The sequence below is a fragment of the Sphaeramia orbicularis genome, chromosome 4 (genome assembly GCF_902148855.1).
Source record: "Sphaeramia orbicularis chromosome 4, fSphaOr1.1, whole genome shotgun sequence".
NCBI classification, from domain to species: domain Eukaryota; kingdom Metazoa; phylum Chordata; class Actinopteri; order Kurtiformes; family Apogonidae; genus Sphaeramia; species Sphaeramia orbicularis.
This window is the reverse complement of record NC_043960.1, coordinates 10,784,165-10,928,343: the sequence shown is the minus strand read 5'-3', so window position 1 is coordinate 10,928,343 and position 144,179 is coordinate 10,784,165. Positions and strand designations below refer to the sequence as shown.

Below are 144,179 nucleotides of genomic sequence, written 5' to 3'. Positions count from 1 at the left end.
TTTATATATTGATAGTTTTTTTTTTTTTTTATAAAACAAGACAAAAAACAAACAAAAAAACAAACAAAGAGAACAATTGAGTAGCAATTTAACAATGGGCGTCAAGTATGTTCTGTTTAAGTATTTATAAAGTCTGTCCACGGTCTCCAGCATTCCTTGAATTTGTCATGGTCGAGTCTTCGTGTAAAGGTGAGTTCTTCCATTTGAGCCATTTCTTTAAGAAGGTCCTTCCATTCATCCAATGAGGGTGTTTTGTCTGTCAACCATTTCCTGGTGATCACTTTTTTGCTGGCAATCAACATGATATTCCACAGATAAGTTTAACAAAATCCTTTTATACAACCTGGTCGTTTACCTAAGAACATATTCTCAAAATTTAAAGGCATTCTTATTTTCATGACTTTGTCAATACCTATTTTCATGACTTTTTTTCCCAAAGGGAAGATAATTTGGGACAGCTCCAAAAAATATGATGGTGATGAGCTTTTTTCATCCCACATGATCTCCAGCATGATGTATCTACATTTGAACCTTTTTGTGCAGGTGTTCTAAAAAAGCGAATCACACTTTTCCATGCAAATTCTCTCCAACTAAGTGAAGATGTACATCTCCATATATTTTCTTGTATTTTAGTCCATTCTTCCATAGTTCAAAATTACCCTCCTTTTCCCACTTTTCTTTGATATAAACCGTACTTTCAGCCCAAATGTTTTGTAACTTGGTGTACAGTCTTGATATTAGTTTGTTGTTTGGGTATGATTTATATAATTTCAGTAAAATTGTCATCATTCCACTAAGTGGTCTGTCTAGATCTACTTTGTTCATTTTGTCCAAATAATGATGGATTTGTAAAAACCTATAGAAATCTGAGTTATCAAGATGGTAAATCTGTTTTATTTCTTGAAAGCTTCTAAGACAACCTTTATGAAAAAGGTCACTGTATTTCACTAATCCTTTCTTGATCCACGTCTTAAAATTCTTGTCAGTCTTATCTGGGATAAAATCTTCATCAAATGCTATCCACCTAATCATCAGACACGATTCATTGCTTTCTTTTACCAGCTTTGCCCAGGTCCTAAGAGCAGTTTCAGACCATGGATTGAGTGTAGTCATTTTGTTTATTAAATCTACATTACCAATCACAGCTGGTATGGGGATGTTGTTGTTTAATTATACTGTTATTTTATTTGTTCACATCTTCACAGACTGTTTAACAACTACCAACTAAGACATGAGTTCTTCTAGTTTAGACTGGTCAAATCATAAAACTGCCATGCATAGTGAAATTGCTATAATAACTGTCACTGATGCTGCACACACTGGATTTTTACTCTGATGCTGAACAGCCAGTTCATAAAACATGTAGGTCGTAAAACTAATTCTAAGGAGAAAACCAAGGATGTCTTGGACTATTCGGGTCACCAACTTGATAGTCAAGTAAAGGCAGTCGTGAAATAAAGCTAAAGCTAAAGTGAAACCAATCATTTCAAAGCTTCAAGTGTGTTTTTATAGGCGCAAAACCAAAATAAAACCAAAATACATTGATTTGCAAATATCATAAACCCATGGGCCATGTTTACCACAGTGTACAAGTTCTCTGAGTTTTTGGAGAGGACTGTTGTTCCAGTTTTGGCTGACATGGGATACCAGCTGTTCAACGATCCAAAAATAAACAAGACATAAACAAGTCCTTCAAAGACATGATGTGGATGGGAACACATGTTGCTCTTAAACTTCTGTAGACCTTTCAGCATGGTCAGCTTCTCAAGATGTCAAGCTGACCATTCTATAGACACTAATGCACCCCCGTACCATCAGAGACACAGGATGTTGAACTGAGCCCTGATAACAAGATGGATCATGGTTTCCAAAAAGAACTATAATAATAAATAGGTCTGACCACAGAACACCTTTCCATTTTGCCCAGAGAAGACTGAAGTGTTTCTGGATCATGTTCATAAATGGCTTCTTCTTTGCATGTGGAGCTTTAACCTGCATTTGTGGATGTCACGGTGAACTGTTTTTACAGACAATGATTCCTGGAAGTGTTCCTGAGCTCCTGCAGTGATTGCATTACAGAATCTTGCCTGGTTTTAATGCAGTGCTGCCTGAGGGCCTGATGATCACAGGAAACCAATTTTGAAATTAGGCCTTGTTCTTTGCACACAGAGTTCTCCAGACTCTTGAGATGTTTTTATTATGTTACGAACTGGAGATGATGAGATATTAAGTCCTTGCAATTTTATGCCAAGGGACATTATTCTGAAATTGTTTCACAATTTGTAGGCACAGTTTTTGGCAGATTGGTGAACCTCTGCCCATCCTAACTGCTGATAGACTCCGTCTCTCTAAGATGCTCTTTTTATACCATGTCACAGACCTGCTGCCAGTTAACCTCATTTCTGCTGAAATGTTCCTCAAGCTGATTCTTTTTAGTACTGCTTATTTTTTACAGTCTTTTGTTTCCCTATCCCGACATTTTGCAGTTGTGTCTGTCACCAAATTCAAAATGAAAGTTTTTTTTTTTTTTTTCTTAAAATGGTACATTTCCTCACTTCACACATTTCATATACATTTTCTATTTCGTATTGTGAATAAAGTATAAGTTTATGAGATTTGCAAATCATTGCATTGTATTTTTATTCACATTTTAGAGAAAATTAAAAAAAAATAAAAAAAAAAAGTTTTTGAACCCGAAAGGACGCAGTGTGACTGTTGTGGCAGTTCCCAAATGAATTTTTCTTTCTATTTAACTTTTCCTAAGGGACTTATCACCATTTATTATAATATTACCCTCTGAATTTTGCATTTTTTCAAGTGGAAATCGTCTATTTTCTTATGTTTAATTGGCTGATAATATAGATGTTCACTAAACCTCACAGTAAATTCAAAGGGTATTATATCAAAACAGAAAAAATTAAGAAAGAGTGACTTTTCCAGTAAAATATATCACTAACTGAACATAACCACAGTGTGTCCATCCTCTGTCATTGATCCAACTCCATGGGTTTTACTGGTGAATGAGTGTTGTAGAAGATGACAGTGTTTCCACGGTAACTACAGAGTCTTTGAACGTCCAAATGAGTCATATCTGATGACCATGAAAAGATGACAAACTGTATTTTACACCAATTATTTACATGAATTGATAGGATTAGTGGCTCAACAGTTTAGATCAGTAGATGCTTTTGGATGTTTGGGTCTTTATGGGTTAATTGGGTTGTATTAAGATGAGTCAAACTGCCCTTGACTTCCATGTAGTTCACACCCTACATTTTACAATACTAGCATGGAGCATTTGACTGTCTCCTTGGCCAAAGGACACGAAGAAGTGAGTTTGACAAAATCATGACAAAAGAGACACTGGTCCTCAACCTTTGTCACATGTCATTTCCTTCACTGTCACATACTTCCTGTCCCTTTTCACTGTAGTCATTCTCACGAAGAAGAACTCCCATTGAAGTAACCTTATGGGTAAAATACCTTCAAACAGATGGATTTAAAGCTGGAATAACAGGGAATTATTTGACAGAGGAGGATATACAAAGTCATTCTCAGCAGAGTGTGAGCAGGATGTACAGCTGATAAGACACACAGAAGGAGCTGAGGACTGTTTTATTCTATACCACAGGTGTCAAACATGCGGCCCGGGGACCAAATCTGTCCCGCCAAAGGTTCCGTTCCGGCCCTCAGGATGAAAGTGCAAAAATGAACCTGAACAGTCCAGGTTGTCCAAATTATTTTGGTTCAGGTTCCACATACAGACCAATGTGATCTCAAGTAAAAATAACAACACAATAACCCATAAATAATGAAAACTACAAATTTTCTTTGTGAAAAATTATGTGGAAAAAAATTTAAGTGAAAAAAAAATAACATTACACTGTGAAAAAATTTACATTTACAAAACTATTCTTTCACAATAAAATGCAAATAAATGCATAAATAAAAACAAAGATGAACAAACCGAAATGTGCAATTTTAACAATATTCTGCCTGTTACTAAATGTTTGGTGCATTTATGGATCCACTGTAATCTGTAGTTGTGTTAATAATATGAGATGTAATTTTGTAGAAATTGTTCAAATTTTAGTTCCAAACTCCAAAATTTTAACAATATTCTGCCTGTTACCAAATATTTATGTAACATTGTGCGTAATGTACATGTATAAATAATAAGTCGAGGTATAATTTTGTTAAAATTGCACCAATTTTTCAAATGAAATTTCTGTTTTTCAGGTTATTCACCTCTTTTTTGTAAAATGTAAATATTGAGATCAAATTGGGCTAAATACGGCCCCTGAACCAAAAGGATTTTGACACCCTTGCTCTATACAGTCATGTAAAAAAATATTAAACCATCAAAAGTCATCAAAAACAATGGTTATGCAATCAAGTATTTACTCCTGTGTGTATCATGTGACTAAAACAGACAGAAAAGAAAACATGGAATGCCTAAAAGCACTATTTTTGTCAGTACAATGCCATAGCTATAGATTTAAGAACTGAAGTGATTCTGGTTATTATCAGAAAACATGGAAAATGGCTAGATATCAGTTCTTAAATTAAACTCTTATGAGCTATTTTTGTTGTTATCATTATATTTGTCCAAACAAATGCACCTTTAGTTGAACCAGCCATTAAAATGAACAAGAAATTGAAGAAAACAAGGGGTGGTATAATAATTTTTTCCACGACTGCATTATATCTGTGCAAACTCTATAAGATTATGCAGTTCTAGATATTATAAATTATGATATTAACACATGCCTCTTCACTCACAGTACCTCCTCTCTTTACTACTTCTACACACAGTACAATCCCAGCGAAGCAAAGGTGTGAAAAGGTGATGTGCAGTGACTTACTTACAGTTTTCTGGGTCTTTGTGAATCATGTTTCAAGTTCCCAATGGAAGAAACATTTCCCTTCAGACCCTCACATTTCCTCAGGCTACAACAGCATCGATATGTCAAAAATAGTGTGTTCAGACCTACCTACACATACAGTACATGTTCATGTTAAGCCTTAGTTAGAAAAGCCACAGTTAGTTTTTCGTTATAGCCTGAATGTCACATAGCATTAATATCACTGCCTTGTTTATGGTAGAGCAACAGATAAAATACTACAGGGATTATAATATTAACATATTTGATATAGGTGTAGTTGGATTGAAGGTGGGCTTGAATAAAAGAAGCTCAAGGACACAGGAATGAGAGAGCTCAATATAAAGAGATAAAAGGAAGGCTGAGCATCAGGATGAATGGAAGAAAGGCTGTTACAAGTATTACTGGTTTATGGCACCACTCATTACACCATTTATCTGACTATTAAATGTAGTAAATGGCTTTGACACAGAATGTAGAAGTTGCTCTATAGAGCAAAAAGATACACCTTGACTCTTAACCCTGTAAAGCCTGAACCATTAAATCACTGACAGAACATTCCAGTTCTTTACAACTGGAGCCTTTATTGGTCCTTCTGAACAACCCCCAAAAAATTGTGTTTCAAATATCAGTTTCCATGTATGATTTTCAGTTGTGTATCATATTCGATACATTGGGTCTCAATGCTCAAATATTATTATTTTTGAACAAACAAAAACATAATCTCACACAAACATGTCTAACAGATTGGTAATTCCTTTTCAAGATTGTCAAAATTCTGCCCCCTTCCTCATTAATGACAATTTTGTAGTGTCACTGGAAAGGCCTCTGGTGAACAAATTCCTCCCCCCTGGTGGATTATCCGTATATTGCATGTATGTAATTGGATATATCAGGTTGTTCAAGAAAAAAAATATCACACTGATCATGTAGAGGACTTCAAAACTCATGTATCAAATATGATACGTTCAGTATTATAGGGTTAAGATCAATAAATTAACCCATAAAAACCCAAACATCCACCATCTACCAAAATCTTTTACTGATATAAACTGTTTAATCCCTGTTGATCTATTAATCCATGTAAATAATTGGTGTAAAATACAGTTTTTCATCTTTTCATGGTCATCAGATATGACCCATTTAAACATTCAGAGGCTCCGTAGTTACCATGGAAACACCGTCATCTTGTACAACATTGATTCACCAGTAAAACCCATGGAGCTGGATCAATGACAGTGGATGGACACACTGGGTTTATGTTCAGTTAATGATAGATTTTGCTGAAAGTCCCTTTTTCTTCAGTTCTCTCTATTTTTGATATAATAATCCTCAACTTTAATCAGAGTTTTTATGAACATCTACATGATTAGTAAATTAAATGTAGAAAAATACCTGTTTACACTGAAACCCCCCCCCACAAAATACAGGAGATATTACAATAAATGGTGATAAATCACTAAAGGATGGTTAAATATAGAGAAAAATTTATTTGGCAGCTGCCACAAATGTCACACTGGGTCTTTATGGGTTAAAAAGTTATAATAACAATTTAATCTCTAAATAACTACAACTTTATTAGCTGGATGAATCAATCTTACATGTGATGCTTCAAACATAAACCAGTGAGTATAGAATTTAGTCACTTCACAACCATCCATATCAGAGTAATGACACTCTAGATAGATAGATAGATAGATAGATAGATAGATAGATAGATAGATAGATAGATTACCAGTTTCATTTCATTTATTGTGCTTGGGTATTATTTTATGACTTGTCTTTTACTTGGAACTTGAGTGTGTAATAAAGTATGATTGATTGGTTGAAAAATATTACTGGCACTCAAACAGCGAGTACATCATTCTGTGACATTTACAAGTTTTCTTTACTTCATGTCAGTAAACAAACATAACCTCCCAGGTATAAGACTTTGACCTTCACAACATATGAAAACATTCCTACTGTTTAATTAAACTAAAATGTTCAAATTTAGCTTTTTGGTGACGTCCACAACCACAATATGTTGTTTTTTTATGCCATTTACCAAGATTTACACACATTCTTTTACCATTACTGTCAAATGCTTCATTCATACTTAAAGGGGTTATATGTAGTATTGATATTCCAAACTCTCAACAGCAGAGGGAAGTCATGTATGTACAGAAACACACTTAATAGAACCAAAACCACCGGCAAATCAATGCTATGTATCCACAGACTCTATCAGTCATTGAGTAAAGCATGATGCTCATGGTTTACACATATCTGTATTATAGTATCATCAAGTTTTCTATTTCACACTAAAACTCATAGCGTGTTATTTTGACAGTCAATTAGCTGATAGTTTACATATAGCTCTGTAAGCTTAGTTCTGTTATTAGACAGAGAACAGACACAGAAAAACCATAAATCACCTGTTTTCTGTTTGGTTTGTGTTGTCAGTTGCTGCTCTAAAGATCTGTTTGGAATCAAACAAACAAGGTCAGAACTGTCACATGAGCATACTGTATGTCAACTTAGCAAAGGTAATAATATCACATAATTTATACCTTCATAATTAAACTCACCCATATATAAAACGCTGCCATTTCAGCATCAAACTCCATTCTTTTCATTTACAACTGTGTCCAGTGGAGAAAACAACAACAGGGCTTCTAACTTTTATCACTATGTCACTTTCTCTTGTCATTTTCTGATGCTTTGGTCAAAGTCCGAGTAGCATTAGTTTTCCTCACCATAGGAGACTGACTCAATACTCCCTCTAGTGGTCACATTAATCCCCCAGCCTGTTGGTCTTAACGTCTACCTCTACAATCCGACATATCATAACTTCAGAGCTCTTGGCTTTTTTGTTCTTTTAGACTTTTCTAAAGTCTAATGTTAATTTTAAGTGATTTTTAACCCATAAAGACCCAAACACCCACCGTCAACCAAAACCATCTACTGATCTAATATATTTAATACCTGTTGATCCACTAATCCTATCAGCCCATGTAAATAATTGGTGTAAAATGCAGTTTGTCATCTTTTCATGTTCATCAGATATGACCCATTTGGACCTACAGAGGCTCCATAGTTACCATGGAAACACCGTCATTTTCTACACTATTAATTCACCAGTAAAACCCATGGAGTTCGATCAATGACAGTGGATGGAGACACTGGGTTTATCCTTTGTTAATGATATATTTTGCAGAAGAAGTAACTTTTTATTCCATTTTCTCTGTTTCAGATATAATAACCCTCAATTTTAATTTGAGCTTCAGTGAACATCTACATCAGTGTTTTTCAACCTTGGGGTTGGGACCCCATGTGGGGTTTCTGTGAAATTTCTAGTAATTGATAAAAATATAAACTCACTAATAAAATATGAGAGCCAATCCCGATACATAAAAGACATGACAAACTCTGAAGCTGAAACTGAAGCACTGTGGTTCTGTTTATCTTTCAAATGTTCATTGTGGTCGGTTTCAGATGCTGCAGCTCTTTCATAATTCCTAGTTTGAGTTATTGTTTTTTTCAGTATTAATTGTCAGCCTTGTAAATCCAAGCTGGACTGACTGTACATATCCTGACCAAGGAAAATAAAATTCTCACTTTGTGCAGTAATCTACACCTGGCTTTTCTGCCTCTGTCCATAATAATATACATTATATAGACTAAATGTCATCTAAAGTTAATGTTTATTTGCAATGTAATATAGCAAACTATTACATGATCAAAAATAATTTAGTTTTGGCAACAAAAAAAACCCTCTCCATTTTGAATGTCTGGGGTCGCCAGAAATTTGTGATGTTCAAATAGGGTCACAAGCCAAAAAAAGGTTGGGAACCACTGATCTACATGATACCTCAATTAAATACAGGAAAATACCAGATTTTCACTTAAAAATGCAAAACACAGAGCATAATATCCAAGTAAATAGGTGATAAATCACTTAAGAAAAGTTAAATATAAAGCAAAAACTATTTTGGAATTGCCACAAACGCAGCACTGGTTCTTTATTTGTTAATATTTGACTTTGGAAAATAATATCGCCCCTTTAAATATTTCAAATGCGTCATTAGTCAGTTTGGCCACTGTTCAGATCAAGTGCTGATATTTGCAGAACATGTTTAGATAGTTGTAAGTCCTAGCTTATTTATATGGCAGCTGAAGGTCTTTGTCTTTATTATCTGAACTCATGCAGATGTAACCAGGATGAAGCAGCATGTTCCTAAACCTTCTCTTCCTGTTCACCCATCAGTTCCACATTGGAAAGTAAACACAGTCCAGATTTGAAGCACAATAACCTTCACCGACCCTAATCTCTGGAGCCACCTCCCGAGGTGGTGGGGCGGGGAGCGCTGGGACAGGGGCGAGGGCGATCCGGGTCCGTCACCAGATACAGGGCAGAGCGACCCCCAAAACCTCTGTGTTATAAGGGATGTTAATGGATGTTGATTTTATTCCCACTACTGACCTTGCACAGGTAGATGCACATTAAATACTCACAAAAACCCCTCATTAATGGTGTTTTGGAAAACCTTTGGAGCAGACTACGGAAGCCCTAATCATAACAGCAGACCTTTAATGTGAAAAAGCACTGAGGTTCACTACTGTGGAGGATAGAGGGATTTCAGACCGTCAGCAGACCCTGAAAGATAAGGAAAAAGAGAGAGGGATAAAATTTTCCAGAACGGGAAAAATAGTTTTACAAATATTGTCTAGTTCATAGACGTGAATGTCACTAAGCCTTAGAACCAGAACCTTTTTGTTTGTTTTGCATATCAAATAGAGCTCCCACAAGAGTACAGCATTTTGTAAATTCAACATTTCCATCTGCCTCTGGCACGGTCACAGTTTTGGCTGCAGCACAGATAATAGCACGAACAGTTCTTATTTTATCAGAATAAAAACATTTTTATTCATGTAATGGGAGACATTGTAGTTTGACATGTGAAAAGGATAAAAGGAGATACTGTTACAACAACGGCACAAATACAGCTTTATTTTAACTGACTTTGTTTTGTCAGCCAGAGTTGAAAGATAAAGATCGGGCGGCGTGCTTTTGCCTTGCTGTTATTATCCAAGTACGTCTGCAAATCCTAATTACAGAAATAGAATATCTATCCCATTGTGACATGGATATCAAGGAAATTGTGGAAAGGGAGTGGTACTGAATACAGACAACATGTCCTGGAATATTATAGGCGTTTTTTTAAGGAAGCTGAATAACACCCTGGGAGTGTGGTGCTGAAAGGCAGAAAAATGCGAGAGCAGAGATTTTGTGTTAAGACTATTCTCAAAGGTCCGGGGAACCATAGTTCAACAAAGTGTTACCCTGGGAGAGGCAACGGTATAGTGAGATAATGAATAAGTAAGACTTTAACTATGTAAAAGAAAAAGAAAAAGTGACAAAAGGAGAGAGATGGATGAGCTGTTGTGGCTTGTCTACAGTGTCCAGAGAACTTGAGCCAGATTCAGGAAGAGGTACTGCTGCCGGAGCCTGATATGTGTGTGAAGGAAGTGGAGGGAGCGCAGGGGCAGGAATCACCCTACAGGCAGGAAAAGGCCTGTGGAGGTGGGGGGTGGAGGTGGAGGTGGAGGGTCTCGGCTCCTGTCTGATAGCTGTTTGCTCTACATACAGAAACGCTCAAACACACACACACACACAGTCCCACAGCTCAGCAGGCTACAGGTTCTCGTTCCCATGAGCAGCAAGTGAGAGCTGGATGCACACACCGGTGCCAAAGTATGCATGAGGAAGTCGGTTTAAAACATATGCAAGCATGCATGAGCTCTGCGGCACTCTAATGGATCTGAGTGCTGCAGATCATCCTGGACTGCAGACATGTTAAGAATGTTAAAGTGGAATGTTGAACTGTGGATAAGTTTTATTTTTTATGCAAACATTTTTGTAGATTTCAATGTACATGTACCCACCTGTAGTGATCTTTCTTCTGTATGTCCAGAAAACATATATGAACTGTAGGCAGGGTAGCGGGATTCTAACCAGTGTTGGGAGTTACAAAAGTAATCTGTTACAGTAATGGATAATTTTTTGCCGTAACGCAGTAGTGTAAGACAGGGTATTCAAATCCGGTCCTCGAGGGCCAGTATCCTGCATGTTTTAGATAATTCCCTCTTCCAGCACACCTGGAAGCTATTATATACAGGGTGGGGAAGCAAAATTTACAATATTTTCAGGCAGGGATTGAAAGACAGTGTATGACCAATTAGTTTATTGAAAGCCATGAGAATTTATTTGCCACAAGAAAACTGACATAATAGAAAATGTTTTTATTCTATGTGTCCTCCTTCTTTCTCAATAACTGCCTTCACACACTTCCTGAAACTTGTGCAAGTGTTCCTCAAATATTCGGGTGACAGCTTCTCCCATTCTTCTTTAATAGTATCTTCCAGACTTTCTCATAATAGTTTTGCTCATAGTCATTCTCTTCTTTACATTATAAACAGTCTTTATGGACACTCCAACTATTTTTGAAATCTCCTTTGGTGTGATGAGTGCATTCAGCAAATCACACACTCTTTGACGTTTGCTTTCCTGATTACTCATATGGGCAAAAGTTTCTGAAAAGGTATGGATAATAGTGTTAGGTATGATTATGACATCAATATATGTTTGGTTTCACAACAATTGACATAGTGCCTGCTGAGAAAAAACAACTAAATGTTCATTGTAAATTTTGCTTCCCCACCCTGTAGTTATCAGGCTTCAGCAAAGATTGATGATGAGCTGATCATTTATTAAACCAGGTGTGCTGGAAGAGGGGAATATCTAAAAAATGCAGGATACCGGCCCTCGAGGACCGGATTTGAATACCCCTGGTGTAAGGCATTACTAATCAATTTTCAGTAATATTTTACTCGGTACATGTCCAATAGTGCTTGTGTTACAACACACTTTTTGTCCATAGTTTAACCCTTTCATGCATGAATTATGAGAACCTTAATTAAGCTTTTTTTTTTTCCTGAGTGTTTTTATTCCTCTTAAAGCATGAAAAAAATGCAATTGATTTTTTACGAACCTATTTTTCATGGAGTTACAAAAATGTCCTCTCAGCTGGACACCATGCATTTGATTTTAGAAGCAAAGAACTTTACTGACATACTGAGAAAACTATGAAATAAAAAAAACATTTTCAATGCTCCTAATCGGATGTTTTCTCACATTTTAACATACCTGCAAGAAGATAATATGCAAAAAACATTAGAAAAAACAAACAAACAAGCAAAATAAAACTTAATTACAGTCTAATAACAGTTAATTTATTACACTCAGACATGTTAGTGCAGATCAGGTTTATCAAGAACAGCAAAGTTAAAGTAATGGTATGAATTACAGTGTATGGGATGATGCATAAGTGTCCACTGTGTTGGCTGATATGGAACTAAAACAAAGAAATACATGAATATACAAGAGAACAGATGTAGAATAGTTGTCCACTGTAGTGACCACTATGCATGAAAGGGTTAATTGCTGAAATGAAAAACAAAACAAAACAAAACAAAAACAAAACAGCAAGACCATGTGACCTTAAGGAACCAAAAATGCGACAAAAAAGATCTATTTCCTGTTGGTGTTCATCCAATGGGTGAAGACGGCAGAAGACAGTACACTGACCACATGGACGTATGCTCCATGTGGTCATGCATGCACCCTGCTTAAGCTAGTTTGCATGATCCCTGTGATCGGCAACGACAAGGTAAGCTAACGTTTCTATTACTAGTCATAATTCTTTATAAATTGCGGATTTATCTACCGGCTCAGATACATATGTGTGATCCACCTTGTAGAAGCCCGTAATGTAATAACAGCCAATAATGTAATATCTGGCCAATAACATAATAAAAGTCCTGAACCAATAACGTAATAACTTTTGGCCAATAACATTATAACTTCTTGGCTGGTTATTACGTTATTGGCCTGGTAAAAAAAAAATTCTTTGCAAATGTAATAACTGAGCCAATAACGTAATAAGTTATACTCAGTGCCAATGAAAACGCAACACTTGAATGTGTTTTATTGTTCCTGAGCTGCATCAATATGTTTAAGTTTCACCCGTATAAGATAATCCCAGACAATTTCTTAACAACCTGAGACGGGTTGAGCTATTGTCACGCTTAAATGAACTTTTCTCCATTCATAAGACTTGTTTTTCTCATTGGTCAGCAATGAACTGCTCAACTTAAGGAATTGTGGTCAGTTAAGGAATGGTCATGTTCTGTATATAAAGGCAAGCTGAAAAGCACGAAAATCATTTGCAATAACTCAGCGATGCCTAGACTGACACGTGACCAAAGATGCCATGCTATGGGGCTCCTGGAGGCTGGAATCTCTGCTCGGCAGGTGGCGCGCCGTTTTGGATGCAATGTGTCCACCATAGTCAGGATGCAACAGAGGCATGAAGAAACTGGCTCAACTGCAGGGACCAGCTTGGGCGCCGTGTTGCCAATAGGACTCCTGCTCCACAGAACCGACAGCAACTGGTTACGGCTCTGGAGGAAGAGTGGGTCAGTTTACCCCAAGACAACATCAGAAGGCTTGTGAGGTCCATGAGAAGGTGTATTACAGCCTGTATGAATGCAAATGGAGGTCATATTCCATACGGAATTCTAGAACTGAATTTTGTGACTTTTGGTTTTGGGGGTCCTTGAGTTTCTTTCTTTATCCTTATTTTTTGTCAACAAACTTGGATGTGATTTTTTTATTTTTACTGTATAGAAATGGCCTATGATTAATTCCAAAGAGCTTATGGAATAAAAATCCTCATCGATTTAAAAAAATATAAGAATCTTCAAGTGTTGCATTTTCATTGGCACCGAGTATATGATGTTATTGGCCAAACGCTATTACGTTATCGGTTCAGGACTTTTATTACGTTATTGGCCTATTACATTTTAAAAATAGCAAATTTATTACATTATTGGCCGTTATTGTGTTATTACATTATTGACTTCTACACACCTCCAGCTGGAAACCCCCTGTGTGATGCATAGGAGCACATACATCTGTAAACAAATACATCTGTAAAAACAAGAACAGCACACGGAGAGCACAGACCTCCGCCAAGACAGATCTGCGCCCCCCACCCTCCACCCCCCCGATCAGCACCAAAATTTAATCATTTCTTCCTTGTGCCAGTATCAAGTTTTTATCCAGAGGCAGTTAGAATGATGCACTCCTGCTGAACTTTGAGCCCAGAATGCACTTTTAAATTGGCACTTTACTGCTGTGCACTTTATAAATAAAACTTTTTTTTTTTAGTTATTTATAAGTAATTTTTAGGGGGGGGGTGTTATTGTTATTGCTATTACTGTTTTTTTTTATATATCAGTATTTTATTATTTTTATTATTTTATCAGTAACATACTATTTTTACTAAATGCTGCTGACAGTCGGGGACCTGAGTACAATATTTCATTTCTGTGTATTTTTATATGCTGAAATGACAAATAAACTTCTGAACATTTCCTGAAAATTTCCTGAAAATCCATCCATAACTTTATGAGTTATCCTGCTAACAAACAAACAAACACGCAAAAACACAAAGCAAAGCGATCATAATACCTCCTGGCAGAGGTAATAATGCAAATAAAACTTTTATATACAGTATATTACCTCTTTTGTAAACATGATTTCTACTTAACTCTAATTGTCATTAGCTACACTGGTGAAAACATCTCCTGTGATCCCCCATACTCTATAAAATATCCTCACTGAATATTTACAGGAAATTACATATTGTGCATAAAAAGACTCACTCTGTAATCTTGTGGCATCTAGAGTAAAGTGGAAATTAAAAAGCCACAAAGTCCCTGACTAGAAATTTTAATTTATCAGCTCTGTGCACTGTGGTCTACACTCAAACATACAAGGTAATAATAATTAATCACAATAAACAGAAAGAAGAAGATGTCAGTTGCAGAAACATTACAGACTCCAGCGACCTCATCCCTCTGTAGATGGGAAATACTAATTTTGAGGCCATAAAAACACAATTATGTGTATTACATGCAAATTATATCCATCTAAATCTTACACCCACCACTAATATTATAGTTCATCATTTAGACTGACTGGGGTATTGACTCATAATATAAAAATGTGTTTACCCCAAAGATCTTGGCTTTTAAAACGTACAGGGCTTTACCACCGTAGCCTACACCTGATCTTGATAAGGACAAACAAATAACAGAACGTATCATGTTTTTAACTGCTGTGTATAGTCCTTCAAATATCTACCCTATTTTCATCTCTGATTATTTCCTGCTAGTATTTGGAGCTTCCACAGAAATAAATCTTGTTCAGAATTAATCCGTTCTGTGTTATGTTCAGTCTCCTCTATGTTTGTGTTGGCTTTATGTAATATCACTGCCTGGATGTGTAAAGTGAAAGAACACAGCGCACACAAAATGTTGTCGTAACAGTGTGATTTGCAGCCCACGATAAAATGAAATGACACTATATATATGGTTATATTGCACAGCCTTAATTCTAAATATTTTAACCCATAAAGACCCAGTGTTACTTTTGTGAATAGACAAAAAGAACTTTTCCCGTATATTTAACCTTCTTAAAGGATTTACCACCATTTACTATTACATTATCCTCCTTATTTTGTGTTTTTTCAGTGTAAATCATGTATTTTCTTATATTTATTTCACTGATCATGTAGATCATGGGTCGGCAACCTTTGAAATCTAAAGAGCCATTTTAGGATAGAAAAAGAAAAGCCAAAGATACCCATATACCTTTCCTCAGACTGGTGACTGTTTACGAAGCTCTTTAGGATAAGTTTTTACAGAATATGTGAAGAATAAATCAAAGTTTCTGTCCATTTACAGAACTACAAAGAAATGACAAAACTAAAGAAAATAGTGATATTTGTCATTATTCTTGTTTTGATGCAAAAATCAACTGGTAAGTGAAGGCTTTCTTTGCAATGGAGAATACAGATTCTTCAGTGTTATAAAATTAAACAGTAAAGTTAAACTTTTGCTACTACTGCTATTTTGTTTTAATTAATTTGGAGTAGAATCTACATTTTTACAACTGCATAATATCAGAATCACTTTATTGCTATGGCAACATGTGTCAATCAATCAATCAATCAATCAGTCAGTCAAAAGGGTTATTTATTTCAATGTGGTTTTTGAAAAAGCTACACTGAGCCACTGGAAAAGGGCCCAAGAGCCATATGTGGCCCCAGAGCCACAGGTTGCCTACCCCTAATGTAGATGTTCATAAAAATTCAGATTAAAGTTGAGGGTTATTATATCAGAAACAGAGAAAACTGAAGAAAATGTGACTTTTTTTTTTTTCCATTTTTTTTTGTCATTGATCCAACTCCATGGGTTTTACTGGTGAATCAATGCCGTAGAAGATGATGGTGTTTCTACGGTAACTATGGGGCCTCTGAACGTCCAAATGGGTCACATCTGATGACCATGAAAAGATGAATAATTGTATTTTACACCAGTTATTTACATGTATTGATAGGATTAGTAGATCAACAGGTTACAGGTTTACATCTCTGACAAATATTACAAACTCTTACATTATACATGTTTAACCCATAAAAACCCAGTGCTACTTCTGTGGTAGTTTCCAAATGATTTTTTCTCTATTTCTACCTTTCATAACTGATTTATCACCAATTTGTAAAAAAAAAAAAAAAAAAAAAAAAAAAAAAAAAAAAAAATAATGATAATAATAATGATATTATCCTCTGTATTTTGCATTTTTGGTGTAAATCATGTATTTTCCTATGTCTAATTCACAGATCATGTAGATGTTCATGAAAACTCTGTGTAAAGTCAAAGTTAATTATATCAAAACAGAGAAAAATGAAAAAAAAAAGGTTACTTATACAGCAAAGATATTGCTAACTGACTGTAAAAACATGTGTCTTCATCCACTCTCATTGATCCAACTCCATGGATTTTAATGATGAATCAATGTTGTAGAAGATGACAGTGTTTCCATGGTTACTACAGAGCCTCTGAACGTCCAAATGGGTCATATCTGACGACCATGAAAAGACGACAAACTGCATTTTACACCAATTATTTACATGTATTAATTGGATTAGTGGTTCAGCAGGAATTAAACAGTTTAGATCAGCAGAGCCAATCCAATCCAACTTTATTTGTAAAGCACTTTAAAACAACCACAGTGGACCAAAGTGCTGTACAGAAAAATAAATAAAAACCAAAATAACAGAGTAAAATACAATAATAGATTAAAAGACATAGAGCAACTGTAGAAATAAAATAACTGGGCTTTGGATAGCCCAATTATTTTATTTCCAAAGCCAAAAGTGACTCGATAGCTTTTTGTACACTATTAGCCCGTCATATGATTCTGTTTAAGTGGAAGGAACCTCTGCCGCCCACTTTTGTGTAATGGGTGCATGATTTACTTTTCTTTTTAAAGCTGGAAAAGATTAAGCTTTCTGTTCGTGGACAAATTAATTTGTTTTATCAACAATGGAATCCTTTTTTCTCTACTGTCAATAAGAGTGTCCTGCTGTCACCTACTTCCTTTTGATGGAGAAATGTGTTGTTGGTTTGCATTGTATTGACTCAGCCCTGAGTATTGTAAAGAGGAGTTGATAACGTTATTTATCTTGTTTTTTTTTTCTTTTCTTTTTTTTTGGCGGGGGGGGGGGGGGGGTTGGTACGTTTGTTGTATGGTTTGTTTGTATACAGGGTGGGGAAGCAAAATTTACAATGAATATTTAGTTGTTTTTTCTCAGCAGGCACTACGTCAATTGTTTTGAAACCAAACATATATTGATGTCATAATGTTTATGTTTATGTTTACGCATTTGGCAGACGCTTTTTTCCAAAGCGACTTACAGGGGAAAACCAATTAAATCACTCAATCAATCAAATTTTATTTATATAGCGCCAGATCACAAAAAAGTTATCTCTTGACATTTTATATATAGAGTTGGTCAAAACCAGACTCTAAGTCAATTCTACAGAAACCCAACAGAATCCTCCTGGAGCAAACACTTGTGACTGGTGACAGTGGCGAGGAAAAACTTCCCTTTAACAGGCAGAAACCTCGAGCAGACCCAGACTCCTGGAGGATGGCCGTCTGCCTTGACCAGTTGGGGTTAAAGAGAGAGAGTAGAGAAGGGGAAAAAGAGAGAGCGATAGAGATAGAGACTGGGGGAGAGGGGGAGAAGGGGGGAGTAGGGGGAGACACATGGAGGCGGTTGAGGATAAGTGAGTGGTGATGATGAGGGCAGGGAAGAGGCCGGACCACCGCAGCAGGTCCAGAGATAATCGTGAAAGAATCTGTGGTTATCCTGGGAAAAACCTTATTAGAATATTTAAAATGGAATGTTTGAAAGTGCTAGGACAGGAGGTGCTCTCGGAAGAGCTGGGTCTTCAGGAGCTTCTTGAAGATAGGCAGGGATGACTCTGTTCTTGTAGCACTTGGTAGAGCGTTCCACCAACGTGGAACGACCCATGAAAAGAGCCTGGATTGTCTTGTACAAGGTCTGGGGACCACCAGACTACGTTCCCCAGACGAGCGGAGTGGTCGTGGGGCGACATAAGCTTTTATTAGTGCACCTAAGTAGACAGGAGCAGACCCACGGAGAATTTTGTAGGCTAGGATTAAAGATTTGAATTTTATGCGGGCAGCTATGGGTAGCCAGTGTAACTCAATGAGTAAGGGGGTGACATGTGCCCTTTTAGGGCACATAATCATACCTAACACTGTTATTCATACCTTTTCAGAAACTTTTGCCCATATGAGTAATCAGGAAAGCAAACGTCAAAGAGTGTGTGATTTGCTGAATGCACTCGTCACACCAAAGGAGATTTCAAAAATAGTTGGAGTGTCCATAAAGACTGTTTATAATGGAAAGAAGAGAATGACTATGAGCAAAACTATTATGAGAAAGTCTGGAAGTGGAGGAAGCAACAAAAAATGTACCAAAGCTTTTATTAAAGCTCTCAAATCCAAAATCCTAAAGGATCCAACCAAATCCATGAGAAAAATGGCAATTGAGCTTGAGGTAGACAACAAGACCGTTAGAAATGCAGTAAAATATGATTTGAAGTTAAAATCTTACACAAGAACACCAAAACGCTTGTTGACAACAGCAACAAATCCAACTTAAAAAATTTTTGGGAGTCATGTTTATGGCCACCTTCTAGCCCAGACCTAAACCCTCTGGATTATGTTATTTGGGGCGTTTTAGAACATGCTACCAATAGAACATCACACAGCAATGTTGACTTTCTTAAAGATACTATTAAAGAAGAATGGGAGAAGTTGTCACCCGAATATTTGAGGAAAACTTGCACAAGTTTCAGGAAGTGTGTGAAGGGAGTTATTGAGAAAGAAGGAGGACACATAGAATAAAAACATTTTCTATTATGTAAATTTTCTTGTGGCAAATAAATTCTCATGACTTTCAATAAACTAATTGGTCATACACTGTCTTTCAATCCCTGCCAAAAAATATTGTAGATTTTGCTTCCCCACCCTGTATGTTGTGTCTGTGTAGTTCCCTGTGTATGGGTACATGTTTGTGTGAATGTATAATTTGAAATAAAGAAAAAAAAAAAAAAGAAATAAAATAATAAATAAATACAATACAGAAGAATAGATAAAACCTAAACAAAAGAATAAAATACAAGAATAGATTACAACATAAAAAGCTGTACAATTAAAAAGAACTATAAACCAATACCAAATTAAACAATCGTATTTGTAGTTGGTTTGTGTCAGTGGTTGTTTGGGTCTTTATGGGTTAATGCTATAAATTCAACCGAATAGTTTTCAAATCTGAGTTAATATCATCTTAAATCTGTGTGCACTCCAAGATAATACCTCTACATTTACACACACACACACACACACACACACTTACTGGACGTCTGCAGAGGAACTTACTGACATAGATCTCTTTTCCAGGTCAAACCCTAAAGATTCTGAAGTATTCGTACTGTGTCATTTCTACTACCACGTGAGACATTTCAAACGCAAATTCCTCACTGAACTTTTACTGCCGCGCTCTCACTTTTCGCATAAATATTCGCAGCGTTCACAGAGGGATTAGAAAAATGCACAGTTGGATGTTATTAAAAAGTGTTGACTTTTACATGAATCTCCCACAGTTGTCGATCTCAGCAGGCATCCAGAGGTGTGCTAGTACACTGAGCTGATGACATTTTTAATGCTGCTCTGTCTTTATGTTTTCGCAGGGGTGTGTTTCTGTGCCGGTGGAGCTGATATGGAACACAAAGTTTATCAGTGATTGCGGTGTTAGAGTTTGTCAGAGAATGTTCACACAAGCACGACATCTAAAACAAACAGTCAGGCAGTAGAAACTACTGATTAACACAGCATTTGGATACATAATTTATCGCACAATGGAACTCAAGTGCTTCTGTTTTATATTTCCATATAGTAAGTGTTCAAATAAATATTAATTTAATCAGAAGAAAGGAAAAGAACAGAAAAGAAACACTGGAAGACTGGTACTAAAACTTTCTCGTTCTTCTGTTTAGTCGACAGAACAGTGATACACCTGCAAGAGGTGGCAGGCGCTCAATCCAAACAAATACAGATTCTGCAGTCTTCCAAGCACAAGTTAGTGCCAGTGAGCTATCTAATGTTACAGCACATGCATATATAGCCAGGAAACTCTATTACCAAATTAAATTAGATGAAACTTAACCGACCTCTGTGTTGAAACTGGGTCACCGCAGCAGTAGACTCGGTAGTAGATACGAAGGAGAAAAAAGACAAAAGGGACTGATTTTTGTGAGCAGGGGGACACTTTACAGAGCCCTCTGATTAATTAAATTATCGTTCAGATGGAAAGGACCACACATAATAAAGAAGTCAAGAGACCATTCAGAGAATAATGAAAATTTTAATGAAACTGCCACAGTTTCATTAAAAGAGTGATACAGATTTGAAGCAGATGTGCAGAGTGCCTCCTGAGCTGTTCACATTATCATATTTCCAGATGGAGGCCACATATGGACACACAAAAATGTGCAGCTATCACCTTGTAAAGTGTAATAATGTCGGATGCAGAATGCAAAGGTGTCATTAGGGAATTTTATTATAGCAATACCTCCTGTAGATGGATCTCAATAAATGGCGTTGTGTATCATGCCAGTTCTTATGGCATTTGGTGGGATATGCCTACGTATTTTTGACCTTTTGTGTGTTATTCAACGTCATTTGATCGCATGTCAATTTACGCCAAGATCTCCGCTTCACATAACCTTATCTCCTAACCCTAACCCAAAGCCTAACTCAGTGTTTTTCAACCTTGGGGTCACCTGGAATTCAAATGGGGTCACCTGAAATTTCTAGTAATTGATTAACCCTTTCATGCATTGTGGTCACTACAGTGGACAGCTGTTCAAAAGTGTTCTCTTGTATATTCATGGGTTTTGTTGTTTTAGTTGCATATCAGCCAACACAGTGGACGCTTATGCATCATCCTATACGCTGAAATTCATACCATTAACTGTAACTTTGCTGTTCTAGATAAACCTGATCTGCAGTAACATGTTTGAGTGTAAAAAAAAATTGGCAATTGTTATTAGACTGTAATTAACAGTTTTGTTTTCGTTTATTTTTTTTTTAAACAAAAATTTTTTTTGCATGTCATCTCCATGCAGGTATGTTAAAATGTGAGAAAACATCAGGTTAGCAGCATTAAAAGTGTTTTTATTTCATAGTTTTCCCACTGTATATCAGTAAATGCATGTTTCTTTGCTTCTAAAATGAAATGTATGGTGTCCAGCTGAGTGGATATTTTTGTAACTCCATGAAAAATAGGTTCATAAAAAAAATCAATCAAATTGTTCTTTTTTTTCCATGTCTAAAAATGAATAAAAACACTCAGGAAAAAAAACTTGATTAAGGTTCTCATAATTCATGCATGAAAGGGTTAAAATCCAGTTCAACTAAAATGCAGGACATAATATCTGAGAGGGCATATCTTGGTTGACCCAATCATGTGACCGCATACGTTACTACACTTCAACCTGCCCGGACACAGTCATAGTCAGAAAACCAGACCGAACAGAGAATGGAAAGATTTCTTCACCCACTTGGCCTCACTAAGACATCTCCAAGAGAAACTGAGAAGCAGACACCAAAAAAACAGCATTATATACTTTAAATAGCCTAAATGTCATCTAAAATTAACATTTATTTGCATCATAGTATAGCAATCAATGAATCAATGAATCAAAGTTTATTCATGTAGCACTTTACAACAACATGAAGAAGACCAAAGTGCTTTATATCAAAAAGCATGATTAAATTATAAGATACAAACAGTTTAGTCAAACACCATAAATATGCATAAAACAACAGGACACAATACACAGTTAAAAAAAAAGACCACAGATTAAAACCTCATAGTGTCTCAGTGCTGAGGCTTAAAAACCAGTCTAAACAGGTCTGTGTTTAACCTGGACTTGAACAGGGAAAAACTATTACATGATCAGAAACAAATATATTTTAGCCAAAAAAATGTCTCTGTTTTGAAAGTCTGGGGTCGCCAGAAATTTGGGATGTTAAAATGGGGTCAGAAATCAAAAAAGGCTGGGAACCACTGGCCCTAACTCTAACCCACAGGTGTCAAACATGTGGCCCGGGGGCCAAAACCGGCCCGCCAAAGGGTCCAATGCGGCCCGTGGGATGAATTTTTGAAATGCAAAATTTACACTGATCAATGATGTTAAAATCATTTTAGGTCAATTCAATCTAAAGTGGGTCAGACCAGTAAAATACTATCATAATAACCTATAAATAAAGAAAACCACAAGTTTTAGTGTAAAAAAGGTAAAATTACACAAATATTTACATTTACAGACTAACCTTTTACAAAAAAATGTACACACACTGAGTATCGGAGCCCTACTCTTCAGTAATGTAGGATATAGGTGTAAGAAAACTGTCACAACCTGCCTGTTATTTACAGTGGTTGGTTGTCCCTCCTGAGGTTGAAATTCATTGAGCAGAAGTAGGGATGTAAAAACCAGAGGCAGGGTTGACCCCCCACCACCACCACCAACAAATCGCACCCTGCGTACAGATAACACGCCAATTAAAACTGGCATGTATATTTATGCGAATCATGATCTCACATTGCCTCCTGAGGTCTTTGAATGTCCTCTTCTTGACGCCTGATGTCCAGCCACAGACTTGTTTGTGATGTAGTTCTTCCTCAACATGTCACCCTGCCCATTGTTATGTACAGTGCCACACGTGTTGTTATTTCCCTGCACTTAAAAAGACTTAGTAAGGCCTTCCCATCTTCCCCCAGATAAGGCCATGACCTCAAACCCCCCCCACACACACACACACACTCTGCTCACAGGATAAACAGTAAACATCCCATGGAAGCAAAAGTGGGGAAAGCCCCTGGTCTCTTCCAAGAGCCATATTAGGAATCAGGGGTGTTATTAATGATCTTGACCTAAACTGTTCAGTGTTTACTGCATTTAAGTCATTATTCATAAAGTATTTACCATTAAACAGCTGCCATCTGAGTGGTTTTGAAATATGTATCTATAGAATTATGCTCTTAGTAACTAAAGCTGTAAAAATGTATTGTTTTTTGCTTAATATCACAATGTTAAACCCACAGTATGTAATCATAAAGTTATGAGGGATCATGGGAGTTGTTTTCACCGTCACTGCCGATGAAAATGATACGACTCAGACAAACATTAATTTTCAAAGACAAGGTAATAGCTTTGACAGAGTGCTCATTTAAATAATAATACATGGAGAATTACAGAGTTCGGAGAATTTAAACATTGTTGGAAACATGTAATATAAGTGTAGTACTTCTTAGATCTTTTATTCTACTGCAGAAATAATATGGTAGCTTCACCTCCTGCATATTACCATCTGTCAAATGTTTGAAAGGTTTTCAAAGTTTAATGAGGATAAGAGGATAAACCTTCACTACATTGTGAGTAGTGGCTGAGAAAAAAGGAGTACATGAGTAAAAAAAAAAAAAGTGTGGGCAAAAAATCCATTATAGTAATACATTTCAGAGGATATCTTTTTTTCTGGTTCATTTGCTGTGAAGATTAATTCACCTATTTATAATTATTTGACTATTTTGTTTGGAACATTGTGCTTTCACCTCTATTTTTCTTCATCCATTCCTCACTACACAGAACACTGCAGTGATCCAATATTTTGTGTTAACTTTCTTATAGCAAAATTAAGTAATATGATTAAATAAAATAAAGGGCTATGTGTAGTATTTCTACCTTTAACCCTGTAAAGCCTGAACCATTAAATCATTGACAGAAAATTCCAGTTCTTTGAAACTGGAGCCTTTATTGGTCCCTCGGAACAACCAAAAAGTTTTTTGTTCTTTTTTTTTTTTTTTCCAAATATCAATTTCCATGTATGAATTTGTCAGTGCTCAAATATTATTATTTTTTAACAAACAAAAACATAATTTAACACAAACATATCTAACAAATTGGTAATTCCTTTTCAAAATTGGCAAAGTTCTGCCTCCTTCCTCCTTAATGACAATCTTGTAGTGTCACTGGAAAGGCCTCTGGTGAACGAATTCCTCCCCCCGGTGGATTATCTGTGTATTGCATGTATCTAATTGTATACATCAGGTTTTTCAAGAAAAAAAATATCACGCTGATCATGTAGAGGGCTTCAAAACGCATGTATCAAATATGATACGTTTGGCATTATAAGGTTAAATATTGGAAAATGACCTAAAATTATCATTAGAGTCTTTAGAATAAAGGCCTATGCATTCACATTCGAATTCATTTGACCACTAGAGGGAGTGTTGAGTCGCTCTGCCGGTCTCCCACGGTGAAAACTAACACTACAAGGCCTTTGACCAAAGCATCAGAAAGTGACCAGATGGGATGAGAACCACTAAGAAACAACTTTTAGAGTCAAAGAAAGGGATTAAAGCTAGAGGCACTGTTGTTTTCTCCACTGGACACAGCTGTAAATGAACAGAATGGAGTTTGATGATGATATGGCAGTGTTTCTTCTACATATATGAGTTTGATTATGAGGCTTATGAAGGTATAAAGTTATTATGGGATTTTATTATCTTTGCTCAGCCATGTGTTGATCTATGGTTCAGACTAAACTGTGACAGATCTGACCTTTATTGGACGATTCCAAACAGATCTTCAGCTACTGACAAGACAAACTGTACAGAAAACAGGTGATTTGTGGTTTAACTGTGGCTGTTTTCTGTCTAAAAACAGAGCTAAGCTAACAGAGCTATAATGTAAACTATCAACTAATGCAACACATGAAGATTATAGAACACAGTAGTTGCTTTTCCATTAGACATATGTGCAAAACTTTGCTGATATTTACTAAATATAAAAAAACCCCAAAACAAAAAAACAAAACAAAAAACAGAAGTGCATAATGTCAGTTTTTCCATTAAATCCCAAATGTGATGATTTGTTTATTTATTATCCCGAGATGACACAAGAAGTCATTCCATAAACATGGCGATGAACGTAAATATCATGTTGATTTACAGATGTATTCATTATTATCATATAAACCCCCTCTATCCCATACTAAATTAAAAAATGATTTGTTTTTGTGCCATATTTCTTTTAAAACTCTTCTTCTTTGCTTGTTGTAACGTCTGTCAACATCTGTTTTTTTTAAATTCATGTGACTAGTTGCGGAAAAAGGTCTTTCCATTGCAGTTTTGCATGATATACCAATTACACTACGCCCGAACAACCACCTCTCCCCAGCTCAAAAACTTTTAATCAAAAAACAAGAGTTTTGGCGAAATTGTCTTTTTTCCATTAGATACATTTTTAATGTGCAAGTTATACTCACACAGTTTAAGGGTGAGTGGAAAAGTGACTAGTGTGAATTTGACCAACTGTGGAAAACTTGATGATATTACACTGGTTAACAACAAATTTATTGTTTAAGTTTTTTGAGCTGATTTAGGATAATTTTGGTGTGCTGAATCCAAAAATCACATTAATTTTGCTCAATCAGGTCAGCTTCCTGAACTATGCTACATATTGGCTTTTTAACATTTTTGCTTACATTTATGGGCATTTTCACATCATATGATACAAAATTCTTTCATATTTCTTGCAATGAACGAGTTCTGAAGATTTTACTTTTGCCAATTTATGATTAATGTTTTTTTTTTTAATATTACTGGTGAATGAAATAGCTTCGACTAGAAGATCTTGCAAAAATAAGCCTGACGTATTCTGCTACATCTGTGGTGAATACATAATAAATAATAAATACATCCTGTTAGAAAATGATTTTTTTTCTCTTAAAACCTATTTTGGGTGAGAACTATATAAAAAATCAACTGATAAAGTCACAAAAATGTAATCAATTTTGTGAGAAGATAAAATTTTTCAAAATCAAATTAGCAAAAAAAAACTGACCTGATTGAGAAAAACAGATGTCATTTTTGGATTTAGCGGTGCAAAATGGTCCTAATTCAGTTGAAAAAACCTAGACAACTTGCAAAAAACATTTTTTGTAACCCAGTGCTATAAAACAGATGTATGTGTATAGAGCTATAGAACAATAAGCTTTTTACTTTATTATAGCATTAATTTATTGGTTGTCTATTGGTATAAAGAGAGTTTTTGTGCATGACTTTCCCTGCTGTTGAGAGTTTGGAATACTACATACAACGCCTCTAAAGACACTGACTATACATGTCATATAACAGTTTACAAATCGCTAGTAGTGATAGGAAACTCTTGTCTATCTCTTTTTGCTGATGCTGACTTATCATTTTACCATCCCGACCCATCCCTGTCCCTAAGACACGCAGCTGAGGCATCCTGAAACACACACATCCGAGGGTTGGGAGGGAGGAAGAGTAAGGGACAGAAATGTAAAGATGCAGAGAGTGCTGCTGAGTGTTCAGGAAGTGGCCCTATTGTTTTCAGGGTCACCTCGCTTTTCCTTTCAGAGCCACCAGAGGCCTGTTCTCTCCTCTCACGCTGGACGTCTTAAGTAAACAACACTCCTTGTCGCCACAAAGTGTGTTTTTTTTTCCCCCTCTAATGTGAAAATGGACTGAAATACTACCCTGAAAGACAAGGATTTACATAGTGAATTAAGCAGCCATAGTATATAGTATGCAAGAGGAAGCAAAAGGTGAATGAGAATGTATCAACAAATGATCTAATTCTGCAGAGGAACTTTCCTGGTGCTTATAGAATATTCCCAGGAAAAAAGCAGGTCAGACTGGTTTCATGCACTGTTTACAACATAAAGTACATAATATTGCTGTCTTATTCACTTCAACCTCTTCCTGGTTTGATTTGCGTTACTTCTGAACAGGTCCGATTTGCCATTGGACAGAAAAGAGGAACAGTAGGTGGGAGGGAGCACACCTTAGTTACAGTTACTCATTAACCTGTCCTTCTGGGAAGCAGCTGCACAGCACGCCTCGTTCAACCTTTGCACAACATTTCTACATTTTACAAACAAAGCAAAAAAAAAAAAAAAAAATGTTAAGCTAGCGTGAAATGTGAGAGTGGACACACAGCAGGTGAAATAGTTGAAGCTAGAGGGATCTACACTGACAGGTGACCAGGTAAGACTGAAAAGACTGTGGTGCCTCTTTTTTTTTTTTTGGATAATTCTTTTTAAATGACAAGATAAGGGAATAACTATGTGCACTTATGCGCCTTTATGTTGTCATACTACACCAAACATACTAAACTTGCATGCAAATGGATAGATATTTACTTGCAGCTGTCAAAAAAAGACTATTTCTGAAGGAGAAACTCATCAAAAACATACATTTTTTTTTGTTGTTGTTGTATTTAACCTTTATTTAACCAGGCAGTCCTTTGAGATAAAATCTCTTTTTCGAGGGAGACATGACCAAGAGGTGCATCAGTACAATACAAATGAACTACCTGAGTCTAAAATTTACATACAATTAAGACAACATAAAATGGCTAAAAACATAAAAAGCTGAAAACCAGTTTAAGGATAGCAGTTACACACTTCTGTTCGACAGCTTGACAGAACACAGTTGAATTCACCCAGGGTAATGAAATGCTGAAGCTGAAGTGAGTTTTGCAAATTGTTCTACGACCATAGGAAAAAGCTGTTTCATCAAGTTCTGAGTGGATTCTATATAATTCCGGATAATGCAGTGTTATAAATAAGCAGCAAATCTGTCATTACATGTTTTTTTTTACTGCTACAGCTTATGATTACATTTGATTGACCTGGTTTTTAACACATGCTGATAGAAAAAAAACCGTCCTCTTAACTAAAGAATGAACATTAATTATAATAAGGTACTTACTGCGTTAAAAAACTGACAGTTGTAAACATTCATCATGTCTCTACATTACCTCTCTGTTAGCAACAAATACTGACCCACATGTTGATATTGGCCATTTGATGTTTTGACCCAAAACATCCCTGCACCTGAGCTCCTGTTCATTCCACACTCCCACTATTTCCTCCCACTCTCGCTTAAAAGACTGCACTCGTATTCTTTATTTAACGAAGAAACCTGAATATAATCTAATATTTGAATAACGTCAAACACTATATTTGTGGTCAGGCAGGTTATGAGCTGCCGGGTTGTTTCATTAGTTGCTCCTAAGCTCGGTTTTTACTCATTGTGTCCCTGCGGATTCCTTGTTGACATTGTCATTATTTCGCTGGGTGGAAGGCGAAAACCAAACATGACATTTGAGGGGACTTCACTTAAACTATTGTGACCTTGCTTCAATTAAACTGAAGAGAATAAACAGAAATACAATAGGTTGATAATTATTTATTGTATTATTCATGTCCAAATGCTTGAATTGTTGAAAGCACTACAGTCACTTCACCAGATAAATGCTCAGACTCTATTTAATGTCTTTGCCAGGTGCTTTTTTTTTTTTTTTAACTGCAGTATCAGAACTTTTGTCTTTATCTCTGACAAACAATGGCTTGACTTTTACACAAATTTCAAAGCAGGACAAAAATACATAACTTGGCACTAGGATAAGAAGGAGGGAGGGAGGCTTGTGTAGAGCTTTGTTGGGTCGAGGAGCAACTAAAGGACATCAGCGTGGTGTATAAATGTTGATTATCTTATCCAGCTGCAGATGAAAGAAAGACGTTTGCTTCTACAGTTCGGGATTATATCATATGTTTTGACTGGCAGTTTTATTAATACACTATGATAGGATTTCCGTTCGGTTTTATTCAGATCTGACTCTTACATAATGTTGATAATGCGCATCAGCACCATGCACGGCTGTAATCAAATTTCTGTTCTCGTAACATTGCTTACAGTTAATTTGTCTGTTCAAAGGAGCGTGATTACACTCCAGAGCAGAATCTAAGTTTGATGTTTTATTCAGTTTGATGACAGAAAGAACATTTTACCGCCTCTGGCCATCATTAGTAACAAAAAACTGACATTGAAATCATAATTTGGGGCACCGAAACAAAGAATTACTAAGAAAAACTGACACCTTGCTTTGAGAATGATATTAGAAAACACAGATTTATGCGGAAAAATATGCAAATGTAAGCTTCTTTTGTACACATGCACATTCGTATACAGTGTATTGTAAACAAAAAAGCATGTAAGGTAGTATTGCATAGTACTATTCTACTCTGAGACAGATTTTTTTTTTGCTCCAAGGCCCCTTTCCTATAGCTTCCAGTCCTGTGCAGCCTGATGTGTATATTTTGTTCTTTTTTGCCTGTGTGAGGACAGAACAGGAAGAGATAAAGGCAGCCCTGTTGGTGTGTTTACAACCAGTTCTGTGGAGGAGAATAGCTGGTGAAGACTGAGAGGAAACGGTCTAATGGTTGGCGCTAAGCACCCGGACCCCTATTGCTTCGAAAAATCACTCCAGAGCCAAGAAGGAGACAGAGAAATACCTATATGTAAATCCTGTATGAGAATGCAACAATGACACTTTGAGAAACTGAAACACGGATAGAATTCAAATCACACTGTAAGACCGGATAAGTTGAGTTTACGTAAAAAAATTGAGGAAACCGGTTGCCTTAAAAAGTTTAAGTAATGAGTAATGAAAACTTGAGTGTGTTAAACTTAAATGCTTGATTTGAATGGAATTGCTATTTTAAGTACAACACACTAAATGCCAAGTTAATTTAACTTAAAATTTGTTGCAATGTCAGTTGCTTTCATTTGTCTTAATATCATCATTTCATTGTACTCAATTCCAAGTTGATTCAAATTAAAATCTTTTGCAATATAAATTGCTTTGTATAATTATTCAACATAATAAATTGTAACGCGGATGGAAGTTAGGTAGGAAGTTAGCTCAGTGTAATTTGTAGAGATGTGACGTTCACGAATGAATCGAATCTTTTGAACGGCTCTTTGAAATGAACGATGGGAACCAAGTCTTTGTAAAGAACCTTTTTTTTTTTTTTTTTTGTAAGGAGGGAGTGTCCGATTGCCTGTCCATTTAGCGTCACCGGGGAGGCATTGGGCAGGAGGAGAATGTTCGAGCAGAAAAAAAATGAGTGCTTGCACACTGCGCATGTCTCATGTCAAGAAGTTAGCAAAAAAAAAAACAACAGTTTGAAGCGTGAGGTGAGCATACTGGAGGAGGAGGAGCTGGAAGACTGGTCGAAACCAGAGAAAAGTTTGAGAGTGAGTGAGTGACCACCCATGAGAAATGAGCCAAACAAAAAGGAGTAGTATTTGGATGCACTTTTCAGAAAGAAAAGATGGGCATGCAGCTTTCAGTATTTGCAAAAAAAATATATCTTTCAAGTCTGGGTCAACGAATAATTTGCACCGCCATTTGAAAATGTTTTTTGTCAAATTCCAGCATTTGTCTAATGTTACCTCTCATGTCATGTATTTAGCCCACACATTTGAACTAACTATTCTTTTTTACGGTCAGATAATATTTACTGCCGCGCCAATTAAATACCTTTAAAATGTAATGTCAATCACCACATGTAGCCTGTTTAGTCATTAAAACACTGGTGTTTCAAAAGAATGCAAAAAAACATAAAAGAGCCAGTCTTTTGAACGGCTCTTTTCAGTGAACGGCTCCTGATTGAACGGCTCCCTTCAAAGAGCCAAAAGTCCCATCACTAGTAATTTGCCAGTACAGGAAGAGCTTTTAACTTGGCAAGGCATAAAGATTTACATCAAAAAAGACAAATTACAGATAAAAAGGAAACCCATTGTTGGGCCTATGGCTCTGACTCATGAGTGCAGCTCTACAAAAATACAAAAACAAACACAAAAAGGCACACAGTCACATTGTCATATGCACATTAAGTCCAAATTAACACTAACACCACAACCCCGCTGAACCCCTGCACATAAAAATAACACATTTTCAACAACATGCCCAATACCCACAATGCAATGTGGAGATAAAAAGCTGTGGTCATGACTTAAACTTAGTAATTTTAATCCATTCAACTTAAACTTTTTCGTACTTTCGACTGTCTGCAAATTAGTAGAATATACTTAACATTTTATAGTAATGTAATCAAACTTAAATCATTTAAGAACATTATAATTAAATCATCTTAGTAAATACAAAGTCCGGGCTTACAGTGTAGTTTTACATGTTGTGGATAGTCACTATTTCAAGATGTGAGGAGGTCAAAACTGTCTTGCATTAGCATAGGTTGGGTTTTATTCAGTTGCAAATTCAAGTCAATAATAAGAAGCAAATCTGCTATTTTACAACCTTTGACACTGGTATTTCCTACCAGGATGCTCCCTCCTTTCCGAAATTACAGTGGAAGTGAAACTCATTTTGGCTCTACACGTTCACATCACCCAATTTGTGCAAAGAAGGACAGCCGGAGGTATAATTCTGCTGCTTTCTCCATTTCCTATTCTGCCTTTTCCCACAACAACGTAAAAGTGCCATCCTGCACCTTTAAAGTAGTATTTATGTTGGCAGCTACCTTCTGTCAATCACAAACCAGTCAGGCAAATGTGTAAACCAAAGAAAGTTAAAGCATCACTTTCATTAATAACAGGCAAATCCTTCTGAAAAACACATTACATAATATGTATTTTGACATATGCACCTTTAAAAACACATGAAATATTATTATAATGTACTTTGAAAACACCAGTGATTGACATATAATGGAAAAAATAAGGAAGTAATGTTCTTTAACACCATGACACAAGAAAATTAAAATACAAGTTCCAAAGTTACATCCTGATATCTATAATAAACAGCTTGTCACCCTTTGACTCAGACACGCAAATATGATGTAAATTTGCAAACAGTTGTACACAAAGGCCCTCTCTTATACAAAAAAAGCATCATGGTTTTGCATTTGCATTCAGGACGGCGCTGAGAGCTTTTAAGTCAAAGTCAAACACACTCCTAAAAGTGGGAAACATTACTGCGAAAGAGTTTTAATCCATTGTGGTGGGGGTCATATACAGTCACAGAAAAAATTATTAGACCATCAAAAGCCATCAAAAACAATGGTTATGCAATCAAGTACTAATTCTTGTGTGACTAAAACAGACAGAAAAGAAAACACGGAATGCCTGTTTTTGTCAGTACAATGCCATAGATAATGATGTAAGAACGGAAGTGATTTTGGTTATTATCAAGAAAACCATATCTATCTATCTATCTATCTATCTATCTATCTATCTATCTATCTATCTATCTATCTATCTATCTATCTATCTATCTATCTATCTATCTATCTATCTATCTATCTATCTATCTATCTATCTATCTATCTATCTATCTATCTATCTATCTATCTATCTATCATGACTAGATATCAGCTCTTAAATTAAACACTTATGAGCTACTTTTGTTGTTATTATATTTGTCCAAACAAATGTACCTTTAGTTTTACCAGGCATCAAAATAAACAAGGAATTGAAGAAAACAAGGGTGGTCTAATAATTTTTTCCGCAGTTGTATAGTGTGTATATATATATATATATATATATATATATATATATATATATATATATATATATATATACATAATAGTTTTACACCGATCACCACTGCCAGATATATCCTTCATATGGATGCGATAACTAGGACAGATTTGGTTGGATTTCTTCTCCCTTGTTAACCAACATAGGGGACCCCTAGTGGAAGAACCCTATCGATTTCAGCTTCTCTATGAGTATTATAAGTCATCCAAGTGGGGGCGCTTTAGTTGAAAATCAGTTTTTTGGACATAAATGGAGGATTCGGTTGGGTTTCTATAAATTGGCTTAGAGTCTGGTTTTGACCAACTCTACATATAAAGTGTCATGAGATAACTTTTTTGTTGTGATCTGGCGCTATATAAATAAAATTTGATTGATTGAGTGATTTGATTGGTTTTCCCCTGTAAGTTGCTTTGGAAAAAAACGTCTGCCAAATGCATAAACATAAACACAAACATAAACATAAACATAAATCAAGCAATAACTTGCCGATTAAGGTACAATTTGGTTCATATTGATCGCCTTACAAATGTCCGTTTTCTTGCTACCATCCAAAGTTCTTATGGTGTCATTTTCATTCTTGAGTTTTGTGTGGAAAAAATTGGTTCTCTGACTATTATTCTGCCATTATCAGGTTGAAGTAGCTCAAATTAATTTCATATCGATTGTCTAACAATTATCATAGATAGATTTATATATAGTAAATTTCTCTCCCTCTCTCAAACTCTCGATAGTATCACACCCACATTTCACACAAATGACAAACACACAAATGAGTGATCACCAAGTTTGCCAATGCTTTGTGTCAGACAGACCTACAGAGGAAGGATCTGCAGTACGTGCGACTTCCTGTTTGCGACACAATTTTGCTGTTATGGATGATATCCTCCTAAGCTCCTGACAGCTTCTATTCAATTATGACGTCTGGATTATTCAGACGGCTCTGTCTGTCTTTCATGATGACACATTTAGACTTTATGGAGACACTTAGTGAGATTTTTAGGTCATTTGATTGTTCTTGTCCCTGTTCCATTTGCGTGGTTCAGTTATAAAATATGCATTTCACAGAACAAAGAGTCCAAAAGGATTTCAAAGTCATAATGCACAAGGGGTATTAAGGAACTGTAGTTTACTGATATTTCTGCATGACTCAAAAATGCCCTTTGTGTGCAAGTGTAGAACTGTGACAGATTTATACTGTTTTAATTTCATCACATTTTTTGTTTCTCTACAGAGTGCAGCAACTTATCCTAGTATATCAGATACACTGGGTAATAATGCCATTGCTTCTCACTTAAGAAGTCCCCCCTCTACTCAACCTTGCCCCCTAGTGGAGCTGTGGAGGTCCATCTCCCTTGTGGTCAAGAGGAATCTTCCAGACGACTACCTCCCTCATCTGGGGAGATGCTGACCTGCAATATTTTCCTCAGATCCTGTTTAATTTTTACCCGTTGACGACATTAAAGGCCAAACAGTTCTGACTATAACATCAGCCGGTGAGGAAAGTAACATCTGCCCCGGGGTATCACCTCATAAGAATCTGTTCAGCGTCCAGTGGAGCCTGAGGAGAGATGCTCTAAGCCTGTAGGTCACAAGAAGTGTTTTTGACTGACATCTGCACAATCCCATGATCCGTAGTTTTATGCTAGACGGTGGTTAATGGTGCCCCCAAGGCAAAAGGGAGGTGTCATCTAACAAGAATCAAACTTAGCCACACAGGAGAATTTACTCTCCAAAAGAGACTCACAAAACAAAAGTAAAGCCAGATGGAACCATCATCAAAAGGACCACTCGCTATAGCAACAGTAACAGCAACACCAACGGCAACACACAATGGTAAGAGTTCAGCTACATCTACTACAGAAACAAGGCTCATAGGGATACAATAGTTGGGGCTATCCCATAATAGTCGACCGAGCATTAGCCAATGAGAAAATGTAATTGGCTGTTCAAATAAACTAATCACAGTTGCAGGTAAAACTACATTTAGAAGACAAATCTTTATCGTAGATGACAAACAGTATGAAAACTCCAAGGCACTCTCTTTAAAGGTGGGGTACAAGATGTTTTCCTGGAACATTTTTTTTACTATATTGCTTAAAATCCCCTTCACACCCCTATTACAACCAATTAATTAAATGCTCTAATACACAGATGTCAAAAATGCAACCCAGGGGCCAAAACCGGCCCACCAAAGAGTCCAATCTGGCCCGTAGGATGAATTTGTGAAATGCAGAAAGGACACTGAAGACATTAACAATCAGGGATGTTCAAATAATTTTAGGTCAATTCAGCCTAAAGTGGGTCAGAGCAGTAAAGTACTATCATAATAACCTATAAATAATGAAAACTGGAAAAAAAAAGGAAAAAAAAAAGGAAAATTATACAAAAATGTTTACATTTACAGACTGGCCTTTTACAAGCAAAATGTAAATAACCTGAACAAATATGAATAACCTCAAATGTCTTAAGAGAAGTATGTGGAATTTTACCAATATTCTGCCTGTTACTAAATGTTTTGTGTATTTGTAGATCCACTGTGATCTGTAAGTTGTATTGCATATGTATAAATGATAAACTAAGGTGTAATATTGTTAAAATTGCATTTATTTTTCTTTAGAATTTCAAAGTTCATATTTGTTCATGTTATGTTCAAGTACAGTTTGTAGATGTAAACATTGTCATTACGGAATTTTACTTTTTTCACTCAAAAACATAGAGAAACTAGAAGCACTCGGAGAGCGCAGACCTCCGCCAAGGCTGATCAGGATATTTAGGTCATTTCCACATGATGAACGATAACGCAGGAGGCCGTTCCATTGTTAACACATTCAGATGACTTTTAATTTCCCCTGTTCCAGGTACTCTGATGAACCCACCAGTGAGCAGCTCCTCTCATAACTGGCAGTTCCTGGTGGCGGTCCTGGCCACAGCCATCTCCGTGTCCATTCTCATCGCCCTTCTGGCCAAGTGTCAGGTGGTCCGGCGCTACCTGGCCAGTTACAGACACACACGACTGAGGGAGGTTGACACCATCAGCCAGTGTGACACACCAGGTTTGTTTTTCACCCATAACATTGGAAGAATAATTCCTGTTTGTGCTGATGCTTGTGTTGATATATACTGTCCGACTGTCAAAAAATGCAGTTCATTCCAAATAATGAGAACAATAATGGAACTGCTGCACACACAGATAAGAAAAGCTGTCCAATTGGTTCTACTAATGAATGAATGTCGTTTATGGAATAAAAATGCATTCAATCACTGAAAAATGAAAGAAAAGAACAATGACTGCATTAATTATTTTTTAGATTGATTTTATTACTCAAAATTAGGCTAAAGTTGAAATGCATTTTGAATTTTTTTTTTTTTAAATATGCTTTTATTAAGAAGATATTTAACCTTCTGAGACCCAGGAAAGTACAAGTTTTGGCTTTTTTTTATTAAATAATTGCCTATATTGGAAACATCATGATGCAACAGTTTTTTCAGATGCATTTATTTATTTATTTATTTTTATGAAACGTCCTTTGCAGTGGACATTTTTTTTTTGATTGTTTTTAGCTTACCAGCTGACAGGCCGTAAGCTATTGTCATCATGCGGCGTCCGGCAGCGGCGTTTGTCATCTATCGTCCGTTACAGAACTTTCAATCGTCTTCTTCTCCAAAACTACAGTTCCGATGGACTTCAAACTTGGTATACAGCTTCTTTATGATGATGTCAACAAAAGTTAGTGAAATTTTTGGATCCGGATCTGATTCTGGATTTGGTGAGACTTTGAAAAATTTCCCCATTATAAGAGATAGGAAGTGGATCGATGCAATAACTTAGTAAATATAAATGATATCAAGTGGAAATTTCTACAGTCCAGCCCTGATGGGGAGATGACCAAAACATAATGGCCACATGCTGATCAGGATCTTCTTCTGGATCCAGGAACTTATGGAAAATTTAACATGGGCTCTTATGGGGAAAAATTTCAATCGTCTTTTTCTCCGAAACTACAGTTCTGGTATACAGCTTCTTTATGATGATGTCAACACAAGGTATTGAAATGATTTCAATTCGGATCTGATTCTGGATTTGGTGCGACTTTGAAAAATTTCCCCATCATAAAAGATAGGAAGTGGATTGATCCAATAAATCAGTAAGTATCAGTGATATCAACTTGGAATTTGAATTTTTTTACAGATCTGATTGGAATATGACCAAAACATGGGCTATTTCTGTAATATAATAAATCTGGATACATTTTTCTTAAACCTTTTAATTTGGCCGGTAAGCTACAGGGCCACTGGTCCTATTTTTTGTATAGAGCTGTGAAAGTCTTGCCCACAAACGTGGACAGAAAACCCATAGGTGGGTCTTAGGAGGTTAACTTTAAGAGATAACAGAGCAGTCCAAATTCTAAAACGAAGATGATACTTTTTTTCATTGTATTGCTTATCAATCAATCAATCAATCAATCAATCAATCAATCAATCAATCAATCAAATTTTCTTTCTATAATGCCAAACAAAAGTTATCTCATGCCTTGACCAGTTGGGGTAAAAGAGAGAGAGTAAAGGAGGAGAAAAAGAGAGAAAGATAGAGAGAGACTGGGAGAAGGGGGGGAAGTAGGGGGAGACTGCTTAGGATCTATAGAAACTGCCCCCATGTGGTTTGGAGAATATTGCCTTTATAACCCTTTGGAAAGTGAGCTTAAACTATGTGTCTACAAATGTGGATGTCGTGCATGGAAGGGTTAAAAGTGTTAAAAAATCCTCTTGCCTTTGATCAAAGAAGAGAAATGCATGTCAAAAGAACAGCAGAGAGGGATATTAATCTTCACAACTGCATTTCTTGGCTTCTTTATGGTCTTTTATCCATTTGTAAAGTGAAATGAGAGTACAAAAACAGTTCATTAATCACTGGAGCAGAGTTTAACATTACAATTTGATACATTCTGTGATATAATGTCATACAGGACGTACTTGTCATACTTGTCTAATGGTCACTGGTTTTGTTTTTGTGGCTGGTAGAATTCGCCATGCACGGCGGGCAAGGAATGAATCACAACTGTATCCCTCCACCAAGGGATGAAGAGGATGACGACGGCTTCATTGAAGATAACTACATCCAGGCCAGTGAGAGAGAGAGGGCTGAGAGGGCGGCCGAGAACATGGAGGACACAGAGGAAGAGTTGGATGAAATAGAATTTACCATCGCCTAGAAATAGACCACGATTTTATGGTCTACATTTAAACCTTTGAACCACCAATTCCACTCCTTTTTTTTTTTTGTTTCAACACATATTTTCTAATCACGAAATTGACCAGTTACACACACTGGAACCGGGGAATAGGTTAAGCACAAAATGTCATTACCAGTAAGTGCTCAGAAGTGTCTTTAGTTGAAAGCAGAAACTGACTCTGAACAATGTGTGTGAAAATGGCAGCAGTGTGTGAGGTCAGTCTACAGACCCATTAAAGCATTGGTGTCAAACATGCGGCTAGAGGGCCAAAACCGGCCCGCCAAAGGATCCAATCTGGCCCGTGGGATGAATTTATGAAATGCAAAGAGTACACAGAAGATATCAATAATCAATGGTGTTAAAATAATTTTCGGTTGATTCGATCTAAAATGGGTCAGACCAGTAAAACACTATCATAATAACCTATAAATAAAGAAAACCACAAATTTCTCTCTTTGTTTTAGTGTAAAAAAGGTAAAATTACACAAAGATGTTTACATTTACAGACTAGCCTTTTACAAAAAAATTTCAATAACCTGAAACGTCTTAAGAGAAATATGTAGAATTTTACCAATATTCTGCCTGTTACTACATGTTTTGTGTATTTGTAGATCCACTGTGATCTGTAAGTTATGATGCACATGTATAAATGATAAACTAAAGTGTAATACTGCTAAAATTGTACTTATTTTTCTTAAGAATTTTCAGGTTGTTCATATTTGTTCATATTGCGTTCGAACACAGTTTGTAGATGTAAACATTTTCATTATGGAATTTGATTTTTTTTCGCTCAAAAACATAGAGAAAACTTTGGTGTCGACATTATTTATCAGTTCTTATCCTATTATTTATATTATTTTACTGGTCCGGCCCACTTTATAACATATTAGTCTGTATGTGGCCCCTGAACTCAAATGAGTTTGACACCCCTGCGTTAAAGTCACTCAGATATCTCAGAATAACATTCATATTTTTATCAGGCTTCATTTAGTTTCCAGGTGTAAAACTAACAGTGCAGTATTTTAAATAAAGAGCCATATTAAGGATCTTAAGCCAGAAATTACCTTTCAGTTTTGAATCTTTTTATCATTTTTGTTCTAAATTGATTGTTTGACAGATTAACTCATAAAGACCCAAACACACGCCACCGACCAAAGCCATTTACTGATCCAAACTGTTTAATACCTGTTAATCCACTAATCCTATCAATACATGTAAATAATTGGTGTAAAATGCAGTTTGTCACGTTTTCATGGTCATCAGATATGACCCATTTGGACATTCAGGTGTTCCGTAGTTACCATGGAAACACCATTATCTTCTACAACATTGATTCACCAGTAAAACCCATGGAGTTGGATCAATGACAGTGTATGAAAATGATTTGGAGATGGATGGAGATAACTTTTTCCTTTTTTTTTTTTTTTTTTTTTTCCTGATTTGATATAATAACCTTTGATTTTAGTCTGAGCTTTAATGAACATCTATGTGATCAGTGAATTAAATATAGCAAAAGACATGATTTACACAGAAAAATAAAATAAAATAAAGAAGTTAATATTGCAAGTAAACAGTGACTGATCAGTTATGAAAGGTTGAATATAGAGAAAAATCCATCTGGGAAGTGCCACAAAAATAGCACTGGGTCTTTATGGGTTAAACTTTTAGAATAGGTCATGCATGTTAAAACAGATCTGCAAAACATTAACACTTTGCACTGTCATATGTTGTCACTGATTGGATGTTAAACTTCCAACATATTTAACCCTGTAAAGCCTGAACCATTAAATCATTGACATAAAATTCCAGTTCTTTGAAACTGGAGTCTTTATTGGTCCTTCTGAACAACCCAAACATTTTCCATGTATGAGTCTCGATTTTGTATCATATTTGATACATCAGGTCTCAATGCTCAAATATTATTTTTGAATAAACAAAAACATAATATAACACAAACATGTCTAACAAATTGGTAATTCCTTTTCAAAATTGGTAAAGTTCTGCCTCCTTCCTCATTAATGACAATTTTGTAGTGTCACTGGAAAGGCCTCTGGTGAATGAATTCCTCCCCCCTGGTGGATTATCTACATATTGCATGTATGTAATTGTATACATCAGGTTATTCAAGAAAAAAAAATATCACACTGATCATGTAGAGGGCTTCAAAACTCATGTATCCAATGAGATATGTTTGGTATTATAGGGTTAACAAAAAGGGACAATCAGTTGAATAAACTACTGTAACAACCACCCTCACAGCAAAATGTAATTATTGTATTATAAGATATGAAATTAATGTAATCTGAAAAAAGCTTCATTATATTTAGGAAAGTTGCTATGAATATTATGTAAAATGAAAATGTATATTTTTCTTGACAAACTGATAATATAAAGCACAATGATTCTGTGTCTGATGTATCTGTGTCTCCTTCACAGTGACTGACAGTTTCCCCCTCCCCCCATTGTGTGACAGTCTAAATTAAGACCCATGGCAAACATGAGTTCAGTACATACTTCCATCTATTAAATCTACGGAGGCAGAAATGGATCCTAAAAGACCCTGATGCAGTTTTGAAAATGCACCGAAAATCACAATATGAAGTAAATAGAGATGAAATGAAATGAAATAGAATGAAATGAAATGAATGAATGTTTATTTCAGTTAAATACAAAATACAAAACACATACATATTAAAAAAAAACAACAAAACAAAACACATACATATTAAAAAACAAACAAACATAAAATAAACACATTTTGTAACTGAAAAAGGGAGAAGAAGGCTTATTTCTGCTTCTCCTACTCGCATCCCTAGTCCAAGTCTACACCTGAAGTTGCAGCAGATAAATACTTAAACACAAATTATACTACATTCAGTGTTATAAGTCATTTTGTAATCATATTACTTTCATAGCCCTTCATAATTTGACAAATTAAAGTCTTTTTGAAACTTGACAGTGAGCTACACAATTTCACTTCATCCTTCAATTCGTTCCATAGCTTGACACCAATAACTGAAACACTGTGATATTTAACGTTTATTCTTACTTTACATTTTTCAAACACAAACATCCCTCTTAAATTATAATGTCCTTCTCTTAACTTAAAAATTTTCTGAATACAAAAAGGAAGGTTTTTACTTTTAATGCGAAACATAAATTCCATTGTTTTTAAATATACAATATCAAAAAATTTTAGTCAACCAGATTCTACAAAAAGTGGATTACTTGATTGGCGATAACCAGCTTTGTTTATGACTCTAATAGCTTTTTTTTTTAGTTTAATTATCGGGTCTACATTAGTTTTATACACATTGCCCCATATTTCCACACAGTAGGACATATATGGCATTACAAGTGAACAATACAACATATGCAAACATTATTTGCTTAACAAGTCTCGAGTTTTATAAAGAATCGCAACAGCCTTGGACATTTTGCATTTGATATATTCTATTTGTGGTTTCCAACAGAGTTTATGGTCAATAATCACTCCCAAAAATTTTGTTTCATACACCCTTTCAATTTCAATTTGATTAATTTTCAGTTTTATATCATAATTTCCCCTAGCACCACCAAAAACCATAAATTTTGTTTTATCTTCATTAAGTGATAACTTATTTACGTCAAACCATTTTTTTTAACTTGATCAATTCCTTTTCCACAGTGACTGACATGAAAAAAAATGAATAAAGCACCTATGAGATATGGCAAAAATGGATCTATGGTCTGTAGATACTTCAGGTCCATTGGATTTGTTGGTTTAGTATTTTCTAATGACAATGTCACAAGGGGGAAAAGAAAGGACTCAAATGCTCAGTACTGAAGGGGAAAAAATAAGTTTATTTTACAAAAAAAAATGAAAACCAAACAATGAAAAACCTAATACAAAAACTAAATCAGAAAACAGAGTCCATAAAAAAACATACAAAACCTGGGGTCAGAGTCCGTGGATGAATATGGATAAATGTCCGGGCTATGGAAAGGAGTGAGGAAAAATGGACCAGCGCTGCATGGCTGCAAACCTAATCCTTAAATAGGCCAATGGTAATTGACTGCAGCCACGCAGCGCCAGCAGGTGAGTCTGATGATGATAATGACTATGACAAAGGAGGAGCTGAGGGTCACACAGGCACAGATCCTGACAGACAACATGTGTATTTCTGTCTCTGTATTAAGAGCCGATCTGCATTTATGTAAACAGCTTCTATAAACCACAGTGGTCGTATTTAGTGCGACCTCCCTTTGCACTTTACACATCTTTATCCTTTTGTTCAGACAATATGAGGTTTATTGCATTAATTTCCTGACGTTTTATACCAGGTGTCATCCAACACATGTCAGATGTTTCTAATCATCTGTGCTGCTTCCTGTCATGGGGTCAGAGATCACATTAAATACTCACTTTAACCTTTAGAACCCATTTAGTTCAGTTGTTTGTGTGTCTTTTAAGGCTGTGCACATGTTTTCTGTATTTTCTTGTATCTGAAGAAAAGAGAATGAGAAATTAACCCATACAGACCCAGTGTTAGTTTTGTGGTAGTTCCCAAATGCATTTTTATTCTAGATTTCAGCTTTCCTAAATGATATATCACCATTTATTTTAATATTATCCCCTGTATGTTGTATTTTGTCAGTGAAAGTCATGTATTTTCCTGTATATAATTTACTGATCCTGTAGATGTTCATGAAAGTTCAGATTATACTTAAAACGTTATTACATTAAGAAAACTGAAGAAATACTAACTTTTTAAGCACAGATATCATTTACTGAATGTAAAACAGATGTCTCCATCCACTGTCATTTATTAAACTCCATGGGTTTTACTGGTGAATCAATGTTGTAGAAGATGATGGCGTTTCCATGGTAACTACAGAGCCTCTGAACGTCCATAATAGGTCATATCTGATGACTATGAAAAGATGAAAAACTGCATTTTACAACAATTATTTACATGTATTGATAGGGTTAGTGGTTTAGAATGTATTAAACATTTTACATCAGTAGATGACTTTGGTCACCAGTTGCTGTTTGGGTCTTTATGGGTTAATATGTATGATCATTGCAACCCTGCAAAAACAACAGGTAACCTGAGACAGTATGTATATAATGGACATCTACTGATCTGAACACATTACAATAAATACAAGTAAATCTAAGTGTTTGTGCTAAAAAATAATAAACTCCAGAAGTTAAGGATTAGATTAATTGTTAGTGCCGGATAAGTGACATACAGTCGTGGAAAAAATTATTAGACCACCCTTGCTTTCTTCAATTTTTTGTTCATTTTAATGGCTGCTACAACTATAGGTACATTTGTTTGGACAAATATAATGATAACAACAAGAATAGCTCATAAGAGTTTAATTTCAGAGCTGATGTCTAACCATTTTTCATGGTTTTCTTGATAATAACCAAAATCACTTTAGTTCTTACATCAATATCTATGGCATTGTACTGCCAAAAACAGTGCTTTTAGACATTCCATGTTTTCTTTTCTGTCTGTTTTAGTCACATGATACACACAGGAGTTAGTACTTGATTGCATAACCACTGTTTTTGATGACTTTTGATGATCCAATCATTTTTTCCGCAACTGTATGTTTATAATATAAAACTGATAAACTAATTTCATCCTGTAAATAATAATGAACCCCTTTAGCCCTATCGGCCCACCTGAGGGCCGATAGGGCTAAAAAATTATATTAGGGCTAAAAATTTACATTAATATTCATCTACTATAAAAATACAATAAATCAGGACAATGGATGTTTTTTTCAACTTTTGCTCAAAGTTTAGACCCTAATGTTAACCCTTTCATGCATGAATTATGAGAACCTTAATCAACATTTATTTCCTGAGTGTTTTTATTCCTCTTTAGGCATGAAAAAAACAATGCGACTGAAAATTTTCTTATGAATCTGTTTTTCATGGAGTTCCAAAAATGTCGGCTTGACACCATGCGTTTAATTTTTGAAGCAAAAAAACATGGATTTACATTTACATTTATGCATTTGGCAGACACTTTTTTCCAAAGTGACTTACAGGGGGAAACCAATCAAATCAATCAATTAATCAATCAATCAATCAAATTTTATTTATATAGTGCCAGATCACAACAAAAGTTATCTCATGACACTTTATATATAGAGTTGGTCAAAACCAGACTCTGAGCCAATTTACAGAAACCCAACAGAATCCTATGAAATAAAAACATTTTTAATGCTGCTAATCGGCTGTTTTCTCACATTTTAACATACTCAAATACTATTAATCACTCACTTCATGGAAATAATATGCAAAAAAACCCCAACTTTTTTGTAAAAAAAAAAAAAAAAAAGTTAATTGCAGTTTAGTAACAATAACCAGCAAATGTTATGGTTTTTTTTTTGTTTGTTTTGTTTTGTTTAGTTTGTTTCAAATATGCAACAAGATAAAGTATTCTTACTTAGTCTTTAGAAATAAAACAGTAAGAGGTCATGGAAGAAAACAAAAAACAAAACTTATACATATACATGACTTTATTTGCACATTCGAAAAGGAGTGGGAGGAGGTATAATATAATTCCCACCCCTTCAACACTCACACATGTCACTGCAGATCTGGTTTATCTAGAACAGCAAAGTTACAGTCATGGTATGAATTACAGTGGATGGGATGATGTATAAGTGTCCACTGTGTTGGCTGATATGGAACTAAAACAATAAAATCCATAAATATACAAGAGAAGAGCTGCAGAATAGATGTCCACTGTGGTGACCAGTATGCATGAAAGGGTTAATAAAAGTACATCAAAAGTGTATTTTAGTGCAAACTTTAATGTTCAAACATGATTTTTAATCTTTGTGGGGTGAAATATATGCTATTAAAAATCTCCAACACGAACAATTAATTTATGCATATCATCGTCAATCCAGCTGAAAAAAAAACAGGTGAGGATAAAAAATTCTAATTTCTCTTTTAGTTTGTTACAGTTTACTCAGGCATAGTAACAGATACAATATTTTAGACAATGGGAATAGATTCTGTGAGGTCTCTAAATGTCCATAGACACCAAGAACATCCATATGAACCTTATTATTGTGAAGTAATTCTTCATTTACTCTGGGTATGTCTTTTTAGGTATGGTCAGGGAGATATGGAAAATATGGTCAGGGTTAAACAGGTTTAATGTGATCTTCAATGTTTAATGTTTAAAGTTAAATAACATTTGTGTATAGTTACTGTTTACTTGTAATAGTTTGGATAAAAGGAGGCTGTCATCACAAGAAAGTATGAGTTTGTGAACTAACAAGCTGATTAGTATGTAACGGCAAGATGTTAAAAATTGGGCCCAGATTAGTTCAAAGTTTATTTTTTGAGTACTTTCTCAGGAGGATGAGTACATAAGCTCATTGATCCAGTGTTTCTACATGGGGGACTCCTCAGATTTCAACTCATTTAAAATATATTTTTTGCTGCAATGTTTACTCACAAGATAAGATACTTTCTATGATGCATCATGTTCAATGAGCTGAGGTCACCAAGTACCTGAACTTCAGCAACAAAGTCAATAGGAGTTTTCAGCATTTCACGAGTTGTTGTCATAAGATATTTCTAAAGATTTTCCAGGACTGGACATTTCAAAAGCATGTGTAGAAAAATCCAAGTATACTTTTTACATCTTTGACAAATATTACAAACTCTAATATTCTGCATATTTAATTCATAAAGACCCAGTGCTACTTCTGTGGTCGTTTCCACATGATTATTTTTTTCTCTATTTCCACCTTTCAAAACTGATTCATCACCATTTTTTTTTTTTAATAATATTGTCCTCTGTATTTTGCATTTTTTGGTGTAAGTCATGTATTTACTCATGTTTAATTCACAGATCATGTAGATGTTCATAAAAACTAGTAAATTAAAAGTTAAGTATATAAAAACAGAGAAAAATTGAAAAAAAAAGTTACTTTTAAAGCAAAGATATTGCTAACTGACTGCAAAAAGAAGTGTCTCCATCCACTGTCATTGATCAAACTCAATGGGTTTTACTAGTGAATCAATGTTGCAGAAGATGATGGTGTTTCCACATTCATGACAGAGCCTCTTGTTGAGCCGCATTACGTAATAAAAGTTCAAAATGTAATAAGAATGTCACATCATCTTGTAATAAAGCCGCATTATGTAATAAACTGACGCATTTTGTAATAAACTACATCAATGCATTATGTAGTACATTTTTTCGCATTATTGTAGTAAGTTATTACAATTTGAGAAATTTATCACAAAATGCATTTAACACATTTTTATTTTCAGGAAAATGTAATGTGCTAAATTAATCTTTAAACTGTGTGGTTAAAGTTCTGATTATATTACCTGTAGCTCCTGTGACTAATTTCTTCTAAATTGCTCTGAAATTATATTAATTTGGATTGTTATTACATCATGAACCATGTTATTACATTTTTTTAAATAAAAATGTGTCAAGTGCATTTTGTAATAAATGTCTCAAATTGTAATAACTTACTACATAATGTGAAAAAATTCACTATATAATGCGTTGACGTAGTTTATTACAAAATGCATCAGTTTATTACATAATGCGGCTTTATTACAAGACGACGTGACATTCTTATTACATTTTGAACTTTTATTACATCATGGGAATTTATTACATAATGCAGCTCAACACCTCTGATCGTCCAAATGGGTCATATCTGATGACCATGAAAAGATAACAAACTACATTTTACACCAATTATTTACATGTATTGATAATATTAATAGGATTAGTGGATCACCAGGTTCAGATCGGTAGATGGTTTTTGTTCCTGGTGGCTGTTTGGGTCTCTATGGGTTAAGGGTTTGTCTCCTTCCTGTCCCTACTTGTCCCACTTTCATAGACTTACTCAGAAATAGTTGAAGTTTTCATTCCAAGAAGGATCCATTTTATGATGCCACATCTCCAATTATCTCCTTCTCCAATTATCTAAACCTCCAGATGCTGCTACAGTGGCAGCTGAACTCAACCCCATTTACCATCACCTTTCACTAGCAATATTTCCTAAAAATCACATCAAAGGTCTTATGCAATTTCATCAACTTGTATATCATTCATGCATATAATACTTAAATAGTGCCTTTAATACGTATCTAGCTCCACACAATGACCAAACATGACCTTTGACCCGAGCTCATTTTAATCATAATAAATAAAATAAATAAATAAAATCTGAATCATCAATCATAATTTTAATCATGTTGGAAAATATAGCAAAATCCTTAGGTTTGACTTTTAAAATCTAAAATATCATATGTGCCCACCTTGCTTGAAATATATAAAACACACTATATTTATACATAAAATATATCAAGCTTTAGAATCTACAAGGAGGGCAAGATGTTCCATTTTAAGTCAAACTGAGAAGGTTTAAAAAGTATACATTCCACCAAAAGTAAATGGAACATCCCAACTGAGCACCTAAACATGTCTTATTTACAAATGTTTGTTGATATTATTGATTGATTGATTGATTGATTGATTGATTGATTGATTGATGTGTTTATTTCGAACATGAAAGTCAAACAGAAGAAAATAAACAAAACACTTAAACATAAGACATATAATAAGTATTCAAAAAGGAGTGAGAAGAAGTACAACTTATAAACTCCCACCCCTTCTCCTTATATAATTAGTAAAAATAATAACCTTCCTCGTCTAATCATATCTATACACTATGCCATAATATGACTGATACTTACTAGTAAATAATTAGGTTTCTGGCTTTATATTATTATGAACAAACATAATATGATTTACATAAACACATAATACAATAACACTTATATTATTATGTTCAGAAGTATTTGTTGCTTTAATGGAACTCCTTTCCAGTTGAGTAAATCATGTCGCTATTAATACAAAAGAGGTACATACTTATTACAGACACTATCATGCTGAAAGGGATCAATTTTGGAGATGCTTGATATTGCTGTTTTGCTTCAACAACTGAGTCATGCATCACTGAACATGGTCCAAAATTATTTTCTAGACATAATTATGCATTTGACTGAGCCAGACACACCTATTCTTAAAATAAATCCAAAGTGGGCAAAGCAGATACAATACCAGAATAAGTCCTTTGTACAGTTTTGGAAAAAATTATTAGACCACCCCTTGTTTTCTTCAATTTCTTGTTCGTTTTAATCCCTGGTACAACTAAAGGTAAATTTATTTGGACAAATATAATGACAACAACAAAAATAGCTCATAAGAGTTTAATTTAAAAGCTCATATCTAGCCATTTTCCATGTTTTCTTGATCATAACCAAAGTCACTTAAGTTCTTACATCAGTAACTATGGCATTGCACTGCCAAAAACAGTGCTTTTAGGCATACCATGTTTTCTTTTTGGTCTGTTTTTGTCACATGATACACACAGGAGTTAGTACTTGATTGCATAACCATTGTTTTTGATGACTATTGGTGGTCTAATAATTTTTTCCGTGACTGTAAGCGTTAAAATGAATGCATCTGTGTTTGGTATGTATCAATACCATGATTGCTAATATTTAAAGAGAACTTGCAAGGGAATCAAGTGACATGAAAATCCTGTGGTAACTATCTAGTGAGTCAGATGTTTTATAACAGCCTTAAAACCTGACAAAAGTGCTATACAATGGCTCTTTTTTAATAGACGCACGATGCATGTTTCTGCTTTTTCAGTGGGTGAGTGCAAAAACTACAGTATGTGCATGGTACATTTGTGGTGGAATTTATGGGAACCGCTCAGAATTTCCCCTTTTTTGTGCATAAATGACCTAAAACATGATAAGGTTTTCACACCAGTCATGAAACTACAGTAGTTATCAAGATAAGACCCATATTTCTGTACTATTTAACCCTTTCATGCATGAATTATGAGAACCTTAGTCAATATTTTTTTCTTGAGTGTTTTTATTCCTTGTTAGGCATGAAAAAAACAATGCAACTGAAATTTTTTATGACCCTATTTTTCATGGAGTTACAAAAATGTCCACTCAGCTGGACACCAGGCATTTGACTTCTGAAGCAAAGAAACATGTATTTAAAATGCAAAATTTAAAAAGTGTGTGAAAACTATTAAATAAAAACATTTTTAAAGCCACTAATGCCGTTTTATCACGTTTTATCATACTTTAATACTAGTTGTTACTCAATTCATGGAGATAATATGCAAAAGAAAATAAACTTTTTGATTAACAAAACTGTTAATTACGGTCTCATAACAATTAGCAATTGATTTACACTAAAACATATTAGTGCAGATCAGGTTTATCAAGAAGAGCAAAGTTTTTGTTTTTTTTATTTAGACAAGGACAATGCAAAATATAGATTAACCTTAAAAAGGAGAGATGTAGTGTGCCAGGTTCTAGCACTAGTGGTAATTTCCACCTGTAGTCCCTGAACAGGCTGATGTTCTCATTAAAAAAATAGACATTAATACAAACTAAAACATTAAAAAACAGTAAAAAAAAAAAAAAAAAAAAAAAGCATTTCTATAACTCCATCTATATAAAATGTTCATTCATATCCAACCATTCACTCTTATTCATTCCACTGCAGAAAACTCAAAATCGACAACCTAGAGACAGTGTTTTGCAAACTTTCAGGCATTGCTTTATATATTTTAGATTCATTTACATAAATATGTTTTTTTTTTTTAATGTTTTTATGTTTTATATTCATTTACATAAATATAAAATTCTGCATTTATTTATCACTTTAGTTACTGAATGTTTCAACAGAAGACCAGTACTTCTACACTCTATGACTTTCAAGATTCATCCTGTGATTGTTAAAAAATAAATAAATAAATAAAGTGGTAACTCTTTAAATATCTAATTATAAGGTGAACACATGGGTCAAAGGTTGTCATCAAACCATGGGTGGACTTGAAGGACTAGTTGCTTCACAAACCATCACATTCACCTTTTAACTTTATATTAGTGATAAAAACAACAGTAATTAAGCGTGACACTGCGTCTCGAAAAGGAGCCTGGAGCGTCTCGGATCCTCAGAGACCATCCAGCTGATGAGAGCGGTCTGACAGGTCTGCTGGTGAAGCTGTCAGGCGAGGCTGCTACCCGGAAACACGACACGTCAAGAGCACAGAGAGCAGCACGAGCCCAACCGGAACCAGGAAGATGAGCCTTCAAAATAAAAGTGGAGATGGGCGTGTAAAGATTAAAATCATAAATTAATGAGATTAATAAAATAAAATAAAATATTATGAATTTCCTAAAAAAAAATAAAATACAATAATAGAAATAACTTTATACTAAATATGTTTACAATTCCAGAAAGTACAAATATTTTACATACATACTTTCATTCTCCCTCCGAGTTTATCTCGTCATGTGGTTTGGCTTATATCATAAAACCCCCGTACATTATGATTACATTTGTTTATAAGAACAAGAGCTTAAAAAAATAAATAAAAATAAAAATAAAGAGTTCTATTATAGAGCTCCATTTGGTCAGTTATTAAAATAGGATCTCACCAAGAAAATAAGTTAAAAATTCTTTAGTCAACTGTATATATTTATTAAACTTTATTTCAATTAAGGACATGAGTCTGGTTATTCAATTGTTTTCCTGTTTAACAGGTGAGAGTGGCTTTGTTAGGGATACAGTAGATTGGGTTGTGAGATGCTGTTAATGTTACAAACATCCACTTTGACTTTGACCTTTCTTTCTTTCTTTCTTTCTTTCTTTCTTTCTTTCTTTCTTTCTTTCTTTCTTTCTTTCTTTCTTTACAACAAAGTACCACGTAGACACACAAATATTAATAATAACGCATTTTTGTTACACATATAAACTGTCTGTCTGTTGCAATGAATGAAGGCTCTGCTTCAAAAAAAAAAAAGAACTGAAAAATAAATAAATAAAATGAGTGTTCAAAAAAAAAAAAAAAAAAAAAACTAACCAAATAAATGAATGAATAAGCAAACAAATGAATAAAATAAAATAAAAGATTAAATTACATAACTAAATGAATGAAAAGTAACTAAGCAACTGAATGAATGAATGAAAGAATCAAGGAAGGAATGATGGAGGAAATAAAATAAAATAAAATAAAACGACGATATAGAATGAATGAATGACAGTTAAACCAATAAAATTAATCTTTTCCTCCTCGTGCCAGCACAACCGCCCTCCTCTTCACCGGAAGTCTGCTCTGTCCTCGCGCCCGTCCACTTGTCGTTCTTCTGCTCCGGAAAAAGCAGCGAACTGCGGCGAAACACAACGACTGACGAGAGTGGAGGAGAGGAAGGAGGATGATGGGAGAGAAAATAATTCCGTTTAAGTGACCCATATCTTACAGCAGACCCAGATATTATCCACGATAGTAGTTGTACTCGAGGATTTTTCTCCACCAACATGTCGGCTTCTGCGATATTTATCCTGGACCTGAAGGGAAAGGTAAGTTAGGAGCGACTTGTTGTTTGTGGGGGAAGTTGACATATGAGTAAGGAAACACCTGCTACTGTCTGAGTTAATTTTCCACAAAATTCAACTGCATTTCCAGGCTTATCCTCCTAGCTACTGCACAACATAAACCAGACATACTTTAATTAATCTGCAGGCGAAGACAGGCTAACTTTAATCCGGTGTGCGTCCTTTTACCCACATGTAAGATGAAGAGCATTCAGTAAAGAGGCTCAACTCGCCAAACTCGTTCTACCAATGTTCACCATACACAGAGGGCTTGTTTTTGTGCAGCGATGCAGCCTTATTGTATGTGATGTGTCCTATTTCAAAGTTAAAAACTTTACTCTTGCAGCCTCAGTACATTATTTCCTTAAAATCACAGACCCAAATGCACTGAGGGAGACAGAAATAGGCTACATGTGAGATATAGGACCTAATTCTAAGATACCATTTACTGAAATGTAGTCTATTAATAGATTAATTCAACCCCATGAAAGTAAGTGGGACTATATTTTAATCAGTTTTAATTATAGAGATATATAAGGCAGCAGGGACTGTAAAAGCAGGTCAAATAATGTATACGTTCTGTTTTATATATTGAGTTTGTGTAAACTAATGCAGTTGTAGGTTCAATAAAATCATAATTGAGTCCTATAGAGTATAAATTATGTATCGTCACCTTCCTAAAAAGTAAATATTTTTGACAAAAATATATATATTTTTTTTGGTCGAATTTATCATATACTCAATTTCTGGTTAAATTTTCTGTGTTTACTGAAAAACCTGGAGAAAAAATGAGGGAGGTAATATAAATGATAGCCAGTTGTATATATTGTATTTATATCGGTTTAGATGTAGCACATATGCAGTGCATTAAGTTATAGAACTATATATATATGGTAATTATTATATTGATTGATGTAGACATGTATATGTGCTGTGTTATTATAGACTGATAGAGTTTGTGTGTTGTTTTGTAATACATTAGTGGGATTAAATAAGTGTTTACTTCTTCCCACTCCTTTTTGGATGTGTAAATAACACTAAAATTGTAGTATTTCTCTTAATTTTTTTGTTGTTGTTGTGGTTGTCTTATGTTGATCATTTGCTTTTGTTGGTGGTTGTGTTGTGCTTTTTATATGTCAAAAAAAAAGTCATTCATTCATTCAAATGTATATTAATACATGATGTAAAGGCTCTATTTTGGGTATTATTGCTACTTTTTCTAACACTTCTAGACAAAGTAAGCAGCAATTTTTCTGATCATGATGATTAGAAATGATGACAGAAGCAACAGTATCCAGGCAGATTTTGAGGAAATATACATATTGCAATAAAGATACTTGTTTCTCCCATTATTGCTGTAGTATGAGATGAATAAAACACTATGCTGGATTCAGACAATATCTCATTGTTGCTCAGATTCTACATCTAAACCTCCAAGGGTTAATTTATTTGAGGAGAAAAGGGATTGCTGAAGAAGCCGTATATGCTTGACAGTGCCCATCAGGGAAAACAATCCGTTCCTCATAGTCTTGGTGTCTGATTGTACAGATTAAAGGTTTTCTCTTTTTCTCGCTCTCTGTATCCATTCATCTCTTGGCCTGGGGCAACTTAGTAGCTCCTCACCTTTCTGTCTGACCTGACCAGACGAGGGCCCACGTCTTTCATTACAGCAAGAAAGCAGAATAATCAGCTGGTTTTTGCTTTAATTCAAGCTCAGTTTACTAGAAGGTGAATGAAAGGGGTAAATATTCAGCTGTGAAACCAACTATACAGTAGTCTATTTGAGGACAGGTAGACTGGTTACTTAAAAACACACAGCGGCTGCAGAAGGAGGTTGTGTTTCCAACCTGAGTCCTTCCCACCACCACCCACCCCCTTCTTTGGCTGTTCTACCTCCTGGGCACCAGACGCCACACTGCAGGCTGCTGTGACCTGCTATGTCGACTGAAATGTCAGGCTATCGAAATCAGCAAGGCATCATTTGTTCCCAGTGCTCCCAGTAGAATTTTAAATATGTGGTGACAGCAGAAGTTGGGCTGTTATGAGTACCAGCACATTTCATCTGCCAGAATTTTACATTTTTACCAAACAAGGCTTCTGGCTTTCCTGCATGTATTCTGTAATTCTGTAATTTCCCAAAACCCATAGTGAGGTCAGAAATCTGAATCCAGAATAGGTTTTTTATAAAGGCAAAGATATATGAGTAATATTTTTATATTCTAGAAGCTGAAACTAATACATACGTGGCATTTTTTCCTTTTTAAAAATGATAAAAAAAATATTCATGCCAGTTGTCAAATTACTGTTAATTTTAATTGTAACGGATAATTTTATTTTTCTTGAGTGAGAATTAAAGAAACCAGTTGGGTACTTGTGGCTAAAATGATGATTTATGCTCAGAACGTGACAAATATTTCAGAAATGTAGAGGTTCATTTATACTGGTAAAAAATGTCAATCTTGAGTACATTTAATTAAAACTAGACCCAATGTAAATGTAATTAGCCCTGAAGACAAAATATAAACATTTATTTCACTGACATCTTTATCTGTGTAAACTAATTTGCAGCTCTGCCACCTGTTAGTAATGAAATCCCAGAATCCAGTGTATCCTAATACTTTTGTCCAAACATTGATTAGTTGGTTATTAATCCAGCTCTGAAATATTGTTACAAAGTGCACCAACATACCTGATTTGCTGATTATCAAGCACTAAATGAAGGGGATATTTAGATTTATAGAAACTGAAGCTGAGACATTTTTACTTTAAATATACCTTAAATAATAAATGGATGTATCAGAACAGTTTGTTGTCCCGTTGCTCCCAGTGTTTAGTCAGTTTATTCTTGGTATTTGACTGGATGTTGCAGCTGTCAGCCTGCTTCACAAAGTAAAATAGCTGCAAGTGACGAGTAACTCAGTCGCCTCTTTTTCTATTCTTCAATGTGCAGTAATCACACTGACAAGTAAACTACTGTTAACTCCTCACAGTGCTATTATTGTAAGTGCATTTAACATTTGTGTTGTGATTGTTGTCACTGTTGATGGGTGTTTCAAACTGACAGTAGCCTAGCACATGAGGTTCCTATTCCTGTTTTGCCTTTTAGCCTCGTAAAGTCCACTGATGGTTTTCTGGTTCCTGTTTGCCTTTAGCGATCAGAAGTGAGTGGCTCCTATTGATTTCACACTTTGTCAACAGTCGCTGATTGCTGTGTGTACCCAGCCACCAGGGTTATATCATAAACTGCTGTTAGAGTTGTTGCAGGGAAGCTCAAGCCAAGCAAAAAAAAAACCAAACAAAACATTAAGAAGAGCACTAAAAAATGGTCCTACGTACTTTATGTCTTAGCTAAGACCTAGTGATTTATCGAAGGGGCTATATATAGTATTTATAATTTCAGATATTAAAAAACTACCTTAAAATCTCATTAGTGTGTTTTGAATAAAGAGCTTTGAAATTTGTAGTAGTACGACCCCTGACAGTCTGATATATTTCTGTGACCACTAGAGGGAGTATTGAGCCACTCTGCCAGTCTCTTATGGTGAGGAAAACTATCGCTATGGGGCATTTGACCAAAGCATCAGAAAGTGATGAGATGGGATGAGAACCACTAAGAAACAACTTTTAGAGTCAAAAAGAGTGACAAAGTAATAAAAGCCAGAAGCACTGTTGTTTTCTCCACTGGATACAGCTTTAAATGAAACAAATGGAGTTTGACGATGAAATGGCAGCATTTTTTTCTACATGACTGAATTTTACTATGATGCTTATAAAGGTATAAAGTTATTATTTGATATTATTATCTTTGCTAAGTTGTCGTTTGTTGATCCATAGTTCAGACTAAACTGTGACAGTTCTGACCTTGTTTGGGTGATTCCAAACAGATCTTTAGTTCATCTGCTGACAACACAAACCATACAGAAATCAGGTGATTTGTGGTTTTACTGTGGCTGTTTTCTGTCTAAAAACAGAGCTAAGCTAACAGAGCTATAATGTAAACTGTCAGCTAATTCAACACATGAAGATTATATGACACAATGTTATTTTGACCAACTGTCGAAAACTTGATGATACTTTAATACAGATATGTGTGTATAGAACCACAAGCTTTATACTTTATTGTAGCATTAATTTGATGATGGTTTTGGTGGTCTAAAGAGAGTTCTTGTACATAATTTTCCCTGCTATTGAGAATTTGGAATACTACATACAACACCGACAATTCCAAACAGCTGCTGACAATACAAACCGTACAGGAAACTGAGGTGATTTGTGGTTTTACTGTGGCTGTTTGCAGTCTAAAAACAGAGCTAAGCTAACAGAGCTATAATGTAAACTATCAGCTGATTCAGCATGTGAAGATTATAAGACAGTGGTATTTTTGACTAAGCATCTATGAGTTTGAGTTTGAAGAAGAAAACTTGATGATACCATAATACAGATGTGTGTAAATGATGAACTTTATGCTTTATTCAGTGAGCGATACGGTCTGTGGACACATAGTATTGAATCATTGGTAGTTTTGGTGTTCTTAAGTGTATTCTGGTATGTGATTTCTCCCTGCTTTTGAGATTTTGGAATATCAATGCAACATAGAACCCCTTTAAGTATTAATCTCTTCAAGTTATTTACACTCAACTCTATTGGTATGAATCTAATGTTTGTTCAGGTCTTTAATAATGCAATGAAGGTGTGTATGTGTATTAATATTTGTATAAAAAGTACTTATCATGGCTGCGTGAGTCACTAGTTTTTTATCAGGGTGCAGTGGCTTAACTTGGAAGTAAAATATTCTCAGTTGAATTTAATGAGACCTGGATTATTAAGTAGCTGTGCTCTGCTTTGGGGCATGAAATATGCTAAATGTTTGTGTGAGGTGTTCTGTTTGATGTCTTCTGCCTGCTGAATATACGACTGTTTTCCTTTTTAATCTGGGTTTAACAGGCACACACACATTTCAACCAACTCAGCGCTGATGTTTTGACTGTTCAGTGTCTGGGGGTGAATAATAACCTATTCCAAATCATTTCTGTGATTCCAACACGGCCATATTTGTCACAGTTTCTAGACTCACAGGATCAGCCTTAAAGCTGGTAACTCCCCCTACATCTCAGTGTGTTGGTATGCTCTCAGCTGTAACGCAGGCCGACTGAGGTCGCTCCACCAAACAAATGCCTGTTTCAAAGGAAATTCAACACTCACATTTATATCAACAATGAGGAATTAGGAACATCTGAATGGGGAATACCAGTCAGCGAGAAGCCTGTCATAATCTATTACCATAAATGTATTTGATTAAATCTCAAGGAATTACTGATGATGTAGTTTGATGATTAATTTATGTACTCTCAATCAGCTGCTAAGAGATAATTTTCACCTACTTTAAGATGTGAACACACTGTCAGACATTAATAACTGAAGTTTGTTTGCGCTGCGTCATTGGCACCAGAAAGTGAGGTTCCCTTTTCTGTTTTATTTTCCTGTCTAGAAGGATGTAAGTCACGTCATCCATTTGTAGATTTCTTTTGGCAGGTTCTTTCTGAAAAGCTTGAGATTGCTTCAGTAGGGAAGGCTTTTGTAGCTTTTATTTGCTACCAAAAGCTTGGGAAAGAATAAAGTGTTTGGTTTAGGATAAGGTGTAAAGGAAACTGTGATTCTGTAATGAAATTTGACCACTGGAGCTGTGTTTTGGGTGTTTTATAGTCCCAAGAGGGTTAGGCATCACACAAAATAAAAGAATTGATTTTAAAAACATCATACTATGATACAGGGCTGGTTGATCTGACAATCTATGATCAGGATCGGTCTTAATTTGAATTATGATCTGCCTTTTAAAGCAAAAAAACAACAATACTTTTTCTATTCTATTCTATTCTATTCTATTCTATTCTATTCTATTCTATTCTATTCTATGTTTATTCTGGATTTACTTGCAGAATTTGTGTAATGAGTGGTTGTGTTGCTGTGGAAGTAGAGTTGGTGTCATATAGAACTCTGACCCCATGGAAGTCTGACCCCTGGGTCATTTTTCTATACAGAATTGTGACCCGTGGGTCAATTTTCTAGTGTGGAAAACTGATTCACCCCATAGATTTCTGACCCCTTATATGAATTTGTGCTGTATGTTAATAAAAATCTTCGAATACATTTCTATATCATAATAAACTTAAATATATATGTATAATTTGACATTTTCACCAGAAACTACTAAATTAGTTCATTCATATAGCCATTGAGGTAGTAATCTGTGTTCATTTTAGAGTTGCTGGACATCATAGACATGAAATCTACCCTAAATTGTGAAAAAATAGGTTTTATGTATTTATTTTCTTATATATATTTTAATTTAGTAATATTTGTAGCAAAAAGTATGTAATACTGAATGGGTGAAAACAGATTGCAGTAAAGGTTATGGGATTTGAATCAATAACATTTTTTTTTCTGAGTAAATAACAGGTGTTAATTACAGATTCTCAAATATAATGTGAGAAGGAATCTTAAAAGTGTGTTAATGTATTGTTACATATAATGTTTTGCTTATTTTTTAATGTTTTATTATGGAGAGTAGTTGTAATATGTAATGCAGGTCACTTTTCCATGCTATAGAATTTTGGCTCGTTGCTTATTTTTATTATGTATTATGTAATGTAGTTTCATAACATGTTTTGTGTTTATATGTACCTTACATAAACTTTTTTTTTTTTTTGCACATTTGGTGAATTATTGAGGATGGGTCACATTTCCATAAGGGGTCAGAATTCTATAATAGAAAACTGACCCATGGGTCACTTTTACATGGGGGTCACTTTTCTATCTGACACTGGTCCAGCTTCTGAATTCCAACGTGCATGTGAGTCTGATTTACACAGATAGTTATGCAAGTATGGATACTTGTTTGATTCATTATAAAACTTGCATGACAGATTAGACCACCACAATCTAGGTTATTAATAGAAGCGCTGCAACTGTATGTACAGGAAAATGATGAGTAGTGTGTATTTCATCTAGATATTGTCAGTATTGTTTTAATGTTAGCCCAAAATGATGCAAAATGCAGAATAGAAAACTAGAGGAAAACATATAGTTTGGTTCTAACTGGTCTACATTCCCAAAGAAGAAAGAAAGTTATGATTCAGATTGTAATCCTGCCTCAAAAGATCTTCATATGATTTTTTTTTCCCCCTTCGGTACAATCATTGTTTTGTGAATGCAATCAAGAAATGGTTTGAAATAACCAAAACCTAAAATAATGACCCTGTTCTGTTGTATTCACTCTCTTCTGTGTTTCTTTATTTTGCCTTTATGCAATTTTCCCACTACATGGAAGAATGTAAAGCATCTGAAATACTACAAACAGAGCCTAATGAAACAATATGCCTTTTTCTGTTGTCCCATGGTGTGTATTGTCAGCTCCAATTGATGACAACAGTTGAGTAAATTAGCAATTTGGAGTGGAAAATTAATTAGTTTAATCACCACTGATAGGACGTTTTACAGACCATCTGTGTCAGAAGTGGAGCAGATAGTGGCCAATAATTAGTATTAGTATTCTAAAATGGGAAACAAGGATGTAATAGCTCATAAATAAATCACGCCCACCACCATTTTGGGTAATTGGAATTTCAGTGAATTTATTGGTAAATTAATAGTTTTATGTCACTTCGCCAGTTATGTGTTTTCCCATAAATGTTGTGTTATTAGTGGGGCTTTTTGATGGAGCAGGGATGATAGTGTCTGATCCTTTCCTATACTATCATTATTATTTCAACCTTTAACTATCCACTATCAATTAACAAGTAATTAGAAGAATAATGTCCACATTTTCTCTAAAAAATTAGTTTCAAGTTGGAAAAAGCCAATCTCAGTTTATTCTACGGGGACCTTCAACTTTGCACAATTTTACAAATGTTCGTCTCATTCTCTTTCTCCGATGACCTGTGACCTCTTCTCTCTGGTTTACGTCTCCTCTCACAGAAGCTGAGCAGTGGCCTGTTCATATCCTTTTTTTCTCCACCAGATTACTTTACTGTCCAGGAATTTCCTTTTTTTTATTTCTTATTTCCTGCAGCCTTTGTTGCGTGTGCCCCCATGCGACCCCCGTCCAACACAGACTCCTCTATTAAAGCTTTGTGTTTGTGTGTGATCAAGATCCCTCAAGCGTAGAAGCTTTGATCTCTTTCTTCACTTTGCCGTGTGTGTTTGTGTGTGTGTGTCCGGACTTGAGCAAGACTGCTGACTCATCTTGTCGTGTGCATGCGTGTGTGTGTGTGTGTGTGTGTGTGTGTGTGTGTGTGTGTGTGTGTGTGTTTCTATTAAAAGTAGTGGGTGTGGTGGTTTTTTAGGGCTCACTGAAGTGAATCTTGTCGTTCTTTTTTTGTCATTTTTGTGAACAACATTGTTGGATGACAGAATGCCAACAGTGAATCATTAAATGTCAAGATGGACATACCTAATACTGCTTTTGATGTGGTTCTGGTCGTTTATATTGATGAGATGGGTTACTGTATGTATGCGGTTCTGTTGCAGGTTCTGAATCTGAATGTAAGTTCAATTTTGGCAGGTTTTTCACTTTACTTCTCATAGTAGTGCTATCTCTTCAAATCGTTGACCTAAAATAACCAATCCTGCTGGTTGTCGTGGTAACCTGAGTTTTTGGGTCATTTATTGTTATGTTGTGTTTTCCTTTTCCATTGCTTTCTCAGTCCACTGAGATGGAAGACATGGTTAAAGGGATTGTATGTAGTATTGAGGAGATTTCAAACTCTCAACAGCGGGGGGGTGTACCAGAATACGCTCACAGCTACAAAAATCACAGATGATCTAATACTATTTAATCAATCAATAAAATGAGAAGCTCATTAGGGTGGTATCATTAAGCTAGCATGACCAGCCATCCTTCTTTCTCAATGAGAAATCTGTATGGAATTGTGGGGCTTGAATCCAAATATGAAGGCGCAGAGTAAACCAATCACAGATAAGATGTATGTGATGCTTTTGTCAGAGAAACTTAAGAATACAGGGTATAATCTGGAATTCAATCCTTATTTTGGAATCGAGTAAACAAACGATAACAGCTGTAAAGAGATTTGCGGACTTGGAAATGACTTGGACTCGTGACTCAAAGAAGTCGGTGCATGTGATGCATTGCTAAACACCCTCCCCCCAGACTTGTGATTGGTTAGGTATAGAATAGATCGTGCATATTTTACAGCAACTGGCCCAATTCCAGACTGTTTTCTCAGTATTGAATACACTATCATTAAGCTCTCCCCCCAATAGAAACTCATAGTTAGTAACAGTGTGCTTGAAAGTCACCCTATGCTGCATCAGCTGATAGTTTACATTGTAGCTCTGTTAGCTTAGCTTTGTTTTTAGACAGAAAACAGCCACAGCAAAACCACAAATCACCTTTGTTTTTTTATACAATAGCTGAACTAAAGATCTATAATCCAATACAATGTTGTCTTTGGGAGAACTTCAGAGACCTGTATTCTAAACATTGTAATGATAATTTTAAGTAGTGTTCACTAATTTAATGTCAAGATCAAAATGTTTAAAGAAGAGACAACTTCTGCTTTATAGTGGCATCCCCATTTTTTGTTCACTTGTTTCTCTGTGTTTTATGGTTTCATCCAAAAGGTGACAGTAGAGACACAGGCTGTAGAGAGCCATGGAAGCACATCATTGTATTTATTGTGTTGATTCATATTGGCACACCTCTGCTGTTGAATTCAAGCCATTATCTGAGTCTTGCCAAAGTCTTTATAAGCTTCGAAAATCAATACTCATCAGAAAGTAAAGATCTTGGTTTCCTAGAGAGATCAACTTGACCCAGGACATTAAGATTTTACTCAGTGAGTGGTTCTTGATGCTCAGAGTATAAATACACAAACCGTATGAATCTTGTATAATTTTTAGGGCTGTACTCTTCATCACAGCGTCTTCTGCTTTTACACTTTGCTTTCTGTGTGATGCATTCAGGTGCTCATCTGCCGCAACTACATGGGGAATATGGACATGAACGAAATTGACCACTTCATGCCCATCCTGATGAAGAGAGAGGAGGATGCGGAGATGACGCCACTGGTTACCCACGGCTCCTCGCATTTCCTGTGGATCAAACACAGCAACCTCTACTGTATCCGAAATAAAGCTTATTTTAAATGAAGTTAATCCTTGAAAATCTGCAGAACATCCAAGCGAATTTTACAGCTCAACATATTATATGCTGTTCCTACTAGGCTGCAGACTTACCATCAGTAATAGGTGTTATTATATCTGCAGAAGCTTGACTAAATATACAGTTTAGCAGAGATACTTGCTTTACATACCAGCTGCTTCCTCTCTTCATTGGAAGTCTTGTGCTTCAGGTTCTTCGTGCTTCAGGTTTCTGCTACAGGCAGCATCAGAGCTCCTCAACTTCTGTTTTATCACATCCTGTATCACAGCCAGTTGAAAAATTGAACACAGATTCACTGTGATGTGCTGCACACTGTATATCGCCCTTTTTTTTTTTTTCTATGTGAGATTGGGCAGTCAGGCTTCCTTACACATTATTAATTCAGCATGATGTTGCAGTTGTGAGTAAGTGGTATTCCCACTGCACTGCATTAGACAACTGAGCTATTTTACCTCCCTGTGGCCATGTTCTCAATTGCTAGCAAGTAAGCTGCATTCTGGTAACCTTTTAATTCTGTGCATTTATCTCAACCATTCATAGCACTTAGAAGTATTCACCACATATCTATACTTTGCTGATGTCTGATTATTAAGATATTCTGTGGCTCATTATTTCTTAACAGTACTTTTTCAGTGGTGGCGATGACCAAGAAGAATGCCAACGCTGCTTTAATATACTCCTTCCTTTATAAAATAGTCCAGGTGTGTATGTTTTTTGAAACCATTGTTCGTATCTTCAAAGCTGTATCCCTTAATATTTTTTTAAGGCAGCACTAAGATGACTCTGTCTAATGGAATAAATAAAAACTAGTTAGTGCTTCTCAACTCTGTAGAGCTTTTTTGTGTTTTTCAGCTTGTTTTGTAGCCAGACATGTACTGTTTATGTCCATTCTTGTTGAATTAATCAAACCCCTGTATAGGCAGGCAGATCGTTTCAAAGAAAAAGCTGTAAATATTCAAGAGGTGCACACACACCCCTTCTTTCTGGAGAGGTTTTTGTCTGAAAACATGTTCAGTGCTTGTGTGTCTAAAATCTTCCTATGGACTTTTGAACACAGCCAGCAGATGGCTGTGCTTACACTTAGGTATAGATTTCTCATACCTAATAATATACAGAATGCCAGAAAACACTACAATCTAACCAAGCCACTTTGTTATCATATTGTAACTATATTGTTATCTGTACCTGCTGTTTCTCTCGTTAGGTGTTTAAGGAGTATTTTAAGGAGCTTGAAGAGGAGAGTATTCGTGACAACTTTGTGACGGTGTATGAGCTAATGGATGAAGTTATGGACTTTGGGTTCCCTCAGACAACAGACAGCAAGATCCTACAAGAGTAAGAAAACTATTCAGATACATTTGAAAAGGATTATGATGTCTGTATGCTTATTTCAAAGGGATGGGGCAAATACTTGCACTATTACCATTAGACTTTCATTGCTATTCAAAGTACTTTTTTTTTTTTTTTTTTACTCAAATCTCACAGAAAAGTGAGTTTATTTTCAATTGAAAATTAATTTCTGCTGATTGTTGGCATTGACCCCTGGCATTTAGATAATGCACCACCAGATGACAGTATGAGGTTAAAACATTAAACTCAAAAAGCTTTAATTGCAGCATCACTGCTTTAATTTTCATGTTATTGAAAGGGCTGATGCATCTTTTCACTGAAGTGGCTGAAGTGCTACATGCACCTTTCATCAGGGAACAAAATGTGAGAGGTTTTCAGTGATACAACTGCTAGAGTACATGGTATTTCTGTTCAGGGCCATGAGTCTGTTCCCTGTTTTTCATCCAGTAAAGTGAGATTTTAGTGACTGATGCTACAATAACCAGTGAAGCTTTATCCAGGGAGTGAAATGAACTGAAGTAACCACTATTCTTGGGCCTCACAAGTGTTGTTGTGTTCTAGGTGTACACAGAGTTGTTTGGCTCTTTCCCCCCTCTTGGCTCCTCTGAGAGGCTTTTGTTTTTCCTTTACATCTACCTATGCTACCACGGCAACATGAGCCTTCACGTGCACATGATCAAGTTTAATTGACAATGGACTTTAGGTTGAAACATGTGCATTTTGTGGTGTTTACATGTAATTTTGATTAGGTTTTTCGGGTTATGTGCAGCTGGTTTGGTAGGTTTGATTTTAGTTTTCTGTGTGTGTGCGTGTTTGTGTGGGTGGGGGTCTGTAAAGGGCTGATAATTACCAGGCTCCTATTGGCACTCAAACACAATGACATGGTCAGCTGGACACACTCGAGACACTCAGACAGAAAGGCCCTGCTCTTCTCTTTTCCAAGGAGACACACTAAAGTGTCATCTCCCTCGAGTACGTACACACATAAACAGACACACAAACAGTACTCGCACACATTCACTATGTCTTTGTCTGTAGGCTATCCCACTTCTCTGACCTTTTTATGCCCCGACCACAGCTGAAATGCTTCTTTTCTCCTACATAATGGCACTAGCTACAGTACCTGGCAAGAGTATGAATGTGTGTGTGCGTGGGTGGATGCAAGAGGTTGACACTGCCGGGATACTGATACATGTGTTCATATGTGTCGTTGGATGAAACCTCATGTGCTTGTTGTGTGTGTTTGTTATGATTTCTATTGTTATGCTAATATGTCAGTTTGCTGCCAACCCCACATTCTTTCATTAGCATTTCTGAGGAGAATCAGGGCAAAACAGAACAAACAGCAAAAGCAACAAACGAACCCACCGTCGACCCCGAGCCCACTTGTGGCTGCCTTTCATCTCTCAGCACTTTCAGATTTGCAAAGTGTCAACATGAATTTGAGACCCTGTAGGTGGGAGGAACTGGAATAGAAAACTAGAAATTTCTGCCTCAATCTGTCAATCAATTGAAAACTTGTTTATGTGGCATTTTTTGTTGTTTACATTGGGTGGGAAATGTAGGTGAATTGAACACAAGCTTGCTCATACTCACTACATGCTGTTAATGAGATCAGTAGAGTGTGAGTGAATGGTTGTAGTGGTGAATTGACATTTTTTTAGAGTGTATATGAAAAAGTTGAACTGATGAAAATATTTTAACTGGAATAAAAGCAAGGGTGCAAGTATGGTGCAAGTCTGAGATATTCAAAATCTTGTTTATTGTATAAATGCTGGTTAACTGTAGGTTCCAAGATACAGTCTAAGGTCAAAATGGGAAATTTTGAGAATTAATGAGGGAATGAGTTTCACCGAAAAGGAATGTTTGTTTCAAAGCTACCAGATCTACTTCAAAACACTGTCTGCACATTACAATACATTCACTTTACAGGTTGTTTGTACTGGAACTTTTATAAATGTATTGGATAAATGCAGAAAAACCCGTATGTATGTGTAATAACACTTTATCATATACACTGAAAACATCAGATAACCAACACTTTTGCCATTTATTTTCCAATTCTTCTTATTGAAGTATGTAAAATTTAGCAAATTTAATCTCTGAGGTAGATAATTTCTATAAATTGTACACCAGTGTTACCAGAAGAACCATTTCAGGAAAATAACTGCCTGTAGAGGCTTCAAACGAAACGTGCATATCAGTCCTTCACCTATGTTCATACAACTGAAAGTGAAAGACCTTACACTTCATTGTCATAAGCGTGCTGTTATTAGTCATCACAACTGTCATGCTTACGTACGTTCAGTTTTGTCAACACCATTACCTCTGCACAGTTCCACCTTGCCTACTTTGATGCAGGCAGATTTGTTTGGAGCCCCAAAATTTCCATTTACAGGCATTTAAAATGGATTTACAGGTGATTAAGATTAATTTGGACCTAGCTGCTAGGCTGCTGGCTTTGTACTTTTTCCTCTGTTTATGTACAAGAGGAGCTTGAGGGCAGCTGATGCATGTGGAACATTGGGTCACTGTGCCATTGACACTGGGGGAAAAATGTTCATCCTGAGCAGGAAGAGAAAAGTGGAGGAACTACTGAAAATAGCAGAGGGGAAGAGGTGGAGTCAGAGAAATGGGTACAGAGTAAGGACTTTGGAGACTTCTTCAGAGATGATGTATTTTGGGCATGTGCAAGATTCACTATTAATGAAGGGCTTCTTCATTTGAGTTTGTGTGAGAAGTGTGAATTAGTAGCACATGTTTTAGTTTCAGTTAGAGTGTAAGGAAGATGCAAAACATCAGTGCCTGTGTTTATATTCATGTCAGGTCATTATGATCTATAATCCAATCTATCTATGTGCTCAGCCTTTTTAAGTTTGTACATAGCACAGTGTGTTTTGTTTATCAGAGACCGCTAATAGCTTTTGCAATATTAAATAGAAATTGAATGCATTGTAACACTTCAGTTTTTGTTTAACATAAGTCTTTAAAGGTTAATTTGCTTTATTATCCCTGTAAGGAAATTCAGTCTCTGCATTTTACCCATCCTCATACATACACAGTAGCTAGCATTAGTATTAGCATTAGCATATAGCATGCATTTGGAGCAGTTAGCTTCCATTGAAGGCGATCTGGGACCAATTCCAGATCTTCATCAGTACCATGGTCAAAGGCACTGACAAAGGCATCTTTTTTGTTTTTTTTAGTTTGTGTAATCTAATTTAAGTCACCATTGTCAGTTTGTTAAGCAAACTACCTAGCCATATTAAAATATTTTGTAGTTGTTTTAGATAAAAATAAAAGTTACAGTTTTAAAGCATGGACTAATAATCCAAAACCGTAACCATTATAATAACAGTTGCATTAGCCAGAAGAAATTAATGTGGCCATGTCAAGATAATTAATCATCTGCACATAAGCGATTTCACTTGAAGTCCAATATGCTGAAACTGTGGAAAACTGCTTTCAAGAGAAGCACACAGCAAGTTTAGAAACCGTAGTGGCTTCCAGTGTGAATGAGAAGAATAAACTTTCTAGGATTGTGGCAAGCAAAATAGTTGGCAAACCCCAAAAGCTCTTGGCCCCAACTTTTTACAGAAAGGACAAGGAGGAAAGCGAAGAGTATCCTGGCAGAACACTTCAATCCTCTCTTCAGCCAGTTTGAGCCTTTGAACTCGGGGAGGTGCTATCGAGTCCCTCTGGCAACAAGAAATGTATTTAAGAAGTCCTTCATCCCAAGTACTATCAATATTCTTAACTCTGGAATTTGACTTTGGAGATTTGAAGCTGCAGATATCAGCAAAAAGTGTTCTTGTTGCATAATGTAACGTTACTTGTCTGTTTCTTGTGTTTCTGCTCTGGTCTATTATGTTCTGTAGTAGTGGTATAGATTAGGAGATAGCTCTTTAGTGGATAGAGGGCCTTAGAGGTGTAATCAGTGGTGGGGGGCAGGTGTTTGGGTAAAAACAGACCTGATCATGTGATGTTTATCAAGGGACGACTCCCTCCTGTGTTCATGACAAGCGTTATGTCTCTGCAGACACAGTTAGTGGTTACAACAAATTGGACCTCCAGCACAGAAAGTGAACAGATTGATGATTTAAATCCAGCTGACTGAAGATAAAGTGGAGTTTAGGATGATTATGCAAATATTTTTGGGAATATTAATGAATTGAGTCTTAACAGAGACAGCGGAGTCAGTGGTATTTAGTTGTATAAGTATCATTTGCATTTTTTCTGAATTTGCTAACATTGTGTGCGGTTTGTCATATTATTAACGACAGGAGTTACTACCATTAATGTACTTCTCAAGTTGGATTTAAAAATAAAAAGATATGTCCTTTGAATAGTCTGTAGTCTAGTATTTGTTCATTATTTCTAAGATTGAAGATTCTTCGACATGTCACTGCATCTAAAAAAAACCTTAAATGTCCTTTCTTTCATGAGCCTCCTGACCAAGAAATAAGCTAATAAATGCATAGAGGAAACAAAAGATATTGCAAATCCCCTCAAATCACAGGACTAATACTATCACAGGACCATTTTTGGTGGAATTTTTACTTGCAGAAGAGGTTTAAATGTTTAGATTATAACTATTGTTGGATCTCCTGGAGGCCCAAAATCCTCTAAAGACAGTTGATGCTGGGAATTCATGTAAACAAATACCTGTTAGTCGCATTGTTATCTGTGTCTGCAGTCACAATGGGTTTATGTAAATCTTCTCTTTCCAATTACATCCATGAGTAATTGCTATACAACATGACCGCAGAGCTCTTTTAATTCATTCATGCCAGAGCAACTCATTTATTTCAAGTCATCAAATGTGATTAAAACAAAATGAGAAAGATTCCTCAAACGAGTAAGTTGCTACAAGAAAATCACATGCAATATTTGGTGCCATATCTTATTATAACTTTATTTTCATCAGAAAAGGTTAATTTGAAGAAATTGTGTTACTACTTAAGCAAGTGCCAATCTTTAAGAGGAGATAGGCAGATGAAATTAGGATTCAACACAAAAATCTTTTCTCCAGGTATTTCTGCTTTTCATTCCTGTGACCATTAGTTTTACAGCTGATAAGTGTTTGTCGTAAATGTTAAAATCTGTGAAAAATTTGCAAATGACGGTTCCAAAGATGGTGACTTTGGAATCAGTTGGACCTGTGTTACGACTCTTCTCCTTGTGTCTTTCAGGTACATCACTCAGCAGGGCCATAAGTTGGAGGTCGGAGCTCCTCGACCTCCTGCCACAGTCACCAACGCTGTGTCTTGGCGGTCAGAAGGCATCAAATACAGGAAAAATGAAGTTTTCATGGATGTCATTGAGTCAGTTAATCTACTGGTAAGGACAATATAATAACAATATAGTAATGTAATGAGAAAATAGACACCTGTAACAAAAATATGTTTATCTATATTATAAAAGCCACGTGGCCTCTGTGTGCATGTGTGTGTGTGTGTGTTTTGGGAATCACACAAAATCTGGAAAGAGCTGACTGCTGTAGTTTGGCATTCGTATGTATTTTTTGGTCAATGAAGACATTAGCAAACACGGCAAGTTGATAGGATGAATATTTTAGGAGATATTAGTCATTTTGGAATACAATAGCTTTACAGTCTCATTACTATGGCCAGAACGCTTTGGCGGTGACTGCTGGACAAATGTGGTACAGCATGCATGAATACACAATAGCATAAAAACTACCACATCTAGTAGAATATAAGGTGTATCATAGGTGAACCTATGATTTTTTTTTTTTTTTTAGAATACTCAACACTTTTTTACTTTAACATTATGTTTCTTTATTTTGAACAGCAGATGGTAACATGCAATATATTTATGTAAGTCACACAATAATATCAGTAGTGTCTATTTTCAAAACGTGCAGTTTATAAGAGAATTCCAAGTGTATTATGTTGTGGCAAAAATGGTTGTCATATTACGTTGCATTTATTTCAGTGTTACCCTCTAATACCAGTGACTGTACTATTCACAGTAATAACTACTTGTCTGTATCTAATTACAGGCTGTGTTCAGACCCAGAGAAATAAAGAGAATCAGAAAAATAAAACCAAGGGCATAGATTTCCTGCAGCAAAACTAACGGTTCAAAGATTTGTCACGTGAACATGCCGCATGTTTGAAAGGTTATAAGAAGTAAAGTGACTTTTCTTGTCCTTGAAGAAACACCTCATAAAATGTGACCACTCTTTTTTTTTTAACAGTGAAAAGGAAACTGATAATGTGTTGCCGTGCAACTGCTGCTGCAGCTGTAACTTCCTTTCCTGTGATCAGGGACTTTTATAGTGTCTTTGTCTTCTTTCACTGTCTCTGAAAATCACTATCATTATTATTCTAATGTGTGATCTGTGTGAAATGATGAGGGTTTTCTAGTCTTCTGATAGACAGATTTTAACTCTATTTTCTCTCATTCATTACAGGTGAGCGCCAATGGCAGTGTCCTTCGTAGTGAGATAGTGGGAAGCATCAAGCTCAAAGTGGTTCTGTCTGGGATGCCTGAACTCCGACTAGGCCTCAATGATAAAGTGCTGTTTGAGATCACAGGCAGTAAGTAACAGTGAGTCTCAGTGACTTAAAAGGGCAGTGAATTGACTTAAATTACACTCCACGATGATGAAAAAGGGGAAGTAATAAAGTCAGAGAGTATTTTAACTTATTTAAGAACAGTTTCACTCAAAGCATGGACAGTGTTGAAAAAATATGGAGACCGGCTAGCGGTGTATGCAATACAGACGAATTTTAAATGATTTTGTTCTAAATGTTCGTGCTAGCATTGTCCGTGTTGCATTTTATGGTTTCTGTATTTAACCCTATGTGTTTTGTGTGTTTTTGTGTAGCATTAACCTGCCAGGAGGTCTAAAGATAATATAATCTGGCATAGTTACATTTAAGAAAAAATGTTCATTAATATGCATTGTTCCCCATTTTCTTAAATAAATAACTAAATAAAATATATGAGGAATACAAACTCACTGCTGGTTATTTTGACAGTCGGTCAAAATAACAGTATCTTCACATGCTGCATCAGCTGACATTATAGCTCTGTTAGCTTAGCTCTGTTTCCAGACAAAAACAGAAAAAACACAAATCGCCTCCAGTTTGTGTTGTCAGTAGCTGCACGAAAGATCTGTTTGGAATTGTCCAAATAAGGTCAGAACTGTCATAGTTTAGTACGAACCTTGGATCAATAAAATTAGCAAAGATAATAACATCACATGATAACTTTATACCTTCATAAGAAGAAACGCTGCTATTCCAGCATCAAACTCCATTCTTCTCATCTAGAGCTGTGTCCAGTGTTGAAAACAACACTGCTTCTCTTTTATCACTGAGTCCAGTTTATATTTCTCAGTCTATCTTTCAGTCAAATCTATCACTAACTGAACATAAACCAAGTGTCTCCATCAACTGTCATTGATCAAACTTCATGGGTTTTACTGGTGAATCAATGTTGTAGAAGATGATGGTGTTTCCACATTCACTTTAATTCACTGTAATGTTAATATTATCCACTGTATTTTGTGTTTGTATCAGTGAAAGTCATGTATTTTCCTGTATATAATTTACTGATCAAGTAGATGTTGATGAAAGTTCAGATTATAGTTAAGGGTTATTATATTAAAAAACAGAGAAAACTGGAGAAATAGTAACTTTTTTAAGCACAGATATCATTAACTGAACATAAAACTAGTGTGTCCATCTACTGTCATTGATCCAATTCCATGGGTTTTGCTGGTGACTCAATATTGTAGAAGATGACGGTGTCACCATGGTAACTACAGAGCCTCTGAACATCCGAATGGGTCATATCTGATGACCATGAAAAGATGTCATACTACATTTTACACCAATTATTTGCATGTATTGATAGGATTAGTTTAGTTTTTTAGTGGATTATATAAGCTGTATAGATATTTCCTTGTGGAGAAAAAAAATAGTAGCGGCAGAGCATCCAGGTATGCTCTGGCACCAACACACATATGAAATAATCATAACACATCTTTCTGGGCTTTTTGGAAATTCTTCGACAGGGAGACTTGTCACTAAGAAACTGTCCTGTATCCATCTCCTCATATACTTAGTCTGCTCTGTATATGATGTATTGCATTTCCAGCATTTTTTTTTTTGGAAGAGATTTGCTGGAATGATACTTAAATGTGAGAAATTTCATCATCTATGCTTTTATAGCTGAGCATTTAATGTCAACCTTGAACTCACCCTCACACTCCCACCTTGAACTCCTGTTTTCATTCGAACCCCCCGCTACAATCCCACACTTTGCTTTCATCCTCTTTTCTCCTCTACTTCTTTTTCCCCACTTACTACCCTCCTGTTTTTTCCATCAGTGTCGAACTGTTGCATCCACCTCTCAGTTTCTTCTGCCTCTTATCCAATTTTTTTTTCCCGCTTCTGCTTTGCCCACATTTCTTGCCCCCCTACCCATCTTTACTGAAGGGGTAAGGCTCCATCACTGTCTAGCCTCGTTGCCTCTGAGTTAATCCGCACCCCAGGCTACAGCCCTGCAGATGAAAGGTGAGGGTCTGTGAATATCCTGTATATGCAGTCCACAATCCCCCTGCTGTGTGGAGCAGTCTGGGAACTAACATCCTCAGAAATAATGATCAAATGGAGAGTACAGACACATACTGAAGCTCACGGTGCACTGAATATTTACAAAAATATTAACGTGTTTTTACTCTCTCTCATCCTCAACACTTTATCCATATCATTTCACAGTCATTTGGTGTTTATCATGTTTGCATGATCTGCACTTTTCATCACAGCTGGATGCAGTGCCCTGAATATTTATACAAATATTAACATTTGTTTGCAGCCCCTTCTTCAACAGTTAGTTTTTTACATATCATTTCACAGTTGTGTTTGTGTGATTTGCACTTTTTTTTTTTTTATTACAGCTGGATAAAGTTTAAATGGGAGAAGGGACATATACCAGCTACAGTACTGCCCTCTGCTGGTAAAAGTCCAGAATACATGTAATTGTAAAAGTTCACTTGTTAGAATAAATGTTGGTTGATTTGCAGATTTATTTTTTTTTTTTTAGACCTTTATTTAACCAGATAGAATCCAGTTGAGATCTCTTTTACAAGGGTGACCTGGCCAAGAGGTCAGGAGTACATGCCATGAAAGAAAACAGGTTTTACAGACAGGTAGTAACAATAAATTAAAACAAACAATAATGATATTGTAATAACAGAAAAGTAAGACAGTTTTTTTTAAAGTGCAGTTAATAAAGTGCTAAAATGTAGTTGAGGTCACAGCAATTTAAAAACATAGGCAATGTCCGATTGACTCTCGCTGTCTGGTCCGTAAGACGGAGCGAAAACCTTGAAATGACATGGGTTCTGGCATTTTCAGCTCCACCTGAAGTGTATACAAGGCAGAGGGGGCGGCAAAGCTAAAAGCTAACTTCCCCAATTCAGTTCTAACTTTGGGTACATTTAAATAGAATAGAATAGAATAGAATAGAATAGACTTTATTTGCCATTTGCACAGATACATAGCAGTATCGGCGCAGTGGAATTCTTGTGCGTTTCCCTGAGTCAGAAAAGGGAGCTTGAAGAAAAAGTAAAGACAGACGGATACAAAACATAAACACAGCTAAAACATATTTAAAAAAACAGTTATTGCACATGCAGCTCAGATACACATTTGTAAAAAATAGAGTATTATAAAAAAGAGTAATAGTAATAATAAGAGTCCTGAGAGGCAGCAAACAAGTTATTGCACATTTGAATTAAAAAGTACTGTAACGTGTAGCAGGTTATTGCACTTTCAATTTAAAGTACTAGGAGGTAGAGCAGTTTATTGCACATTCAATTAAAATGATAATACTGATCACAAGACCGTAAAGAATAATGACTGGTTGATCTCTGGAGAAAAGAAGATAGGTATGATGGTACCATACCTAGATGAGCTTTGCAGGTTAAGGTTAATCAATGGGTCAACCTTCACGATCAGTACATTTGCAACACAAGTCACAAAAAATGTGATTTATATGTCATTAAGCTAAGTTAAATGCAGTGATTGTATCTGAAATATCCAATGTGGGTTCAGTTAGTTAGCCATGAAATCGGTTAATATTTACCACAAATAAAAAAGAATCTTCAACCAGTGACTGGGCTGCAAAAGTTTAGATGTACAGTATGTTGTTTCTGCCTTCAGTTTGTTAAATTGCCCCTTATTCAATTAAATTAAATTACATTTTATTTATAGAGCCCAATATCACAACAAAGTCGCCTTATAGGGCTTTACAGAAATTGTTGACTTGATTAAAAAAAAAAAAAAAAACACAATGAAAACAAACAGTCAAGTAATCAGTTAGTAAATAGTCGGTGAAGCAAATGGATTAATGTCCCAGATATCCCCTGTCATTAGACCCTTCTTCTCAGCAAAGAAAAACTCCAAAAAACCCGAGTGGGAAAAGAGAAACCTAAAGGAGAGCTCCACTTCCATGGACCTACAGAAACCTTCCATATTAATGATCTTACAGCAGTGTAAAAAGCGTAGACAGAAACATTTACAAATGTCATTTTAAAATAAATCCCTTGTGTCTTTTTCCCTGTGAAGCAGCAGACAGAAAACAGATTAGGTGTGTTCTGTCTGCTGTTGTGTATTAACAGCACAAAAACAGCTAAGAGCAGCCTTAAAGGTGAACCACAGGGGACACTGCTGCATCTTCAATCCTCCCCTGACATGTAAGCACATATACACACAGCTGTCTCTTCTTCCAGCCCCTCAGGTCCCAAAGTGACAGAATGTCCCATATAACCTTTCTACTTTGATAATGTGGGTTTGTGTGCATTTGTGTCACAATGAGAGAGAGTGAGGAAGAAAGGGGAGGGGGGGCGCAAGAAGGGCTCTCCTACTTCCTATTGCTTATCCAGGACTGTACTGCTCTCTTTAGACCCGACCTGAGCCATTCACACACATGCTCAAATAAGCAATAACGGAAAGTCAATAAAGAACAGTAATCAAACTAACCATGTTTGTACACAGAACATGGGGGCTGCATACACAAATACACACAAACCTTCTCTGACAGGCCTTAACTGTTGAGCCAGGCTTGCATTCAGTGCCTTTAGCTTACTGTTGATTGGGGGATTTAGCTGAAGGCCCACAGGCCCACACTCATTAGAGCAGTTTTCGACCACTCAGCAACCTCCATTAACCACAAAGGAGGACAAAGTAAGCTTTGTCAAGCAGACTACAGATGAAAACACCCCAGTTCCCACAACTTTAGCTAATGCAGTGGTTCCCAATCTTTTGTGGCTCATGACCCCATTTTAACGTCACAAATTTCTGGTGACCCCAGACATTCAAAACAGAGCCTTTTTTTTTTTTTTTTTTTTTTGCTAAAATGAATTTGTTTTTGATCATGTAATACTTAGCTATACTATGTTGGAAATAAACGTTAATTTTAGATGACATTTAGTCTATATAATGTATGTTATTATGGACGGAGGCAGTAAAGCCAGGTGTAGATTACTGCACAAAATGAGAATTTGATTTTCCTTGGTCAGCATATGTACAGTCAGTTCAGCTTGGATTTACAAGGCTGACAATTAATACTGAACAAACAATAACACAAACTATGAATTATGAAAGAGCTGCAGCATCTGAAACTGACCACAATGAACATTTGAAAGATAAACAGAACCTCAGTGCTTCAGTTTCAGCTTCAGAGTTTGTCATGTCTTTTATGGATTGTGATTGTCTCTCTCAACTCAGCATGTATTTATTATTAGTAAGTTTTTATTTTCATTTTTATCAATTACAAGAAATTTCAGGCGACCCCACGTGGGGTCCCGACCCCAAGGTTGAAATACACTGAGCTAATATTAAGTACAGGTTCTGATCATGTTCTTTAATAAATCTTTGTAATGCAGTATTCAAAGATTGTGTTAGGGTGTTAATGATTTCCAATACTGATCCTGTGACGGTAAATGTTAACTGAAGATTTTAACTGCTACATTCATGTGACTTTCTGACGATGCTCTCAGCATTATTGTGGACATTTTTTGAAATACGTTCTTGTAACATCATGTACTAGCATGAACAAACCAGGTTTTAAAAAAGTTCTTAACAACAAACAGAACCGAACAGAAGTATCATAAATTGTAAGATCTTAAATGCGCATAATACACGCATATATTACTGTATATACATACCAACAAACAAAACAGACATTAGTGTTTCATCACTCACACTCACAAGCCCTATTGCAATGACATTTTCTACTCACCTTATACCTTTTTTTTTGAAAAAACCTTGAAAAGTTTGAAAGGCAGGTAAATGCACATGGAAATACTAAAGATCAGGACCATCTTAAAGGCAAAAGACACATTTTTAATGAAAGTCATGAGCTCTTATAGGTGTATTCATGCTCTTCTTTCCTCCTGACTCAGTTACTGTAACTCAAACAGACCTTTATGCTTTTAGAACATCCTGCAAATGCATGTTTATTACTACTATTACTGCTGCTACTACTTCCGCTACTACTACTACTAGTACTACAACTACTACTACTCCTACTCCTACTACTACTACTATTACTACTACTACTAATACTACTTCTGCTACTACTACTACTATTACTACTAATACTAATACTACTCCTACTAATACTACTATTACTACTAATACTGCTACTACTACAACAACTACCACTACTACCACCACTGCTACTACTAATACTACTACTACCACTAATATTACTACTACTACTAATACTGCTTCTACTACTAATACTAATACTACTCCTACTCCTACTACTATTACTACTACTGCTACTACCACACCTTCTACTACTACTACTACTACTACTACTACTAACTACTACTACTATTACTACGAATACTACTACTAATACACATGTGTTTTTTGACTTTATAATTTATGTACCACAAGCAGGACAAGAGATGGGCGTTAAATGCCAGATACTTTTTGTTAAGGTTTAGCAATGTTAAAACAAGAAAACACATTATTTCAAAACAGTTGTGTTCTTCAATAAAACTTCCAAGTGCTCTGATGGGTCAAAACGTGTAAACCTACATGTGTATGTACTTGTTCTGACCTCATCAGTAGATGAGGGCGGATTCCTGTGTATCCTATTACTGAGTATTCATCCTGTACAGCCTCAGATCCAGAGATGAAGGGCTGTTAACCGTCTCAATCACACCAGAATGAAAATACACAGATTAAAGGAGTTAAAGCTTTGGCTGCATATTGCAATAGTGTTGCCCTTCTGCTGCGCCCTCTAAGTTTATGATTTTTTTTTTTTTTTTTTGGCTTAAATGAAACACTTTGATCTTGTTGGACCATGTATTTGGGCCAAAACGTAGTTGGAACATGGAGACTTGCAATAATGGTCTTTTTTTTATTATTATTATTCTTTTTGATTTCCCTGAAAAAAAATGTTCGAAATAAATTTTAATGGGTGCCATAGTTGTGCTAGGGATCTTGTGGAAATGTTCTCTTTATACAGACTTAAGTAAATATATTTTAAATGAATACACATAGTGAAATTATTTTCCGAAAGTTTGGTTTTGGAGCTAATAATAGAATATAAGTTTAGTTTTGTGCGTGTGTGGTGGCAGCTGAATTGGTTTTGTAGGGGAAGAGATTGTGGCAGCAGGTTTTCAAGGAAAGCTGTGTGTGTGCTCTATGTGTTTGCGCATGGCAGTTAAATAATTGTTCGGTCTGGGACAAGAACATGGCAGATAGATTCGGTAGCATGTCGAGTTTCCAGTGTGGGTATGTGTGTGAAAAAGAAAGAGAATGAGTGAGTGTTTGTCAGTCATCATTACCTTGACCTTGATTTCCCCAAGGCCGATTGGAAAGCTTTCAATCTTTTTCTTTGTGATGTGTTTGTGTGTGTGTTTTTTTTTGTGTGTGTGTCAGGAGAGAAGAGTAAGACAGTGGAACTAGAGGATGTGAAGTTTCATCAGTGTGTCCGTCTGTCACGCTTCGAGAACGACCGCACCATTTCATTCATCCCCCCTGATGGCGAGAGCGAGCTCATGTCCTACCGGCTCAACACCACTGTAAGAAGGACGCACAAACATGCCTCTTTCACCTCAACACAAACAAACCACAAAGCAATGATCATGCAGCACTTTAATTTTATTATACTTGTGCACAACAATGAAAACAAGTTAGTAATAATAATAATAATAATAATAATAATAATGCATTTTATTTGTATAGCGCTTTTCATGGAACTCAGACACTTTACATAAAGCAGATAAAAACAGAAACCAAACACATTAAAAACAGATAAAAGCAGGTGCAAAGGAAAAGGTATGTGAATATAAAACAATTAAACATTAAAAGCAATCTTAAATAAGTGAGTTTTCAAAAGGGATTTGAAGGTGTTGAGGTCGAAGCAGTGTTGGATGGTAGTTGGGAGGGAGTTCTAGAGGGTGGGAGCAGCAATAGAAAAAGCTCTGCCCCCCCCCAAGTTAAGGGTTTTTATGCAACAAGGAAAACTGTGGCTTCATTCATTGCATTAAGCAAAAAAAAATCTTGAATTAAGCCAAAAATCTGCCAATGGAACAAGTGAAATTTATCTGGGTAAGATTTCTTGAAATAAGATTTTCAAGATCTATTGTCTAAAAATAGCTTCTTCTATCTCACTGAAAAGTTACTCTTTAGGTGATTATGTCTTACTTTAAGTATGATGAGAAATTTTGACTAGAAATGAGAAAAAAAACACTCAGTAAGATTTTGATTTTTTGCAGTGTACTGTTCTAAGTAGTCTTAAACGGGTCTTAAAAAGTCTTAAATGTAACTTATAGAAAACTGTAGGAACCCTGTGATAAGTAAAACAAACAAACACGGAGGGAGTGAAGATACACAAACCAACGTAGTTCTGAGCAGGAATTCTTTGTATGGAAGATGCAAAAAAATGAGGAAAATAATAAAATGTAATGAAACACAGTAGTGGTTATTTTAGACCATTTGATAAGTGAATTTCACATGATATATACAGTTGCAGGAAAAAATTATTAGATTATCAAAAGTCATCAAAAACACTAGTTATGCAATCAAGTACAAACTCCTGTGTGTATCATGTGACTAAAACAGAAAAGAAAACACGGAATGCCTAAAAGCACTGTTTTTGGCAGTACAATGCCATAGATATTGATGCAAGAGCTGAAGGGATTTTGGTTATTATCAAGAAAACATGGAAAATGGATAGATATCAGCTCTGAAATTAAACTCTTATGAGCTATTTTTGTTGTTTTCATTATATTTGTCCAAACAAATGCACCTTTAGTTGTACCAGACATTAAAATGAACAAGAAACTGAAGAAAACAAGGGTGGTCTGATAATTTTTTCCACAACTGTATACAGTAGTCCTTAAAAATATAAATATGTACAGTGAGAAAACGTTTTGGCTGTATTTCCTTGCTGTCGATGGTGAGTTCAGGTCTTTTTTGTACAAACAGGATCTTTCTCTCACCTCGGCCATGTCCACGGTGTCACTTTGGTGCCGTTTGTTGAGTGATGCAGTTCAGCTCCGAAGTGCTCGCCCCCGTAACCTTGTCCACTCTGTCCCTCTCTGACAGGTGAAGCCTCTCATATGGATTGAGAGTGTGATTGAGAAATTCTCCCACAGTCGTGTGGAGATCAAGGTGAAGGTAATGATAAGTGCCACACAACACATAAACACACACATACTGAGCACAGTACTCCCTCCACTGAAACTTATTTAGTATTTATGACACATGCATCTCAGGTGGATTAGCACTTGCCATCTGTTTGATGCAGTGAAGGCCAGAAAGACACGAGGAACGTGCAGATAAAGTGCATAAACACAGGGACCTCCTGGGTTCGGCTCAGTACATCTATGCTTCTTTTTATGTAAAGGTCTCTGCTGACATTTGACCTCTGTCCCCTTTCACCTTCTGCAGGCTCGGAGTCAGTTCAAGAGTCGATCCACTGCCAACAATGTGTCCATTCTGGTGCCAGTGCCCAGCGATGCTGACTCACCCAAGTTCAAGACCAGCACAGGCAGTGCCAAATGGGTGCCAGAGAAGAACGTGGTGCAGTGGAACATCAAGTCTTTCCCTGTTAGTGTGACATCAACACAATATCTTGGTTTATAACTCAAAGCACATTTATGATGCTTTAATGCTGCAGAACAGAGTTATCTCATTTCACCACTATCTGGGTTTTGAGGCAGCGCGGCAGTGCTGTGCTAAATCTTATCTTCATAAGCTTGAAACAGCCCCAGTGTGAAAAAAAAAATGAAGTGGTGTTTTGACTGTGACAAATATTAGACAGCATCCATTTATCACGTCATGATTGACCTCACACACACACACACACACATAACACACGCTCGCAGCTTTGCTATCAGTTTTTACCGTCACTGGAGTCTTCAAAAGAAAATTTAAATGCATTTTAAAACTTGTAGAGCATTAATTCAGCTGATGTTTCTTTTATCTGTCAAGTTCTGATATCTCCCCAGTAATTCTTTATACCTCAAGCCTGTCACGCAGGGTTTAGAATATCCATTGTTGTTATCAAGCTCGAGCATGACTGCAGCAAATTTGTCTCTGTCACTGTCAACATTTCAACGCTATAAAATTGCATATTCCCATAAGGTAACATGTTTTACTGGAGGCTTGGAGGAGGTTTGGTGGAGGGAAACATGCAGCATTTTTTGTGATAAGACACTGATGAAACAACCCGGCTCCAGTTTTCTGCAACCCTGATCACAGGAAGTACCCCGCCCTGGCTGGGAAAGGGTAATAAGCTTTGAGAAGTGACTACATGCTTTAATAAGTGACTCCTTTAGAAGTCTTTTCATATAGTGTATATTGCAAAAAGAAGACATTTCCTTAATGCAGGAGAAAAATTGGTTTATTTAAATTATCAAAGCTATACTTTAAATGTGTATATATACTTTTTAATTTAACCATCAAAGGCCTGAACAGCCACCGGCGTCTAAAAACATCTATAGCTTTGCAATCTTTAATAACTTTTGAGCCACTAATTCTATCTTGATGCTTGAATAATTCAGGATTTTAGCAGCATCACATCTTGTTTGGATGTTCAGATGCTCCATAGTCAACCTTGAAACACCGTCATGTTCTGCAACAGTGATTCATCAAGAAAACCCATGCATTTCAACGAATGTCAGTGGTTGTTTTATATTCAGTTAATGTTATATTTTGCGAATAAATTCTCTTTTGCTTCAGTGTTTTCAGTTCTGATAGAAAAACATGACTTTTTTTATGAACTTTCATGAACATCTCCATGGTTAGAAACTTACATATAGGAAAACACTTGCTTTAAACAAAAAAATACAGAGATAATATTAAAATAAATGCCAGTAAATGACTTAAGAAAGGTAAGATGTAGAGAAAATTGGAAGTCTAAACATGTAAGTTCAACTTTACAAAAATTTCTAGATAGGGTTAACTATTATTTCACCAGGACATGGCTTTTTTCTTTTTTCCAAGAGTGGTCTGACCAAAACAGACAGCAGCACAATTAACAAGGCTTATGCGGATAGGGTTTCAGATTTCACACTGTAATATTTGTGTACAATGTTTATGCACCCGATGAATGACAGCTCAGTCAACAGTAGCATTGTCTTTATTGCCACAGGTTGACCTACCTTTTAAAATATAATCCAGTCACCAGGGGGCGTATCTGTGCATAAACACTTCACATTCCTATGCAGATCATATGTACATATAACCATTATACAAATATACTATTTCCTCCTAAGACCCAGCAGTGCATTTTTGTCCTCGGTAGGGGACAAGAATTTCACAGCTTTTCTTAGAAAAGAAATCCTATCCACTGCAAAGGATATTCCATAAAAAAATAAAATACAAATAAAAAATATATCTGAAAAACTGTTGCATCAGGCTTTTTACAATCAAGACAAATATTTAATGTAAAAAAGCCAAAACATTTACTTTCCGGGGTCTCAGGAGGATATAGCACACTAGAAGGTAAAAACATTGGTGTTCTGGAGATGAATTTCTACTAATGCATTATATAAAATCACCATTTTGTGTAATAACTTTATAAGATATAGCAAATTTTTCACTTAATTTATTACTAACACCACTTTTTGTAATAATCTGACACACTCTGACAGAATAAACAGCCTGAAGGCAACATGTAATAATTTATGACATATTGCAGTTGTTGTACGTAAGCTACATTTTGTCAAGTTATTATATGATACATGGTTTTCACATAATTGGTTGTTTGTTAGGGATTTTCATATTAACCCTTTATAGGGCACTCATAGAAATACTCTGAAATTCAAAATTTCAACCAAGACTTTATTACTTTTGTGAATTTTTTCTCTAAAATTTTTTTATTGGTAAGTAGAAAATTAAGGTTAATGAAGTTTCCATATTTGGTTCCTACAACAAGTAAATATAAAAAATGCAAAAAAAAAAAAACACATGTAAGGTGAAAGGAACATGTATTTTAGAACATTAGACCAACATAAATACTGATACGTCCTGTCCACATCCACATTATCCCTTTGAACATCATTCCTTACATTAATACCATTACTTCATGGTACCTAACTGTTACGGCTGGGGCAGTTAATTTTTTTTTTTTTTTAATCTTCACCTCCTGCTTGGCCAATTGACAGCACTTGTCCGTGATTCCAGCCTATAAAGCCAGGAGCTCCAGCCAGGAGGTGTGGGTCCATCGCTGCTGTTGGGTTTTTGTTTGTTGCAGCTTGTGTTAATTTTTGGCAGTGTATACATATTTTTTCTTTTCTTTTGGCGTAATAAATTCCTCGTCTTTTTTTGTTACAAACATCCTGCTCTCCACGTTTTCTTTGCGGTCTCCACCCAGAACATCTTTATTTGTGTTACGTGTCAGCACCCTAGACCTCTTGGCACGTAACACTAACAAAGCAGGTACGCTCACTGTTCATGCAGAGGCGGACCTTACAGACCCTGTAGACCACATTGGACTTGAGCTTGTTGAGTCACTGTCTTCACTGTAATTGTTGGTGCCACTGTCTTGTAATGATTGCGGAAATTACCAATTATAGTCACTTGCCTGATAAAGGGTTCTGTTCAGTTACTTTGTCTTTAATTAATTTAACCATCGTTTTTTGCATCAGTGAAAACAAAATGCTCAGATGATCCGTTGCACAATTCCTCACATGAATACTGATTAACCACTTTTATCTTTTTATTGCACTGTTTTGTAGGAAGATGTTAGATCCCTAAACTGACTCCACTGATATGACATGGGAGTTGTCTCATGTTGCCTGGAAGTGGAATCCATCATAACATTGAAACACTTTATGAATAACATCACTTTATCATGTAAACGGTATCTGGTTAACCATTTTCAGTAACAGCTTTATGGCCTCTTCTGTGTGTTTATTCATGTAGGGTGGTAAGGAGTACATGATGCGTGCACACTTTGGGCTGCCCAGCGTGGAGAGTGATGAGCTGGAGGCAAAGAGACCAGTCACTGTTAACTTTGAGATCCCGTATTTCACTGTGTCTGGGATTCAGGTTTGTTTGTTGGTTTATTTATCCATTTCGAATATTGCATTAAAGTCAAACAACAACAGAATTATATAAAAGAAAGTCAAACATTCGAAAAGGAGCGGGATGAAATTTAATTTATAATCTCCAGCCCCCTTATCCCATCCTTCTACCTACCCTAAATTCTTATGTAATATTCCCTAAGCAACTCAAAAATCCTCACATATCAGACTAAATTCTGTCTATGCACAAAACACAAAATTGCTGTACATATCAAGGATAGACTGTCCATTTTGCAGCAACATTTCACATTAAAATAAAGTCAGTCCTTTTCATAGCAGTAATAGTGCACATCAAAGACAAAAATAAACTCTGTCCATTTCATGACAATAATACACATATTTAAAACAAAAGCACACTATTTGTTTCCTATCAGGTACGACCCTTTAAGACCCATTATGCTGTTTTTTTTCTTTTAATCCATTTCCTTGTTTAACTGCAGCGGTTCACATTCACACACGAGTGCACTAAAGTGGGAATGCAAATACTCGGCTTAATGGGTAACTTATTAAGTCTCCTCACAGTCCTGAAGGTTCCTGTTATTTAAAATCTCCTCATCTACTGTGACTTGTAGCCGGATATAAATCTTATAATAAACCCCAATTGCCATAAAATTATACAGGAAATATAAATTAATTTACAACTGACTCTCATCTGAGTATAACATAATTAAGATGCTTCAGTGTTCACAGCATAGCAAGAGGAGGACACTAAACTGCACACACTGATGGAGCCAAAACTTCTGCTTTTAGCATTATTTTTGATTGTCATGAATTATGTATAAATATAACAAAATATCTAGACTACAGTATGATTGTTTTGTTTGTATTTTGGAAAATAAGAGCTGAAGTGTCATGAATTTATTAAAACTGTACCGTCAGAATCTTTTTCTACTATTTGGTCAAAATGGACAAACTACGTAAAAGCTGTAATTGATGTGAATTGAATATATCGGTTATGTGAAATCATTTACATGATATACAGTTGTCTATATGCGTAATACGGCTATGAAATGGACAGAGTTTATTTTTGATATGTATAATTTTTTTGTATTTATTTTTGATATGTATAATATTTTTTGTGTTTTATGCAGGATTGTTTAGAATTTCTTTTGACATATGTACGATTTAAGGTACTTCGAGGAACTGACATGGGACTTTGTGATCAGTAGAAAAAGATGGGGTAAGGAGTCGGGAGTATAGAAGTTGGACTTCATCCCGCTCCTTTTCGAATGTTTTTTTTTTTTTTTCCCTTGTTTTTTTTGTTTTTTTGATATTCGAAATTAAAATAAAATAAATAACTAAACAAAAATTGCCATCAGTTACACAAACTATGCATACGGCACCTATATGTAAGTTAAAAAACTAAAGTTAATCTGTCTGCTGTCTAGGTGCGCTACTTAAAGATCATAGAGAAGAGTGGTTACCAGGCATTACCATGGGTGCGCTACATCACACAAAGTGGAGGTGAGTAAAAAACACAGATAAAGATAATCATAGTCAGTCAAAAATGAATCTAAATGCACAGTAATGATTCAGGATCTTGTTTATATAGAAAATTTCTGACCTTACCTCCCTGTTCCAGCACCATGTGTGGTATCTCAGAGTATCAGTTAGTATCAGCTTTGTCGTTATTCTAAATGTAATGTCTATGCATTAAACTTTTTGGATCACCAGTGTGTGTTTATGCATCATATGACAGTGGTAGGGACTGTAGTGACCAAGTGATTGTATTTTGACAAATTTAACAAAGTGCATTATATATTTTATTTATGTATTTATTTCGAACATGCAAAAATAAAACAAACAAAATAAAGCAAAAACAAAATAACATTTAAATGAACAGAATCTGTCTTCAAGTACAAACAAGTCTAAATTTGCATGGTCGAAAGGGAGTAGGAGGAAGTATAAACTAGGTAGTCAGGATTGATGCTGATACTGATACAGCAGATTTTAGTGTTTACCCCATTGAAGAATCATTGAGTACATTCCCTTATATTTAATAATCCTGACACTACACTTAAAAAAGACTGAGCACACATAAAAAAAAAAAAAAATAACAGTACAGTGGTGCAGTAGTTATCATGGTCACCTCGTAGCAACAAGGTCCTGGGTTGAGTGTTGAGTTTGCATCTTGTCCCTGTGTCTCCTTGGCCTCGCTTTGGACACACTGCAGTCCAAAGACATGCATCCCAATAGCAGTTATGTAAAATGAGTGAATACACAGTAAAATGTTTGAGAAAATGAACAACAAATAGACTTGAACACTGTAGTCGGTAATTGCACTTGTACAAAACTTAAACCAAATTTAATGTTTCAATGCCAGATTTTATTATGCATTAGCCAATCATTTAAACATATTAAAACTGTTAATATTCATATAATCTCTAAATGACAAAATAAGAAACAATAAATTTAAAAAATATATAAAACATTCCACCGTTGACCAGTATTTGTGAATAGGCCTACTTATGCTGCGTTCCAGACAACCCATAAGTCATGTTTTTCCAACCTTCTACTAGTGAAAATGCACTGGAATGACAGTCAAACCCCTGACTTCCACCTCGTACTAGATCGATGTACTCCCAGTTCCGAGCTCTGACGTCACGTAGCCTGTGAAACAACAATAGCGGCCCCCATGGATGCAGTGTTTATGCAAAATTCTTTATTAAAGCAAAGTATTGCTCTAGCGTAATTTATCTGCAAATGTTATGCATAATCAACAGCTGCTCTAGCGTTAGGACAAGACAATTAACACCAAATACGTATCCAGATATACAAATAACGTAACATAAAAGGTATAATAGCTTCTCTTGCCTTATGCGCCATTTTCACTCCTCTGTTTCCCTCAAATAAGCAAAGAGCAAGCACCTCTGGTGATAGAAATGATTGTAAATTACCATAAACTCTGTACGGTCCACCATGCTGGTTTGTTTACATCTAGCTACCACAATTCCTTGCGCTCAGACTTGTCTGGAACATTAGAAAGTCGTGAGTCATGGTTTGAAGTCGTGACACTTACGGGCTGAAAAACCTGCCTGGAACGCAGCATTAAAGCTCAAAAGGCACAAAAAAGAAGCTGCTCCATCAGATCTGTGCAGGTGTGGTTTGATGGGAATTGACTGACAACAGCATCTCTTCAAGGAAAAAAAAGATACAGTAGAAAAAAGCTGAATAATCCATACGGTCTGCCATGCTGCTTTGTTTACATCTAGCTACCACAATTCCTTGCGCTCAGGCAGTTTGGTATGACTTGCCTGGAACGTTAGAAAGTCGTGAGTCGTGTTTTGAAGTCGTGACACTTACGGGCTCAAAAACCTACCTGGAACGCAGCATTAAAGCTCAAAAGGCACAAAAAGAAGAGCTGTTTCATCAGATCTGTGCAGATGAGGTTTGATGGGATTTGACTGACAACAGCATCTCTTCAAGGGGAAAAAAAAGATACAGTAGAAAAAAGCTGAATAATGCACAACATATAACATATATGCAAGGTTCTGTGTTTCTTTCTATATCTTAAGGTGAGTAAATTTCAATTGAACATCCATCATAGCAGGATGTGTCAACACTTAAGTATCCATGACGTTACCACGCGGTTAAATATGACGATTTCCCTACGAGGGCAGTGTCAGAATCAGTCAGTATCATTATTAAGTGTGCGCCCTAGGAATGAACCCAGCTGTACAGCATCCATCATATCCATTACCTGGTTCTGTCACCATGAGCCATGGCCTCGGGGGCTTAAAATGACACCATGCTGAATGCCAAGGATAGAAACTTTACAAGCCTGCTAGCTGCGGTTCATGATTCCCCATCTCGGCCCACAGCAAAATACGATACGCTTTAGTTATCCAAATTTTTAAAAAGAAGGGGCTGCTACTGTGAAGTCATGGAAATGCAAGAAAAAGAAAAATGTTGAGCACAGCTATTGTGTTTAGTTGTTGTGATTCAGCTGTTACCCTGGGAATGAACCCATTTGTGTCACATCTATCATAAGTCAGAGAGAACTGTGGGGATTGTTGGTTTTGTTTATTATATTTTAACATGTATTATGCAACTAACCAGAGGAACACACTTTACAACATCATTATATATTCCTCTTGTATATTGAAAGCACTGCAGCATGAATCGCCTGGATACTTTAGATAAGAGGTGAGGGGTAGGGGTGGGGGGTGAATGGAAATCATATGGAGATGGAGGTCCAATACATCCACTGGACCTCAGCCAGAAAAGAGAAGTGTCATGCCTGCCATGCGCCCTAGGAATGAACCGTACTGTGTCACATCCATCATATCCATTACCTGGTCGCGTCGGGTACGAGTCGGGGGGCTGTGGAGGTTGAATGATGCCATCGGGTGCCAGGAGGCTCCCAGTGTGCCACTCAGCGAACGCCAAGGTTACTATCGGCTTGCTGTAACATCAGCAAGGAAGTGGGGGTGGGGGTGGGGGGTGGAGGGGCGGGTGAGGACAGGAAAGTGAGAGCAAGAAGAGTGATGAAGTTAGGGGGACTGGAGAGAAAGCTATCACCTTTCTCTTATTGTTATCATCAGCAACACAGGGAGGGAGGACAGGGACGCTCACATTTCACTCAGCATCACACATAGACACACTCACACTGATAAAACAATACCCTGATACTGTGGAATGACTGTGCTGACTTATTAATGAGTGATGAACAGGCATTTAGTGCTCATACTGTACAGCGGTAAGAGAGGACTTCACTAATACCAGCCTGTCACATCAGCTACCGTTACACTGCAGATGGATGTTTATACTGATCCACTTCTAATCCTGGCGGTCACATGATCCCTGAATGGTGATGCTCCGGGTTTCCATGGGTACTTAAAGACTGAAATCCGATCATTTGACATGTTAAAATGACGTAAATGTAGGTAAAGCCAGTGAGGACAAGTGAGACGATTTGAACCTGTTTTTCTGATACAAGCATCTTCAGGACAACGTCTGAAATACAGTCATGGAAAAAATGATTAGACCATCAAAAACAATGGTTATGCAATCAAATACTAACTCCTGTGTATCATGTGACTAAAACAGACAGAAAAGAAAACATGGAATGCCTACAAGCACTGTTTTTGTCAGTACAATGCCATAGATATTGATGTAAGTACATAGGTGATTTTGGTTATTATCAAGAAAACCATGGAAAATGGATAGATATCAGCTCTGAAATTAAACTCTTATGAGCTATTTTTGTTGTTTTCATTATATTCGTCCAAACAAATGTACCTTTAGTTGTACCAGGCATTAAAATGAACAAGAAACTGAAGAAAACAAGGGTGGTCTAATTATTTTTTCCATGACTGTATATTCATACAGATCTTAAAAGTGTTGAATGTGTTGAAACCTGCAGAGAACCTGATCCTATCATTTATATTTCATGAATGATGTAATGCATTTGTAGACAGAAATATTCACATTATCCTCAGAAACTTGTGGGCAACTAAACCCTTTTCCACAATGTGTCTGTTGTAGGTATTATATGTAGAATATGTACATTTAACTGGATCACCTTTAGCTTTGATCACACATTGTTTATGTCATGGAATGCTTATGAACTAAATGACATTTATTTCAGTCCGTAGCTGTGTTCATTTTTGTCCCAGATCTTGTGTTGATGATGGACAGGGTTCCTACAGGTTTCTACAAGTTAAATTTAAGACTACTTCATGGTCATATTGGTAAAAATGTGCGATTTCTCAAGTTTAGGGAAATGCATTTATTTACTTCCAATGCCTCAATTCTCACCGGGGGCTGCAAAGTTAGCAATAATTGGTTCCTAATTTAAATATAAATTGTTAGGTTGGAACTGAGTCGACTAACGTTACTTTCTTTGTAGCTCAGACATTTAACAGACACATTTAAACACAATATAGCATGCAAAAGCTACCATATCAAATTAATACCTTTTTAAAGACTTTTTTAAGGGATTAAATGCAGATTTGTAAATTCAAGACTTTTTAAGACCCCAGGGTTCCCTGGATGGAGAGTCCAACAGCTTTTTGAAGTCCTCTCCTGCACATCCCAAAGATTCTCAAATGGGTCCAAATAATGTCTGGTGCTTCATGAAACCACTGTTTCATGATGAATTTTGAAATTGCACAATCCTTATCTCTTAAAAATGAATAGTTATTTAAGAAGTGATAAGCTCCTTATTGCATCACAGATGTTCCGCTGACAGACTCAGGATCTCTTTTGTACCACGTGCTTTCCGGTTGCACAACATTATTGCTTGGAGAGGAGGTGGGGGTAGGATGGAAATGGTAAATTTGTTGGTTCCTTAATGGCTCTTTAACTTTTTAGGGTTACACCTCATCCCATTCAGTCCAACCAGTCTTCATACATGCAGGAGTAGATTGACTTTCAACTACATTATCTAGGTGTGTTAGTCTGATTATTACCCTGCCCCCCCCTCCAAAAGGGGAGGCAAGGGGTATTGTTTTTGTTGGTTCGGTTTGTTACTTTGTTTGTTTCTTTGTTAACACTCTAGCAGTAAAACTATTGGTTGAATTCATACCAAATTTGGTTTATAGATTACCAATGACCCAGAATAGATCTCATTATATTTTGGGAACAGTAGGTCAGAGTTACAATTTTTTATGAATTTTTAAAATCTTTTTTTTTTTCCCCATTCACTTATAATTGGCGAAATTTCAAATGTCTGTAGCAGCAAAACTATTGGTTGAATTCATACCAAATTTGGTTTATAGATTGCCAGTGACCCAGAATAGATTTGGTTACGTTTTGGGAAAAGTAGTTCAAAATTCCAATTTCTCAAATCTTTTTTTTTCCTCCCATTTACTTGTAATTGGCAAAATTTCTAATGTCTATAAAAATATCAATTTTCTTTCAATTTACTTCAAACTTGGCACATATATAGAGGCAGTTGACATGCTGACATCACCACACGCATAGACATGATGACATCAGCTGGTTCGATGCCAAAATAAGCTACAATACATGCGAGGGGCGGGGTTTGTTGTGTCTGGCACCACTTGTTAGAACTTTGATTTTAGTCAAGTTAAGGTGTTTACGTGTACTTTTAAAGTCCAATTTTTGTCGGACTAATGCAATAATTGTTTTTTGAAGTGTCATGTAAGCCCGCTGAGTGCAATTTTTATTGCTTTTATTCTTCATAGCTGTTATATTTTTTTTTTATACAGTGATGTAAATTTATGTAGTCTGCCTCCTTTTTATCTCTTTCTACATCTGTGATGTGTGTATGAGACCGGCAGACTACACAACTTCCTTTGGGATTAATAAAGCTTCCATCCATCTGTGCCTCCGTCTGTTAGTTAAATGACTTGTTGCAGTTGAAACATTACTTATTTCTTCTGCAAAATCCAGGTTAGGGTTTGTTTCTTTTGGCCAGGTTGTGTATCTCATTTGTTTTATTAAAAAATATGGTCATCATTTGCTGCCTCCACTGTATTAGAAGAACCTGGGCTGAAACTCTGATAAACATCAAATCCATCCATGCATTTTCACGGGGATGCCAGAGCCCAGCCCAGCTACCAACGGGTGAAGGCAGGGTACACCATGGATGGAAAAATGATTCACTCACATTCACACCTACAGGCGATATGGGTTGATTAATTAACTTTTTAAGATGTGTGTTTTTGGACGGTGGAGGAAGTCACAATCAGGACCTTCTTGCTGCGAGGTGAAAATGCCAACTACTGCACCACTGTGTCCCCCAAAAACATCATATGACCTTCAATTTTAAAGCTGTAACGTCAGGAAAATAACTAAAATAACCAGGTGTATGCTGCATTATGGCCAAAAATGACAGACAACTTTCAAATTCAGAGGAATACAAAATATAATTGTGTTTCTGGTTTCATTATCCAGCCTGTCAGTAGTATTCATCCCGTATAATGTTAACCCATAAAGACCCAGTGCTACATTTGTGGCAGTTCCCAAATGATTTTTTAAAATATATTTAAGCATTTTTAAATGATTTATCACCATTTATGATAATATCATCCTTTGTGTTTTAAATTTTTCAGTGTATTTTCCTCTATTTAGTTCACTAATCGTGTAGATGTTCATAAAAACTAAGAGTAAATTCAAAGGTTATTACATCAAAATAGACATGCATCCAAAAGCTTTTTATTTCTTTGAATTTTATCATTGATTTCTATTATAAACTTATTACTAAAGAGCTTATTTGCAATGCGAGATTAAAGGACCTTGAATGATATAAGAGATTTATAATATGATAAAGCTTTTTACATAATGCACATCACACATCCTGTAGGTAAAAACAATCCATGTCCTATTCAATTCACTGTAAATAAATTTTCCTTCAACAATATCATTTGGCTTTAGTGTTTTTAAACCCGTAAAGACCCAGGCCGACTTTTATGAATTTTTCCTCAATATTTCACCTTTCTTAAGTAATTTAACACCATTTATTGTAACATTATCCTCTTTATTTTGCACTTTTTCACTGAAAATCAGGTATTTTTAATTCTAAATTATAATTAAATTTACTGATCACAGAGATGTTCACAAAAGCTTAGATTAAAGTTGAGGGTCATTATGTCAGAAATTGGAAAAAACTGAAGAAAAACTGACATTTTCAGCAAAGATAACGTTAGCTGAACGTAAACAAAGTGTCTCCATTCGACTCCATGTGTTTTACCGGTGAATTCACGTTGTAGAAGATGACTGTGTTTCCACGGTAACTATGGAGCCTCTGAACGTTCAAATGGGTCATATGTGATGACCACGAAAAGACGACAAACTGTATTTTACACCAGTTATTTACATGTATTGACAGAATGAGTGGATCAACAGGTATTAAACAGTTTAGATCAGTAGATGGGTCTGGTCACCGGTGGCTGTTAGGGTCTTTATGGGTTAATGTTACATGCGGCTATTTCATTAAAATTAAATGACATAATACGAGTACAATGTGACTAAAACTTCTTGAAAGTACCAACGGTGCTGAAAACAAACCCAGTGATTCCACACTATTCCCAGAAATCATCAGGCTGTGGATTTGATCATTGCTTTGATTGAAAAAAAATTGAAATGTTTTTGCAATATATACATCTCTCTGAGCAGCCCCATATATACAGGGTGGGGAATCAAAATTTACAATGAACATTTAGTTGTTTTTTCTTAGCAGGCACTACGTCAATTGTTTTGAAACCAAACATATATTGATGTCATAATCATACCTAACACTATTATCCATACCTTTTCAGAAACTTTTGCCCATATGAGTAATCAGGAAAGCAAACGTCAAAGAGTGTGTGATTTGCTGAATGCACTCGTCACACCAAAGGAGATTTCAAAAATAGTTGGAGTGTCCATAAAGACTGTTTATAATGGAAAGAAGAGAATGACTATGAGCAAAACTATTACGAGAAAGTCTGGAAGATACTATGAAAGAAGAATGGGAGAAGTTGTCACCCGAATATTTGAGGAACACTTGCGCAAGTTTCAGGAAGCGTGTGAAGGCAGTTATTGAGAAAGGAGGACACATAGAATAAAAACATTTTCTATTATGTCAGTTTTCTTGTGGCAAATAAATTGTCATGACTTTCAATAAACTAATTGATCATACACTGTCTTTCAATCCCTGTCTCAAAATATTGTAAATTTTGCTTCCCCACCCTGTAAACCCCAGTCTCAGGTATCCACATACTTCTCATCACATTGTGCTCTTTAATTAGTCATTTTTGGATGCATATAAACAATGTCATAATCCAGCATCTCCATCCAGACGCTCAGTGCGTTAAGTATTGGTAAATTGATTTAGTGGAGCAGCACTGCAGCAAGTATTAGTACAAATCTTGTTTAGGGATTTAATAGGGCTTTTATTGGCAGTGATGTGATGTGCAGGGGTGATGAGGGGAAGAAAGTTGCGTGTTAATGCTGTGCTGTTACATTTCTTGGCAGATTACCAGCTCCGGACAAACTAAAGGGCACAGATGCTGCTAGACGAATGGATATTTCTCTTTCTGTCTGTCTTCCTCTCTCTCTCTCCTCTCTCCTCCCCCTCCCTCCTCTCTCTGTTTCTCCGACTCCCTGCCTGCAAGGGACAGCAGAGGACAAACGCAGGGAAATGCATAAAACTGACCCCGCCCCGAACAAAACGGAGACATCATCATCATGATCGTCGTCCCCCTTCCTTTAAGACGCGCTCACCTCAGACGGGAAAGGCTGTTGCATCACCTCTGACCTGTGATTTTCTTTTTAAGGGTCCCTCAGGAGGACTCGAAATAAGGGTTTTTAATACACGAATAATCATGAACTTGTTTTGCTTCTGCTAAACCTCACATTTGCTCAGATTTAATGGCATATCCTGGAAGGTTAATTAGGACAAAATCATAACAAATCTCAGAAAATGAAACAGCAATATTTAAAAACAGAAATATTTTCGGGACTTATCTAGTCAACTGAGAATGTGATTTCTACAATGTGGTAAACCAACAGATTATGTAGTGCCATAAATGGTGATGGGATGGGAGTCTGTTAGTTTGACCTCTCAAATGGATGCGAAATTGCAGAAAGAAGATTTTTCTTTTTTGTTAAAGTAGCGAGACACACTGCAAAAATCAAAACCTTACCAAGTTTATTTTTCTAATTTCTAGTCAAAATATCTCACCACATTTAAAGTCAGACTTAATCACCTAAAAAGTAAGTTGTAAGTGGGATATGAGAACTTATTTTTTAGACAATAGATCTTACCAAGATAATTTTCACTTGTTCCATTGGCAGATTTTTTTGCTTAATTCAAGATTTTATTTTTTTTTTTTTGCTTAATTCAAGAATTTTTTTGCTTAATTCAAGCCAAAAAAAATTATTTTAGATTTTTTTTCTGTCTGAATTAAGCAAAAAAAAATGTTGAATTAAGAAAAAAAATCTGCCAATGGAAATAGTGGTAAGATTTCTTGAAATACGATTTTCACGATTTATTGTCTAAAAATAAGCTCTTATATCGCACTGAAAAGTTACTCTTTAGGTGATTATATCTTACTTTTTTCTCATTTCTAGTCAAAATATCTCATCACACTTAAAATAAGACATAATTACCTAAAGAGTAACTTTTCAGGGAGATATAAGAATGTATTTTTAGACAATGGATCTTGAAAATGTTATTTCAAGAAATCTTACCAAGATAATTGTCACTTGTTCCATTGAAAGATTTTTTTTGCTTAATTCAAGATTTTTTTTTTTTTTTTTTGCTTAATTCAGACAAAAGAAAAATCTAAAATTGATTTTTTTTTTTTTTTTTGCTTGAATCAAGCAAAAAAATCTTGAATTGAGCAAAAAAAAATCTGCCAATGAATCAACTGAAAATTTTCTTGGTAAGATTTCTTGAAATACGATTTTCAAGATCTGTTGTCTAAAATAAGCTCTTATATCTCACTGAAAAGTTACTCTTTAGGTGATTATGTCTTACTTTTTTCTCATTTCTAGTCAAAATACCTCATCACACTTAAAATAAGACATAATCACCAAAAGAGTAACTTTTCAGGGAGATATAAGAATGTATTTTTAGACAATAGATCTTGAAAATCTTATTTCAAGAAATCTTACCAAGATAATTGTCACCTGTTCCATTGGAAGATTTTTTTTGCTTAATTCAAGATTTTTTTTTGCTTAATTCAGACAAAAAAAAAAAAATCTAAAATTGATTTTTTTTTTTTTTTTGCTGGAATTAAGCAAAAAATAATCTTCCAATGGAACAAGTGACAATTATCGTGGTAAGATTTCTTGAACAGAAATCTTTCTTCAAGATTTTTTTTGCTTAATTCAGTCAAAAAAAAAATCTAAAATTGATTTTTTTATTTTTTTTTTTTTTGCTTGAATCAAGCAAAAAAATCTTGAATTGAGCAAAAAAAAATCTGCCAATGAATCAACTGAAAATTTTCTTGGTAAGATTTCTTGAAATACGATTTTCAAGATCTGTTGTCTAAAAATAAGCTCTTATATCTCACTGAAAAGTTACTCTTTAGGTGATTATGTCTTACTTTTTTCTCATTTCTAGTCAAAATACCTCATCACACTTAAAATAAGACATAATCACCAAAAGAGTAACTTTTCAGGGAGATATAAGAATGTATTTTTAGACAATAGATCTTGAAAATCTTATTTCAAGAAATCTTACCAAGATAATTGTCACCTGTTCCATTGGAAGATTTTTTTGCTTAATTCAAGATTTTTTTTTGCTTAATTCAGACAAAAAAAAAAAAAATCTAAAATTGATTTTTTTTTTTTTTTTTGCTGGAATTAAGCAAAAAATAATCTTCCAATGGAACAAGTGACAATTATCGTGGTAAGATTTCTTGAACAGAAATCTTTCTTCAAGATTTTTTTTGCTTAATTCAGTCAAAAAAAAAATCTAAAATTGATTTTTTTATTTTTTTTTTTTTTTTGCTTGAATTAAGCACAAAAAAAAAAATCTTGAATCAAGCAAAAAAATCTTGAATTGAGCAAAAAAAAATCTGCCAATGAAACAAGTGATAATTATCTTGGTAAGATTTCTTGAAATAAGATTTTCACGATGTATTGTCTGAAAATAAGCTCTTATATCACACTTACAAGTTACTTTTTAGGCGATTATGTCTTATTTTAAGTGCGATGACATATTTTGACTAGAAATGAGAAAAATACACTGGGTAACATTTAGATTTTTGCTGTGCACGTATACCTTTTCATTTAGAAGTAGACACTCCTTCTTTCAAACATGTAACAGAACATTTTACCACATCTGTCAACATCTGCATCTCAGAGGGTTTCACATTGATCATACTAATTTAAGGTCATGTTCTGTTCTGCTGCAACCTATATATTCTATGGCCATTAGCCTTAAAAGTACCTTGTATCATCACCTTAGCACTGTGAACACAATCCCCAGAACACTGAAACTAACACCAGCGACCAGATCAATGATTAATAAGGCACAATATTGTCTGAGGCATAGGCAGTGCAACATTATACCCTTAACACACTCCCATAGGGCTTGTAACCTTGTCCTTGTGCTCAAAATCAGCTTGTCACGTTGAGGCGGAGACTGAAGGAATGGGCACGATGCAAAAAATGTTGTCATTTCTTTATACTGGACTAGTTAGCTTCTTGTGGAAAATGCTGTGAAGGACAAATAAGAGATATCGGACAAAGGTAAAATAGCCAGACAGGAATCCGAGAATATTGACAACATGTTGAGGTATTTTTTTTCCTGTGACTTTTTCTTTATAAATCCACCCCTGCAGGCCTCAGTACTTTAAAGCAATTTGTTATACTGTAATTCACTCCCTTTGTTGTGCATGCATTGCACCACTTCACACATCAGTTCAGCTGCACTGCCAACGGCACAGAGAAGAGTGGATTTATTGCATCTCAAGTACAGAACCTTCCATTACAATCATTCCCTTATCTTGTGTGGAGACATATTTTGGACGCCAATGAGGATTTTTAATAATTACGTGTTTTGTTTTTTTTCGTTTATTTATCGATTACTGTTTGTCTTATAGGAAGCAAAGGGATATATTTGGAAATAAACCAATTTTTGTATCTTATTTGTAATGTGTAGTGTTTATTTTAGCGTGGAAGCGGAGTCTGCTTGTTTGCATGTGGTGAGAGTGTTCGACTACATTGTCAGCGTGACACAATCTGCCATATCAGCAGACTGGGATGTGACCTTCTCAATATTTAACACGACAAGCATTATCAGTAAAATGCATGCAGAATAGTTGAAATATCCGAGACAAAATATAAGCTATAGATTTGCCTGTTACAGATAAACCAGTTTGGGGCTGAAAATTACTTCTATAAGTGAAGAGAAGCTTAATGTTTAGAGTTTTTCTTTATTTATTTGAGGAATTATTATTTTAAAGTTGTGGAAAAAATTATTAGACCACCAAAGTCATCAAAAACAATGGTTATGCAATCAAATACTAACTCCTGTGTGTATCATGTGACTCAAACAGAGAAGACAAAACATGGAATGCCTCAAAGCACTGTTTTTGTCAGTACAATGCTATAGCTAATAATGTAAGAAATGAAGTGATTTTTGGTTATTATAAGAAAACATGGAAAATGTCGAGATATCAGCTCTGGAATTAAACTCTTATGAGCTATTTTTCTTGTTATCATTATATTTGTCCAAACAAATGTACCTTTAGTTGTACCAGGCATTAAAATGAACAAGAAATTGAAGAAAACAAGGGTGGTCTAATAATATTTTCCGTGACTGTATGTGTGCATTATGTCAATTTTGGAAATATTTTACGCTAATACTGATACTGACATCAACCTCAAAAATAGCAAAAATAATAACTGGGCTTTTACTACATCGATAAGCAAAGTATATACAGTGCATTTATGTTTTTTTCTTGCAATTAAAAATACATAGCATCTCTCTGTCCGACCAACTCAGTTGATTTTAAATATATATATTAATTCATTCAATATGCACTGCAAAAATCTAAATCTTAGCAAGTGTATTTTTCTCATTTCTAGTCAAAATATCCGACTTAAAATAAGACAAAATCACCTAAAGAGTAACTTTTCAGTGAGATATAAGAGCTTATTTTTAGACAATAGATCTTGAAAATCCTATTGTATACTTGGCTAAATATATGTTAAAATTTAGTTAGCCCACTGATGATGGTTCAGCAGAAAAGCTCTAATTTTCCCTCATTTCAGAACACTCTGTTGGCCAAATTCACGGAGCAATATGGTCAAACAATAGAGGATTTTTTTTTTTTTTTGGTTGCATTAAGCAAAAAAATCTTAAATTAAGCAAAAAAAAAAAAAAATCTGCCAGTGGAACAAGTGAAAATTATCTTCATAAGATTTCTTGAAATAAGATTTTCAAGATCTATTGCTCAAAAATAAGTTCTTATATCTCAGTGAAAAGTTACTCTTTAGGTGATTAAGTCTTATTTTAAGTGTGATGACATATTTTGACTAGAAATGAGAAAAATACACTTGGTAAGATTTTGATTTTTTGCAGTGTATATTCTGGCCTGCACCCCTATGACTGACCCTTTGGAGGGTTAAGCAGTTCGGAAAATCAATGACTGAATGAACGTAAATAACAAGACTACATCAACAACAATGATGAAACTATTCCTGAAATTGTTCCTAGGGCGGCTGTGCTCTACGCGTTGACACATTTGTGTAGTTTATTGCCTGTTCTTTGTGTTCACATATTTCCTCCAACAGAAAAGCTTTAAATCTTCCCCTCACGGAACCTTTGAATCAGATATGCCTGGCTCTTGGCTCTGTTGCCCCTTCACGCTGTCATGCATGAACACTGAACCCACTGCAACTACAGGGGTTGGACAAAATAATGGAAACACCTTAAAAAATCAACAAAATATAATTTAATATGGTGTAGGCCCGCCTTTTGCGGCAGTTACAGCCTCAATTGTCCGAGGTATTGATTCATACAACTTGTGAATTGTTTCCAAAGGAATTTTAAGCCATTCTTCAGTTAGAATACCCTCCAACTCTTTTAGAGACGATGGCGGTGGAAATCGACGTCTTACTTGAATCTCTAAAACTGACCATAAATGCTCAATAATGTTGAGGTCTGGGGACTGTGCCGGCCATACGAGATACTCAACTTCATTAGAATGTTCCTCATGCCATTCTTTAACAATTCTAGCTGTATGGATCGGGGCATTATCATCTTGAGGTGAAGGTGTTTCCATTATTTTGTCCAACCCCTGTATATACTGTAGGTCCACAAAAAAAAACAAAACATGTAAGTAAGGATTACAGGATTTCAGCGAGTCTTGTAAAAGTGCAGTGTGGTGCATGCTCTTTTTCTGTGTTTGTGTGTTCGAGAGAGAGGTGCTAGTCTATGCCAGTCCCTGCAGGCTGCTGCCTTGTGCATTGTGTCTTCAGTTTTCTGTCCATCATCACAGCAACAATGGTTAACTGTGTGACCCCTTTTGTCTCAAGGCAATAGGCTGTGCGTATGTGCAGGCAGATAAAGAGGCGTGACTGACTCATACACACACACACACACTCAAATGAGACACAATGCAGGACCTTTTTTCTTTTAGGTTATTCTGCAAACACTGCAATGACTTAAAGGCTATGGAAACACCGTACAGACATAAACGACCTTCAGTTGTCAATGTGCAAAATTCCCTTTGTTACAATGTTAGATTTTTTTTTTTTTTCACTTCAGAGACAAATGATATTCATTATAGCAGTATCCGCATAATAAGGATTTACCTAAGTCACTGCGCGATGATTAACTGAACTGCGAGCTCAAACTTTTTGCAAATTCATTGAAATTCTGTGGCCAACCATATTAATGTAATGGCTTTAATTTCACCAGATTTTTCACAACAATTAATTTTTTTATGACTTGTGGAGGATCTGAGGCAAAAACACATTCTAACAAGTCAAAAAATGCTCAGACTACAAATGTCACATCCATCTTATGGCCCTTAAATCAAAACAAAACAAAAAAAAAGACATTTCATGAATTGAAAAAAAATTCAGATTATTTAACCCTCCGGTATTCCGTCCAGCAAGGCTCTTACTAAGCACCAAGTGTGCCTTTTTCACACACTTGTGGAATAATGTCAAAAAAAATTTCATAGTTTGTTTTTAATTGTTTTACACTTTTTTCTATTTAATCAACTTGAGCCGTAAATAAAAATACCAAATACTCAATAATTGTCACATTTTTTAACCCTTTAAATGCCATGTTTGTAATGTAAACAAACCATTTTTTTGGATGCAAAAAACAAAAAAAATATATTTTTTTTCAATATACTACATAAAAAGTGGATCACATATTATTTGATTTTTGCAACCTGGCATATGTCAGTGATTAACAGCAACATTGGTTAATTTGCATTATTATTTTTGGCACTAGGTCAAATGTACAAAAAAAAAATACTAGCATCTGTCACCAAGTGTGCGTAAAATGCACACCTATAAATCAAACTATTAAATATTATATATTGATTTATTTTTCTGCTCTAATTTGATTTTATTTTTGTAAATCAAGGTCAGCCCTAATCATACATATCAAATGGAAGAAATAGTGCATTTTAGGCACACTTGGCAGACAGATGCTAGTCTTGTAATTTTCTTTTGTTTACAATGTGCACATTTTAGTTGGTGGCCAGAATTTTAAAGATCATGCAAAAATGAACAACTATTGAATTCTAACCTTATTAAAATTGTGAAAAATAATATGAAGTTTTTTAACACAAAGTGCAAAGTGTGCCTAAAAGGCGCACCTGGATACCGGAGGGTTAACTTGATCTTGACAAACAGATTCATTTAAATCCAAATGTTCACCCTTTTAGATAAAGTCAATTTATTATGTGTCCTTAAAAATACCACAGCCCAGGGTAACAAGCTCTTGCACAGTCTTTGTGGTGCTCTGCCAAAGCCGAATTACACATGCAGACCATGAGTAACATTGTCTTTCTGTCTGTCTGACCAGTGCAAGTCCAGTATTTACTTTGACTTTTGCTCTGATTGTGTTTTATTCACAAGCTCCTGGAGAAAACAGGTTTGTCTGTGACCTGTCCAATAGCTGATACCAGACTGGAGGAGTCAAACGCTCTTATCTGTGCTTTTGGGAGGTAAATGTTTGTCTACTGAACTTGATAAGAGTGATGACACTGAACCATATGATACATACACATGTCATTAAACAAAACAACTGAACAACAAGCAGCTGAAAAGCTCAGCAGGGCTACAAGGCATGGTGTTAATTCTTTGTCATTTCCGCACTAGAACTGATCATTTTACGCTAAGCAGTCGTCATTTAATAGCAAAAATAAAGAATAACAGAAAAAAGAGCTGCAAAATTCACAGTTGAGACAAGACTGTGTTGTTGCACAGAAACATGAATACATTCTAAAGTGCTGTGATGTCAAATCTCCAACAATCATGTTGTCTTGTATCATGTGCACAGGCAAATATTACAGTGAAGTTTTGATCTGGTCTATCACAAACACCACAATCCTACTGCATTAATTATGTAAAATTATTACCAAAAAAACAAGTTAAAAAAAAAAAAAAAAAAAAAAAAAAATGAGATCACAAGGAGAATTCAGTCCAATAAGCTGTTACAATATCAGGAGTTCAGCCAAGAGGAGCCTTTCATCCTCTGACCGTTTGGACTCAGACGTGTATTAGTCTGCGGAATATTTTCATCTCTTCATGTAAACACAGACAGAGTGAGGATTTTTCCAAGAATCAAGGAAAGATTATACTTTATCACCCGTTCTGTAACTGCCGTTTACATATTAACCATTTTATTCACAATGACAGAGCAGGTAGTAGTCAGATGTGTGGCTCAAGGACACTTAAACAGGAAACATGATCATTAGGTTCACTATATAAGTATGATCATCCATTTGTAAAACTAAATATTATCTGTTCAGTCTTTTGCTTACAACGTTTTTTCTTTAAACCCATCCTAAGGAGAGGAATTTAATATAAATCACATCCATTTGTCTCGTTAAGTTTGGTCACACGAGGCCTTCACATCCAAATCCGCTGCTGATCCAGATAAACAATCGCATCAAGTAGAGTCTGTTTTTTCAGCAAAAGTGTGTGCTTTTTAGTTTGGAGTAAAAATAAAACGCTGTTGTTCTATTTCAAATACAGATTACATGTAAAGTACATGCTACAGTCTCTCAGACTCTCAGCTGCAGTGTGAACCAACTATCACCAGGTGTCAAACATGTGGCCCGGGGCCCAAATCCGGCCCGCCAAAGGGTCCAGTCCGGCCTTTGGGAGGAATTTGTGAAATGCAAAAATTACACTGATATTAACAATCCTTTTAGTTCAGGTTCCACATTCAGACTAATTCAATCTACAGTGGGCAGGACCAGTAAAATACTATCATAATAACATATAAATAATGACAACTCCATTTTTTCTCTTTGTAAATGTAAATATTTTCATGTATTTACACTAAAACAGAGTAAAATTTCGCAAAAATTGTGAATAACCTGAACAAATATGAACAACCTGAAATGTCTTAAGAGAAGTAAGTGCAATTTTAACAAGATTCTGCCTGTTATCTAAATGTTTTGTGTATTTGTAGAGCCACAGTGATTTGTAAGCAGTGTTGGGAATAACGGCGTTAAAAATTGTTTTCCAGTAACAGGTAATCTAATGAAGTACTGTTTGAAATGTTACAACACCGTTACTGTTACCGGTAGTGAAATGTGGTGCGCAGTTTAACCTAGGGGAGGAGTTGTCAGTGAGAGTCCGACTGACTGGAATGGAGATATTATCTACAGGGAGGAGCGACTGAAAAAAGTGGAGGAGCATGTTCTTCCTATAAATGCAGATCCCCTTAAATGGTGGAAAAGCTGGGCCCTGGTGGACCCCAGCCGGGCCCTGGTGGACCCCAGCCTCACCACAGTCATGGTATTCAGTACTTGTCTGCTGTTCTGCTCTATGCAACTGGCCTGTGAAACACGCCCAAAAATCAGTTTCCTTTTACATATTTGAAGGTTTTTTTTTAAAAAAGTAATGCAATAATTACTTTCCCTGGTAACTAATTACATTTATAAAGGAGTAATTCCGTTACTAATTTGATTACTTTTTGGGAAAGTACACTACCAGGCAAAAGTTTGGACTCACCTTCTTATTTAAATGACATGAGATGGACCACAGATGGCCAACAAGTGCTCAGCATCATTTGGAACTCCTTCCAGACTTTTGGAAAACATTTCAGGTGATTACCTCATGAAGCTCATCGACAGAATGCCAAGAATGCACAAAGCAGTAATAAAAGCAAAATGTGGCTATTTTGAAGAATCTAAAATATAAAACATGCTTTGAGTTTTGTCACATCTTTTTAAACTACATAATTCCATATGTGTTCATTCATAGTTTTGATGCCTTCAGTGAGAATCTACAATGGAAATAGTCATGAAAATAAAGAAAAAACAGGTGAGTCCAAACTTTTGCCTGGTAGTGTAACTAGTAACTATAATTGATTACTTTTTTTTTTTTTAACCCTTTCATGCATAGTGGTCACTACAGCGGACAGTTACTCTACAGCTTTAATCTTGTATATTCATGGGTTTTGTTGTTTTAGTTCCATATCAACCAACACAGTGGACACTTATGCATCATCTCATAAACTGCAATTCATACCATTATTGTAACTTTGATGTTCTTTGTTTGGTTCTTGAGTGGAAATCAATTGATCATATTTATTTTTTGCAGATTATTTCCATGAAGTGAGTAATAACTAGTGTTAGAATATGTTAAAATGTGAGAAAACATCAGATTAGCTGCATTACACATGGTTTCATTTCACTGTTTTCATATCACTTTATGATATTGAGTTTTAAGTACATGTTTCTTTGCTTCAAGAATAAAATTCATGGTGTAGCTGAGGGGACATTCTTATAACTCCATGAAAAACAGGTTGATTTAAAAAAAAAAAAAAAAAAAAATTCAATCCCATTGTTTTTTTTTTTTTCATGCCTAAAGAGGAATAAAAATACTCAGGAAAAAAAAAATCTTGATTAAGGTTCTCATAATTCATGCATGAAAGGGTTAAAGTAATTTGCCCAACACTGTCTGTAAGTTATAATGTACATATGTAAATAATAAACCGAGGCATAATATTGTTAAAATGACACTTATTTTTTTCAATTTGTTCATATTATCCACATTGTTTGAAAGGATAGTTTCTAGATATAAACCTTCTCATAATGTAAATTTACTCTTTTTTTGCTCTAAAACATAGAGAAAAGTTTGGAGGTGACGTTATTTATATATTATTATGTTATTATTTTACTGGTTTGGCCCATTTCAGATCAAATTCAGTGGAATTTGGCCCCTGAACTAAAATGAGTTTGACACCCCTGGCCTACACTCTCACAGTCTGCTCCTTTGGCTATTACTTTCACCCTTGTTCTCTTTGACAGTTTATTACTAACATCTTAATAAAGCAGACATTACTCATTCCACTCGTTTCTCTTTCTTCAAACACACTCTAATCAGCTGGTGATAAAGCAAAAGCATGTAAGAAATGGATCTTTGTTTAAACCAGATTTCTTGTAATGTTTGGACAAGAAGCTCGCTCTAATTTACTTGAGGCTAAATGATCTGACACAGAGAGTCCAGGGCCAAAATACACAGCTTTAGTGTGGGTACATATCAGATGAGGTTAGCCAGACTGGACGTGGTCTCTCTGCGAGCCTGGCGGTCCATGTGTCCAGAGACAGTGAAGATATTCAAAACCCGGTCTACCAGCCTTCGTCCGTGCCTTGTCCTCTCTAGAAGGACCACCACAACAGAGTATATTCCCACACCCACCACTGCAGCGCCTCCTCCAGCGAGTAAAACCACTCCAGAGATGTACATGTCATTGAGGGCTTGTCCGGGCTTCGGCATGTGGTTTGCCAAGGCCAGTCGTAGTAGAACCCCTCCGCAAATCAGCAGCGAGAGCCCAGTGATCAAAACCACAAGGAGATCTGATAAACCGCCACTTTTCAGCATGTCGATCCGCTGTCTGCTGCGAACGCAATTCATGTCCTGGACTGCAGAGCTGAGCAGCTGCTTGAGGAGGACCCCCAGGGCCAGCAGGCAGAGGGCCGTCCCCGCACCCAGCCTCCATTCGCTCGACACGCTGGTGGTGGTCGAGAGAAGGCCCACTCCGCCCAGCCCACAGCCCAGGATCAACAGCACAGCCACGCAGTAGCAGAGCACAGACTTCCCTGGATCTCTGAACCACCACAGCTCCACCTGCTCCTCCAGGATGCTGTGCTGAATCTGAGCCGGGTCAGCCGGACCGTTGAGGCCCGACCCGGGGCCTCGGTGGTCCCTCAGGGGGGGAAAGTTATCCAGTTCAGGCATCCTGCTGCCTCTCCCACCCTGATGTGTAAGGCCGCCACCACCACAGACAAAACTCAATCCTTTGGTTTGAGAAATTTACCCAATGGCCAGTCTTTCACTTCAAATATAATCCTGAAAATCTGAATATTAATATGAGCTGTGACTGACAGGAAATGAGTGGAATGCGCTTAAATGCTTGACTGAGCCAGGTGTACTGTAGATATCTTCAGTTTGGCTTGTACATAAATGATCCAAATGGTACACAAGCCAAGTCAATTCAGGCGTCTTTGTTCTGTGTAAATGAAAATCCGTACAGATTGTTGTCCTTGTTCCTTCATCGACATCCAATCAAAACAATCACATATCCAGAGAATGTCTCGTTTTGTTTGCAGAATAGCAGCAGTCACCTGGAAGAGAAGACACGTTATGCTAGTTTATATGAGCACTAAAAACTGTTTTCACTCACACAAAAATATCAGTTTGAGAAACATGATTTTTTTCCATTATCTTCAAATGAGAGACTATTATAAAGGGGAAATACAGGTGGGACCCTCCATGGAAGAGAGCGATGTGGTTCAAATCATGACTAAAGCATATAAAGATAGCAATATTAGGCAAGGCAAGGCAAGTTTATTTGTATAGCACATTTCAGCAACAAGGCAATTCAAGGTGCTTCAGACAGGACATTGAAATAAAAGAAACAAAAAGAAACACATTTAAAACATTATAAAAGAAACATGTAAAAGGTGATTAAAAACAGCAAGTAAGAAAACAACACATAAAATCAAAAAAAAAAAAAAAATAGAATAAAATAAAATAAAAATAAAAACACACATATTAAAGTAAGAGTTGCAGTGCAGAGTTTCAAAGAGAATATAAAATTTAAAAAGTCCAAAGCCTTTTAGTCAAAGGCAGCAGTGAACAGGTGAGTCTTTAACCTTGACTTAAAAGAACTCAGACACTCAGCAGACCTGATATTTTCTGGTAGTTTGTTCCAGATATATGGAGCATAGAAACTGAACGCTGATTCTCCATGTTTAGTTCTGACTTTGGGAACACAGAGCAGACCTGCACCAGATGACCTGAGTGGTCTGGATGGTTCATACTGGACTATTATACTGGACATACTATTAGGATAATCTCAGCATTATATAGAGCTTTAATAAATCTCGATAAGCAAACAACTTACTATGTAAAAGTGAAATGGGAAAGAGAATTTGACATAGAAATTGATGATATAGATTGGCTAAACATGTGGAAATTACTTCATACAACTACTAGCTCTCGGACATGGAGGGAATTTGCCTGGAAAAACCTTATAAGATTTTTTATTACACCCAAGTTTAAAAGTAAACAGTTACAGAGGCATCAGGAATGTTGGAGAGAATGCGGGGAGATGGATGTTGACCATTGTAATGTTTTTTTGGAAATGTTTAAAACTTTCGGAATGTTGGGAAATGATCTGCAATGTCCTATGTCAAGTATTAGGATACACAATTCCAAAGAAACCTGAAATTCTTTATTTATGCAACTTGGGTGATGGCACTATATGTGAATACGATAAATATTTGGTAAAGGTGATGCTGATAGTTGCAAAAAAATGTATAACAAGGAATTGGGGGAAGATGAACGTACCATCAAAGGATCAATGGATAAATACGATTGAGGACATATTTCTAATGGAAAAACTAACACACAGATCTAGACTACAAGAACCACAAATGAACAAAAAGTGGAAAAAACGGACATTATATAAGCAAAATAATTGATAAGACTGTGCTACCCAGACTTATTCATGTTGTTGTGTTTTCTTTTTGTTGTTGTTCTTTTAAAACTAATAAAATATAAGTTAAAAAAAAAAATGTTTTCACTCATACAAATCTGTAAAAAAATAAAATAAATGTTCGAATACAGGTGTCAAACATGAGGCCCCGGGACCAAATCTGGCCCGCCAAAGGTTCCATTCTGGCCCGCAGGATAAAAGTCCAAAAATGAACCTGAACAGTCCAGGTTGTCCAAATCATTTTGGTTCAGGTTCCACATACAGACCAATGTGATCTCAAGTAAAAAAAAACAACACAATAACCCATAAATAATGACAACTACAAATTTTCTTTGTGAAAAATTATGTGGAAAAATATAAGTGAAAAAAAATAACATTACACTGTGAAAATATTTACATTTACAAAACTATTCTGTCACAATAAAACACAAATAAATGCATAAATAAAAGCAAAGATGAACAACCCAAAATGTGCAATTTGAAAAATATTCTGCCTGTTACTAAATGTTTGGTGCATTTATGGATCCACTGTGATCTGTTGTGATTGTTGTGTTAATAGTAACAGATGGAATATTGTAGAAATTGTTCAAATTTTAGTTCCAAACTCCAAAATTTTAACAATATTCTGCCTGTTACCAAATGTTTATGTAACACTGTGTGTAAATGTACATGCAAAAATAATAAGTCGAGGCATAATATTGTTAAAATTGCACACATTTTTCAAATGAAATTTCTGTTTTTTCATGTTATTCACATCTTTTTTGTAAAATGCAAATATTTTCATAATTTAATTGGGGGTTTTTTGTACTAAAACAAAATGAAAAACTTGGATTTGTCATTATTTACAGGTTATTAAGTCATTATTTTACTAGTCTGGCCCGCTTGAGATCAAATTGGGCTAAATATGGACCCTGAACCAAAATGAGTTTGACACCCCTGTTCTAATATAATCAGATGAAACCTTGCTGGCGGTCATGCTGCAAGATTTCTATATTTTTAAGTTATAGTGTTTGACCTGCTCATGGTGCTTTTGGTATGTATGTGAATATATACTGTCCATTCACAACAATGTATAACTCACTTAACCCTTTATCGGGCAAGTGACTGATTTTGGTCATTTACACATGCATTACAAGACACTCACAGCAATAGTTACAGTGAGGACAGTGAGTCAACAATGTCAGGTCCAATGTGGTCTACAGGGTCTGTAAGGTCCACCCCTGCATGAACAGTGAGTGGACCTGCTTTGTTAGGTACCATGAAGTAATGGTACTGTAAGGCTCAGAAGTTAAAGTAATTTATGTTGAAGAAATACAAGGTTTAACAGTGAAATAAATCACAAGTAATAAGTTAATTCATGTATTTGTTAAAAATATATATATATAGACAGTGTTTACCCAAATAACTATTTACATTTATATTTGCAGAATTATTATTTACACATTTACACATCTGTCTAAATCCTGCTGTCTCATTTCATAAAGAATGAGCCATTAACCACCAATGAATTCTCATGTTACAGTATTAATGTAACAAATGATGTTCAAAGGGATAATGCGGATGTAGACAGGGGTCTGCGTCAGCACTTATGTTGGTCGAATGTTCTAAAAGTGATGTTCTAACGCAGTGGTTCCCAACCTTTTTTTGGCTCGTGACACCATTTTAACATCACAAATTTCTGGCGACCCCAGACATTTAAAACAGAGACTTTTTTCTTTTTTTTTTTGCTAAAATTAATTTGTTTTTGATCATGTAATAGTTTGCTATACTATGTTGGAAATAAACATTTATTTTAGATGGCATTTAGTCTATATAATGTATATTATTATTATGGACGGAGGCAGAAAAGCCAGGTGTAGATTACTGCACAAAGGGAGAATTTTATTTTCCTTGGTCAGGATATGTACAGTCAGTCCAGCTGTGATTTACAATTAATACTGAACAAACAAGAACTGAAAATATGAATTATGAAAGAGCTGCAGCATCTGAAACTGACCACAATGAACATTTGAAAGATAAACAGAACCACAGTGCTTCAGTTTCAGCTTCACAGTTTGTCATGTCTTTTCTGGATTGTGATTGTCTCTCTCAACTCACCATGTATTTTTTATTTGTAAGATTTTTATTTTTATTTTTATCAATTACTAGAAATTTCAGGCAACCCCACGTGGGGTCCCGACCCCAAGGTTGAAAAACACTGTTCTAATGTTCTAAAATACAATAAGGTTTTTCCCAGGATTATCACAGATTTTCCCAGGATTATCTCTGGACCTGCTGCGGTGGTCCTGCCTCTCTCCTGCCTTCATCATCATCACCACTCACTTATCCTCAACTGCCTCCATGTGTCTCCCCCTTCTCCCCCTCTCCCCCAGTCTCTATCTCTATCACTCTCTCTTTTTCTCTGTCTTTACACTCTCTCTTTAACCCCAACTGGTCAAGGCAGTTGTCCATCCTCCAGGAGTCTGGGTCTGCTCGAGGTTTCTGCTCTTAAAGGGAAGTTTTTCCTCACCACTGTCACCAGTCACAAGTGTTTGCTCCTGGAGGATTCTGTTGGGTTTCTGGAAATTGGCTTAGAGTCTGGTTTTGACCAACTCTATATATAAAGTAACATGAGATAACTTTTTTGTTGTGATCTGGCACTATGTACAGGGTGGGGAAGCAAAATTTACAATGAACATTTAGTTGTTTTTTCTCAGCAGGCACTACATCAATTGTTTTGAAACCAAACATATATTGATGTCATAATCATACCTAACACTATTATCCATACCTTTTCAGAAACTTTTGCCCATATGAGTAATCAGGAAAGCAAACGTCAAAGAGTGTGTGATTTGCTGAATGCACTCGTCACACCAAAGGAGATTTCAAAAATAGTTGGAGTGTCCATAAAGACTGTTTATAATGGAAAGAAGAGAATGACTATGAGCAAAACTATTACGAGAAAGTCTGGAAGTGGAGGAAGCAACAAAAAACGTACCAAAGCTCTCAAATTCAAAATCCTAAAGGATCCAACCAAATCCATGAGAAAAATGGCAATTGAACTTGAGGTAGACAACAAGACCGTTAGAAATGCAGTAAAATATGATTTGAAGTTAAAATCTTACACAAGAACACCAAAACACTTGTTGACAACAGCAACAAATCCAACTTTAGCAATTTTTGGGAATCATGTTTATGGCCGCCTTCTAGCCCAGATCTAAACCCTCTGGATTCTGCTATTTGGGGCGTTTTAGAACATGCTACCAATAGAACATCACACAGCAATGTCGACTTTCTTAAAGATACTATTAAAAAAGAATGGGAGAAGTTGTCACCCGAATATTTGAGGAACACTTGCGCAAGTTTCAGGAAGCGTGTGAAGGCAGTTATTGAGAAAGAAGGAGGACACATAGAATAAAAACATTTTCTATTATGTAAATTTTCTTGTGGCAAATAAATTCTCATGACTTTCAATAAACTAATTGGTCATACACTGTCTTTCAATCCCTGCCTCAAAATATTGTACATTTTGCTTCCCCACCCTGTAAATAAAATTTGATTGAGTGATTTGATTGGTTTTCTCCTGTAAGTCGCTTTGGAAAAAAGCATCTGCCAAATGCATAAACATAAACATAAACATGTTCCTAGCATTTCTCATGTGTTTCTCTAGTTTATTTTTTGTTTATATATATATATATATATACACTTCTTGGATTTATTTTATTTTTTGCCACTTACGGGCAATAAACCAAATATGGGAACTTCATTGACTTTTCACCATAACAAGAAAAAATTTTGAAAAATTTCACAAAAGTAAAGTTTTGTTATGATGTTTGAAATTCAGAGTATTTCCATCAGTGCCCTATAAAGGGTGAAAAGCCTGTTTCCAGTGGGAATCATTTCAATGTAACACACAACAATGGCAGTTGATGGCAGAAGTTAAACCAGATTATGGTCAGAAAACAGCAAAGGTAAGACACAATTCAGGATCCTTGCTTCATAATGCAATCTTTATTTTTGGTCTTATTTGTCTCATTCAGTGACTTTTAGTGGCACAGAAATAATACTTGTAATGTTGGATGTGCTTAGTGTTAAAGTTTGTCACATTGGTTTGTAGATTTATGAATGAGTTTTTAGGTGACATTCTTCTGTTCACATGGATGTATAGAATGTGTATGTTGCTGCAAGTGTTGCATAGTTTTACTGTGGTCGCGCAGATGGAACTATGACTGCCTCAGGTACAACTGGGCTTAAGTGGGTACAGAACTGTCAGCTCATCTTAGAATATTAAATGGTTAGAAAAAGAGGATTATGTTTGTGGTTAGGGAAGGATATCAAGACCTTAAAGGGGCTGTGTGTTGTATTTGTATTTAGAAAAAAAGTAAATGATTAAAAAAAAAAAAAAAAAAAAAAAAAAAAATAGCATTAAAATGTTGAAATAAAAGCACTAGATATTACATTTATGGGTGGATTTAAGTGACCACTAGAGGGAGTAGTGAGTTACTCTACTGGTCTCCAATAGTGAGGAAAACTAACACTACGAGTTGGGATGAGAACCACCAGGAAACAACTTTTAAAGCTACATTACATTACACTATAATTTGCATAATAGCTTCAGAGCCATAATGTAAATGATCAGCTGATGCGGCACTTGATGACTGTAAGACACAGTGTTTTTTTGACCGACTCCAAAATAAGCAGCTATGAGTTTTACTGAAGACGAAAGATGCAAATGTAAATGGGTGCTTCTATGAAACTGGTACGTAAAAGCAGGACAGAGGGGCTAAAAATTCAAACCAGATGTAGACTAATGTTATGAAGCAAGTTTGGAAGCACTTTGGGTCTGTTTTAAAAATAAATATTTACTGAGATAAAAGAGAAACTATTTTTCAGATAAAACACGTATTTTTATTCAAAAATCTGCATGTAACACGGAAAAAAGGACACAAAAATTATGCGCTACTATTTTTTTATCAAATATCTCTTTATTCTCTCAGAGGTGCATTTTGGGAATCACAAAAATGACCTCTGTTGCAAAATCAATCGCAATTTATTTGTATTTAAATGGGCAGGTTCAGCATGTAACTCGAGGGGACGCGATGGGTTACACACAAACCTGGAATGAGACTGCAGATTCATGAAAAACCTGCATGTCTGGATTAGAAAAAACCACCAGGATGGTCACATTTAACCCAGTGTCTTTATTTATAGCGGTATATAAGACCATTTCAAACCATGTTTTCCAGATAAACACCTAGGTAGCTTTTCATGTCCAAATTTTGGTCCTATTTTTGGCCCTAATATTTGATTAAAAATTTGTCAATTCTGGGATGGCTCAGAGAAAGAGTATAATTTTTTTTGCATTTATCTGAGGTCATCATTAGGTACATCCTGGGGGGAAATATGTCTAAATTTTTCTTTTATTATTGGGTCTAAAAACCTGGCAAAGTACCAGATATCAAAATAAGCCCAGTTTCATGGAAAGACTCAAATATATTAAAAATTGACAATGAATGAAGCTCTGGGTTTTGTATATTAACCACCCCACCACTGAACCACTTCCTGCCAACTGAAGGAAGGCAAAAAAAAAATGGCAGATGAATTGATAAACTGATCATTGACTTTGTATGGCTGCTACATTGGCCAGGTCTCCCTTACAAAAGAGATTCCTAATCTCTATGGGGCTTCCTGGATAAATAAAGGTAAAATAAATAGCGCAGACCTCCGCTAAGGCAAATCACCCCCCCCCCCCCCCCCCACACACACACACACACACACATACACACGATCACCACCAAAATTTAATAACACTGGGTTACAAAAAAATGTTTTTTGCAAGTTGTCTAGGTTTTTTCAACTGAATGAGGACCATTTTGCACCGCTAAATCCAAAAATGACATCTGTTTTTCTCAATCAGGTCAGGGTTTTTTTGCTAATTTGATTTTGAAAAATCTGATCTTCTCACAAAATTGATTACATTTTTGTGACTTTATCAGTTGATTTTTTTATATACAGGGTGGGGAAGAAAAATGTACAATATTTTGAGGCAGGGATTGAAAGACAGTGTATGACCAATTAGTTTATTGAAAGTCATGAGAATTTATTTACCACAAGAAAATGTACATAATAGAAAATGTTTTTATTCTATGTGTCCTCCTTCTTTCTCAATAACTGCCTTCACACGCTTCCTGAAACTTGCGCAAGTGTTCCTCAAATATTCGGGTGACAACTTCTCCCATTCTTCTTTAATAGTATCTTCCAGACTTTCTTGTAATAGTTTTACTCATAGTCATTCTCTTCTTTCCATTATAAACAGTCTATATGGACACTCCAACTATTTTTGAAATCTCCTTTGGTGTGACGAGTGCATTCAGCAAATCACACACTCTTTGACGTTTGCTTTCCTGATTACTCATATGGGCAAAAGTTTCTGAAAAGGTATGGATAATAGTGTTAGGTATGATTATGACATCAATATATGTTTGGTTTCAAAACAATTGACGTAGTGCCTGCTGAGAAAAACAACTAAATGTTCATTGTAAATTTTGCTTCCCCACCCTGTAGTTCTCACCCAAAATAGGTTTTAAGAGAAAAAAAATCATTTTCTAACAGGATTCCCGTTAGGTACAATGGTGTATTCACCGCAGATGTAGCAGAATACGTCAGGCTTATTTTTGCAAGATCTTCTGGTCGAAGCCATTTCATTCACCTGTAATATTAAAAAAAACATTAATCATGAATTGGCAAAAGTAAAATCTTCAGAACTCGTTTATTGCAAGAAATATGAAAGAATTTTGTATCATATGATGTGAAAATGCCCATAAATGTAAGCAAAAATGTTAAAAAGCCAATATGTAGCATAGTTCAGAAAGTTGACCTGATTGAGCAAAATGAATGTGATTTTTGGATTCAGCACACCAAAATTATCCTAAATCAGCTCAAAAAACTGAAACAATAAATTTGTTGTTGACCAGTGCAATTTGTTCTTTGTGCCAGTATCAACATTTCCTGAAAATTTCATCCAAATCTGTCCGTAACTTTTTTAGTTATCTTGCTAACAGACAAACAAACAAATCCTGATGAAAACATAACCTTCGCCCTTCCTTGGTGGAGGTAATAAATAAATAAAAAATGCATCTGTTGTTTTCAGAAATGCACAATAGCGTTCTTTCTGGCGACTGTGTAATGGAATGCGATCCGAGCGAATGGCCAGAGATGCAGTATTATTTTAAGCACATGAGGTCAATAAAGCCGGACTTTTCAGCTTAAGTCACCCTTTGAAATTTCCAGCTTGTGCACGAACAGTAGTACAGTGCAGTAAGTAGTGGATAAAATCCATCAAATTAAAGATGCATACGCACTTAGAGTTTGTACTTCCTCTAAACTCCAAACTTGCTGTTTTGACTGTGTAAAAAACTTGGTGTGCTGACATTGGCAACCTTTTCTATCTGTCATTATCACTATGCTAATGAGTTGCCACTACAGAGGCGGCTGCAGAAAACAAGCATCAGCTGCCGATAGAATAAACAATGGCAATCCACACACTCACAAACACACACAGCTAATGCACAGATGTAAATTTTCTTTCTCATCCTCCCAAACGTACTCCCACACGAGCTCAGCCCGTGAGTCCTCTGATGTGAACCCTCGAGTATCTTGAGTCCAGATAATCTTCTCCCCCCCCCCCCCCCCCCCCCCCCCCTTACATGTGCAGAGCTATGAGTTTTAACATATATCAGGTAAAGGCTCATTACACTTACAAGTTTTATTATTTCCTGTTATATCCCCTTCCTTCCATTCTTTAAATATCGGCCTTACCTCAGCACATTTATTCTCTATACTGTAGTTTGTAACCTCATCACATCTCTGGAATACAATCATGTAAACATACAACACACACCTACACTCACAAACACTCCAACAACCTCAAGGTTATGGCTGTCGACAGCTTGTCTTTAAAAACCTGTCAGTGGCTTTATTTCTATCAAAGTCAGCAGAGCACAGCACAACCCCCGGTCGCCCCAACACAGCCTGACAGGAGTTACGGCTTGTCCTCACAGACTGTGGAATTTAGGAACACAAACGCCGCGACACAAAATGCTAAATATGTCATTTTAAACAAGCACGGCATCATTTTTCTATCAGTCGTGAAAATCGAGTTTTTATTTATTTATTTAAACCGCAGGACCTTCTGAAATCTGTTAGATTAATGTGATGGAAAATGGAAAGACAAACAACCTCCAACATTTAAATCTTGGTTTCTGGATGTTTTCCATGATTTAACATTGCAAATATATTAGATATTCTATAAGAGGATGTGCCAATAAGTTTTACAGTGCCTAGCAACCTGTTCTGAATCACATAAAAGAGGGAGATACTTCACTTATTCCAGAGTCGTCTTATTAATACGAGTCTGTGACGAATATGTGTTCCTTATTTTTTATTTCTTTATTATTATTATTGTCAATTATCATCTTTTTTATGGTGCAACAGGGTGGGAATGTTCATGGGTTTGGGCATAAGACAGTGTTTTTCAGCCTTGGGGTCGGCTGAAATTTCTATTAATTTATTCATTTTCTGAACCTGCTTTATCGTCACTAGGGTCACAGGGGTCACTTGGAGCCTATCCCAGCTTCTTATGGGCGAAGGCAGGGTACACCCTGGACATTTCACCAGTTCATCGAAGGGCTGACACTTTTTTTTTTTTTTTTCGATTATGAAATTTCTAGTAATTGAAAAAAACAACAACAACTTACTAACAAAAAATATACGGTGAGCTGACAGAGAAAATCACAATACATAAAAGACAAGACAAACTCTGAAGCTGAAACTGAAGCACTGTGGTTCTGTTTATCTGTCAAATGTTCATTGTGGTCAGTTTCAGATGCTGCAGCTCTTTCATAATTTATAGTTTGAGTTCTTGTTTGCTCAGTATTAATTGTCAGCCTTGTAAATCCAAGCTGGACTGACTGTACATATCCTGACCAAGGAAAATAAAATTCTCACTTCGTGCAGTAATCTACACCTGGCTTTTCTGCCTCCTTCCATAATAATATACATGATATAGACTAAATGTCCTCTAGAATTAACGTTTTTTGTAACATACTATACCAAACTATTACATGATCAAAAACAAATTAATTTTAGCAAAAAAAAAAAAAAAGTCTCAGTTTTGAAAGTCTGGGGTCGCCAGAAATTTATGATGTTAAAATGGGGTCACGAGCCAAAAAAGGCTGGGAACCACTGGTATATAGGGATGTAACGATATGAAAATTTCATATCACAGTTATTGTGACCAAAATTATCACGGTTATCATTATTATCGCGGTATTATTGAAATTGTGCTCAAAATGTTCAAAAAGCACTTATACACATATTGAAATAATTTAACCAAGTTGTATTTTGAAAAAAAACAAAAACAACAATGAAAAAAACAAATAAAATAATTGGCACAATGTTGGCAGACACATTCAAATATTAACCCTTAGTGGTCTGAGCCTATTTTGGCCATTTTCAGTCCTTTTGATTTTGCCTTTATATACTATATAAACAAATGTTTACTATACCCATGTTTGGTATGTTTTTTTTTCAGCACAACTTCATCTATATCATCTGCCTATTATTTTTTCACTTTAACCTACTATACCAACACAAAAGGCCAGAAAACACACAAAAAAATATAAAATCCAATTTAAAAAATGTATATAATCTATTGCATAAATAGCACAAAGATGCTTAACAAACCTTTTCAAAGACTTTAAAAGTGAATATTGGTTCTAAATATTAGGTATATAAAATTAAAATTGTAATAAATTAAAACTATACTCAAATATTTGACATTAAAGCAGATCTTTACATAGGCCTTTTCTCTGGATAACTGCGGTAATCAAACACAGTTATCATGATAATTCGAATTTAAACGGTAATACTAACCGTTGGCAATTTTACCATGGTTTATCGTTATACCGGTAATCATTACATCCCTACTGGTGTAAAAACAAACAAAACAAAAACAATGACTGTATTATGCTTTTCTGGATGACTCACTATGTAATAAAATTAATGTGACGGAAATAAATTCTTATCCGTCTTCTTCCCGCTGTTTGGAAAAGACTATAAACTAAATGCAAGATCACATTTCTTATTAGTGCGGACAGGTATCGCCTCGTGCCGGAGCTGAGCAGTAACACTGTGACACAGGGAGATATGAGGTGCATACACAAGGTGTGAAATGAAGAGTGAGGTAATTACAGGAGGAGGAGGGGTGTTTATTGGCAACATGCTGTTCTGGAGGCTTTTCACATCCTGTATCTGATGGATGATTATACATTGTGTGGCGTGTATGTTTTGCAAGACCGGTTGTAAATGAGTAGCGAAAAGTGAATTTACGCATGTGTGTCAATGTGTTTAATCTCTACCCATGTGTTTGTGTATAATGCATCAAATGACACAGATGAAGCTGCACTTGTTATGTGTGTGAAGCATGTGTGTGTGTGTCGAGTCACTAATTAATCCCAACTGGTTTGAGCCGAGTGTCACTGGAAGGTAGCGCCACAGAAATAGCACAGTAATTGAGGTACGTGTCTGTATGTTTTTTTAGTCGGAGACACAGGCGCCAAAGGTGTTAAGGTGACGAAAACAATATATGAGTACACTACCATTATCAAAACTTTGTCTTATTAAGGTTTGGAGAATACCACCTGCTTTGTATGGCTCAGGATAATAAAAGCCCAGTCTTTGTTTCTTTGTCTTTGGGGAGCACGCACTAAAGAGTAACAGCTAACAACTGGGTGATAGAGCGAGAGGCAATGGCACGCAACAGAGATCATAAGATGAAATCGAACCTTTAACGACAGAACTATATCTTACTCCGTGTTGTTTCTCCATTGTGGGATTGGCTACAGACACAGACAAACACTGAGCTGCTGAGCTGTATCTGCCTTTACCCTTTTATCACTTATATGACCTCTAGACTCTGCCATATCAGCCGTGTCATATTGGCCTCATAAATATCTTTACAGAAGCACTGACTCACTGCTTCAGTCTCCTCTGACCTCCTTTTAAGCCACGGAAAACTGGTACCAAGGCACAAACAATTTACACAACATCACAGCTCAGTATTTCCACCGACCGTATCATTCTAGAGATGAAAATTTAAGCAGTTTACTCAGGAAGGAGATTGATAATGATGATGATGCACTAAAACAGGGTCCACATTCAGCTAAATTTGATCTAAAGTGGTGCCGGACCACTAAAATAATAACATAATAATATATAAATAATGTCAACTCCAAACTTTTGTCTATGTTTTAGAGTGAAAAAAGTAAAATTACATCATGAAAATGTTTCCATCTACAAACTATCCTTCCAGACAATGTGAATAACGTGAACAAACTGAAAAAAATAAGTGTAATTTTAACAATATTATGCCTTAGTTTGTCATTTACACGTTTACATTATAACTTATAGATCACAGTGGATCTACAAATACACAAAACATTTAGTAACCGGCAGAAGATTGGTAAAATTGCACTTACTTCTCTTAACCTTTAGGGATCCGAGCCTATTTTGGTTGTTTTTGAGTACTTTTGATTTTACCTGTATATACTATATACAGAAATGTTTACTATACCCATGTTTGGTATCTTTTTTTTTTTTTTTTCAGCACAACTTCATCTATCTCATCTATTATTTTTTTCACTTTAAGCTACTTTATCAACAGAAAAGGCCAAAAAACACAAAAAAAAAAGTAAAATCCGATTTGAAAAATGTATATAATTTATTGTATAAATAACATGATTATTTATGGTTATTGATGGTTAACGAACCATTTCAAAGACTTGAAAAGTGAATTTTGGTTCCAAATATTAGGTTTATAAAATTAAAATTGTAATAAATTAAAACTACACTCAAATATTTGACATAAAAGCAGATCTTTACAAAAGCGCTTTATCCAGTTTTCTTACCCCCCCGGTCCTCACGGTTTCTGCATCTGGTTCAGGTGGGGTTATTCTCGCCCTTACCTGTAATGCTAATGCAGTCTATGGATTAGACTCCGCAGATTCAGCCAGTTTTTTCCGTTTAGAAAAAGGACAAAAAATTACGTAGATATGGTCAGAAATATAACGCCCGTTCCACCTCATTTTCATATTTTTACTCACGATTGTTTGCTCTGAGTTCAAACCGTCATATCTCCGGTTGTATTTGCTCTATTGACATCGAATGAAAGAGGGAGAGTGTTTCAAGTCCGCACTTTTGAATGCAATTCACCCCAGTGGTCGACGTGACCGACTTCCAACGCTATGACGTGTTGAATATGTCATGTGATTCAGTCACGAGGCCGTGACTGTGGACCCCTAAGGGTTAAGACACTTCAGGTTGTTCATATTTGTTCAGGTTATTCACATTTTTTGTGAAATTATACTTTGTTTTAGTGTAAACAAATGAAACTATTTACATTGACAAAGAGAACAATTTGGAGTTGTCATTATTTCTATGTTGTCATGATAGTATTTTATTGTCCCTGCCTGCTTGAGACTGAATTGGTCTGAATGTGGAACCTGAACTAAAAGGATTGTTCATATCTTAGTGTAACTTTTACATTTCACAAATTCATCCCAAGGGCCAGACTGGACCCTTTGGCAGGCCAGATTTGGCCCCCGGGCCGCATGTTTAACACCCGTGCACTAAAAGTTAAGTTATACTTCTGATTTTGACATGTTTGGGAAAATGCAGTTTTTCAGTTTTAACGCCCAAGCTGAGGATTTTCACACAACTCCCACAACGGTCTTTACATATTCATAAAATATGGATCCGCAGATGTGCTACTGTATCAAACAGTAAAAAAGACTTCACAGTCGATAAACACTATTCTCGATTATCCACTTTATCCCTTCATTTGGTTAAATTAGGGGTTTTTGGATTGACAACCCATACCTCGACATTATCAAAGTGAAATCCTTTTTTCATGACAGCTTATCAAAAATGTGACAATTAGACATGGCGATAGAAAGTATCTCACAGAGTCTACAGGAAACTGCACAAGTGATCATTATCGCAATTTATCTGAAAATGCATTCTATATCTGAAGAAAATCCTAAATGGGCTGCTTTTAAGTGACATGAATAATAAGTGTGTCCTGAAAGCTCAACCCTGCAGTTACAACCGAAATGAGGGAAGACAGGCTGGCGCTAACACTCCAAACGTTCTCTGTTATGGTAATGCACTGAGAGTAATGATGAAAAATCCTGAAGATAATCGTAAACCTTGGACATAAGAGTATCATCCCCCCCTCAATCGCTCTCTCTCTCCATACCTCTTCTAAGTTTTCAGCCTACAAGGTCACCAGAAGAGCTGTGCTTTGGAGTAAAAAACACTATACTGCACTCCAATTACCTGGGAAGCTTTGGGACTCCGGTATTCCCCCCTCTGTTATGTTGGCCTGCCGAATTCATTTCACTGGCCATTAGTGTCTTATCTTATCGTTGATGCTTGGATCTTTTAAAATTGGTCGTCTGGCATTAAATGCTAATCTGAACGCCAGTCAGCAGAGTAGGTTAGAAGACAACGTCAACAACCGGAATAGCTGAAATTGAGCTTTTGATAAAAATTTGCGCAGCCTCAGGAAGCAGTTTTAGCCAAATAAGTGAAGCAAAAAACAAAAAATTGGACTTTAAGCAGATGTGTGATTTGTTTTGCAGAGGTTTGTTTTTGCAGTGTGTTTTATGCTGGCGTTCACGCTCCCAAGGAAGCTCTTAATGCAGTGTTTTTCAACCTTGGGGTCGGGATCCCATGTGGGGTCGCTGGGAATTCAAATGGGGTCGCCTGAAATTTCTAGTAAAATAAACAGAAACAAGAAAAAAAACTACTTACTAATAAAAAATATATGGTGAGTTGAGAGAGACAATCCCAATACATAAAAGATATGACAAACTGAAGCTAATACTGAAGCACTGCGGTACTGTTTATCTTCCAAATGTTCATTGTGGTCGGTTTCAGATGCTGCAGCTCTTTCATAATTCATAGTTTGAGTTCTTGTTTGTTCCGTATTAATTGTCAGCCTTGTAAATCCAAGCTGGACTGACTGTACATATCCTGACCAAGGAAAATAAAATTCTCACTTTGTGCAGTAATCTACACCTGGCTTTTCTGCCTCCGTCCATAATAATATACATTATATGGACTAAATATAATGTTTATTTGCAACATAGTATAGAAAACTATTACATGATCAAAAAGCAATTAATTCAAACAAAAAAAAAAAAGTTTGTTTTGAATGTCTGGGGTCACCAGAAATTTGTAATGTTAAAATGGGGTCACGAGCCAAAAAAGGTTGGGAACCACTGTCTTAATGTATTTCGTTTTCATTGTCAGAAAAAGTCCTCTTCAGATGTGTACATATTTAATAAGCCATGCTCAGGTGTGCCAACTGAAATGAAAAGAGCAGCTTGTTTACTCTGGTCTAAAAAAAAAAAAAAGAATCCCTCTTGTGTGTTTATTTGCATTTTGAAATGACATTTTTCCCCTTTCCTAATTCATTCAGATCACAGAGGCCAGAGGGGAACCAAAGTATGGCACTCAAAATAAATCTTCTGTGCTGTTTGGGATAACTTCGGCAACACTTCAGCCTGAGGTGTGGGCTTCTCCCTCTATATTTTCCACACATAGTCATATGTTTTCCTGCTTTTTTTTTTTTTTTTTTTTTTTCTGATAAAGTACTTTTTATATTTGTGATTTTTTTTTTCAACATTCACATCTTCTCTCCTCTCAAGCAAAGAAAAAGATATGTCAGAGAAATCTAATGAAAGAAAAAAAAATATGTCAGGCACAATTTAGAGAAAGTAAATGAGGTCCCGCTGCTCCTGCTGCAGAATTTTTTTTTTTTTTTGCTGTGTGCGCTTACATCTGAGGACCTGGGGTTAGGCTGAAGGCTAGTCCACAGGAGACTGGGTGATGTGTTGCCGTGGTGACAAAGCAATACTCTACCTCTCCGTCCTGTCTTCCACTTCGACACACACACACACAAAAAAAAACAACAAAAAACCTCCCACTCCTCTAGTCAGGCGTTGATTCTTTTGGCATCCCCACGGGCGAGAAGAGGGGTCAGGGTTGGCTCCATCTGTCTATGAGATGGGCATTGGTGCCAAGCGCCACGGGGGCTGGAGGGAGAGGAAAGAGGGCTTGTGTGGAGTGGGAGGGTAACGGATGTTTCTGAGCTGTCATCTGGGACTCCAAATGGGGCAGAGGCCGAAGCTGAAGCTCTGACTGAGCTGCTGAAGAGACCAGGATAGGGACGAGGCATTACAGGAGACGGAGATAGTAGATGGGGGATTGTGCTGAGACTGGTCTTGGGGGTTGCGATTGTTGGGTGGCAAAAAAAAAAAAAAAAAGCTGTGACGCTGAATAGGTCTTTATGCAGACAAGCTGGATGTTTCTTTCTTCTCTACAGTCACAATGGACAGCTGAGACACTAAGAGAGCCTCACTCTGTCGGAAAACAGTGAAGAGACAATGGGCATGTCAGTGTCCCTGTCCACTCTCTGCAAAGGCTCACAAGAGAAAACCTACAACAGAGCGAGAGAAAAAGAGAACTTAACATTATCTGCACATACACTAAAGCAGGGGTGTCAAACTCATTTTCTTTCAGGGGCCACATTCAGCCCAGTTTGATCTCCAGTGGGCCAAACCAGTAAAATAACACTGGGTTACAAAAAATGTTTTTGCAAGTTGTCTAGGTTTTTTCAACTGAATTAGGACCATTTTGCACCGCTAAATCCAAAAATGACATCTGTTTTTCTCAATCAGGTCAGGTTTTTTTTGCTAATTTGATTTTGAAAAATTTGATCTTCTCACAAAATATAATAATTAATACCAAAATAAGATTGGTAAGCACACTTTATGAAACTTGTGACTTGATTCCTGTTAGGTACAATGTTGTATTCACTGCAGATGTAGCAGAATACATCAGGCTTATTTTTGCAAGATCTTCTAGTCGAAGCCATTTCATTCACCTGTAATATTAAAAAAAACAATCATAAACTGGCAAAAGTAAAATCTTCAGAACTCGTTTATTGCAAGAAATATGAAAGGATTTTGTATCATATGATGTGAAAATGCCCATAAATGTAAGCAAAAATGTTAAAAAGCCAATATGTAGCATAGTTCAGAAAGTTGACCTGATTGAGCAAAATGAATGTGATTTTTGGATTCAGCACACCAAAATTATCCTAAATCAGCTCAAAAAACTGAAACAATAAATTTGTTGTTGACCAGTGTAATAGTATAATAGCCTATAAATAACGACAACTCCAAATTTTTTAGTGCAAAAAAAAAAAAACATTAAATGATGAAACTATTTCTATGCAAAACAAAAAAGATGTGAACTGGAAAGGCACTCGGAGAGCGCAGACCTCCGCCAAGGCAGATCAGTGCCCCCCCCCCCGATCACCACCAAAAGTTAATCATTTGTTCCTTGTGCCAGTATCAACATTTCCTGAAATTTTCATCCAAATCCATCCATAACTTTTTGAGTTATCTTGAACACAGACAGACAGACAGACAGACAAAACAACACCGGCAAAAACATAACCTCCTTGGCTGAGGTAATAACTAGAAAAAAATGAAATTTCTGAAGAAAAATAAGTACAATTTTATCAATATTATGCCTCAACTTATGATTTCTACATGCGAATTACAGACCAGATCTACCAAGGCTCAAAACAGGCAGAAGATTGTTAAAATTGCACTTATTTTTCTTTTGACATTCCAGGTTGTTCATATTTGTTCAGGTTATTGACATTTTATTGTTAAAGGATATCATAATTTAATGTTCTTTGCAATAAATCAAAGAGAAAAAATTGGTGTTGCCATTATTTAGAGGCATAATATCATATTATTTTTCTCATATTAAACCAAGAAGAAAATTTGGAGTCATTATTTCTAGGTTATTATGCAATTATTTTTTAGTTTGATGCCCTTGACTGTTAATATCTTCAGGGTAATTTTTGCATTTTGCACTTTGTAAATTCATCTCATGGGCCAGATTGGACCCTTTGGCGGGCTAGTTTTGGCCCCCGGGCCGCATGTTTGACACCTGCACTTTAGTGCACATGTGGCCCAGGGGCCAAAACCAGCCCGCCAAAGGGTCCAGTCTGGCCCATGAGATGAATTTGTGAAATGCAGAAAGGACACTGAAGATATTAACAATCAGGGATGTTCAAATAATTTTAGGTCAATTCAACCTAAAATAGGTCAGAGCAGTAAAATACTATCATAATAACCTATAAATAAAGAAAACTGCAAAAAAAAAAAAAAAAAAAAGGAAAATTACACAAAAATGTTTACATTTACAGACTGGCTTTTTACAAGCAAAATGTAAATAACCTGAACAAATATGAATAACCTCAAATATCTTTAAGAGAAGTATGTGGAATTTTACCAATATTCTGCCTGTTACTAAATGTTTTGTGTATTTGTAGATCCACTGTGATCTGTAAGTTGTAATGCACATGTGTAAATGATAAAATGAGGCATAATATTGTTAAAATTGTACTTATTTTTCCTAAGAATTTCCAGCTTCATATTTGTTCATGTTATGTTCAATTACAGTTTGTAGATGTAAGCATTTTCATTATGGAATTTTACTTTTTTCACTCAAAAACATAGAGAAAATATTGGAGTTGATATTATGTATAAGTTCTTATCCTATTATTTATATTATTTTACTGGTCCGGTCCACTTTAGATCTTATTAGGCTGAATGTGGCCCCTGAACTGAAATGCCTTTGACACCCCTGCACTAAAGCCAGAGAAATAGCATACTTATTTAGCCCCCCTCTGTATTCCCACATAATTACAGCTCGCATCTTTTCACAAGCAGCTGCGCCCTTTAAATATCAAAGATCTATTGAAACTCATGTGTGATTATCAACCTAAGCCAAATGAGAAATAAAGGACAGAAGTATATAGGTGCTGCAATAAAAAGTATACATTCTCTTTATACTTTTTTTTTTTTTTTTTACCCTAAATCTGGATTAAACTGAATCCAACTGCACCCAAAGACACCGATTTTGGCACTTTTTCCACTGTCAAATACAGCAGTGAAAGAAATGCAGCTGTGTCATGCATGTTCCAACTACCGGTGGCCCTGAGATTTCATGCCACCGGATGTTTCCAGATGGTGGATAGATACATGAATTGTCAGCAGACTGTCTAGGCCAATAGCAAGTCTGACAAACCAGTACAGCTGCTTCTCTCTTGCTTTTTTTTTTTTTTTTTTTTAAATCTTCTATTATTTGAGCATATTGCTCCATGAATTTGGCCAACAGAGTGTTCTGAAATGAGGGAAAATTAGGGCTTTTCTGCTGAACCATCATCAGCGGGCGAACTAACTTTTCATTTGGGTAGCAAATATATTATATATTATATATTTAGCTGAGTATACTACAATAAGATTTTCAAGATCTATTGTCTAAAAGTAAGTTTTTATACTTCACTGAAAAGTTAGTCTTTAGGTGGTTATTTCTTATTTTAAGTGTGATGAGATATTTTGGCTAGAAATTAGAAAAATACACTGGGTAAGATTTAGATTTTTGCAGTGTGTATTGAATGAAAGAATATAAATATTTAAAATCAACTGAGTTGGTTGGACAGGGGGATGCTATGTATTTTTAATTGCAAGAAAAAAAACATGCATTGTATATATCAACGTAGTTATTTTTTGCTATTTTTGGGGTCGATGTCAGTACCAATATTAGAGTAAAATATTTCCAAAATTGACATATTGCACACATAAAGTCGTGGAAAAATGTATTAGACCACCCTTGTTTTCTTCAGTTTCTTGTTCATTTTAATGCCTGGTACAACTAAAGGTACATTTGTTTGGACAAATATAATGATAACAACAAAAATAGCTCATAAGAGTTTAATTTCAGAGCAGATATCTAGACATTTTCCGTTTTTTGTTGATAATAACCAAAATCACTTCAGTTCTTACATCAATATCTATGGCATTGTACGGACAAAAACAGTGCTTTTAGGCATTCCATGTTTTCTTTTCTGTCTGTTTTAGTCACATGATACACACAGGAGTTAGTACTTGATTGCATAACTGTTGTTTTTGATGACTTTTGATGGTCTAATAATTTTTTTTCCGTGACTGTATGTCTTGACAGCATGCAAATGTATTTACTTAATTTGGGTAAGAAAGCATCTCCATATTGATTATGAATATATCAACAGACTCATCTGAACTCTGATTACATCTCATTTTAGGTTGAATTCATCTTGTTTTGTTTGTTTTGCTTATTTATTTATTTCAAATTAGCATTAAAACCAAACAACAAAAGGATTATATAGAAGAAAGTCCAACATTCCAAAAGGAGCAGGATGAAGTTTAATTTATAGTCTCCCGCCCCCTTACCCCATCCTTCAACCTGCCTTAAATTCCTATGTCAGTTCCCATAAGTAACTCAAAAATCATATACATATCAGACTAAATTCTGACTATGTACAAAACACAGCATTGCTGTACATATCAAGGATAGATTGTCCATTTTGCAGCAATATTTCACATTAAGTAAACTATGTCCTTTTCGTAGCAGTAACAGTGCACATATCAAAAACAAAAATCAGCTCTGTCCATTTCATAACAATAATAGCCATATAAAAAAATAAAGACAATAAAAAGCAAACTATCCATTTCGAAACAATAATACCCATATAGAAAAACAAAAATCAACTCTCGTCCATTTAACACCAATAATACCTATATAAATGGAAAAAAAACAAAACAAAAACGAAAGTAAACTCTGTCCATTTCATTACAATGATACATATGCCATAAACAAAAGATAAACTACTCGTTTCACAACAATAACACACGATTGGTGGTGTGTTGGTGAAATAATTCCTAGACATTAGTCACTTTTCCATTGACCTTCAAATTGCGCAGATATAACTTGTGCAGAAAAATTTACCGAATGAAAAAACACCTATTTCGCCAAAAGTCTCATTTTTCGATTAAAAGATTTTGCGCCGGCGAGAGGTGATTTTTTTGGGCATAGCGCAAATGGTATATCACGCAAAACTGCAATGGAAAGACCTTTTTTCACAACTAGAGTCAGGTGAATTAAAAAAACAGATGTTGACGTACATTACAACAAGTGAAGAAGAAGAAATATGTCGCGGTATGTGTGGACACACCAGTGTTACTACTGATTTTAATACTGACCATAAGTCTTCTGTTAGTTTATAAGACACCTGTGATAGCTCTTCAGTTTTCATTGTCTTTCAAACCACAGGCCTGGATATGAATGTTTACTCTCAGTCAGTTTCTCGATTCCACGTTTTGTAGGCTACTTTATCTCTAACGATACCACAGGATACAGCATAACCCAACTCGCCAAAACTTCCCAGGACAACTCCAAGGTCTTACGTTCTGTCTGTCTTTGTCTTATTTTCTTTCTTCTGCTTAGCGACAGTGTCATAAATCATATTAACCACTCACATTTAAGCTTAGCGCAGGCTACTATAAGTTAGACTGACTTCCTGGACAGGTCAGAACTGACCCAAGAGAGGACGAAGCTTCGTCTGTCAGTTTGTCACTTGTGCACAATAAAGGAAGACAACCAATCCATTCTCCTGGAATTTCTTTGTCGTTTACGCCACCATGACACCAGGACACCCAATCATTTTTTCATTTAGTACAAGATAGAGGGATAATATAATAACAATAATGAATATATCTGTAAATCAACACCATATTTACCTTTATAATAATAATAATGGATTGGATTTTATATAGCGCTTTTCTAGACAACCAAAGCGCTTTACATTACACTGGTCAACAACAAATTTATTGTTTAAGTTTTTTGAGCTGATTTAGGATAATTTTGGTGTGCTGAATCCAAAAATCACATTCATTTTGCTCAATCAGGTCAACTTTCTGAACTATGCTACATATTGGCTTTTTAACATTTTTGCTTACATTTATGGGCATTTTCACATCATATGATACAAAATTCTTTCATATTTCTTGCAATAAACGAGTTCTGAAGATTTGACTTTTGCCAATTTATGATTAATGTTTTTTTTATTACAGGTGAATGAAATGGCTTCGACTAGAAGATCTTGCAAAAATAAGCCTGACATATTCTGCTACATCTGCGGTGAATACACCATTGTACCTAACAGGAATCCTGTTAGAAAATGATTTTTTTTTTCTCTTAAAACCTATTTTGGGTGAGAACTATATAAAAAATCAACTGATAAAGTCACAAAAATGTAATCAATTTTGTGAGAAGATCAAATTTTTCAAAATCAAATTAGCAAAAAAATCTGACCTGATTGAGAAAAACAGATGTCATTTTTGGATTTAGCGGTGCAAAATGGTCCTAATTCAGTTGAAAAACCTAGACAACTTGCAAAAAACATTTTTTTGTAACCCAGTGTTATTGATCCATTATTCATTCGCTCTCACATTCTCCCTCTGGTGGTGGTAAACTACATCTGTAGCCACAGTTGCCCTGGGGCAGACTGACAGAAGCGTGGCTGCCAATTCGCACCTGACCATCACCGAACATTCACACGCATTCATACACCAGTGTGAGTGACACTGGAGACAAGGAGGGTGAAGTGTCTTACCCAAGGACACAACGGACCGACTAGGATGGAGCGGGATTCGAACCTGCAACCCTTCGGTTATTGGACGACCTGCTCTACCACCTGAGCCATGGTTTGTCGTCATGTTCATGGAATGGCTTCTTGTGTCATCTCACGACAATAAATAAACAAATCATTGCATTTGTTGCAGTGGTTAGCACTCGTGCCTCACAGCAAGAAGGTCCTGGGTTTGATTCCAACACCAGTTGACAGGGGTGGGACCATTCTGTGTGGAGTTTGCATGTTCTCCCCGTGTCTGCGTGGGTTCTTTCCAGATACTCTGGCTCCTCCCACCATCCAAAGACATGCACTGATAGGTTAACTGGTTAATCTAAATTGCCCATAGGTGTGAATGTGAGTGATTGTTTGTCTCTATATGTTCAGCCCTGAAATGAACTGGTGACATGTCCAGGGTGTACCCCACCTTTGCCCGTAAGTAGCTGGGATAGGCTCCAAGCGACCCCCATGACCTTAGTGAGGATAAAGCGCGTTCAGAAAATGAATGAATGAATGAATTGCATTTGTGATTTAATGGAAAAATCGACATTACGCACTTCTGTTTTTTTTTTCGACATTTAGAAAGTATCGGTAAAGTTTTTCGCAGATGTCCAATGGAAAAGCGACTAGTGAGACACATCATAAACAAAAGCTAAACTATTAATTTCATAACAATAATACACGATTGGTGGTGTGTTGGTGAAATAATTCCCAGACAGTGACACATGCTCCTCTCTGACTCCTCTTCAATGCTTTAATTCTACTTTCTCATTGCTCAGCTTATAGAGCAGCATCACCCAGACCATAATGTCCAGCCTGGACCATGCCACCCGGACACCTTATCCAGATGCAAACTCTCATCTCCATCTCTTTACCCTTCCTTCCCCATTTCCCATTCCTTCCACACATTTTGTTTTCTTTTCATCTCCCTTTCCCACCTTCTCTGCCACACCACTAATGCTCTTTATCTCCCAAACTTCTTATTTCACCTGTCTGCTCTGGCATTTTGGTGTCTGGGAGAAAGATGCGTATGGTATGAGGCGAGGATTACTTGTCTTCGCTGCAGATCCTCCTCTGGCATCAGGTAATGCTGCCTGACTCAAAGCCCCTGTGGCCAAAGGCATGCAAGCATATACATACATTGTGCTGCGGCTGTGTTCATGCTGATGTGTTTTCTCAGTAAAATTATGGTGTCATTACTTCCTCATAACCTTTTGTTTCCACTACCTCACACAATACCTTATTATTAATCCCCAACACAAACACATTAACACAATATATGCCCAGATAATGAAAACATGATTCAATGAAAATGCATTACAAACATTGTGGATCTGTTATCCAATATGGCATATGGTATTTCCCTCTTTTTAAAAGCAGCTTCCTCCTCTCAGCAGAGAGCACTGCTGCTGACAAAAATGTAGCCCAGCCCAGTCTACCGTAGTTCAGCTCGGCTTAGCACAGACTGTGGGCCCTGTTCAGCCACTTTTCTACAGCAGGAGCCAAATGGGGCTCTTAAGTGCTGTTTCAGATTCAGAGCGGCTCAAACATTTCCACTCCTATAAAATACTCTTCCTCTCCAAAACAAGTGCATATACAGGGTGACACAAAAAAACGGGAACTTTTTAACAATCCAATAAAACCAAGAGTGATGGAAGAAAAATATTTTATTCATAGTAATTGAAACCTTAAACCATGCCATTTAAGAAACAATGATGGAATTTTCATTTTTGAAAAATTACTTCCTGTAGATGGCGTCCTCCTGTACGAATGCATTCTTGAAATCTGCTGTTGAGATTCCTCATTGACCGCTGCAACATCTCAGCTGGGATACTGTGAATTTCATCCTGAATTCTCTGTTTTAACTCATCCAGAGTTCTTGGTCGAGTCGTGTACACTTTACTCTTGAGATAGCCCCACAAGAAAAAATCACCAACGGACAAATCTGGCGATCTAGGGGGCCAGGGAACATTACTGAATCTTGAGATCACACGGTTACCGAACAATTCTCGCACAGCCGCCAATGGTTACTAAAATGGGGGTGTGTTTACTTGCTCAAGGTCACTGTCTCGCAGTGCTGCCACTTGCTCATGTCTGCCAATACGCACTTCAAAAATTCCTGGTTTTTTCCCCCGTTACCATAGTAACCATTGGCGGCTGTGCGAGAATTGTTCGGTAACCGTGTGATCTCAAGATTCGGTAACGTTCCCTGGCCCCCTAGATCGCCAGATTTGTCCGTTGGTGATCTTCTCAAGAGTAAAGTGTACACGACTCGACCAAGAACTCTGGATGAGTTAAAACAGAGAATTCAGGATGAAATTCACAGTATCCCAGCTGAGATGTTGCAGCGGTCAATGAGGAATCTCAACAGCAGATTTCAAGAATGCATTCGTACAGGAGGACGCCATCTACAGGAAGTAATTTTTTAAAAATGAAAATTCCATCATTGTTTCTTAGATGGCATGGTTTAAGGTTTCAATTACTATGAATAAAATATTTTTCTTCCATCACTCTTGGTTTATTGGATTGTTAAAAAGTTCCCGTTTTTTTGTGTCACCCTGTATATGTTATATGTGTGTCCTGTGTTTCGAGGGAAAGTTGAAGGGGGTCTATGTAGTACTGATATTCTGAACTGTCAACAGCAGGGAAAGTCATGAACCAGAACACACTTAGACCAAAACCACCAATAAATCAACACATGCATTCACAGACTTTATCACTCACTGAATCAAGTCTAAAGCCCGTTGTTTACACACACCTATATTATGGTATCAGCAAGTTTTATTTTACAAATTAAAACTCATAGTCACGGTCAGAGTAACACTAGTGGGTTTTCCATTGGACATCTGTGCAAAACTTTACCGGTATTTACTAAATGTCGAAAAAACAGAAGTGTGTAATGTTGGTTTTTCTATTAAATCACAAATGCAATGATTTGTTTATTTATTATTGCGAGATGAAACTGAAGTAATTCCATAAACATGGCAACAAACTTATATATTACACTCGGCTACAAAAAAATGTTTTTTGCAAGTTGTCTAGGTTTTTTCAACTGAATTAGGACCATTTTGCACCACTAAATCCAAAAATGACATCTGTTTTTCTCAATCAGGTCAGGTTTTTTTGCTAATTTGATTTTGAAAAATTTGATCGTCTCACAAAATTGATTACATTTTTGTGACTTTATCAGTTGATTTTTTTTTATATACAGGGTGGGGAAGCAAAATTTACAATATTTTGAGGCAGGGATTGAAAGACAGTGTATGACCAATTAGTTTATTGAAAGTCATGAGAATTTATTTGCCACAAGAAAATTGACATAATAGAAAATGTTTTTATTCTATGTGTCCTCCTTCTTTCTCAATAACTGCCTTCACACGCTTCCTGAAACTTGCGCAAGTGTTCCTCAAATATTCGGGTGACAACTTCTCCCATTCTTCTTTAATGGTATCTTACAGGCTTTCTCGTAATAGTTTTGCTCATAGTCATTCTCTTCTTTCCATTATAAACAGTCTTTATGGACACTCCAACTATTTTTGAAATCTCCTTTGGTGTGACGAGTGCATTCAGCAAATCACACACTCTTTGACGTTTGCTTTCCTGATTACTCATATGGGCAAAAGTTTCTGAAAAGGTATGGATAATAGTGTTCGGTATGATTATGACATCAATATATGTTTGGTTTCAAAACAACTGACGTAGTGCCTGCTGAGAAAAAACAACTAAATGTTCATTGTAAATTTTGCTTCCCCACCCTGTCGTTCTCACCCAAAATAGGTTTTAAGAGAAAAAAAAAATCATTTGATCACTTGATTCCTGTTAGGTACAATGGTGTATTCACTGCAGATGTAGCAGAATATGTCAGGCTTATTTTTGCAAGATCTTCTAGTCGAAGCCATTTCATTCACCTGTAATATTAAAAAAAACATTAATCATAAATTGGCAAAAGTCAAATCTTCAGAACTCATTTATTGCAAGAAATATGAAAGAATTTTGTATCATAAGATGTGAAAATGCCCATAAATGTAAGCAAAAATGTTAAAAAGCCAATATGTAGCATAGTTCAGAAAGTTGACCTGATTGAGCAAAATGAATGTGATTTTTGGATTCAGCACACCAAAATTATCCTAAATCAGCTCAAAAAACTTAAACAATAAATTTGTTATTGACCAGTGTTATACTGATTTACAGAAATATTCATTATTATTACACATTACCCTTCTATCCCGTACTAAATTAAAAAATGATTCTGTTCCCTGGTGTGTCCGCACATACCCGCCATGTTTCTTTTAAAACTCTTCTTCTTTGCTTGTTGTAACATCTGTCAGCATCCCTTTTTTTGTTGTTGATGTGACTCTAGTTGTGGAAAAAGGTCTTTCCATTGCAGTTTTGAGTGATATACCAATTTCACTATGCCCGAAAAACCCCCTCTTGCCAGCGCAAAAACTATTCATCAAAAAATGAGAGTTTTGGCAAAATTGTCATTTTTCCATTAGGCAAATTTTTGTGTTATGCAAGTTATATTCGCACAATTTGAAGCGACTGCTGTGTCTTATAATCTTCACGTGCTGCATTAGTTGGTAGTTTACATCATAGCTCTGTTAACTTAGCTCTGTTTTTAGACAAAAAACAGCCACATTAAAACCACAAATCGCCTCCTTTTTTTCTGTATGGTTTGTATTGTCCGTAACTGCACTAAAGAAAAGCGTCAGAGCTATCATAGTTTAGTCTGAACTGTGGATCAACAAACGGCAACTTAGCAAAGATAATAACATCCCATAATAACTTCATACCTTCATAAGCCTCAGTAGAAGAAACGCTGCCATTTCAGCATCAAACTCCATTTTTTAACATTTAGAGCTGATTCTAAAAGTTGTTTCTTAGTGGTTCTCATCCCATCTGGTCACTTTCTGATGTTTTGGTCAAACTATTCTTGGGTTTCCTCACCGTGGGACACCGATAGAGTGACTCACTACTCCCTCTAGTGGTCACACAAATCCCCTTGCCCTTCAGTGTAAATACATTGGGTTCATATCTGTGCAATCCAATACATTGGTGTTTCTGCAGAACTTCAGAGCTCTTTATTCTCAACACTTTAACCCTTTCATGCATGAATTATGAGAACCTTAATCAAGATTTGTTTTCCTGAGTGTTTTTATTCCTCTTTAGGCATGAAAAAAAAAAAAAAACAATGTGACTGAATTTTTTTTTTAAATCAACCTGTTTTTCATGGGGTTACAAAAATGTCCACTCAGCTACACCATGAATTTTATTCTTGAAGCAAAAAAACATGTATTTAAAGCCCAATATCATAAAGTGATATGAAAACAGTGAAATGAAACCATGTTTAATGCAGCTAATCTGATGTTTTCTCACATTTTAACATATTCTAATACTAGTTATTACTCACTTGATGGAGATAATATGCAAAAAATAAATATTAATTGATTTCCACTCAAGAACCAATCAAGAACAGCAAAGTTACAATAATGGTATGAATTGCAGTTTATGAGATGATGCATAAGTGTCCACTGTGTTGGTTGATATGGAACTAAAACAACAAAACCCATGAATATACAAGAGTAAAGCTGTAGAGTAACTGTCCACTGTAGTGACCACTGTGCATGAAAGGGTTAATGATAATTTTAGGTCTTATTTTAACATGTGGAAGTAGAAATACTACATGTAGCCCCTCTAACCAAATGCTATATAAATGTCCCCCCACTGCCCCATTTTGGAGGACTAACTGTTGATTTGAAAACACACTCTGGGCAGCCAGTTTGCTTTCCTCTGTCGTGCACAGCTGCAATATTAAAACGCTAATCAAATCACCAATTAACATGCTGGTCCCCTTCTGCTTCACTACTGCTGACGATGGGAAAGAGGCTACCTTTTTATTTTTTGTCTTCTGTCTTTGTTTTTTTAACCCCCCCCCCCCCCTTTTCCTCTGTTCCCCTTGTGGGTTCAGAGGTGAAATTCAGCATATTTTAAATCTGATATTGCCTGTCTAGCTTTAATGATTTTAATGAATGAGGTAGCTGGCTCATTGTTGGGCTGTCTATCTTATTCACTGAACACCGGATGTGACAGCCTCAACAGTGACGCATTATGAGTTATGTACGACACTGGCGCATTTTTATGAATAAAAACGTGTTCTGAGTGAAGTTATGATTAGTAATTTGAGATGGGGGCCAGCTGAGGGATGGATGATTTTGCACAATACAAGTACTGATCTGTACACTGCAAAAATTAAAATCATACCAAGTGTATTTTTCTCATTTCTAGTCAAAATATGTCATCACACTTAAAATAAGATAGAATCACCTAAAGAGTAACTTGTAAGTGAGATATAACAACTTATTTTTAGACAATAGATCTTGAAAATCTTATTTCAAGAAATCTTACCAAGATAATTTTCACTTGTTCCATTGGCAGATTTTTTTGCTTAATTCAAGATTTTTTTGTGTGCTTAATTCAAGATTTATTTTTTTTTTTTGGTTAATTCAAGATTTTTTTTTTTAGTAGTTCAAGATTTTTTTTTTTTTTCTTAATTCAAGCCAAAAATCTGCCAACAGAACAAGTGAAAATTACCAAGTGTGTTTTTCTCATTTTTAGTCAAAATATGTCATCATACTTAAAATAAGACATAATCACCCAAAGAGTAACTTGTAAATGAGATATAAATAACTTATTATTTGACAACAGATCTTGAAAATCTTATTTCAAGAAATCTTACCAAGATAATTTTCACTTGTTCCACTGGCAGATTTTTTTGCTTAATTCAAGATTTTTTTTTGCTTAATTCAAGAATTTTTTTGCTTAATTCAAGATTTTTTTTAGTAATTCAATATATATATATATATATATATATATATATATATATATATATATATATATATATATTTTTTTTTTTTTAATTAATTAATTAATTAATTTTTTTGCTTAATTCAAGCCAGAAATCTGCCATTGGAACAAGTGAAAATTACCAAGTGTGTTTTTCTCATTTTTAGTCAAAATATGTCATCATACTTAAAATAAGACAGAATCACCTACAGAGTAACTTGTAAGTGAGATATAAGAGCTTATTTTTACACAATAGATCTTGAAAATCGTATTTCAAGCAATCTTACAAAGATAATTCTCACTCATTCCATTAACAGATTTTTTTTGCTTAATTCAAGATTCTTTTTAGTAATTCAAGATTTATTTTTTTATTTTTTTGCTTAATTCAAGATTTTTTAAAAAGTAATTCAAGATTTTTTTTTTTTTTTTGCTTAATTCAAGACAAAAATCTGCCAATGGAGCAAGTGAAAATTATGAAGTGTGTTTTTCTCATTTTTAGTCAAAATATGTCATCATACTTGAAATAAGACATAATCACCTCAAGAGTAACTTGTAAGTGAGATATAAAGAACTTATTTTTTTAAAAAAAATAATAAAATAAAATCTTGAATAAAGCAAAAAAAAAATCTTGAATTAAGCAAAAAAAAAATTGAATTAGGCAAAAAAAATCTTGAATTAAGCATAAAAATCTTGAATTAAGATAAAAAATCTTGAATTAAGCAAAAAAAAAAAAATCTTGAATTCAGCAAAAAGAAATCTTGAATTAAGCAAAAAAATTTGAATTAAGCAAAAAAATCTTGAATTAAGTATAGAAATCTTGAATTAAGCAAAAAAAAGAAATCTTGAATTAAGCAAAAAAAAAAATGTTGAATTTGGCAAAAAAAAAAGTTGAATTAAGCAAAAAATATCTTGAATTAAACAAAAAGAATCTTGAAATAAGCAAAAAAAAATCTTAAGTGTGATGACATATTTTGACTAGAAATAAGAAAAATACACTTGGTAAGATTTTTTTTTTTTTTTTTTTTTACATTTTTTTTAAATTAATTTATTTATTTTTGCTTAAATCAAGATTTTTTTTTTTTTTTGCTTGATCAATTTTTTTTCCTTTTTTTTTTTTTGCTTAATTCAAGCCAAAAAAAAATCTGCCAATGGAACAAGTAAAAATGATCTTGGTAAGATTTCTTGAAATAAGACTTTCAAGATCTATTGTCTAAAAATCACTTCTTATATCTCACTGAAAAGTTACTCTTTAGGTGATTCTGTCTTATTTTAAGTGTGATGACATATTTTGACTAGAAAGGAGAAAAATACACTTGGTTATGTTTTGTTTTTTACAGTGTATCTTGACCAGCTCGAGCCATATTGGTCTGAATTGATCATTTTTATGCATGTTATGGGATGGACGTCTGCTATTGATGACACACTACATGCCTGAGTATCTGCTGACTGTGAAACAAAACGCCTCCTGGGGATATTTAAGATTCTGGCCTACTCTCTACTCCATTCTGTGTCTGGCGTCCATGTCACACACACACACACACACACACACACACACACACACACACACACACACACTGCACTTACACAGAGCTCACGTAGCCTATACCTCCACAACATCCACCAGCTCAATCATAAACTTTGTTTTTCTCCCCCTCGTTCTTTCATCCAGTGGACTGCATTGACTCGGGGGCTCTTTTCTAATGAGGTCTATCACATGTTGTTCTCAGCCTGACTTATTTTTAAGCGTTAGCATTTATCTTTAAAGATCTTCTCTGTCTTCTCCTACAGCACCCAACCCTCCACCGATAACCTCCACTGATTTATCTAGAGGGACTTTTGCTCTTTTGCGTTAACACATATAAGTAGCAGATCGGGTCATGCCTGGTCAGTGCATCGATCCGTTCCAGTCACAATAACTTGAATACAACATCAACAACGCGTCCTCTCTGTGGTTTATGGATTTTCCACAATGCAGCAAAACTGACCTTAGAGTGTATGAAAGCAGACCTAATTGATGATTTACAGGGCATTTAAGGTGTTCTGCACCCTCGGCATCTGCAGGCTATCCCACTGGTGCAAAGGTTAGGGTGTGATCCAGTGTCATCCTGCTTTACTTCCTTGTTGTGAATGCAAATGAAACAGCAAGTTCATTCTTTGTGGAAATTCCGCTTGGAACAACAGTTTATTGCCGTAACTGGAGAAAAAGCACCACCGATACCAACTCACTTCAGTTGGTTTTAATAGAAACGATCGGCTTTGAGCTCAGTGTGCTCAAACCTTTAGTCTTTCCTGGTAATGAATTACTTAATTAAAATGTAAAACTGCTTTGAGGTGAAATGTGAGCTCTGTGACTGTGGCTTCAGTGCTTTAATATCTGATTATATATTAATACATATAATAGTGAAGTTAAACCGGATGACTTTGATGACAATAGGGGTAGTATTGTGTGTAAAAGTAGGGGATAAAACATTAAAGTAACTTGTAAAATACAGAGGAAATGTAGTCTTTTTTTTTTTTTCCCCCTGAGGATGAAAAAGACTTTAACCCATAAAGACCCAAACAGTGACTGGCAACCTACTGATGTAAAAATGTTTAAGAACTGTTGAGCCACTAATCCTATCAATACATGTAAATAATTGGTTCAAAATACAGTTAGTCATCTTTTCATGGTCATCAGATATGACCCATTTGGACGTTCAGAGGCTCTGTAGTGAACGTGGAAACACCGTCATCTTCTACAACATTGATTCATCACTAAAACTGACGGAGTTCAGTGGATGGAGATACTTCGTTTATGCTCAGCTAATGATATATTTGCTGAAAATGTCAGTTTTTCATCAGTTTTTTCGGTTTTTAATATAATAACCCTCAACTTTAATCTTAGCTTTTATGAACATCTACTTGATTAGCACATTAAATTATATTTTAGAATTTAAAATACCTGATTTTCAGTGAAAAAGTGCAAAATAAAGGAGATAATATAACAATAAATGGTGTTAAATCACTTAAGAAAGGTGAAATATTAAATAAAAATTTGTGAAAGTAGCCCTGGGTGTTTACAGCTTAAAAGCACTAAAGCCCAATGATATTGTTGCAGGAAAAATGATTTACAGTGAAATGAATAGGACATGGATTGTTTTTACATACAGGATGTGTCATATTTGTTATGTAAAAGTGGTATCATTTGACATGACATGTAAACTAATGCTATGTAGTGCCTGGGTATAGCCTTAATTTTTTTTAATGTTTCTGATTTTATGAATGCTGGTACTTTACATCTTACCCAGGGACAACAGTTGGAAAATAGCTTTTTTTTTTTTTTTTTTTCTCGCTAATACTAGCATATTTACAGAAAGGTTCATTGATGTGTACTGTCCCAGCACAATAAATAAATAAATAAATAAATAAATATTATAGGTCTCTCATATCATTCAAGGTCCTTTAATCTCGCACTGCAAATAATCTCCTTAGAAATAAGTTCATAATAACTTTATCATTTGATATGATGTGTAAACTAATGCTATGTAGTGTCTGGTATAGCCTTAATATATATATATATATATATATATATATATATATATATATATATATATATGTGTATATATTTATTTATTTATTTATTTATTTATTTATTTATTTTAATTTATTTATTTTTTATGTTTCTGATTTTATGAATGCTGGTACTTTACATTTTACCCAGGGACAACAGTTGAAAAATAGCTTTTTTTTTTTTTTTTTTGCTAATACTGGCATATTTACAGAAATGTACATTAATGTGTTCTCTCCCTGCTAAATAAATAAATATTATAATATAATAATATTATAATAATAAAGATTTAAATGTTTCTGATTTTATGAATGCTGGTACTTTACATCTGGACAACAGTTGAAATATAGCTTTTTTTTTTTTTTTATTTCTCGCTAATACTAGCATATTTACAGAAAGGTTCATTGATGTGTACTGTCCCTGCTCAATAAATAAATAAATAAATATTATAGGTCTCTCATATCATTCAAGGTCCTTTAATCTTGCACTGCAAATAATCTCCTTAGAAATAAGTTTATAATAACTTTATCATTTGATATGATGTGTAAACTAATGCTATGTAGTGTCTGGTATAGCCTTAAAAAAAAAAAAAAAAAAAAAATATATATATATATTTTTTTTTTTTTTTTTTTTTTTTTAATTTATTTATTTTTTGTAATGTTTCTGATTTTATGAATGCTGGTACTTTACATTTTACTCAGGGACAACAGTTGAAAAATAGCTTCTTCTTTTTTTCTAATACTGGCATATTTACAGAAATGTTCATTAATGTGTTCTCTCCCTGCTAAATAAATAAATATTATAGGTCTCTTATATCATTCAAGGTCCTTTAATCTCGCATTGCAAATAATCTCCTGAGAAATAAGTTTATAATAGCTTTATCATTTGATATGATGTAGTGTCTGGGTATAACCTTAATTTTTTTTTTTTTTTTAATGTTTCTGATTTTATGAATGCTGGTACTTTACATTTTACCCAGGGACAACAGTTGAAAAATTTATTTATTTATTTATTTTTTGCTAATACTGGCATATTTACAGAAATGTACATTAATGTGTTCTCCCCCTGCTAAATAAATAAATATTATAGGTCTCTTATATCATTCAAGGTCCTTTAATCTCGCATTGCAAATAAGATCCTTAGAAATAAGTTTATAATAGTTTTATCATTTGATATGATGTGCAAACGAATGCTAGGTAGTGTCTGGTATAGCCTTAATTAATTTATTTATTTTTTGTAATGTTTCTGATTTTATGAATGCTGGTACTTTACATTTTACCCAGGGACAACAGTTGAAAAATAGCTTCTTCTTTTTTTTCTAATACTGGCATATTTACAGAAATGTACATTAATGTGTTCTCCCCCTGCTAAATAAATAAATATTATAGGTCTCTTATATCATTCAAGGTCCTTTAATCTCGCATTGCAAATAAGATCCTTAGAAATAAGTTTATAATAGTTTTATCATTTGATATGATGTGCAAACGAATGCTAGGTAGTGTCTGGTATAGCCTTAATTAATTTATTTATTTTTTGTAATGTTTCTGATTTTATGAATGCTGGTACTTTACATTTTACTCAGGGACAACAATTGAAAAATAGCTTCTTCTTTTTTTCTAATACTGGCATATTTACAGAAATGTTCATTAATGTGTTCTCCCCCTGCTAAATAAATAAATATTATAGGTCTCTTATATCATTCAAGGTCCTTTAATCTCGCATTGCAAATAATCTCCTTAGAAATAAGTTTATAATAGACAAAAATTCAAAGCAATAAAAAGCTTTTGGGTGCATGTAAAAAGTTGTGTGGGTAAGTCCTTTTCTGTGAGCAGCCTTCCTTACCTGTCCACTCAGCTGGCGGAATCCATCGTCTTCTCCTCAGCATCTACCCGGTCCGTTCCGTTCTTTCTTTTTTTTTTTTTTATTAACCTCATTTTCCAACCGGAGTCCGCTTTTTATAAAGTCGGATCATACCTCGAACCGTCCGCGGATTCAAAAGTCTGCTTTTAGCTCCGGATCCATGCGGTATATGGAGGTGGGCTCGGTACAGGGGTGCCTCCGCTCCTCCGCTCCTCCGCTCCTTTCCACACTGCGCGTCTCCTTCCTCCGGTTCCTCCGACGCACGGACTTTCCCCGTTTAATGCAGGTGTGGCCACGCGCGCGACGGCACGGGACGAACGGACGGAACGGCGGTGGGAGGGGGAGGGGGAGGGGGGTATATACGGGAGGAGGAGGAGGAGGAGGAGGAGGTGGTGGTGGTGGTGGTGGTGGAATCGACCTCCCCACCGCCTCGGGTCCTCCGTTGGGGGGAACCGCAGCGCGTGCCACCGGCCGTGACAGACCTAATAAATAAAAGCCACGGTGATATTAACGGATAAGATGAGGCCTTATTGGTTTTACTGAGCAGGACTGATTTAAACAGTTCAGTCCCTCAGGAGGAAAAATGCAATTTGTCTGTGCGCTAAAGGCTATGGTCATTATTGATCAGCTGATATAATATTAATATGGTGTTAATTGATTACCAATAAGGTCATGGCATCACGTGACCCCCTATTGTTGGTTGTTGTGTTTTTCCACGTTATCTTTAGGCATTTACTATCACAAGGATCAGACTGCAGGTTAACCTATATTTGATTTTACTTTTATTTAACCAGGAAATATCACACTGAGTTTAACCCATTCAGACCCAGTGCAACTTTTGTGGCAGCTCCCAAATTATTTTATCCCCTCTATTTAACCTGTCTAAAGTGATCTATCACCATTTATCATAATATCATCCTCTTCACTGTGCATTTTTTCCAATAAAATCAGGTATTTTCCTAATTTATTCCAATGATCATATATTTTAACCCATAAAGATCCAGTGCTACTTTTGTGTTAGTTCCCAAATCATTATTTTTCTCTCTATTTAACCTTGCCTAAGTGATTTATTGCCATTTATTATGAGATTATACATTTCATTTTGCATTTTTTTTCCCAATAAAATCAGGTATTTTTCCTAAATTTATTCCACTGATCACATACATTAACCCATATGATAATGGCAACCTCCCACATGCCACTGTACAATAACACTGATTCTATTCTATTCTATTCTATTCTATTCTATTCTATTCTATCCTAGACCCAGAGCAGCTTTTGTGGTAGTTCCCAATTAATTTCTCTCTTTATTTAACCTTTCTAAAGTGATTTATCAACATTTATCATAATATCATCCTCCTCATTTTCCTTTTTTTTTTCCAAAGAAAATCAGGTATTTTCCTAATTTAGTGTACCGATCATATACTTTAACCCATAAAGACCCAGTGCTACTTTTCTGGCAGTTCTCAAATTTTTTTTTTTTCTCTTTCATTAACCTTTCTTAAGTAAATTATTGCCATTTACCATGAGAGTAAGCATTTCATTATGCCCCCCCAATGAAAATCAGATATTTTTCCTAAATTCATTCTACTGATCATATACTATAACCCATACAGACCCGGTGCTACTTTTGTTTTAGTTCCCAAATTATTATTTTTCTCTCTATTTAACCTTTCCTAAGTGATTTATCACCATTTATAATAACATCATCCTCTTCATTTTGCATTTTTTCCAATCAAAATCAGGTATTTTCCTAATTTATTTTAATGATCATATACTTTAACCCATAAAGATCCAGTGCTACTTTTGTGTTAGTTCCCAAATCATTATTTTTCTCTCTATTTAACCTTGCCTAAAGGATTTATTGCCATTTATCATGAGATTATACATTTCATTTTGCATTTTTTTCCAATAAAATCAGGTATTTTTCCTGAATTTATTCCACTGATCACATACATTAACCCATATGATAATGGCAACCTCCCACATGCCACTGTACAGTAACACTGATTCTATTCGATTCTATTCGATTCTATTCGATTAAGACCCAGTGCTACTTTTGTTGCTGTTCCAAAATTATCATTTTTCTCTCTGTTTAACTTTCTTAAGTGATTTATCACCATTTAGCATGATATCATCCTCTTCATTTTGCATTTTTTCCAATTGAAATCAGATATTTTTCCTAAATTTATTCTACTGATCACATACGTTAACCCATATGATAATGGCAACCTCCCACATGCCACTGTACAATGATATTGATTCTATTCTATTCTATTCTATTCTATTCTATTCTATTCTATTCTATTCTATTCTATTCTATTCTATTCAGACCCAGAGCAGCTTTTGTGGTAGTTCCCGATTAATTTCTCTCTTTATTTAACCTTTCTAAAGTGATTTATCACCATTTATCATAATATCATCTTCTTCATTTTGCATTTTTTCCAATCAAAATCAGGTATTTTCCTAATTTATTTTAATGATCATATGCTTTAACGCATAAAGATCCAGTGCTACTTTTCTGGAAGTTCCCAAATTACTATTTTTCTCTCTATTTAACCTTTCTTAAGTAAATTATCACCATTTATCATGAGATTATACATTTCATTTTGCATTTTTTTCCTCAATGAAAATCAGGTATTTTGCTAATTTAGTTTACTTTAACCCATAAAGACCCAGTGCTACTTTTCTGGCAGTTTCCAAACATTTTTTTTTCTCTTTCGTTAACCTTTAAGTAAATTATCACCATTTACCATAAGAGTATGCATTTCAGTATGCTTTTTTCCCCCCAATGAAAATCAGGTATTTTCCTAAATTCATTCTACTGATCATATACTTTAACCCATACAGACCCGGTGCTACTTTTGTGTAAGTTCCCAAATCATTATTTTTCTCTCTATTTAACCTTTCCTAAGTGATTTATTGCCATTAATAATATTAGCTGTTTCATTTTGCATTTTTTTTCCAATGAAAATCAGATATTTTCCTAAATTTATTCTACTGATCACATACGTTAACCCATATGATAATGGCAACCTCCCACATGCCACTGTACAATGATATTGATTCTATTCTATTCTATTCTATTCTATTCTATTCTATTCTATTCTATTCTATTCTATTCTATTCTATTCAGACCCAGAGCAGCTTTTGTGGTAGTTCCCAATTAATTTCTCTCTTTATTTAACCTTTCTAAAGTGATCTATCATCATTTATCATAATATCATCCTCTTCATTTTGCATTTTTTTCCAATGAAAATCCGGTATTTTCCTTGTTTAGTGTACTGATCATATACTTTAACCCATAAAGACCCAGTGCTACTTTTCTGGCAGTTCCCAGTTTTGTTTTGTTTTTTTTGTTGTTTTTTTTGTTGTTTTTTTTGTTTTTTTTTTGTCTTTATTCAACCTTGCCTAAGTGATTTATTGCCATTACATTAACCCATAAGTATATGATAATAGCAACCTTCCACATGCCCTTGTACAATGACATTATTTCTATTCTATTCTATTCTATTCTATTCTATTCTATTCTATTCTATTCTATTCTATTAAGACCCAGAGAGACTTTTGTGTTAGTTCCCAAATACATTTTTCTCTTTCTTTAACCTTTCTTAAGTGATTTATCACCTTTGCAATTTTTCCCAGTGAAAATCAGTTAATTTTCTAAATTTATTTTAGTGATCATATACTTTAACCATCATGCTGAGATTACATTTGAGGGTTATCATACCAAAAATAGAAAAAAACTTGAGAAAAACTGACTTTTTCTGTAAAAATTCAGTGTCCATCCACTGTCGTTGATCCATTTCCATGGGTTTTACTGGTGAATCAATGATAGACAGACAGACAGACAGACTGGTTAGTAACCAGATTAACATTAATATTAAGGTTAGTGTTTTCTCTAAATGCTAACATTATTAGATTATTAAATAAAAAGAAAATGGAAAGAAGATGCATCCACAATGAAGTAGCCAAACTTTACAAAGTTTGA

The 144,179-nt window shown here is 35.6% G+C and overlaps 3 protein-coding genes across 4 annotated transcripts; 2 read left to right on the top strand and 1 right to left on the bottom strand.

Moving 5' to 3' along the window:
• Positions 1 to 27,344: 27,344 nt before the first annotated feature.
• c4h1orf210 (chromosome 4 C1orf210 homolog) lies at positions 27,345 to 38,568 on the top strand. Of its 2 annotated transcripts, XM_030132596.1 has the most exons (5): positions 27,345 to 27,511; positions 34,104 to 34,705; positions 35,731 to 35,929; positions 37,686 to 37,690; positions 37,889 to 38,568. In XM_030132596.1, exons 2-5 carry the CDS (start codon positions 34,636 to 34,638, stop codon positions 38,080 to 38,082), a joined length of 468 nt encoding a protein of 155 aa, XP_029988456.1. In that variant the 5' UTR covers positions 27,345 to 27,511; positions 34,104 to 34,635; the 3' UTR covers positions 38,083 to 38,568. The 2 variants fall into 2 exon arrangements, with proteins under 2 accessions (XP_029988456.1, XP_029988458.1); XM_030132598.1 differs by lacking the exon at positions 37,686 to 37,690 and having other exon boundaries at positions 35,731 to 35,925; positions 37,892 to 38,568.
• Positions 38,569 to 51,344: 12,776 nt separating this feature from the next.
• ap1m3 (adaptor related protein complex 1 subunit mu 3) lies at positions 51,345 to 93,081 on the top strand. Its single transcript, XM_030132200.1, has 12 exons — positions 51,345 to 51,551; positions 61,548 to 61,704; positions 62,380 to 62,447; positions 62,951 to 63,081; positions 68,289 to 68,436; positions 69,536 to 69,662; positions 77,037 to 77,179; positions 78,708 to 78,779; positions 79,053 to 79,211; positions 82,533 to 82,658; positions 84,082 to 84,157; positions 92,618 to 93,081. The coding sequence occupies exons 1-12, from the start codon at positions 51,510 to 51,512 to the stop codon at positions 92,638 to 92,640; spliced, it is 1,272 nt and encodes a 423-aa protein (XP_029988060.1). The 5' UTR covers positions 51,345 to 51,509; the 3' UTR covers positions 92,641 to 93,081.
• Positions 93,082 to 101,113: 8,032 nt separating this feature from the next.
• Positions 101,114 to 140,426, bottom strand: tmem125a (transmembrane protein 125a). The gene is made up of 5 exons (XM_030132202.1): positions 140,171 to 140,426; positions 121,334 to 121,845; positions 114,472 to 114,474; positions 103,545 to 104,928; positions 101,114 to 101,380 (listed from the first exon to the last, which is right to left on the bottom strand). The coding sequence occupies exon 4, from the start codon at positions 104,540 to 104,542 to the stop codon at positions 103,844 to 103,846; it is 699 nt and encodes a 232-aa protein (XP_029988062.1). The 5' UTR covers positions 104,543 to 104,928; positions 114,472 to 114,474; positions 121,334 to 121,845; positions 140,171 to 140,426; the 3' UTR covers positions 101,114 to 101,380; positions 103,545 to 103,843.
• Between the last annotated feature and the right edge of the window lie 3,753 nt (positions 140,427 to 144,179).

Excerpts from the sequence above, each read along its gene's own strand:
- c4h1orf210 (XM_030132596.1), top strand. The coding sequence starts at position 34,636 with ATGGAACCATCATCAAAAGGACCACTCGCTATAGCAACAGTAACAGCA. Across the intron at positions 34,706-35,730 it reads ACCAACGGCAACACACAATG|GTACTCTGATGAACCCACCA; the intron begins GTAAGAGTTCAG and ends CCCCTGTTCCAG.
- tmem125a (XM_030132202.1), bottom strand. The coding sequence starts at position 104,542 with ATGCCTGAACTGGATAACTTTCCCCCCCTGAGGGACCACCGAGGCCCC.
- ap1m3 (XM_030132200.1), top strand. The coding sequence starts at position 51,510 with ATGTCGGCTTCTGCGATATTTATCCTGGACCTGAAGGGAAAG. Across the intron at positions 63,082-68,288 it reads GACAGCAAGATCCTACAAGA|GTACATCACTCAGCAGGGCC; the intron begins GTAAGAAAACTA and ends TGTGTCTTTCAG. Across the intron at positions 68,437-69,535 it reads TTGAGTCAGTTAATCTACTG|GTGAGCGCCAATGGCAGTGT; the intron begins GTAAGGACAATA and ends CATTCATTACAG.